The sequence below is a fragment of the Meleagris gallopavo genome, unplaced genomic scaffold (assembly GCF_905368555.1).
Source record: "Meleagris gallopavo unplaced genomic scaffold, MGAL_WU_HG_1.1 scaffold_4, whole genome shotgun sequence".
Lineage (NCBI taxonomy): Eukaryota > Metazoa > Chordata > Aves > Galliformes > Phasianidae > Meleagris > Meleagris gallopavo.
In genome coordinates, this window is record NW_028147018.1 from 61,190 (window position 1) to 194,508 (window position 133,319).

General features: G+C 52.8%; 15 protein-coding genes across 62 annotated transcripts; 10 read left to right on the top strand and 5 right to left on the bottom strand.

Annotated features, from left to right (window-relative positions):
- Nucleotides 1-13,889: 13,889 nt before the first annotated feature.
- Nucleotides 13,890-17,212, top strand: LOC109365172 (coiled-coil domain-containing protein 81-like). The gene is made up of 7 exons (XM_085215081.1): nt 13,890-14,004; nt 14,210-14,271; nt 14,719-14,872; nt 15,078-15,334; nt 15,532-15,617; nt 16,463-16,587; nt 17,100-17,212. Exons 1-7 carry the CDS (start codon nt 13,890-13,892, stop codon nt 17,210-17,212), a joined length of 912 nt encoding a protein of 303 aa, XP_085071207.1.
- Nucleotides 17,213-17,515: 303 nt separating this feature from the next.
- LOC146542007 (uncharacterized) lies at nt 17,516-19,378 on the top strand. The gene is made up of 2 exons (XM_085215127.1): nt 17,516-18,452; nt 18,988-19,378. The coding sequence occupies exons 1-2, from the start codon at nt 17,553-17,555 to the stop codon at nt 19,132-19,134; spliced, it is 1,047 nt and encodes a 348-aa protein (XP_085071253.1). The 5' UTR covers nt 17,516-17,552; the 3' UTR covers nt 19,135-19,378.
- Nucleotides 19,379-20,615: 1,237 nt separating this feature from the next.
- Nucleotides 20,616-33,012, top strand: LOC100547403 (caspase recruitment domain-containing protein 8). Of its 17 annotated transcripts, none has more exons than XM_085215090.1 (16): nt 20,616-20,701; nt 21,734-21,829; nt 23,866-26,214; nt 26,302-26,553; nt 26,827-26,877; nt 27,219-27,269; nt 27,890-27,940; nt 28,278-28,328; nt 28,923-29,077; nt 29,648-29,715; nt 29,848-30,068; nt 30,172-30,422; nt 30,664-30,795; nt 30,874-31,030; nt 31,187-31,231; nt 31,826-33,012. In XM_085215090.1, the coding sequence occupies exons 3-16, from the start codon at nt 25,920-25,922 to the stop codon at nt 32,083-32,085; spliced, it is 2,040 nt and encodes a 679-aa protein (XP_085071216.1). In that variant the 5' UTR covers nt 20,616-20,701; nt 21,734-21,829; nt 23,866-25,919; the 3' UTR covers nt 32,086-33,012. The 17 variants fall into 17 exon arrangements, with proteins under 17 accessions (XP_085071216.1, XP_085071218.1, XP_085071213.1 ...); XM_085215092.1 differs by having other exon boundaries at nt 25,758-26,214; XM_085215095.1 differs by lacking the exon at nt 20,616-20,701 and having other exon boundaries at nt 20,718-25,012; nt 25,740-25,818; nt 25,903-26,214.
- A 4,050-nt stretch (nt 33,013-37,062) lies between these two features.
- Nucleotides 37,063-38,029, bottom strand: LOC146542008 (uncharacterized). The gene has a single exon (XM_085215082.1). It carries the CDS (start codon nt 38,027-38,029, stop codon nt 37,091-37,093), a length of 939 nt encoding a protein of 312 aa, XP_085071208.1. The 3' UTR covers nt 37,063-37,090.
- Nucleotides 38,030-38,072: 43 nt separating this feature from the next.
- Nucleotides 38,073-41,915, bottom strand: LOC109364257 (coiled-coil domain-containing protein 81-like). Its single transcript, XM_085215083.1, has 8 exons — nt 41,880-41,915; nt 41,636-41,801; nt 41,369-41,430; nt 40,768-40,921; nt 40,306-40,562; nt 40,023-40,108; nt 38,431-38,539; nt 38,073-38,126 (listed from the first exon to the last, which is right to left on the bottom strand). The coding sequence occupies exons 1-8, from the start codon at nt 41,913-41,915 to the stop codon at nt 38,073-38,075; spliced, it is 924 nt and encodes a 307-aa protein (XP_085071209.1).
- Nucleotides 41,916-55,570: 13,655 nt separating this feature from the next.
- On the top strand, nt 55,571-66,736 carry LOC100547559 (uncharacterized). Of its 10 annotated transcripts, none has more exons than XM_085215105.1 (7): nt 55,571-55,705; nt 55,979-56,359; nt 57,026-57,134; nt 59,945-60,017; nt 60,168-60,333; nt 60,787-60,885; nt 60,998-66,736. In XM_085215105.1, exons 4-7 carry the CDS (start codon nt 59,994-59,996, stop codon nt 62,119-62,121), a joined length of 1,413 nt encoding a protein of 470 aa, XP_085071231.1. In that variant the 5' UTR covers nt 55,571-55,705; nt 55,979-56,359; nt 57,026-57,134; nt 59,945-59,993; the 3' UTR covers nt 62,122-66,736. The 10 variants fall into 10 exon arrangements, with proteins under 10 accessions (XP_085071231.1, XP_085071237.1, XP_085071230.1 ...); XM_085215111.1 differs by having other exon boundaries at nt 60,207-60,333; XM_085215104.1 differs by lacking the exon at nt 57,026-57,134.
- Nucleotides 66,737-69,963: 3,227 nt separating this feature from the next.
- POLR2I (RNA polymerase II subunit I) lies at nt 69,964-76,998 on the top strand. 6 transcript variants are annotated; one of them, XR_014880780.1, is made up of 8 exons: nt 69,966-70,119; nt 70,213-70,267; nt 70,376-70,449; nt 71,120-71,194; nt 71,487-71,538; nt 71,634-71,817; nt 74,323-74,487; nt 75,315-76,998. XR_014880780.1 is itself a non-coding variant. In XM_003204933.5 (6 exons), exons 1-6 carry the CDS (start codon nt 70,001-70,003, stop codon nt 71,694-71,696), a joined length of 438 nt encoding a protein of 145 aa, XP_003204981.3. In that variant the 5' UTR covers nt 69,966-70,000; the 3' UTR covers nt 71,697-71,828. The 6 variants fall into 6 exon arrangements, 2 of the variants coding, with proteins under 2 accessions (XP_085071252.1, XP_003204981.3); XR_014880781.1 differs by having other exon boundaries at nt 75,318-76,998; XR_014880783.1 differs by lacking the exons at nt 74,323-74,487; nt 75,315-76,998 and adding an exon at nt 71,973-72,302.
- Nucleotides 76,999-81,590: 4,592 nt separating this feature from the next.
- Nucleotides 81,591-87,916, top strand: LOC104917220 (uncharacterized). The gene is made up of 4 exons (XM_031557785.2): nt 81,591-82,015; nt 83,348-83,438; nt 84,337-84,435; nt 84,534-87,916. The coding sequence occupies exons 3-4, from the start codon at nt 84,414-84,416 to the stop codon at nt 85,958-85,960; spliced, it is 1,449 nt and encodes a 482-aa protein (XP_031413645.1). The 5' UTR covers nt 81,591-82,015; nt 83,348-83,438; nt 84,337-84,413; the 3' UTR covers nt 85,961-87,916.
- Nucleotides 87,917-90,324: 2,408 nt separating this feature from the next.
- On the top strand, nt 90,325-93,156 carry LOC100547088 (class II histocompatibility antigen, B-L beta chain-like). Of its 5 annotated transcripts, none has more exons than XM_085215120.1 (6): nt 90,326-91,248; nt 91,689-91,958; nt 92,061-92,339; nt 92,425-92,535; nt 92,626-92,649; nt 92,735-93,156. In XM_085215120.1, the coding sequence occupies exons 1-6, from the start codon at nt 91,062-91,064 to the stop codon at nt 92,746-92,748; spliced, it is 885 nt and encodes a 294-aa protein (XP_085071246.1). In that variant the 5' UTR covers nt 90,326-91,061; the 3' UTR covers nt 92,749-93,156. The 5 variants fall into 5 exon arrangements, 3 of the variants coding, with proteins under 3 accessions (XP_085071246.1, XP_085071245.1, XP_085071247.1); XM_085215119.1 differs by having other exon boundaries at nt 90,334-91,248; nt 92,620-92,649; XR_014880776.1 differs by having other exon boundaries at nt 90,325-91,248; nt 92,425-92,649.
- Nucleotides 93,157-93,299: 143 nt separating this feature from the next.
- On the top strand, nt 93,300-96,181 carry LOC146542009 (leukocyte receptor cluster member 9-like). The gene has a single exon (XM_085215125.1). The coding sequence runs from the start codon at nt 94,354-94,356 to the stop codon at nt 94,993-94,995; it is 642 nt and encodes a 213-aa protein (XP_085071251.1). The 5' UTR covers nt 93,300-94,353; the 3' UTR covers nt 94,996-96,181.
- A 260-nt stretch (nt 96,182-96,441) lies between these two features.
- LOC100546931 (class I histocompatibility antigen, F10 alpha chain-like) lies at nt 96,442-100,711 on the top strand. Of its 10 annotated transcripts, XR_014880771.1 has the most exons (11): nt 96,442-96,590; nt 96,709-96,969; nt 97,223-97,498; nt 97,594-97,866; nt 97,949-98,050; nt 98,158-98,190; nt 98,348-98,380; nt 98,559-98,968; nt 99,681-99,884; nt 99,977-100,138; nt 100,224-100,711. XR_014880771.1 is itself a non-coding variant. In XM_085215116.1 (9 exons), exons 1-8 carry the CDS (start codon nt 96,482-96,484, stop codon nt 98,576-98,578), a joined length of 1,107 nt encoding a protein of 368 aa, XP_085071242.1. In that variant the 5' UTR covers nt 96,442-96,481; the 3' UTR covers nt 98,579-98,626; nt 99,977-100,711. The 10 variants fall into 10 exon arrangements, 3 of the variants coding, with proteins under 3 accessions (XP_085071242.1, XP_085071243.1, XP_085071240.1); XR_014880768.1 differs by having other exon boundaries at nt 99,977-100,711; XR_014880769.1 differs by having other exon boundaries at nt 99,715-99,884; nt 99,977-100,711.
- A 217-nt stretch (nt 100,712-100,928) lies between these two features.
- On the bottom strand, nt 100,929-102,847 carry LOC109364810 (leukocyte receptor cluster member 9). The gene has a single exon (XM_019611415.2). The coding sequence runs from the start codon at nt 102,063-102,065 to the stop codon at nt 101,424-101,426; it is 642 nt and encodes a 213-aa protein (XP_019466960.2). The 5' UTR covers nt 102,066-102,847; the 3' UTR covers nt 100,929-101,423.
- Nucleotides 102,848-103,837: 990 nt separating this feature from the next.
- LOC104916736 (class II histocompatibility antigen, B-L beta chain) lies at nt 103,838-106,255 on the bottom strand. 5 transcript variants are annotated; one of them, XM_085215124.1, is made up of 6 exons: nt 105,540-106,254; nt 104,830-105,099; nt 104,449-104,727; nt 104,253-104,363; nt 104,139-104,162; nt 103,838-104,053 (listed from the first exon to the last, which is right to left on the bottom strand). In XM_085215124.1, the coding sequence occupies exons 1-6, from the start codon at nt 105,724-105,726 to the stop codon at nt 104,040-104,042; spliced, it is 885 nt and encodes a 294-aa protein (XP_085071250.1). In that variant the 5' UTR covers nt 105,727-106,254; the 3' UTR covers nt 103,838-104,039. The 5 variants fall into 5 exon arrangements, 3 of the variants coding, with proteins under 3 accessions (XP_085071250.1, XP_085071248.1, XP_085071249.1); XM_085215122.1 differs by having other exon boundaries at nt 104,139-104,168; nt 105,540-106,250; XR_014880778.1 differs by having other exon boundaries at nt 104,139-104,363; nt 105,540-106,255.
- Nucleotides 106,256-109,483: 3,228 nt separating this feature from the next.
- LOC104917078 (uncharacterized) lies at nt 109,484-113,657 on the bottom strand. The gene is made up of 6 exons (XM_085215085.1): nt 113,540-113,657; nt 112,438-112,922; nt 112,044-112,272; nt 111,151-111,222; nt 110,386-110,484; nt 109,484-110,281 (listed from the first exon to the last, which is right to left on the bottom strand). Exons 1-6 carry the CDS (start codon nt 113,655-113,657, stop codon nt 109,608-109,610), a joined length of 1,677 nt encoding a protein of 558 aa, XP_085071211.1. The 3' UTR covers nt 109,484-109,607.
- A 7,399-nt stretch (nt 113,658-121,056) lies between these two features.
- LOC104910813 (uncharacterized) lies at nt 121,057-132,615 on the top strand. Its single transcript, XM_085215102.1, has 4 exons — nt 121,057-123,494; nt 127,676-127,759; nt 128,713-128,811; nt 128,917-132,615. The coding sequence occupies exons 1-4, from the start codon at nt 123,389-123,391 to the stop codon at nt 130,194-130,196; spliced, it is 1,569 nt and encodes a 522-aa protein (XP_085071228.1). The 5' UTR covers nt 121,057-123,388; the 3' UTR covers nt 130,197-132,615.
- Nucleotides 132,616-133,319: the final 704 nt, after the last annotated feature.

Genomic DNA, 133,319 nt, shown 5'->3' on the forward strand with positions numbered 1-133,319 from the left:
CCAGTCAGGGTGAAGCAGCGCCCTTTGAGGATACGAGACTGTAGAAGGACAGCAGAAATCATAAATAACTTTTGGAGTTTGCATTACTAATTGAATGTGAATCCAAATACAGCACCCCAATCTTGACGATGAAAAATTGGATGGCAAGAGCTGTAGTTTGGTACAAGTCTTGAGGGCAAGTAATAGAATAGTTGAATGTGTGCACCCAGCGGTGGCAATCCATACACTTTATTAACCAAGTTAAGGAATGAGTAGGTGGAGTTTACCTTCTGGATTTGAAGGGTGCCTTTTTTTTTATTATTTTCGCCTGCTTTGACCAAAGGAAGCCTAAAATCATTTGCCTTTGAAGAGGAGAACCCCAATACGGGGAGAAAAGACTCAGTTAACCTGCACAGTGTTAGCCAGGGCTCTGAGAACAGCCCAATGATCTGTGAGAGCTGGTCAACTCGTGAGCCTGAGACTTGGGTGCCCCATCCCAGGGTAGAACCTTACATCAGTACGTAGATGCCACGGAAACAAAAGAGGACTGTGTGCAATGGACTGTGAGTTTGCTGAAGTACTTGGTTTAAATGATGATCGAGATTCTCACCAGAAAGCCCAAGTGATCAAAAGGAAGGAAGCAATTTGCTGAATGCCCAGAACGCCTTTCTCCCACACATACGTGGAGGTGCATGAGAAAGTAGCTTTTATTTCAGAGCTGACTGACCTGAGTATGTGTGGTGCCTGAAGACTTGATTCTTCTTTTTCTTTGCTCGGGGGTTGGGTAACCAGCTGGGCCTTCCAAAGACAAGCATTTGGACTCTTGTTTTTCAGACTACTTTAGCTCCTGTGATCCTGAAATGGTAGAAAGTACAAAGAACATGTGGCAGAAGTACAAGAAAATGAATGCAGAACCAGTTTCCTGTGTTTATGATCCAGTTTTGCTATCTCATTTAGCATTTTCCAATGTAACTGCATATCTAGAGCTCATGATAATCCTACGAAAGTAAAAATAAAATGCATTAGTTACTAAATTGGAAAGCATTCTAAGCAGAAATCTGTTTTCACAATTCCTCCCTGTTCTGCTGTAGTTATTAGCAACGCTCTGCAGATTCTGAAATGTTTTGCTGGAGAACAAACGCATATTCAGCAATGTTGAAACCAGGCTGTAAATTGGCTGGCAAAATCCATGAGCATTCCGTGGTTTCAAGGATTGCAGCAGGCACTTTGTCAGTGTACTGCTGTTACAACGAACGGATGGGCTGATCCCTGCAAGTGCTGACATGGTGATCAGTGAAATGTAGAAAGAGCATTTTCCAGCTGTTTGCAAATATGGAATCTATTGCCCTTGAAGAGTCATAAACAACTTCCTTTTGCAGTGTTTAGGTTTATAGTGTGTTTCCCAAATGCACTGTTGTTGAAAATCTCTAATGTACTGTGAAGTACCTCACCTTCATTATAACTTGTATTTCTGAGTCAAAAGAAATGCACATACAGAAAAACCCAATACAGAACTCAGAAAGAAGCAGAGGCAAATCTACTCTCAACGGTCACATTCTGGGCTCTCCTCCTGCCTTCAATGAACTCAACAACAGGCAGTTTAGAAACTCCCTTTATACTGTTTTATGACTTCCATTCACTGTGGAGCAAAGCAGCTACATATAAGCAAAAATGCAACTTTCATCACAGGCTTTCCAAAAAATTGTTTAAATTAGGTCGAGCTTCAGTTCAAACTAAAGTTGCACAGGAATCAAGGAACATTACGGATGACAAAGTAAGGCTCCTGGAGAAGACTGGGCGTGCAGGAGATCTTTAATTCCTTGGAGCTAGAGCACTGCTGGCCCCTACTTGTCTAGATCACAGATATTTTCCAACAAGCACCAACCAGGCACGGCAACCCACAACCACAATGTCATGACAACCATAACAAAGCAGTAAGTCCTTGGCCAGAACTTAAACAATACAAAAGGAAGATTTCCAAACCTTCACGGCCCTCCTTAGTTCGTGCATGTCATACATGGTGGTGGGAGTCAGCATCCCAACGATCACCCTCTCAAAATTCCCATTCAGCTTCAAGTCACTTCAAGTCATCAATCAAATCCTAGAAGGCCAAGAGAGGAGAAAGGGGTTGGCAGAAGGTACGGCCTTTGAGGACAGGAGGAACTGAGCAATTCACCACTTCTCTTCAGGCTCCAACCCTCCTTGCATCGACAACTGCTCTGAACTGAACAAGAACAAAACAACCTTGGTCAGGTAAAGTCTCTGCTGACCTTTCTCTTATGGACACTGGGTCGTTTTTTGCTTTTCACCCAAGTGACACAACCACGTTCACACATCTCTGCAGACCACCTACCCTGCCAGGAGTGCTCTTATAGGTGATCAGAACTGGTTGACGTTGGGAAACATTTAGTTTGGTCAAGACGTCGATGGTGGCGTCTTCATCCGTGCCTGCAAGAAACGAATGGAAGCTAGTCAGGCTGCCTGCACAAGAATCAGAAGCGCCCTCCGGTCTTGTGCCACCTCCAGTCCCCTTCACAGCTGGCTCTCAACAGCCCCAGGACTACAGCTATGCACACAAAGCTGCCAGGACCCACACCTCCAGAGCAGCTGCATTTTGGGACATGAAGGGCAGTTCTCTTTCCACTTTCCAATGATTTTTAGGGCAGTTGTGCAGCAGAGCAGTGCAGGCAGCTACACTTCCCTCTAACAAACCACCAGAGCAGCCATTCCCAGTGCCAGGGAAAAAATAAAAGTTGACCCGAGGAAGGAGATCAACTCACTGAAGCCCTACATGCTCTCCTTGAGTGCTGTGCTTCTTGCTCAGCACTTGAAACTTGAGACCCCCTTGACTGTTGTCTAAGGCCACAAGAAAAGGATTCAGCAAAGGCAGGCTCGCACCGATGCACACATAGAATTGAATTGGAAAAAACAGACAAACATAAAAGATGTGAACACAGAGATAATAAACCTCCACCCACACAAGAAATGCGGTATCAGGCTTCTGTCTCACGCAGCAGCCTATTCTAGTGGGACTTCCCAGGCACATCAGAAAGAAGCCACAGGGGCACAACTACATGGAGAACATATCTCCAAATTGCTGCCCATGGAGTCTCTGGTTTGCAGTGAAACAAAAGCTGGACCACCTGGCATCTGTGTTCAGTCCCACCAGGCCCTCTTCCTAGCAGTTCTCCATGTCAGTCACAAAGCAGTGTGCTCCCATCACAGCCCCAGTCCTGACTTGTAGCAGCAAGGACCATTATTCTGCACCGTTACCTTTGCTCTGCTCAGCACTGGTGAGGCTGCACCTGGAGAACAGCGTCCAGGTCCAGGCTCCCAGTACAAGAGACAGCTGGACATACTGGAAAGTGTCCAGTGGAGGGCTACCAGGATGGGGAAGGGACTGGAACACCTCTTCTATGACAAGAGGCTGAGAGAGAGGGGGCTGCTCAGCCTGAAGAAGGGCAGCTCAGGGGGATCCCACCCACGGCCATCAATCCTGCAGGGATGGGCAGAGAGGACGGAGCCAGGCTGCGTCCAGTGCAGCCCAGTGCCAGGACCAGAGGTTGCCACCAAACATCAGGAGCACTCCTGCACTGTAAGCGCTGCAGCACTGGCACAGGGACCCGGAGAGGTTGCGATGTCTCCTCTTGGAGATCTCCAAACCCATCTGGACGTGGACCCGGGCACCACTTCTGGTGGCCCTCTTGGAGCAGGGCTGGAGCGGATGGACCCAGAGGTCCCTTCCCACATCAACCATCCTGTGCTTCCACAATGCGCCACGACGTGCTGTGTTTGGCTCAGAATGGCCATTCACAAACAGGTTTCTCCTGCCTCCTGCTCCGTGCCATCTCTGTGGGATCACACTGCCTCCTACGATCCATCTCTGTTCCAACAAAGATCAACAGCAAAACAGTGCTCACCTTCACGGAGCCTGGGCTTCGGAAGACAGGCACAGGAACAACCACTGCATGGGTGGAACCTTGTGGGTTGAACCAGGAGGGAGCAGCATGCCCAGAGAGTTTATCTGGAAAAATACTTCCTCTGTGAACTGACATTCAGTCGGATTTTCCATTCACTCTCAAGCAGGAAAAGCAGATATGCATTGTCCTCTATAGGAAGAAACAGAAAGAAGTTACAAAGTTACCACTCATAAAGAGACAGACAGACAGTGCACTTCCTGCTCACAGAATCACAGAATTGTAGGGGTTGGAAGGGACCTCTAGAGATCATCGAGACCAACCCCCCTGCCAAAGCAGGTTCCCTACACCAGGTCGCACAGGTAGGCGTCCAGGCGAGACTTGAATATCTCCAGAGAAGGAGACTCCACAACCTCCCTGGGCAGCCTGTTCCAGTGCTCTGTCACCTCACCGTGAAGAAGTTCTTACGCACATTCGTGCGAAACTTCCTATGCTGCAGCTGATGTCCGTTTCCCCTCGTCCTGTCTCCACGTACCACTGAAAAGAGACTGGCCTCACCACTATGGCCGCCACACCTCAGATATTTATAAACCTGGATCAGGTCCCCTCTCAGTCTTCTTTTCTCAAGGCTAAACAGACCCAGTTCACTTAGCCTTTCTTCATAGGGGAGATGCTCCAGGCCCTTCACCATCTTTGTGGCCCTCTGATGGACTCTTTCCAAGAGATCCCTGTCTTTTTTGTACTGGGGAGCCCAGAACTGGACACAGTACTCCAGATGAGGCCTTACCAGGGCAGAGTAGAGGGGGAGGATCACCTCCCTCGACCTGCTGGACACGCTCTTCTTAATGCACCCCAGAATGCCATTGGCCTTTTTGGCCACAAGGGCACACTGCTGGCTCATGGCCAACCTGTCCTCCACCAGGACGCCCAGGTCCCTCTCTGCAGAGCTCCTCTCCAGCAGCTCATCCCCCAGCCTGTATTGGTGCATGCAATTATTCCTCCCTAGGTGTAAGACCCTACACTTGCTTTTGTTGAACCTCATCCGGTTTCTTACTGCCCAGCTCTCCAGCCTGTCCAGGTCTCGCTGAATGGCAGCACGGCCTTCAGGCGTGTCAGCCAATCCTCCCAACTTAGTATCATCAGCAAACTTGCTGAGGGTGGCCACTATCCCCTCATCAAGGTCATTGATGAAGATGTTGAACAAGACCGGACCCAGCACAGACCCCTGGGGGACACCACTGGTTACAGGTCTCCAGCCAGACTCTGCACCACCAACGACGACCCTCTGCGCTCTGCCAGTCAGCCAGTTCTCAACCCACCTCACTGTCCATTCATCTATCCCACACTTCCTCAGCTTTGTTATAAGGATGTCGTGGGAGACAGTATCAAACGCCTTTCTAAAATCAAGGTAGATTACATCTACCGCTCTTCCCCCATCCACCCAGCATGTGACAGCATCGTAGAAGGCCACCAAGTTGGTCGAGCACGACCTCCCCTTGGTGAACCCATGCTGACTACTCCTGATAACCTCCTTTTCTCCCAGTTGTCTGGAGATGGTATCCAGCACAAGCTGTTCCATCACCTTTCCAGGGACAGAGGTGAGGCTGACAGGCCTATAATTACCCGGATCTTCCTTCTTGCCCTTTTTGAAGACCGGAGTGACATTGGCTATCCTCCAGTCTTCAGGGACCTCCCCTGTTGTCCAAGACCTCTCAAAAATGATGGAGAGCGGTTCGGCAATGACCTCTGCCAGCTCTCTCAGCACACGTGGATGCACCCCATCAGGTCCCATGGACTTGTGGACCTTAGTACTGCCTAGGCGCTCACGCACGTCCTCTTTCCTGACTAAAGGGAAGTCTCCCATTCCCCAGACCCTCTCCCTAACCTCCAGGGTGTGGGATTCCTGCGGGAGAGCCTTTTCACTGAAGACGGAAGTAAAGAAGGCATTCAGTATCTCTGCCTTCTCAGCATCCCCCGTTACGAGGACCCCCCCCTCACTTAGTAAGGGGCCCACATTCTCTCTAGTTTTCCTTTTGCTATTAACATATTTGAAGAAGCCTTTTTTATTATCCTTTATCACTTTAGCCAGATTCAATTCCAGATGGGCTTTAGCCTTCCTCGTTGCATTCCTGCAGGCCCTGACTACATTCCTATATTCTTCCCAAGTGGTCTGACCCTTTTTCCACATTTCATGGACCTTCTTCTTTCCTTTGAGCTTGCGCATGAGCTCCTTGCTCATCCACACAGGTCTCCTGCCACCTTTTCCCGATTTCTTGCTCACAGGGACGCACCGATCCTGAGCTTGGAAGAAGAGCTGTTTAAATGCTGACCAGCTCTCAGAGGCCCCCTTACCTTCTAACACCCGAGCCCACAGGATAGCTCCAAGTAGGTCCCGGAAGAGATCGAAGTTGGCTCTCCTAAAGTCCAGGGTAGCAATCCTACTTATTGCTTTGCTTCTTCCACTCAGGATCTTGAACTCCACCATCTCATGATCACTACAACCCAAACTGCCCCCTACCTTTACTTCCTTAACAAGTCCATCCCTGTTGGTGAGAATAAGGTCCAGTAACACCCCTCCCCGCGTCGGTTCCTCCACCACCTGCATCAGAAAGTTGTCTTCAATGCACTGCAAGAACCGTCTGGACCGTGCGTGCCTGGCTATGTTGGTCATCCAGCAAGTATCCGGATAATTGAAATCCCCCATAAGCACCAGTGCCTGGGAACGTGACGCTACATCCAGTTGCTTATGGAAGGCCTCATCAGCCTCCTCATCCTGATCAGGGGGCCTGTAGTACACACCCACAACAGTGTCACCCTTACCAGCCTGCCCCTTGATTCTCACCCATAAGCTCTCCACTGCTACATCACTCTCCCCCATGTGAATTTCAATACATTCTAGCTGCTCTCTCACATAAAGAGCAACTCCACCACCCCACCTAGCCAGCCGATCTTTCCTAAAAAGCACATAGCCCTCCATGACAACATTCCAGTCATGCGAGCTGTCCCACCACGTCTCCGTGATCGCGATGAGATCATGACCTCGCGACCGCACACAGAACTCCAGCTCTTCCTGTTTATTCCCCATGCTACGCGCATTAGTATACAGGCACTTAAGAGAAGCAGCATCCCTCCACCTCTCTCCAAGCCTTTGAACTCCACTGTCTCCACCTATCAAGTTCTGTTTGGAGCCTCAAACTGCCCCCTCAGTCCCAGCGGTCGTCATTTTGTCTCCTTCTTTTGCCCCCCTTTGCTCCACCTACACTCCCTACGTTTATCTGACCGGAGCCAATGCCTGGCACAGTGTGGTACAGCAAACAAGCACACTCACCATCTTTTGAGTTTCTGGTCAATCTCTTATCATTCAGGTCCACCAGCATCTGGCAACTGCAATAAAAACCAGTGAGAGCATTAGTTTTCTAGCAAACAGTTGCTGGTGAAGTGATAGTGACTGTAAAGCACACCTCCACACGGCTACAAAGACGTGGAGGTGTTTCCTGGTCCCGCCTGAGGAGCCCACGGCCGCACACTGCCCTCACCATCCCCATCATCCCAGTCCCCAGTCCTGCCCTGTGCTGCTGCTCTGCAATGAACAGCAATCCTACACACGGCATCCCCGTAGGATCACAGGATCACTCAGGTTGGAAAAGACCTTCAAGACCATCGAGTCCAACCACAGCCTGACCATACCACCCTAACTCTAACAACGCTCACAGAATCACAGAATGGCCAGGGCTGGAAGGGACCTCAAGGATCACGAATCTCCAACCCCCTGCCACACGCAGGGCCACCAAACTCCACATTTCACAGCAGCCCAGGCTGCCCAGGGCCCCATCCAGCCTGGCCTTGAACAGCTCCAGGGATGGGGCAGCCCTTCTGGGCAGCTGTTCCAGCACCTCACCACTCTCTGTAAAGAACTTCCCCCTGACATCCAACCTCAATCTTCCCTCCCTCAACTTCAAACCATTCCCCTCGTCCTGCTGTTATCTCCCCTGTCAGAGAGTTGACTCCTGTGGAATCCCGCAGATGTGACAGTGGCTCTGGCTTCTGGGGTGCTTCTCAAAGGAAACAGCGCACGGCGTCAGGAGCGGAGGAGGAAGCAGCTGATGCCGCCACTGCTGCCGCCATCGCGCGTCCCTCCCCAGGACTCCCACAGCTTCCTCCTCCCGGCCCCGCTCGGCTCCTCGCAGGCTGCAGACACCGCTGAGGCGCTCGCACGGCACGGCCGGCATCTTCTTCTCGTGCTGCCGGAGCGCTCTCTGCAGGGCCGCGCCGAGTTCCTGCAGCACAACGACCGCAGGCATCGCCGCGGGCAGCCGGGCCGGGGCCGTCCGGGAGGCGCGCGGTGATGACGCAACGAGACGGCGCGACCGCGCACCGAAAGGACCCCGCGCGCAGCGCCCGCCCCGTTCCGCAGGCCGACCAATGGCGGCGCGGCGGAGGCGGGGCCGAGCGCGGGCTCTCCGCCAATGGCGGCCGCGGTCGCGGGGCCGCCGGCATGGCGCCGGCGGAGCCGCGGGGCTCCGTGCGGGGAAAGTGGTGCTGCGCCGCTCCGCGTCCCCGCCGTGCCACTGCTGCAATGCAGCCCACCATGGGCGGAGCGGTGCCGGTGTCATTGCAGCCCCTCCCTGTCCCCAGTGTCACCCACATGGTGCCTCAGGCCTCTGTCTGGTCTGTGGTACCAGGTGTCCAGGGGCAGGAAGCGCAGCTCCCACCTGGGGGGCTGCTTCCAGCCGTGGTTCAGCTGCCGCCTGGGGGGCAGCACTTACCACCGCTGATGCTCCTAGCTGGGGGGCTGCACCCAGGTACGGCTCTCCCCACGGCCCCTGCCCGCTGCTGGGGACATCCCCTTCTGGCAGGGACGCCGCAGCCTCAGCAGCCAATGGGGCTGTGGCTTGGGGCCGTGTTCCATGGGGAGTCCCCGCGGCCCACAGGCAGCTGCCCGCTGCAGACTCCCTGCCGCCCCGTCCTTCTGCCAGCATCTTCAGTGCAGCAGCAGATGCTCCCCGTGCCCCGTGCCCTGCCCGCCAGCTGGGAGCAGGCGGTGGGGCCCTTTGGAGATGCCGTGGTGCTCACGAAGGACCAGAGGCACCCGGCGCCCACCGACGTGTAGGCCATATTCTCCAAGCCCTTCCCCAGCCCTGTTGCCCTTCTTTGTGGCTGCTCAGCACCGCCACTCACAGAACCGGGCCAAACCAGCCCATAAACTGTGGACAAAACCCCATTCCTGGAGACATTCAGGGTCGGGCTGGACGGGGCTCTGAGTAACCTGATCTAGCTGTAGGTGTCCCTGTACATTGCCTGGGAGTTGGACCAGATGACCTTTAGAGATCCCTTCCTACTCAAAGAGCTCTGTGATTTTATGATAAGCCGTGTTCCCTCAGCCTCTCCTCACAGGTGTAGTGCTCCAGCTCCAGTCACCTTGAGTGTGCCTTCCCAAACCTGCTCTGGCTCGCTGACATCTTTCCTGTGTTGGGGAATTGAAATCTGGAGGCCACGTTTTGTGCAATGTCTTCCCTCCATCATATAAAAGGATGTTGTGTGAGCTCCCCAGATCATAAAAAAGATGTAGGCTGACCTTTTACACAGTCTGATAAAGATAGAAAAGGGGAGACTGGTTCTGAACTAGAAAAGAGTTTTACATTAGATGTTAGGAGGGAATTGCTAGCACTCCTAACATCACATGGTGAGGCACGGGAACAGGTAGCCCAGAGCACCTGTACACGTCCCATCCCTGGGAATGCCCAAGACAGGCTCAGAAGGGGCACTGAGCATCCTGGTGGACTGAGTGGGGTTGGAGCTGGATGGGAGTTAAAGCCCTTTCTAATCCAAGCCTTTCTATGATTCTTGGGGTTTTTTTGGACCCTTCCAACTCAGGATCCTGTACATCCTCTTGTGCTTAAGTATTTCCCAATCACTTTCTCTTCCACCAAAAGTACATCTGCCTTGCATCAAAATTACCCACCACCTCAGGCACCTAGGATTCCATGAAGCCCAGCCTGGCTAATAAAGAAGGAGTTCAGGAAGGAACTGAGTATCACACCCTTTTCCACAAGCTCCTTCACCAGGAACCCTGCCCCACATTTTCCCTAGCATTTTCCTTCCTATGTTTCTAGAAGCCTTCCTTGTTGCCTTTCATATGCTTGGGAAGATTTAATTGAAGCTGAGTTCTAGCTTTCCTAAACTCATCTGTGCATGTATGCTTGGACATGCTCTCCGTGTCGTTGCCATTGTAGCTCTTCCAGTTTCCACTGGCTGCATGCTTCCTTTCTGTGTTTTGGGTTGATCAGGTTGATTTTTTGCATTCATGCAGGACCTGTGATGTTTTGCCTGGCTTCCCCTTCCATGCATTTGAGTGCTGTGCCTGGCAGGCAGCAGAGTCCCTGCCCCGGCACACAGCCCCTGGGGCACAGCAGGGACCTGCTCTGCAGGACAGCCCTGGGCACCCGGCTGCAGCCTCGGCTGCACAGCCTGCAGCCAACAAGGGACACGCAGCCCTCAGGGCTGTGTTCTGTGCTGCAGCAGGGAAGCCCTCATCCAGAGCAGCTCCTTCTCTACCATAAACAAGTATGGATTTCGCTGGTCCAGAAAGCATTTCTAGGATACTTATTCACACTTCCCAGCCAGCCAGCGCCTTACCACATCAGTGTCTGTGAGAGCTGCTCCTCCAGACAACTCAGATTTGTCTCTTTCTTCCTCCAGCTCCTGCTGATATCCCTAGGGCTCCAGGGCTCACACCTCCTGCAAGGCAGCAGGACCAGCCCTGGGAAAAGTGTTCTGAAGGAGGCTGAGGCAAGCAGCAATCGCTCTTCTCTAAAGCGTGGACAGAGACTGATTCCAGCAGCATGGTTTGTTCTAGCAACGTGTGCCTGCCTGTGTGAGGTGCGGATGTTCTCCTCCGCACATCCAGAATGGAAGGACACACAGAAGAAAAGAGAGGTCTGTGTGTTTCTCCCGCTCAGAGCACTGATTCAGGAGACGCGATGCAGCCATCTCACCCCCAGCTGCAAGATCTCCGCCGAAGCAGAATGCAGTTCCCCCATGCAACCCACACCCACAGGAGCTGGGATTCCCCCTGGTTCATCTCAGGTGTGCACAGAGCAGTTCCCTGCAGGGGATCCCCCGCCCTGAGCCCCTGGTCTGCATTCGGGGGGTCAGCTGCTCCCACACAGACACCTGGCGATGAGCGAGGTGCCAGCGGTGCTCCAAGAGGCCTGCGAGTGTTTGCAGGCTCTGACGGGAAATCTCAGACAACACTCACATCCCTAGTGACAGTCTCAGGTGAGGCTGAAGTCTCAGCTGATACGGGAGAACCAGCATGGCTTCACCGAGGGCAAATCCTGCTTGACAACCTGGGGCCTCCTGTGGTGGTGTCACTGCATCGGTGCACAAGGGGAGAGCCGCTGATGACATCTGTCTACATGTAGCTGAACCGTGATGCCTCGGGCTCCTTTTGAGCACGTGCGTGGATGTCACTCATCTAGGTGGGCAACAAGCTGCCTTCCCATCTGCTCTGCACTTCTGACCGTCAGTTATCCCAGTTCAGGAAAGCGTGGCAATGGCCAGTGATTCAGATGGCCCAGACTACAAACACAGAAGTGATGCTGCTCTGTAAGACCATACTGTGTAAAGTGACAGACAGCTGGTGTCAGCTCTTTTCAGCCAAGCTGTTTGCCAACCCTTAGCTGAAAGCTGGAATGTGGTCTCCCTGGAGAGGATGCACATGCTCGATATCTCATTTTTTGTTGGAGATTACTTTTTTCTGTATTAATTTGTTAGGCCACCTGTTTGTTTCATGCCAGGCTTGTTGAAATTGGTTCATTTTTCCTACCGTAGGTTCTGTAACTGGAGGAAGGTGAGCCCTTGCGTGCTTGGAGTATTAATTACCAGCCATTCCAGGTGACTTCTTAAAAAAATTTGTGAGGGAGTTACAGAAAGTTAGTGTAAGTTTTGACCACCTCCTGAATAAATTGCAATACTGGATAGCACCGCCAAACTCCTCCTAAAAATTGTTTTTCTCTGTTGGAGATAACTGCATGCATGATCCCTACCATGGCCTCATTTGGGCACTTAGGAGCACTTTGCTTTTCTCCAGCAAGATTCTGAATTCTCGCTAGCACCCCCGCACCCTCCCAGGGCAGGTACCCAAGAGCTGTCGTCTTTTGGGGGTTAGGTCTGCGTGTAGTAGTGATGCTCTCAACTCATTTTCAAGTGTCACAGGAAATACCCCTGCAACCCACTGTTTACACTAAAGAGGAAGATCAATTGGTAAGTTTTGGAATCTGTGTGCCTTCTGCTGGGATTATTGAAGGCAGTCTCATTATATCTCATACAGAGGGATATACTATTTATTTTCTGGATCCTAGTCACGGACTGTGGCATTTCTGATTCCTTCTTCTGCAAGACAGGAATGGAAGCCCAAGCAGTTCAAGAACTTTGAGACTCAATTAGTTTAATGCTGATAATGAATGGATGGGTTCCAACAGTCCCCTTCCCCACAGAAGAACCGTGACAGCTCACAGCACTTCCCAAGAGCGCTGCAGGTGATTTCTCTTTGGCACTGTGGGGTGTCAGAGCTGGGAGCCTGTCGTTTTCTAAACTTCTTTTGGCTGAAAACGAGTCCCATGTCAAAGAAAGCGAAACCCGCCCCTTGATCTTCATCGAGCTCTGAGGCCAGCCGGCCCTAGGTGCCCTAAGAGCACAAGTGAGGGCTGTAGCCATTGAGATGCACATCAACCAAAGTACGGATGGCAAAGGTCGAGAAGTTCGGGCAGTGTGGGAAGAACCTGAGCAGGTGTAGGGCTCAGCATCTCATTCTCAGCCAGCCTGCATGAGGAGGCCACCTACAGCACCGCTGGTGGGACGCAACTGGCACACAAGGGGTGCATCTCTAGAGAGTGCCAGCCTCCAAAGACCGTAGAATCATAGAATCATGGAATCACAAGCTACGAAAGGACCTACAAGATCACCTAGTCCAGCCGTCCTCCCATCACCGCTGCCACAAGCACGAAGCCGTATCTTGCAGCTCCTCATCCAGACACCTCTTGAGCACTGCCAGGGACGGCGACTCCACCACCTCCCTGGGCAGCCATTCCAGTGCCTGGCCACTTTCTGAGAGAAAAAGCTTTTCCTCACTTCTAATCTCAACCTCCTCTGGTACAACCTGTGGCCATTTCCTCGGGTCCTGTTTGCTGCCTGGGAGAAGAGGCCAAAGCCCTCCGCACCGCAGCCTCCCTTCAGGAAGTTGTGCAGTGCAGTGAGGTCTGCCCTGAGCCTCCTCTTCTCCACACTGAACAATGCCAGCTCCCTCAGCCACTCCTCATAAGACTCGTGCTCCAGACCCCTCACCAGCTTTGTTGCCCTTGTCTGGACACGCTCCAGGGCCTCGATGTCTTCCTTGTAGTGAGGGGCCCAAAACTGAACACAGCACTCGAGGTGCGGCCTCACCAGAGCTGAGTACAGGGGACGATCACCTCCCAGCTCCTGCTGGCCGCACCATTTCTAATGCGGGCCAGGACGGCATCGGCCCTCTTGGCCACCTGGGCATACTGCTGGCTCGTGTTCAGCCGAGCACCAACCAACAGCCCCAGGTCCCTTTCCTCTTCACACTCATCCAGCCACTCAGCCCCAAGCCTGTAGCGCTGCATATTTTATGATGGGCTTACTGTGGCCAAAGCGCGGGACCCGGCTCTTGGCCTTGTTGAACCTCATCGCGTTCAGCTCAGCCCAGGAACCCAGTTTATCTGGACCCTTCTGGAGGGCCTCCCTGCCCTCAGAGCTGGGCTCCTGCAGCGCCAGGGCAGGCCGAAGGTTGCTGGTGCCAGCGTCACAATGGGCAACGGCCGGCGCTGGCCCCGTTGCTACGGTGTCACAATGGGGTGCTCTGTGACACGGCACCCAGGAGCACTTTGAAAGCGGCTGCACAGCGGTGGGTGCTGCATCCAGAAGGAGCTTCTGGCTGACGACTGGAAGCATCTGGAAGGGATTAGCTCCCACATGGCTGGCGCCAACAAGGAGCGATCTGCACGTGTGATACGGAAGAAGATAAGCTTCTGGGAGGATGGCCCCGCAACGGAGCGTGCCTCCAGAAGCCCAGATGTCACCGCCAAAGGTACGGGGATCCACAGCCACCACAGGGCACTGCTGCGACCGGGTCCTGGCAACGAGCGGGCCAGAGCCAGCACTCTGCCTGCCTCGGGACTGCCTCTGCTTGGGGCCGGGGACAGCGGTGACCTTTTCCATCTGCCGCTCTGAGGCAGTGGGAGTGCTGAGAAGTGAAGACGCAGAGTGTGACCTGTTTTTCCTTTGCCCCGCAGAGCGAGTAGCCGTCTGGGACGCGGTGGCCATCTGTGTGCAACAACAGCTCCTGCTGCACAAGGTGGGTCAGCACCCGCTTCCCGCTGCTCTGCTTGGAGGGCTGCGGAGTCCCCTTGGCCCCGGGCCACGCAAGGCACTGACTCTTCCCCCCCCGGAAAGCACGGAACTCCCCCCCAAAGTCCCCGTGAAGTACCGACGGGCCTCCCACAGGTGCAGCACCGCTTGTGGCGGCTGCTGGCGTATCTCGCGGCTGATCCCAGTTGCTGGAAGCCTCTGGATTCCACGAGGCTGCTTCTGCCAGGACTGCTGTGCTGCAGTTTGGAGGGCAGCGGGAGGGAGAGGGTTGGGCAGCTCCTTCCCAAACCTCTCCCAGTTGCCCCGGCCCGCACCTGGGAACAGCGGCAGGGGACGTGGCAGGACGTGAAGCACAGTCCCTGCACAAGGCAACCTCTGGTCCCTTCCTTCAGCCTTGACCCTTTGGCCCTTCCGTTCTCTCTCACGTGTGTAGGGGGTCCGAATTCCCACCTTCGGTTCCTTCGACATCGTCTCCAAACAGATCAAGACTAAGGACGAGACCCTGGTTGTGAAGTGGCCGGCGTTTCGCCTGGCCAGGAACCTTCTCGACGTCCACGGTCTGATGGGTGATGAGGAATTCCTGCCAGGTAGGAGGAGAATTAAACTCCTGCTGGCTGCACAGACAGAGCTAACAGGACGACTGCCTCCACTGCCCAAAGCAAACGGCCCCCTCCGTGGAGCCAGCCCAAACACAAGGCTGTCCTGGCTGGCACATACAATGAGTAGCACTCAGAAGCACGGGCACAAGGGCTGCTAAATGACCGACTCCGACTCTCTTGTGCGATTTTCCAGGCCGCAAGGAGGCGGAGACCCTCAAGTACACTGAGGTGGCCGCAGCTGCCTCTGTGAGCCGGCAGAGAGGGGAGATCTGCATATGTGGCACCACATCTCTCGTCTCCCGCTGCCTGAAGAAGGGGGAGAACGTTGCCTTTGTCCTGAAGGACATAGGAGTCCTCATCTTGGAAGGAGCGCGGGTTCAAATGAAATTCTACTATGACTTTCTCGAGAAGGTCTGTGGGAAAGCGAACCTAGAAACAGCAGTTTTCAAGGTGAGGTTTTGGCTTCTCCCTGGCCCGGGCAGTCCCACAGCCCTTACCTGCCTGCGTGTGGCCTGCCAGGACCTGGCCAGCTGCTCGCGCAGGCAAGAGCCACAGTGCTGTCAGCTTTCCCTGCCTCGGGCCCTCCACTCCCGAGTGCCTCGGCCATCACAAGGGCATTCCACAACCTCCCTGTTCCTCCCCTGCAGGTCCCCTGGCTGTTGGACATGGTGGTGTCCCGGGTGGCAGCGGCGGCCTCCCTGACGCTCTCTGGCCGGGTCGTCGTCTTTCCTGAGTGAGTATGCTTGTGGCTGGAGCCTCTGCTCAACGCAGCTGCTCAGCTCTCGTTCGGTATCGTTTACTCCTTGTGACCACGGTTGACCTGCCAAGAGGACTCAGGGCAGCCGCTGTCGTTTCCATCCTGTCACACGGGATGGGCAGACAAGCCTGGCGGAAAATAAAGCCTCTTGTGTTCCAGCTGCTCCTCAGACGTCAGAGGGGCTGGGGAAGGTGACCCTAGTCAAGCACACCTTTGTCTTGCAAAGATTTCTTGAAGGTGTGTTTTTTGGACAGACAGGTGGAAAACACTGGCTCAGAAAATGAGATCCTTTATCAGCTCCAATAGTATCATCAAGTCCCCATCCCTGCAGGACAATCACCGGATTTGGCCATGGGACCTTCCCCCAGCTCCACAATCAGCATAGTGTTTTCTCTTAAAGCCAGCATATCTGGCTCCCCGCGTGTTTGCTATCAGCTGAGGCCACAGGTCACGTTGCTTAGGGAGCAGATTATCCAGGGCGTTCCCTCCCGGAGATTTTTCCTTCTCTCCAGAGGTGGGCATTTTGAGAATTCCTACTTGGCACCTATTTTACGCGTCCTGGAACTGTAGAGATTTCTGGGAGGTAGATCTGATGGGAGAGATGAAGGAATTTAGGTGACGTGTTCTCCCCATCGTGGCCTGGATTTCTCGGCTGGGCGACCCTATTTCCCAGGACAGTCCCTGGAACCAGGGCACAGACAACTCTGGAGAATAGTGGGCCTTGATGCAATGTGAAAATCTGCCCATGAGAACGCAATCCCGGTGAGCAGCAAGGGCTGCTGGAGCACTGGGTCACACCTGCGTCTTCTCCTTTTGTACAGGTTTCAGTTGGAGTTTGTCCCCAAGCCACCTCCCAGGAAACCATCCAAGGCCTCAGGAGAAGTCCCTGGTGAGGGCAAGCAAGAGAAAGCAGGGGGTTTGCCACCTCTTGTCCAGAGCAAGAAAGGTAAAGCAGCAGCCAGCTCCTTTCCACGCCCCACACAACCAAACTGTGGTGGGAAAATGCCCACTCGGTGACCATCCAAAGGCTCTGACTTGTGAAGTGATTCACACCAGCTCGCCACAGCCTCTCCTAACCACACGTTAGCCTCATGACATCTAAGATGCGGGGCGCGATGTTCCCATGTGCCCCCAGCCCTGGGCATGGCAGGAGGATGGGGGATCCTCGGCCCTGTCCTCCCCCCAGCAAATGAGCCCCCAAAAGAGACTGTCACCTCACAGGCACCACCGGCTCCTCTTTCCCAAAACAAATGCCAGGAAGGCAGGCCCAAATCACAGCCTCCTCTGACAGGAGGAGCTGGGACAGAGGGACAGAGGTCTCTGGAGAGAGTGTCTGCGAGGAAAGCGGAGCGGCCCTCTTCAGGTGCTTTGGGACAGGCCCGAGCACCTCTGCGTGTCCCAGGGACAGCAATTTCCCAGTGAGTCTCCTCTGACCAGATCTGTCCTTCCCACTTCCAGGGAAAATTCCCGAATTGCCGCCCTTACCTGGCCGCTTGAGCATTACCAGCAGAGAGGGTACATGCTCTGGGAAGGGAACAAGGGTCGACCAGAAGAGCTCTGTGTCCAGGTGAGACTGGGTGCTCGGGGTTGGGATCCTCGTGGGGCGTTTCACCGACCCAGCAAGAGCCCATTCTCCAGCCTCTGACAGTCACTGTCTGGGGCTGCCCAGCAGCACCGGCTGCAGCAATGGAGAGGTGGGATGAGGCTGCCAGGATCCCCCCATTTCACAGTGCTGACCCCTCTCCGGCCCTCAGGAGAGCCCCAGCGTAACCTGTGAGCTCTGCGTGGGGAAAGCTGCGTTACAGCCAAGGCTGCAGGATGTGGCCCCAAATCACTCACTCAGATGGACCCCCTCTGCTCTGTTCTTTCAGTCAAGTTCCAGTGATCCCAGCGGTGTCTTCTGCCAGAAAGATGGCTGTGCCTAGCAAAACCCAGGGCGAAGGCACTACCAAAAGCACAGCACCACCGATGGGTCCAGCAACAAAAGCCCACAGGTGCAAAGAAGAACAAGGGGCGGTGAAGCCAGCGCTGACCAGTCAAGGTCAGCACAAACTTCCAGCCCAAGCCAAAGCACCAGGCACAGGTCGCACTCATGGAGTGGAACCTCAGAGGTGCATAGAAGAAAGAGGAGCAGTGAAGTCGGTGCTGACCAATCAAGGTCAGCACAAACTTCCAGCCCAAGCGAAAGCACCGGGCACAGGTCGCACTCACAGAGTGGAACCTCAGAGGTGCAAAGAAGAAAGAGGAGCGGTGAAGCCGGTGCTGACCAGCCAGCTTCAGGGGAAACACACAGACAAAGCTCCAGCACAAGGGTCAGGTCGAGCTCAGGCAGTGGAATCTCGATGGTTCACAAAACAAGGAGCAGTGAAGCCGGCACTGACCAGCCCGTTTCAAGGCAAACTCATCGCCACAGCAAAACCATCAGAAATGCGTCCAGCACAGGCGATGAGAGCTCAGAGGTGCAAAGAGGAAGAAAGAGGAGCGGTGAAACCAGCACTGACCAGCCAGTTCCTGGGCAAATACCCAGCCAGAGTCCCAGCACCAGAGGCAGGTCGAGCCCGGGCAGTGGCATCTCAGAGCATCAGAGAACGACGAGGAGCAGAGAAAATCTGTGATGGCACAGTGCTGGACACAGACAAAGAGAAGCTGAGCCGCCCTCACGGAGCCCAGGCTCCCATGATAATACCCAAAATAGTGATTCAGTCACCATCAAGCTCTGAGCACAGTCTGCCTGAGGAGCCCATCTACGACACCAACTTTTTGATGCCACCACCACGCTTCTGCAAGCGACGACGGGCGCGAAAGAGGTGCGTGATTCCTATCCGTATCATTCCGGGGTGCCATCTCCCTGTACAAGGGCAGAGGTGGAGGAACAGCAGGGACTCTCCCAAGACCCCCTGCCTCTGACGGATGGCATGGCGACACTCCCTGGAGCCTTGGGCTGGTGCGTCACCAGAGGCGAGTTCCTCCTTCTCCAGTGTCTCGCTCTCTTCTGTTGACACACCCAACGCCCCAGGGCCCACGATTTGGCAGCATCTGGAAGGCCCAGCTAAGCGTGAAGCTGCTCTGGGCCAGAGAGGAGACTTTCTTTCCAGCTCGTCGCTCCTCCACGTCCCTGGTGGGAAGAGAAGGGCTTTGGGGATGGGGGCGGCATCGCTCAGGAGCCAAACACTGCAGCTGGACACCTGCTAGGGAAGGGGTAGAGAGAGGGAGTGAAATGGCTGCCCTGCCCTCAGCGTCCTGACCTAAAGCCTCCGATGGGGTCTGTGTGTGTGTGGGCAAACTGCTCCCCGGACCTGTGCTATAGTGTGAGAAGAGTTTCTCTTCTTTTACAGAGTACAGTCAGTCTCGTGACTGTGAAAGCACAAGAAAGACTCTCAGAGCAGATGCTGTGGAGCAAGATAAACAGGATGTGAAAGCAAGGCTGAGAACCAAGGATTTCTCTAGAAGAAGAGAAGAGCAAAAGGAACGGCTCACAGCTCAGAGTGGATAAGCGCCTGCAATACTTTCTTGACACGTAAAGGTGGATGGGAAAGCTGTAAAGGCAGACAGGAAAGCTAAAAAAGGAAACTTCTAAATGGATATAAGTGATTTGACAATTTGCAATAAATAATTTGGACCACCCTTCACATCTGAGTCCGTGCCTGGTGTTCACATTTGACCACCATCGTCGTGGAGATGCAGTGTGACAACACACAGGCTCCAGGAATCCGGCTGATGTCACCTGCGCCGTCACATCCTCTGGCTGGCCTGAAGCCTCCACGCTTCTTTGGCCTCACACCCGACCCAGCCAAAGACTGCTGTGCTGCACTTGGTCCTGCCAGGCAGAAGCTCTTTGGCTGCAGGCAGCCTCAGGGGAAGGGAGAGAGCCCTGAGGAGAGGACAGCCTCTGTCAAACCGGGGAGGAGAGCTGAGCAGCTGCCTTACTCGGCCTGTGCTGCAGCCTGGCACAAATAAGGTGATTGCAAAGCAAAGGACTTTGTTCTCTGGTAATACAGGTCTGAGTATGGTTCCGTACAGACACACGATCCACTTTTCTTGGAGTTGTATGCGGAGTGTGTTTGCAACTCCGTACATCCCATTTGAAAGCTGGCGGGTTATGTCTGTATGTTGACTGAACGGAGTCAAAAATATACCTACAAATTCATCCTTTCTTGGGAATCTTGAAACCTGTTCTCAAATCCCTTTATGATAATGGAGAGCCAGGCTGCTTAGTTTCTGCCGCTTACAGGACTGTGCTTAGCACTGTATCAAAATGCAGAACTTGGCTTGCCACAACCGCAGCTTGCCATCATTTGTCTAGTCAAACGCTGTGATGGTTTGAGACAGCAGAGAGAGGTTGATTTTCACCTTGAAGACGCACGTGTAACTCATTTCAGTGAGCAGGCAGCTCCACAAAAAGTGCGAGATCCGCACATCACCACCAAACCAATTAAGCATCCCCTGCTGCTTGCAACATCTCCCTTCCCCTGGCCTTGCCACAAACAATCCGAGGCCAGCGGCATCCTGGCTTGGATCAGGCATGCAGTGCTGAGCAGGACCAGGGAAGTCGTCCTGCCCTGCACTCGGCACTGGTGAGGCCTCACCCGGACTTCGGTGCTCTGCTTTGGGCACCTCACTACAGAAAGGACGTGGAGGTGCTGCAGCGGGTCCAAAGCAGGGCAACAGGGCCGGGGAAGGGCTTGGAGGCCCCCCCCGGGCACCTCCGCTGCGGGACAGCGGCAGAGGGCACGGGCAGCCCGGCCGGGCCGCCGCCTCTGACGGGAGCGCCGCGCCTACGGCACACCGCGCGCCACCGCAGGGAGCCGAGCCGGGAGCTGCGTGACGTCTGCGGCCGTTATTGGCTGCCCGCACGTGCCCGCCCCCCGCGCCCGCAGAGCCGATTGGCCGCCGCGGCCGTCACTCAGCTGCGGGGCGGGCTTCCTCTCCGAGCCGTGCGCGTGCGCGTTTGGTCAGGCGGTGCCCGGCCCGCCATGCCGAGTGAGGGCGAGCCCGGGCGACGGCCGTGCGGCGGCGTGACGTCATCGCACGGCGACGCGCGGTGCTCGGATGCGTGTCACGTGAGCGGGGGGAGGGGGGGGCTGCGGTACGGGTCCGGGAGCGGCTGCGGGTCTCGGGATGGGGAACGGGGGTCCTTGCGGGGTCCCGCGGGGATACGGGGCGTCCCTCTGGAGCTGTGAAGGCCTGGGCGCGTTTGGGGGCCGCTCGTGGCTGGGGGCTGTGGGAAGCGGGGTGTCGCGGGGCTGAGGCTGGCGCGGGGCTGTTTTTTGGGGGGTTCCTGTCGCCCTCGGGACGAGGGGCTGGCAGTGGCGCGCGGCCGGGGTCCGCATGCTGCATGGAGGCCGTCTCCCGACATCGACCCCTCCCGCAGGTCTGTTTCTTTCTCAGAACCCTGTTCTGTACTGAAATCCTTTATGAGCCCAAGTCTAACGCCAAGCCCTGCTGTGATTAATGTGAAAAGGGCTCGGAAGGGAATTTTAGCGACCTTCGGCTTCATTAGGCAGGCTTTGCACAGCCCTAGTTGCACAGGGAGCCTACTCTTATCTCAAAGCCCTTTCTCTACCCCAGCCCCGTAGCGAAATCCCTCTCAAATGCTCCTCACCCAGGGCGCATTCAAATAAATTCTCACAACGGAAGGCTCTGAGCTGCCTTGGTGGGTGTGGGGAGAGCAGTGGATGTTGTCTGCCTTGACTTCTGCAAGGCTTTTGCCACTGTTTCCCACGACATCCTTGTTATGAACCTTAGAAAGTGTGGGACAGATGAGAGGATTGGCATCTAGCTGCACCTGGGGGTGTTCCTTAGGAGTCAGTGCTGGGTCCAGTCTTGTTCAGCATCATCATCAATGACCCCGGTATGGTTGAGGCAAATCTGATACAAATCTGGGAGGAATGGCTGACATACTGGCAGGCTGTCCTGCAATTCAGCAAGTCCTGAACAGAATGGAGAGTTGGGCAGGGAGGAACCTGGTGAAGTTTAACAAGAGCAAGTGTAGAGTCTCTCACCTGTGGAGAAATAAATGCACGTGTGACAGGTCATGTTTTTGCAGTAGAAACTTCCAGTACCAAGTTACTGAACTTACGATTTCCTTACAGAATGGCTGCGTAGGTTAAAACGGCTGATTAGGTTGTTTTTCACAATAAAGATGCTGAGCAGCAGGACAGAGTGGAGACTGTGATGCCCTGACCGTGGTAAGAAATTAATCCAGAGAGTTTGGGCAATACCCACTGTGATCATAGATGAACAACGCAAGCTTTTGTAAAGGAATACATGTGGGAAAGACTGTTAGATAAATGTAAATGTAAATAAATAATTAAATTTATGCTTGCTGGCACAGCATAATAGGTATCATAAATCAGGAATTGGAGTTGAGTAACCTTCAGGTATTTTCTGACCTGGGTTTCTTCTTAAACATGGCTTTCATGTGTAATAAAGAAAGGCAAAATACAGAGCAGGGGAAGGAAAGCCTGGCACAGGATAAAACAGGTTTAACAGTTTCAAGAAATATTGCCCTCCAATGTCCATAGAAATGGACAAAATGATCCTAAAAACAGTAGGTTGCTGATAGTCCTCATATGGAAAAATGGATTAATACATGCATCGTGTGGATGGTAAGCCTGGAGTACCCACCCAGTGGGGAAACAGAAAAGTGTCTCCTGTGATGGGAGAAAGGGATATATAGTGAGAAGTGTTTCACTTGTCCAGTGGCATTTTCTCCCATGTTAGGAGGGGGTGCATGCCTACTGTTGCAACAACAACAACAACAAAAAAACAACTTTGCTGCTTCACTGAAATCTTTGCCTGAACAAAAATTATTGAAGCTGGGTGTTTCTCACACGTGTTTCTGTACGGGTTGGGGCGTGAGCTGCTGCAGAGGAGCTCTGAAGAAGGACCTGGGTGTGGATGGCAGGTCGGCCATGAGCCAGCGGTGTGCTCTGGTGGTCAAGAAGGCCAATGGCATCCTGGGGTGCATTAAAAAGAGCGTGGCCAGCAGGACAGCAGGACAAGGGAGGTGATCCTCCCCTTCTTCTGTACCCTAATGAGGCCACATTTAGAATAGCATGACTAGCTCTGGGCTCCCCAGTTCAAAAAAGACAGGGATCTCCTAGAAGGAGCTCATCAGAGGGTGACAAAGATGATAAAGGGTCTGGAGCATCTCCCACGGAGCATTTCCCATGTGAGGAAAGGCTGGGTGACCTTGGCCTGTTCAGCCTGGGGAAAAGAAGACTGAGGGGGGTTCCGATGAATGTTTATGAATATTTAAAGGGAGGTGGGAGGCAAATGGTAGGGGCCAGGCTCTTCTTGGTGTGTAGTGGTAGGACAAGGAGCAACGGCCTGAAACTTGAACATAAGGAGTTCCATACAGACATGTGGAAGAACTTCTGTACAGTAAGGGTAATGAAGCAGCAGAACAGGTTGCTCAGAGAGGCTGTGGAGTCCCCGTCTCTGATGGTATTCAAGATCCATCCTAATGCCTGCCTGTGCAACCTATTGTGTAGAACCTGCTTTAGCAGGGAGTTGGACTCGATGATCTCTTGAGGTGCCTTCCAATCCCTACAATTCTGTGATTCTGTGAATCATACAATTGGAGAATCTAGAAGTGCTGAATGATCGTGGAAACATCATAGCATCTACGATCTTAGAAATACAGTCAAGATACAAAGCACTGTGATAGAATGGAGGAAAAGTTACCCTTAGTTGCACTTGAAGTACTCTGAAATCAAGGAATCGTAGAATCCTCGCAGAACTTGACTCAGGCAAGCAGACACTAAGGACCTCAGCCTTTTCCTCCCTGCATTTCCCCCACATCTCATAGAGGATGAGAATTCTCCTATGTCCTCCTTCAGTTGCTCATATATTTAGAGCAGCATTTTTAATTGTCCTTAATGGCAGAAAGCAGGTGAAGCTCCAGCTGTGCTTTGCCCTTCTAATTTCTCCACGTGTGGCCTTACAGCACCTTTGCAGTCCTAATTTTGTGCTGGGCAGAAGCAAAGCAGCATTAACAGGAGCTGGTGGGCACAAAATCACATTTTGCTTCCTCTCTCCCTCAGAGGGAAATTTTGCAGGGAGCAAGCTCACAACTGCTGGCATTGAACAGCGTCACTCAGCACTGCTTATGGAACGGGTTATCTCAAAAATCAAAGCACTGCACGTTACAAGTCCTCAGAGGTTTACTTCCTCAAAAGATGTATTTTAAATTCTATTTCTAATACTGAATTTAATACAGGGAGGAAACTGAAATTTCCTGAAAGGAATCCAGCACCGCCGTGCCCTTCTCAAAACCTCCTTTTGTGGGGAAGTCTCTGGACTCTCAGGAACGCAACAGCACACCAGTGTGGTTAAAAGCTGCTACTCTACTGTTAAGCACTATTCTATTGATGTGTGAATATACTCTACTCTGTGTGAACAGAGCGTTCTGCAAAACACTCTTCAACCGTTCTGCAGGCTCTTCTCCAATCAGAGCTGTCAGATGTTCTTTCTTCTTCTAAAGGCTCTCACGCTGCTTATCTTGCTCCACAGCTGCTGCTCTGAACAGTTTTTCTTCTATTCCCACATTCTTTGGCGTGATTTGTGGAAGAAAGACTGTTCACATGCACTACACAAACAAAAAGAGCATCCCAGGAGCCTGACCTCATAGACTTGCACGTTGCAGTGCCAATGCTCCACGGGAGAAACATAAAATTACCTCATTTGTTTCCTGCAATTGCTCTGTCTTCTTTTTCCACACCAAGAATACATATTCAAAAATTTCATTTGCAGCAAAAACACGGAAGCTAAAGTTAAAATACAACAGCAACAAACACAGGGCTTTACATGTAGAAATTTGGAAATGTGTGCTCTCTGTGAGGATGGAGTTCTCTCCTCCAGCATTCCAACAGCCTGTGTGCTTCGAAGCACAGCACTCGAGCGATTTTTCTGGAGTTGCTATTGTATTCTGATTCTCTGAGTATGGATTCTCTGATTTCTTGATTCCACGCCAGCGCACAAAGCTGTGCACAGAAACAACCCCTCACGTGTCACTCCAGTTCCTTCCCCTCCATTGTGTCATCCAGCTCTGGGAACACTCCTTTTGGATCAGGATCCTGCAGGCAGCAGAGTTCTTCCCGTAAGAATGCTCAAAGACCAGAAGTGAAAGCAAAATTGATAGATTGCGCAGAACACCCAGCAGCAGAACACCCAGCACCAGAACACCCTGAGTGGAGCTCAGACCGCAGCTGCTGCAAAGCCTGTGGTCCCTTGGGGCCCAGGGATGCTTTCACCTTCGTCTTCCTCCTCTGAGGATTGACTGAGTGACTCGTGATCCCGGGAAGTCTGAGTCTAGGTGATAAATTCTGCCTCGCATGCTGATGAACAGCCAATCTCCGAGGGTCTGGGTGAGTGAAAAGTCAGGGGAGCTAAGGATTCTAGGTGGTAAGAAAGCTGAGCTAAGTGCTAGAAGTTGTAGGTAATGGTAAGCAGTGCTGCTTGCTAGAATGTTTATGTATTGCTGACACTCAGCTTGTAACCAGAGCCCTGGGGTCTGTCCTCAGACCTGCCAAGGATGCCCAAGTGGGATAAGTGTGGCTCATGACAATCCCAATGCCCTGTGAGCCCATGAGGGTGTGCACAGCTGTGCGTGAGAGTGGCTGGAACAGAAACATCTGGAGGAGCTGGGAGGAATGCAGTGGGGAAGTAATTGTTTCCACACTGATGATTAAACAGCGACTGTGACAGAGCAACAAAACTCCACCGCTTTGTGCACGCATTGTTCCAGGATTAGGAGCTGCTGAACTTGAAGCAGCTATTGTAAATACTTTGGCTTGGCTTGATGTGATGCAGACTGCTCCTTTAAACAACTTGAGCTCTGAAATTAAGTTGTATGTATAATTAACCTTTCAAAATTATTGGGCTTTAGGTGATCCTTTAGCACTGCCAGGTGGAATACCATCTGTTGGATTATGCTAAATTATCAAGTTACACTAACTCTAAACAAAGCAAACACAACATAAATGTCAGTCAGACCCAGGTTCTCACTTTTCACCAAATGGTTCAGGAGCGACCCTTGGTGAGGAGTCTAACAGCTGTTTGCTCTTGCCTCTGGTCCTAAAATTTTCATGAAAGCTCCTACTGTAACCACAGGACGGTAACCAGTCATTCCAGAGGAATTCCCAGAAGAAAGTTCTCGTTCCCGTTGAATCAGGTGAGAGTTCCAAATATCCTGAAAGGCTCCTGCTGTAAAGAACTGCATTCCCGAAGCCTCTTCACTGCAAGCACCTCTCTGCAGCAGCACTGTGGTGAACAATGGCATCAGGAGGCAGTGAGGAGAATGCAGTGGCCGAACTCCTGTGGTACACCCTTGAGCAACTGGGGAAGGATGCTCTCACAGAGTTCAAGACTGAACTCAGCAAGATCCAGCCTAAGGAGGGGTACGAGTGCATTGAGCTGGAGAGTGTGGCGGATCTGTCGCCAGCAGCGCTCGCCAGCTTGCTGTACAGCCACTTTGGGCAGTCCCACTGTGTGGAGGTGACAGCAGACGTGTTGTGGGCCATGGGATGGATGGCCCTGGCCAACGATCTCCTGGACAAGCTGAACCAGGGTGAGCTGAGGGAGATGAGGTCCAGGAATGGGCCACAGCAGCACTGAGTCACCAAATCACCAAATTCCTCCTCCTCTTCTCTGCAAGGGGCAATGTTTGTTGAATGGAGCAGCGACCTCCTAATCCAGAAAGTCTATAACGTGGATGGGACCATGAAGGAACTCCTCCAGGAAGGTGTGCTGAGCCCTGAGCAGCATGACAGCATCATGGCAGAGAGCACCAACCTGAACAGAATGCAGAAGCTCTATGAACTGGTGCCAGCATGGGACATCACAGCCAAATATTGCCTGTATGATGTACTGATGAGAAATAATCCCTCCGTCTTCTTGCAATATATAGGTAAGAATGTACCCTGATAATCTCCCCAGTTGAGAAATATGTCCAAACAGAGGCCAAGCCTTCAGCAGAATGGGGGGAACATGGGCGCATCTGTATGCCTTTGTCCCTGGGTTGGACAGGAGACATTTCTATGGGAGCTGGTGTGGGAGATGTCCCCAGCAGATGTGGGAGAGAATGTTAAGAGCACCTGAGAAAGATGCATGCTTTGAGCTTCGTGACTGGTAAAGTGGATCTTTAATCCTACATTTATTCACCACTGTCTAATTTCTGCAGCAGATACCAGGGTTGAATCATGCTTTGAAGAAGGTAGGATGGAAGAACAAGGTGAGCTCTGAGCTGCTAAGCACTGTCACCCTTTGCTGAACTACATCACCCTCCCAGCATCCCCTCCTTCCCAGTCTATGCAGTAATCCCTTTTAAGATGGCCAAGGATCCTGGCTGTCCTCAGCTTTTGCTTCTCCTCCCTGAGCTATGCACTCGGTGCTGCAGGATGCCACTCTCTTTAACTCTCGCAATCCACGGCAAGTTCCTCCTCCTGTTACTCAAATGCACTTCTTTCAGTTAGGAGCTATGTTGCTCTTCCCCAGTGAGACTTTCAAAAGGCATCAATGCACTCAGGTCACCCTGCACGTCTGCACCTCACCACTGTCTCCTCTCTCCTGCAGATATCTCCTGGACCGGTCCTGTGTTATATCCAGGTGGGATGAAAATACCAGGTAAGCTCTGAACTACTTGGCAGCGTCACCCCTTTGCAGAGCTGCATCACCTTTCCAATGTCCCCTCCAGTCCCAATCTGTGCACTGAGATGGACGAGGATTCATACAGTCTTTGGCCTTTGGTTCCCCTCTCTGAACTATGCACTCAGCAATGCAGGATGACACTCTATGGTTCTATGGTTCCTGCAGGCCAAAGCAACTCCTTCCTCCTGTTGCTCAAATCCATATCACAGAATCACAGAATTTTGGGGGTTGGAAGGGACCTCCAGAGGTCATCGAGTCCAACCCCCTGCCAAAGCAGGTTCCCCACAACAGGTGGCACAAGTAGGTGTCCAGGCAGGTCTTGAATATCTTACGCCATATCTTGAATATATATGCCACCACCTCCCTAGGCAGCCTGTTCCAGCGCTCCGTCACCTCACCTAAAGAAGTTCTTGCACACATCTGTGCAGAACTTCCTATGCTGCAGTTTCTGGCCGTTCCCCCTTGTCCTGTCTCCATACACTGCATTTCTCGTTAGGAGCTGCTTTGCTCTGCCCCAAGGAGCCTTCCCTTAGGAAATCAAGACAATCATTTCACCCTGCACACGTCAACTCATACTGGTCTCCTTTCTCCTGCAGTGAACTGCATGTCCAGTTCTGTGGGCTGTCCAGGTGGGATGGAAGTACCAGGTGAGCTCCGATCTGCTCAGCACTGTCACTCCTTTGCTGACCTACATCCTCCTTCCAATGTCCCCTCCTATTCCAATCTGTGCAGTAAGATGGACAAGGATTCATACAGTCTTTGGCCTTATGGTTCCCCTCCCTGAGCTGTACTCTCAGAACTGCAAGATGACACTCTGTTGTTCTTGCAGGCCAAAGCAACTCCTTCCTCCTGTTGCCCAAATGCATTTCTCTAGGAGTTAGGAGTTGCTTTGCTCTGCCCCAAGGAGCCTTTCCCTAGGAAATCAAGACAATCACTTCACCCTGCACATGTCAACCTCACACTGGTCTCTCCTCTCTCCTGCAGAGATCTGCTTGTCCAGTTCTGTGAGCTATCCAGGTGGGATAGAAGAAGCAGGTGAGCTCTGATCTGCTCAGCACTGTCACTCCTTTGCTGAACGACATCACCCTCCCAGTATCCCTTCCCATTCCAATCTGTGCAGTAAGATGTACGAGGGCCCAGACATTGGCATTTGCTTCCCCCCTATCAGTTATGCATTCAGCACTGCAGGATGATACTATGATTCTGCAGTTTTCACAGGCCAAAGCAAGTCCCTCATCCTTTTCCCAAATGCATTTCTCTTGTTAGGAACTGCTTTGATCTTGAGCAGGGTCTGCTGTGACAGGACAAGGGGAAATAGTTTCAAAATAAAGAGGGAAGATTTAGATTCTGTAAAATGTGCACTGGCACAGGTTGCCCAGGGAGCAGGTGGATGTCCCATTCTTGGAGACAATGAAGGTCAGATTGAACTCAGCAACCTGATCTAGCTACAGATGTCCCTGTTCATGGCAGGGGATTTGGACTAGATAACCTTTAAGGGACTCTTCCAATTCAAATGATTCTGGGATTCTATGATAACGATGGAAATGCAAGCACAGAGTAGAGGGGAAGAGGCCGTTGCAGATTCTGGGGATGGAGAGATACAGGAGATAACTCTGTGTTACTTTACAGTGACATCTGGGAGCACAGACACAAATTCGAGAAAACTGATGGGAAATCAAAATCTGCTCACACCGTATACACCTCCAGAACATGAGCCCCCACACATGGAGAGTGACAGTGGCGCACGCTCAGGTGCCAAATGCATGGCATGTCCCTGGCAAGAGGTAAGGTGCTGGGCTCTCCTGCTCTTTTCAGAGAGGTTTTTTGGGCCACCCTTGCATGCTCCCGTCTCTGGTGTTTCTTACCAGGGATTCAGGGCCTGGAGCACTTCTGCCATGAGGAAAGCCTGAGGGCACTGGGTTGCCCAGAGAGGTTCTACAGTTCCTTCTCTGAGGTTCTTCAAAAGCCAGCTGGACATTGGCCTGGGAAACCTGCTCTGGGTGGCCCTGCTGGAGGGTTTGGACTGTGTCATATGATTCTAGAATCATTAAGGTTGGAAGAGACCTCTCAGGTCATCAGGTCCAGCCATTAACCTGCCTGAACGTGATAGAGAGAATCAAAGAATCATAGATTCATAGAATGACAGAATCACAGAATTCATGGAATCATGTAGGCTGGAAAAGAGCCATAAGATCAAGTCCAAACATCACCTAACACAACAAGTCCAGCACTATACACTTCCCTAAATGCTTCATCCACACTTCTCTTATATCCCTCCAGAGATGAGGACTTCATTAAGCAAAACCAGCCCCGATACTGAGCCTAAACATGTCTGTGCTTCTATGCTTCTTCAGGATGACGGGGCAGAAGTGGTGAAGCCAGAGATTACTGGAGGCAAAGAAGGCAAGAAGGAGACATACAGGTGAGCACGTGGTGGCTGGGAGTGCCCTGTGCTGAGAAATGGCCAACAAAAAAAAAAAAAGAAGGCAGGGTGATCCCGCAGCCAGGTGTCCAGCCTGACAGTCTCTTTCTCCTCTCCTTCCATGCTGCACAGAGCTCATTTCCCTCGGGCTGGTTTCTTCCGCTGTGCGGAGACAGAGCTCAAGTTCCTGGTGAGGACAGCCACCACTGTTGAGTACGAGTACTCCTTCTGGGAACGTCACCTGCCTGATGGGATCCCCGCTGGATGGATGGAGGCTGGACCGGTGTTCGACATCCGTGCTATGCTGGGTGCTGTCGAGGCCATTCATCTCCCTCATTTCCTGTGTCTCACAGGTAACGCAGTGAGGATGATGGCTTGGTGGCTAAAACAGCCCTGGGGGAACATCAGCACTCTCCCCGGGCAATTTGATCTGTGACACGTTTTGACCATTCACAGAGGGAAATGTGTCTGAGATGCGTATCGGCCATGTCGTCAATGGGAACCTGCTCCTGGAGAAGCCTGATGCAGTGAAGCCATTCCATGCAGAGTTGAGGGACCCCAGTTTCTCCCCCATGGGAGTCATCTTGCTTTCTGCCGCATTCCCCTTCATCCCCGTGCACTCCCTTGTGCTGCTCTACCGTGTCATCAGGGCTGCCGACATCACCCTTCACCTCTACCTCATCCCCAACAACCACGGCCTGGAAAAGGTGAGTGCAGCTCTGATTCCATATTTGATTTTGTGGCTCACATGTTTGCGCAGTCAAGAGATGGGTTCCTCCATGGAGAGATTGGGTTCATGTGAAGCAAGCCTTTGGCAAAAAGGCTCCCACGAGTCACGATGCTAATCCTGCTCACCACATCTCCTTGTAGCTCTTCCTACTCGCTTTATCTCCTTGCTTTTCTCTCACTTCTCCCATCATCATTTCTCCCCACGCAATCTTCTTGCAGGTGGTGGACAAGGATGAGAAGAGACGAGGCCATTCACTCTTGGTGAACAAACCTCCCCAGACCAAACGACCGCTGAACTTTAACACGTGGTACCGCGTATCTGGTCCTTCACAAGCAGAGATAAACCCTCAAGTAAGTTGGGCCACGTGCCTCACAACTGATCACTCTGAAGGATGGCAATGCACTGACATGCCAACCTGCTTCTGCCAGGAGCTGAAATTCGTCTACCTGACATCAGACAGCCGCCAGCTCCACACCGAGATCTACAACAAGGACCTCCAGGAGGGAATGCAGCTCTCGCTGATGAAGGTCGCCCAGGAGGGTGAAAAGGAGTGTGACCCACTGTGGGCTGCCTTCCTGAGGGCAGGTAGGAAGGACATGAAGCAGCCCTGGCTTCAGTGAGGACTTGAGGCCTCATACAAGTTTGGGAAGGGAGCAGGGGTTGCTGACGTCTGTCAGGGTGTGCGACCAAGCCTCCTTTTTTCAATCTGTACCCTCCACTCTCCTTTTTGCTCTTCTCTAGGGGACATTGAGCCTCCAGCTGCCTCTTCTCCTCCTTCGTACTCAGGTATGTTCTTCCTTTAGGGTGAGGGGGTTTGGCCTGGAGGTCCAGGTCTTGGTCAATCCAATGTGGAGAGAGAGTTTTCTTGCTCAGCATGGCTTCCGACACGTTCATGAGGAAATGTTTACATCCCAGTCCAACATCCAGGCCAATGGGACAGCATGAGGGCACAAGCCACATCCCCAAAATGCTTCCCATGGCTTTCCAATGAACCTGCTTCTTCCTGCCCCCCAACCTTGCAGATCCATCACTGACGGAGCACCAGCCATCCTCTTCTCTCCAGGCCCAACACAAAGGTGAGTTCTGGGCTGCCTTTGTTCTCCCTAACAAGAACCCCCCCAGAGAGCTGGAAGGGAAGGCCGTGAGGGCACAATGTCAAATTGGAAAGAATACTTCAGAAACTAGATAGAGATTAGGAGGACTGGGATGAGCTCTGCCAAGAGTTTGGGCTGTTCACTTGTGCAAAGTCTTGGCAGAGGTGGAAGGAGATGGCTTAATCTGCCACGCCAAGAGCGAATAAGAAGCAGTGATAAGGGTCCTTCAGTCTTACCAGAAGGATGTTTCCTACTTAGCAGCAGCACCCAACCACTCACCCTATAGCAGGGCTGCATTTTGTGGAGCAGCACCGAGAGCAGCTGATCCAACGTGTGACATCTGTCAGCACTGTCCTGGACCGGCTCTACGGGCACGTCCTGAGCAATGAGCAGTACCAGCGCATCCGAGCAATGCCCACCATGCAGGAGCAGATGCGGCTCCTCTACAGCTTCACGCCCAGCTGGGACGTCACCTGCAAGGATCTGTTCCTGGACGCTCTGAAGGATACCAACAGTCACCTCATCCAGGACCTCCAGGGACAGTGAAAACCATCTCAGGGAGGTTCTGAGCGAGCTCAGCTCATGGACGCCTTGGGGAAGATGAGCCCCTGGTTGGGCTCTAAATGACTCAGGGAGCCCTGAGCTTGGGCTGTCTTTAACCCAACCAACCTGCAGGAGTTCCCCCTTAACACCCCCTTAGTCCCTGTTGCCACAGCGCTGACCCCAGAACCATCCTGTTATCCCCATCAGGGACCAGGTTTGTGCTGGTGTGCCAGCACACAGAGCCACAACCTTCACATAAGTTTCCATCTTAATTCTGCAGAACAAGGAGCTGGGCAATCTTTTGCTAAGGCAGCACCACCCGAGATAGAAGCACAGTTATTCCTACATGGATGTTTACAAGCTGTTCTCTTTTTATAGTTTCTAATTGGGTAGTTGGTTTCATCTTTTCTGGGCTTGCTCTTTCTGGGACTGCAAGATTCTGTCTCATTACAATCTCATTTTCATACTGATGGTACATGCTTTATCAAGTAATTAGCCCTTAATGAGCCTAAAGACCAACTTCAGGGCAATTTCCCTTCCTTGCTGACACCAGAATATTATCACTTTTGACACACTTGGGGCTGAATTGTTCCTTTTTCACTCATTCTTCCCCTATTTGTGATCAATTTTTTCCACTTTTCTGTCCTCGGTGGCCAACTTTGAGACTGTGAACCCATTGTTTTTCACTTTTCTCCGGTGGACACTGGGAGCAATGCGTTAGCAGCAATTGCTTCCAGAGGTAAAGAAGCGTACAGGGACAGTTTTCCCTATCATCATATAACTCATTTCATTTAAAGCCACCTTTATGATTCAGCCATTCAGTTCTTGTAATTCCCAAACACGCCAGGGCAGGGAATTATCTCTCCAATAATAACCTCCAACAGCGTGAGAAGATCAACATTAAAGGTGCCTAATTCTGGCAGCATCAAATGCTTATTGACATAATTCCATTCTTGTGTCGGCCTCAAGGGAGTGGGAGGTGGTAATGTCTATGACACAAAAGCCCATCTGGGATATCGGCCACGTTGGGCCCAAGCTGTGAGGTTGGGGGCTGGGTCTGACAGGGTGGGGCCTAAGGAGGTGGGTTCTACACGGGATTATGTGGTCTCCATGGAGTATAGGGTCTTCATGAGGTATAGACTGTCAGCGGGGCCAGTCTCCAAGGGTTACGGGGTCCCCATGGGGGTCTCCACAAGATACAGGTTGCCAATAAGATGGGGCTTTCATTTGCTATAGGGTCTGTGTGAAAGTTAGGGCCTCCAAGGGGTGGATCTTGCAAGCGTTTATATAGTCTGCATGGGATACAGGGGGGTCAGCAAAACTGCAATCCTGGACTTCTGGAGGGCAGACATCAAGCTGTTTAGAACAGCCATGTCCAAACCATGGCCCAGCACAGCCTGCATTGCAATGCAGCAATGCTCCTTTCAACCAGGGACAGGGAGGGCACAGCGCACTGCCAGCTCACGTTACTGCAAACCAGTTCATGCATTTTATTACATTGGCTTACAGTCCTGTGAGAAGCAAAAAAGATGCAGCCATGTTTTCTTTTGTGATAAAGGAATGTCAGAATAGGTTTCAACATGAGTGCCTAAAAAAAATCCACTAGTTTATTTGTGACTCCATTTTCTATCGACATTAATATGTTCTCTGTAGATTTGCAAGCAAAATCTATAAAGTTGCAATCAAAAATCTGATCGTGTCTCTTTACCTGACTCAGATAAGCCCCCTCTGACCAGAGAGAAACACCCCTTGTTTTGCAGTCACACCATACTCACGTCACTGCTGATGGGCTGTATGTACATTTGTGAACAAAAGTTTTCAAGGATGAAGCACAGAAAGAGCAAAATTTCATCAAGAATCTCTGACAAACACCTTGACAACTCACTGAGAATTGCAATCACTGCCACTGAATCAGACTGACGTGTTACTTTCACAACAAGGCCACATATCCCACTGGTTTTATATTATTGTTACTTTCTTTTTTATACCTCATAGTAAAAAATCATTAAAAAAACACTTGCTACTTTGTATACATTACCTATACTATGCATTTAATGAGGACTGCTCCAAAGGTAATGCCTCCTGTTTGCCCACAAGAGCTGGACACTGGTGGGAAAGCAGCAAAGGCTGAACTTTCACACCAATTTTCCACTACATTTTGTTTTCACACGACAGGCAGCCGCCTCAGCTCGGCTTTGGCCCAGGGGCTCCTCGAGGCCGTCCAGCAGCTGCACGGCCCCACTCAAACTGCACTCCGGTGCCTCCGCCGCTGCCCCCTGTAGCCGCCCCGCGCTTCCCCCAGTCGCTGCCGCAGCAGTGAGAAGATCGCCGAGGACACCGCTGGCAGTGGCACTCGGGCCCCATCTTCCCCCTCGTCATCCTCTTCCTCCTCGCCCTCCGACGCCTCCCCGGGAACCTTCAGCCTCGCTCAAGGAGTTTTCGCCATATTTCCCCTGAGCTCTGGCTCTGAGCCGCTCCCCAAGGCCTCGTCCGGCACCAGCGTGGGGGAAAGGCGGGCAGCCATGGAGCGGGAGAGGGGAACATAAGGGAGAAGAGGGAACCGAGAGAAGACGGCCTCCATGCGGCATGCGGACCCCGGCCGCGCGCCACTGCCAGCCCCTCGTCCCGAGGGCGACAGGAACCCCCCAAAAAACAGCCCCGCGCCAGCCTCAGCCCCGCGACACCCCGCTTCCCACAGCCCCCAGCCACGAGCGGCCCCCAAACGCGCCCAGGCCTTCACAGCTCCAGAGGGACGCCCCGTATCCCCGCGGGACCCCGCAAGGACCCCCGTTCCCCATCCCGAGACCCGCAGCCGCTCCCGGACCCGTACCGCAGCCCCCCCCTCCCCCCGCTCACGTGACACGCATCCGAGCACCGCGCGTCGCCGTGCGATGACGTCACGCCGCCGCACGGCCGTCGCCCGGGCTCGCCCTCACTCGGCATGGCGGGCCGGGCACCGCCTGACCAAACGCGCACGCGCACGGCTCGGAGAGGAAGCCCGCCCCGCAGCTGAGTGACGGCCGCGGCGGCCAATCGGCTCTGCGGGCGCGGGGGGCGGGCACGTGCGGGCAGCCAATAACGGCCGCAGACGTCACGCAGCTCCCGGCTCGGCTCCCTGCGGTGGCGCGCGGTGTGCCGTAGGCGCGGCGCTCCCGTCAGAGGCGGCGGCCCGGCCGGGCTGCCCGTGCCCTCTGCCGCCGTCCCGCAGCGGAGGTGCCCGGGGGGGCCTCCAAGCCCTTCCCCGGCCCTGTTGCCCTGCTTTGGACCCGCTGCAGCACCTCCACGTCCTTTCTGTAGTGAGGTGCCCAAAGCTGAGCACCGAAGTCCGGGTGAGGCCTCACCAGTGCCGAGTGCAGGGCAGGACGACTTCCCTGGTCCTGCTCAGCACTGCATGCCTGATCCAAGCCAGGATGCCGCTGGCCTCGGATTGTTTGTGGCAAGGCCAGGGGAAGGGAGATGTTGCAAGCAGCAGGGGATGCTTAATTGGTTTGGTGGTGATGTGCGGATCTCGCACTTTTTGTGGAGCTGCCTGCTCACTGAAATGAGTTACACGTGCGTCTTCAAGGTGAAAATCAACCTCTCTCTGCTGTCTCAAACCATCACAGCATTTGACTAGACAAATGATGGCAAGCTGCGGTTGTGGCAAGCCAAGTTCTGCATTTTGATACAGTGCTAAGCACAGTCCTGTAAGCGGCAGAAACTAAGCAGCCTGGCTCTCCATTATCATAAAGGGATTTGAGAACAGGTTTCAAGATTCCCAAGAAAGGATGAATTTGTAGGTATATTTTTGACTCCGTTCAGTCAACATACAGACATAACCCGCCAGCTTTCAAATGGGATGTACGGAGTTGCAAACACACTCCGCATACAACTCCAAGAAAAGTGGATCGTGTGTCTGTACGGAACCATACTCAGACCTGTATTACCAGAGAACAAAGTCCTTTGCTTTGCAATCACCTTATTTGTGCCAGGCTGCAGCACAGGCCGAGTAAGGCAGCTGCTCAGCTCTCCTCCCCGGTTTGACAGAGGCTGTCCTCTCCTCAGGGCTCTCTCCCTTCCCCTGAGGCTGCCTGCAGCCAAAGAGCTTCTGCCTGGCAGGACCAAGTGCAGCACAGCAGTCTTTGGCTGGGTCGGGTGTGAGGCCAAAGAAGCGTGGAGGCTTCAGACCAGCCAGAGGATGTGACGGCGCAGGTGACATCAGCCGGATTCCTGGAGCCTGTGTGTTGTCACACTGCATCTCCACGACGATGGTGGTCAAATGTGAACACCAGGCACGGACTCAGATGTGAAGGGTGGTCCAAATTATTTATTGCAAATTGTCAAATCACTTATATCCATTTAGAAGTTTCCTTTTTTAGCTTTCCTGTCTGCCTTTACAGCTTTCCCATCCACCTTTACGTGTCAACAAAGTATTGCAGGCGCTTATCCACTCTGAGCTGTGAGCCGTTCCTTTTGCTCTTCTCTTCTTCTAGAGAAATCCTTGGTTCTCAGCCTTGCTTTCCCATCCTGTTTATCTTGCTCCACAGCATCTGCTCTGAGAGTCTTTCTTGTGCTTTCACAGTCACGAGACTGACTGTACTCTGTAAAAGAAGAGAAACTCTTCTCACACTATAGCACAGATCCGGAGAGCAGTTTGCCCACACACACACAGACCCCATCGGAGGCTTTAGGTCAGGAGGCTGAGGGTAGGGCAGCCATTTCACTCCTTCTCTCTACCCGTTCCCTAGCAGGTGTCCAGCTGCAGTGTTTGGCTCCTGAGCGATGCCGCCCCCATCCCCAAAGCCCTTCTCTTCCCACCAGGGACGTGGAGGAGCGACGAGCTGGAAAGAAAGTCTCCTCTCTGGCCCAGAGCAGCTTCACGCTTAGCTGGGCCTTCCAGATGCTGCCAAATCGTGGGCCCTGGGGCATTGGGTGTGTCAACAGAAGAGTGCGAGACACTGGAGAAGTAGGAACTCGCCTCTGGTGACGCACCAGCCCAAGGCTCCAGGGAGTGTCGCCATGCCATCCGTCAGAGGCAGGGGGTCTTGGGAGAGTCCCTGCTGTTCCTCCACCTCTGCCCTTGTACAGGGAGATGGCACCCCGGAATGATACGGATAGGAATCACGCACCTCTTTCGCGCCCGTCGTCGCTTGCAGAAGCGTGGTGGTGGCATCAAAAAGTTGGTGTCGTAGATGGGCTCCTCAGGCAGACTGTGCTCAGAGCTTGATGGTGACTGAATCACTATTTTGGGTATTATCATGGGAGCCTGGGCTCCGTGAGGGCGGCTCAGCTTCTCTTTGTCTGTGTCCAGCACTGTGCCATCACAGATTTTCTCTGCTCCTCGTCGTTCTCTGATGCTCTGAGATGCCACTGCCCGGGCTCGACCTGCCTCTGGTGCTGGGACTCTGGCTGGGTATTTGCCCAGGAACTGGCTGGTCAGTGCTGGTTTCACCGCTCCTCTTTCTTCCTCTTTGCACCTCTGAGCTCTCATCGCCTGTGCTGGACGCATTTCTGATGGTTTTGCTGTGGCGATGAGTTTGCCTTGAAACGGGCTGGTCAGTGCCGGCTTCACTGCTCCTTGTTTTGTGAACCATCGAGATTCCACTGCCTGAGCTCGACCTGACCCTTGTGCTGGAGCTTTGTCTGTGTGTTTCCCCTGAAGCTGGCTGGTCAGCACCGGCTTCACCGCTCCTCTTTCTTCTTTGCACCTCTGAGGTTCCACTCTGTGAGTGCGACCTGTGCCCGGTGCTTTCGCTTGGGCTGGAAGTTTGTGCTGACCTTGACTGGTCAGCACTGGCTTCACTGCTCCTCTTTCTTCTATGCACCTCTGAGGTTCCACTCCATGAGTGCGACCTGTGCCTGGTGCTTTGGCTTGGGCTGGAAGTTTGTGCTGACCTTGACTGGTCAGCGCTGGCTTCACCGCCCCTTGTTCTTCTTTGCACCTGTGGGCTTTTGTTGCTGGACCCATCGGTGGTGCTGTGCTTTTGGTAGTGCCTTCGCCCTGGGTTTTGCTAGGCACAGCCATCTTTCTGGCAGAAGACACCGCTGGGATCACTGGAACTTGACTGAAAGAACAGAGCAGAGGGGGTCCATCTGAGTGAGTGATTTGGGGCCACATCCTGCAGCCTTGGCTGTAACGCAGCTTTCCCCACGCAGAGCTCACAGGTTACGCTGGGGCTCTCCTGAGGGCCGGAGAGGGGTCAGCACTGTGAAATGGGGGGATCCTGGCAGCCTCATCCCACCTCTCCATTGCTGCAGCCGGTGCTGCTGGGCAGCCCCAGACAGTGACTGTCAGAGGCTGGAGAATGGGCTCTTGCTGGGTCGGTGAAACGTCCCACGAGGATCCCAACCCCGAGCACCCAGTCTCACCTGGACACAGAGCTCTTCTGGTCGACCCTTGTTCCCTTCCCAGAGCATGTACCCTCTCTGCTGGTAATGCTCAAGCGGCCAGGTAAGGGCGGCAATTCGGGAATTTTCCCTGGAAGTGGGAAGGACAGATCTGGTCAGAGGAGACTCACTGGGAAATTGCTGTCCCTGGGACACGCAGAGGTGCTCGGGCCTGTCCCAAAGCATCTGAAGAGGGCTGCTCCGCTTTCCTCGCAGACACTCTCTCCAGAGACCTCTGTCCCTCTGTCCCAGCTCCTCCTGTCAGAGGAGGCTGTGATTTGGGCCTGCCTTCCTGGCATTTGTTTTGGGAAAGAGGAGCCGGGTGGTGCCTGTGAGGTGACAGTCTCTTTTGGGGGCTCATTTGCTGGGGGGAGGACAGGGCCGAGGATCCCCCATCCTCCTGCCATGCCCAGGGCTGGGGGCACATGGGAACATCGCGCCCCGCATCTTAGATGTCATGAGGCTAACGTGTGGTTAGGAGAGGCTGTGGCGAGCTGGTGTGAATCACTTCACAAGTCAGAGCCTTTGGATGGTCACCGAGTGGGCATTTTCCCACCACAGTTTGGTTGTGTGGGGCGTGGAAAGGAGCTGGCTGCTGCTTTACCTTTCTTGCTCTGGACAAGAGGTGGCAAACCCCCTGCTTTCTCTTGCTTGCCCTCACCAGGGACTTCTCCTGAGGCCTTGGATGGTTTCCTGGGAGGTGGCTTGGGGACAAACTCCAACTGAAACCTGTACAAAAGGAGAAGACGCAGGTGTGACCCAGTGCTCCAGCAGCCCTTGCTGCTCACCGGGATTGCGTTCTCACGGGCAGATTTTCACATTGCATCAAGGCCCACTATTCTCCAGAGTTGTCTGTGCCCTGGTTCCAGGGACTGTCCTGGGGAATAGGGTCGCCCAGCCAAGAAATCCAGGTCACGATGGGGAGAACACGTCACCTAAATTCCTTCATCTCTCCTATCAGATCTACCTCCCAGAAATCTCTACAGTTCCAGGACGCGTAAAATAGGTGCCAAGTAGGAATTCTCAAAATGCCCACCTCTGGAGAGAAAGAAAAATCTCCGGGAGGGAACGCCCTGGATAATCTGCTCCCTAAGCAACGTGACCTGTGGCCTCAGCTGATAGCAAACACGCGGGGAGCCAGATATGCTGGCTTTAAGAGAAAACACTATGCTGATTGTGGAGCTGGGGGAAGGTCCCATGGCCAAATCCGGTGATTGTCCTGCAGGGATGGGGACTTGATGATACTATTGGAGCTGATAAAGGATCTCATTTTCTGAGCCAGTGGTTTTCCACCTGTCTGTCCAAAAACACACCTTCAAGAAATCTTTGCAAGACAAAGGTGTGTTTGACTAAGGTCACCTTCCCCAGCCCCTCCGACGTCTGAGGAGCAGCTGGAACACAAGAGGCTTTATTTTCTGCCAGGCTTGTCTGCCCATCCCGCTTGACAGGATGGAAACGACAGTGGCTGCCCTGAGTCCTCTTGGCAGGTCAGCCGTGGTCACAAGGAGTAAACGATACCGAACGAGAGCTGAGCAGCTGCGTTGAGCAGAGGCTCCAGCCACAAGCATACTCACTCAGGAAAGACGACGACCCGGCCAGAGAGCGTCAGGGAGGCCGCCGCTGCCACCCGGGACACCACCATGTCCAACAGCCAGGGGACCTGCAGGGGAGGAACAGGGAGGTTGTGGAACGCCCTTGTGATGGCCGAGGCACTCGGGAGTGGAGGGCCCGAGGCAGGGAAAGCTGACAGCACTGCGGCTCTTGCCTGCGCGAGCAGCTGGCCAGGTCCTGGCAGGCCACACGCAGGCAGGTAAGGGCTGTGGGACTGCCCGGGCCAGGGAGAAGCCAAAACCTCACCTTGAAAACTGCTGTTTCTAGGTTCGCTTTCCCACAGACCTTCTCGAGAAAGTCATAGTAGAATTTCATTTGAACCCGCGCTCCTTCCAAGATGAGGACTCCTATGTCCTTCAGGACAAAGGCAACGTTCTCCCCCTTCTTCAGGCAGCGGGAGACGAGAGATGTGGTGCCACATATGCAGATCTCCCCTCTCTGCCGGCTCACAGACGCAGCTGCGGCCACCTCAGTGTACTTGAGGGTCTCCGCCTCCTTGCGGCCTGGAAAATCGCACAAGAGAGTCGGAGTCGGTCATTTAGCAGTCCTTGTGCCCGTGCTTCTGAGTGCTACTCATTGTATGTGCCAGCCAGGACAGCCTTGTGTTTGGGCTGGCTCCACGGAGGGGGCCGTTTGCTTTGGGCAGTGGAGGCAGTCGTCCTGTTAGCTCTGTCTGTGCAGCCAGCAGGAGTTTAATTCTCCTCCTACCTGGCAGGAATTCCTCATCACCCATCAGACCGTGGACGTCGAGAAGGTTCCTGGCCAGGCGAAACGCCGGCCACTTCACAACCAGGGTCTCGTCCTTAGTCTTGATCTGTTTGGAGACGATGTCGAAGGAACCGAAGGTGGGAATTCGGACCCCCTACACACGTGGGAGAGAACGGAAGGGCCAAAGGGTCAAGGCTGAAGGAAGGGACCAGAGGTTGCCCTGTGCAGGGACTGTGCTTCAGGTCCTGCCACGTCCCCTGCCGCTGTTCCCAGGTGCGGGCCGGGGCAACTGGGAGAGGTTTGGGAAGGAGCTGCCCAACCCTCTCCCTCCCGCTGCCCTCCAAACTACAGCACAGCAGTCCTGGCAGAAGCAGCCTCGTGGAATCCAGAGGCTTCCAGCAACTGGGATCAGCCGCGAGATACGCCAGCAGCCGCCACAAGCGGTGCTGCACCTGTGGGAGGCCCGTCGGTACTTCACGGGGACTTTGGGGGGGAGTTCCGTGCTTTCCGGGGGGGGAAGAGTCAGTGCCTTGCGTGGCCCGGGGCCAAGGGGACTCCGCAGCCCTCCAAGCAGAGCAGCGGGAAGCAGGTGCTGACCCACCTTGTGCAGCAGGAGCTGTTGTTGCACACAGACGGCCACCGCGTCCCAGACGGCTACTCGCTCTGCGGGGCAAAGGAAAAGCAGGTCACGCTCTGCGTCTCCACTTCTCAGCACTCCCACTGCCTCAGAGCGGCAGATGGAAAAGGTCACCGCTGTCCCCAGCCCCAAGCAGAGGCGGTCCCGAGGCAGGCAGAGTGCTGGCTCTGGCCCGCTCGTTGCCAGGACTCGGTCTTAGCAGTGCCCTGTGGTGGCTGTGGATCCCCATACCTTTGGCGGTGACATCTGGGCTTCTGGAGGCACGCTCCGTTGCGGGGCCATCCTCCCAGAAGCTTATCTTCTTCCGTATCACACGTGCAGATCGCTCCTTGTTGGCGCCAGCCATGTGGGAGCTAATCCCTTCCAGATGCTTCCAGTCGTCAGCCAGAAGCTCCTTCTGGATGCAGTACCCACCGCTGTGCAGCCGCTTTCAAAGTGCTCCTGGGTGCCGTGTCACAGAGCACCCCATTGTGACACCGTAGCAACGGGGCCAGCGCCGGCCGTTGCCCATTGTGACGCTGGCACCAGCAACCTTCGGCCTGCCCTGGCGCTGCAGGAGCCCAGCTCTGAGGGCAGGGAGGCCCTCCAGAAGGGTCCAGATAAGCTGGGTCCCTGGGCTGAGCTGAACGCGATGAGGTTCAACAAGGCCAAGAGCCGGGTCCCGCGCTTTGGCCACAGTAAGCCCATCATAAAATATGCAGCGCTACAGGCTTGGGGCTGAGTGGCTGGATGAGTGTGAAGAGGAAAGGGACCTGGGGCTGTTGGTTGGTGCTCGGCTGAACACGAGCCAGCAGTGTGCCCAGGTGGCCAAGAGGGCCGATGCCGTCCTGGCCCGCAATAGAAATGGTGCGGCCAGCAGGAGCTGGGAGGTGATCGTCCCCTGTACTCAGCTCTGGTGAGGCCGCACCTCGAGTGCTGTGTTCAGTTTTGGGCCCCTCACTACAAGGAAGACATCGAGGCCCTGGAGCGTGTCCAGACAAGGGCAACAAAGCTGGTGAGGGGTCTGGAGCACGAGTCTTATGAGGAGTGGCTGAGGGAGCTGGCATTGTTCAGTGTGGAGAAGAGGAGGCTCAGGGCAGACCTCACTGCACTGCACAACTTCCTGAAGGGAGGCTGCGGTGCGGAGGGCTTTGGCCTCTTCTCCCAGGCAGCAAACAGGACCCGAGGAAATGGCCGCAGGTTGTACCAGAGGAGGTTGAGATTAGACGTGAGGAAAAGCTTTTTCTCTCAGAAAGTGGCCGGGCACTGGAATGGCTGCCCAGGGAGGTGGTGGAGTCGCCGTCCCTGGCAGTGCTCAAGAGGTGTCTGGATGAGGAGCTGCAAGATACGGCTTCGTGCTTGTGGCAGCGGTGGTGGGAGGACGGCTGGACTAGGTGATCTTGTAGGTCCTTTCGTAGCTTGTGATTCCATGATTCTATGATTCTACGGTCTTTGGAGGCTGGCACTCTCTAGAGATGCACCCCTTGTGTGCCAGTTGCGTCCCACCAGCGGTGCTGTAGGTGGCCTCCTCATGCAGGCTGGCTGAGAATGAGATGCTGAGCCCTACACCTGCTCAGGTTCTTCCCACACTGCCCGAACTTCTCGACCTTTGCCATCCATACTTTGGTTGATGTGCATCTCAATGGCTACAGCCCTCACTTGTGCTCTTAGGGCACCTAGGGCCGGCTGGCCTCAGAGCTCGATGAAGATCAAGGGGCGGGTTTCGCTTTCTTTGACATGGGACCCATCCATTCATTATCAACATTAAACAAATTGACATGGGACCCATCCATTCATTATCAACATTAAACAAATTGAGTCTCAAAGTTCTTGAACTGCTTGGGCTTCCATTCCTGTCTTGCAGAAGAAGGAATCAGAAATGCCACAGTCAGTGACTAGGATCCAGAAAATAAATAGTATATCCCTCTGTATGAGATATAATGAGACTGCCTTCAATAATCCCAGCAGAAGGCACACAGATTCCAAAACTTACCAATTGATCTTCCTCTGTAGTGTAAACAGTGGGTTGCAGGTGTATTTCCTGTGACACTTGAAAATGAGTTGAGAGCATCACTACTACACGCAGACCTAACCCCCAAAAGACGACAGCTCTTGGGTACCTGCCCTGGGAGGGTGCGGGGGTGCTAGCGAGCATTCAGAATCTTGCTGGAGAAAAGCAAAGTGCTCCTAAGTGCCCAAATGAGGCCATGGTAGGGATCATGCATGCAGTTATCTCCAACAGAGAAAAACAATTTTTAGGAGGAGTTTGGCGGTGCTATCCAGTATTGCAATTTATTCAGGAGGTGGTCAAAACTTACACTAACTTTCTGTAACTCCCTCACAAATTTTTTTAAGAAGTCACCTGGAATGGCTGGTAATTAATACTCCAAGCACGCAAGGGCTCACCTTCCTCCAGTTACAGAACCTACGGTAGGAAAAATGAACCAATTTCAACAAGCCTGGCATGAAACAAACAGGTGGCCTAACAAATTAATACAGAAAAAGTAATCTCCAACAAAAAATGAGATATCGAGCATGTGCATCCTCTCCAGGGAGACCACATTCCAGCTTTCAGCTAAGGGTCGGCAAACAGCTTGGCTGAAAAGAGCTGACACCAGCTGTCTGTCACTTTACACAGTATGGTCTTACAGAGCAGCATCACTTCTGTGTTTGTAGTCTGGGCCATCTGAATCACTGGCCATTGCCACGCTTTCCTGAACTGGGATAACTGACGGTCAGAAGTGCAGAGCAGATGGGAAGGCAGCTTGTTGCCCACCTAGATGAGTGACATCCACGCACGTGCTCAAAAGGAGCCCGAGGCATCACGGTTCAGCTACATGTAGACAGATGTCATCAGCGGCTCTCCCCTTGTGCACCGATGCAGTGACACCACCACAGGAGGCCCCAGGTTGTCAAGCAGGATTTGCCCTCGGTGAAGCCATGCTGGTTCTCCCGTATCAGCTGAGACTTCAGCCTCACCTGAGACTGTCACTAGGGATGTGAGTGTTGTCTGAGATTTCCCGTCAGAGCCTGCAAACACTCGCAGGCCTCTTGGAGCACCGCTGGCACCTCGCTCATCGCCAGGTGTCTGTGTGGGAGCAGCTGACCCCCCGAATGCAGACCAGGGGCTCAGGGCGGGGGATCCCCTGCAGGGAACTGCTCTGTGCACACCTGAGATGAACCAGGGGGAATCCCAGCTCCTGTGGGTGTGGGTTGCGTGGGGGAACTGCATTCTGCTTCGGTGGAGATCTTGCAGCTGGGGGTGAGATGGCTGCATCGCGTCTCCTGAATCAGTGCTCTGAGCGGGAGAAACACACAGACCTCTCTTTTCTTCTGTGTGTCCTTTCATTCTGGATGTGCGGAGGAGAACATCCGCACCTCACACAGGCAGGCACACGTTGCTAGAACAAACCATGCTGCTGGAATCAGTCTCTGTCCACGCTTTAGAGAAGAGCGATTGCTGCTTGCCTCAGCCTCCTTCAGAACACTTTTCCCAGGGCTGGTCCTGCTGCCTTGCAGGAGCTGTGAGCCCTGGAGCCCCAGGGACATCAGCAGGAGCTGGAGGGAGAAAGGGAAAGGGAGCCCGTGGGCTGTGCCTCTGCTGCTGAGCTGGGCCGGGCTCCTGCAGCAGCTCCCTGGCCTGTTAATTTCTCCCAACATAGAGCTCCAGCCCAATGCCACGTAAACTTGGTCATAGCTGCCACTGGACACACTTAGTTGGAGGGTGAGAATTCAGGTGCATCTCAGACACTGACATGGTGGGTTCTGTCATGCACATATGTCCATGGAGGAAACACATTCACTTCTCCCCTTAACCTTTGAGGCTGTGGGAAATGCTGTTTGTGAGTCTGGGAATGAACTGACGTTCCCTTCAGGACACCCCGTTATTGTGGCATTCAACTATTATTTGGGGGTGTCTGCTAGGCTGCAGGTGCCTCTGGATCTCCTATAGCATCTCTGTGTTAAGCAGCAGCCCCCTAGAGAGAACACCTCAGTGTTGAGACCATGGAAATGAACACCAAACTCTCTGTGCCCCTGGAGCTCCTCAGTTATGACGAGAAAGGAAAAGGATTTGGAGTTCTGCTCTTCGTACCTGGATTCCTCAGCTCTCAGCAGAATCCAAAGTCTTTTAATGGGAACAACTGAGTGTGACCAGCCAGCAGCTGGATCTGGTGGTGGCAGTTCTGTACTCTTTGATTCCTCCAACCTTGAACCCTCTTGTCTACAGTGCTAGAAACAAGGATCTCAAGTGTGCAGTTAGGAAAGTCACTTCACAAATGTTTCTGAATTGTGATCAGTTTACTCTCAGTTTTTTCCATCTTTAGTGTCATTTGCATTTATTGTTCTCTGAAATAAATATTTATTATTCACCCCAGTTCTACTGAAGAATGGATTTGCTTTGTTTCCAGTTGTAGAAATGTGCGTCTAAACATATATCATTGTTGATCTTCTTAATATCTGTTTAATAAAATGGGATTTCCACAATGCACTGCCTGAAATTTCCTGAAGATTGTAGAGAGGCATTGCAGAAAGGTCTTGACAAATTAAGAGCTGAGCTATCATCAATTACATGAAGTTTTAACAGAAGAAAGTGTGAGATTCTGCACTTGGGATGAGGCAACCCTGACTGTGTGTACAGACTGGGAGATGAGGGGCCAGCTCTGGGAAAGGAATCTGGGGGATCTGGTGGTCAGCAACTTGAACATGAGTCAGCAGTAAAAGGCCAACAGTACCCTGGGGTGCATAAGGTCCAGCACAGCCATCTGGGCGAGGGAAAGATTGTCCTGCTCTATTATGTGCTGGTATGGCCTCACTTTGATCACTGGGTGCTGTTTGGATGTCACTGTGTAAGACGGACATCAGACTATTAGAGAGCATCTATAGGAGAGTATGAAAATGGTCAAGTGTCCAGAGGAGAGGAATATGAAGAATGGCTGAAGTCCTGGAGGCATTCAAGGCCAGGCTGGATGTGGCTCTGGGCAGCCCGGTCTGCTGGCTGGTGACCCTGCCCATAGCAGGGGGTTGGAACTGGATGAGCACTGTGGTCCTTTTCAACCCAGGCCATTCTATGATGGTATGACTGTCAGTGGAACAGGGACTCTGTGCTCCAGGATGCTCTGATAAGTCCCTTATCCAAAGAGACATGGAGTTCCTTTAGTTTTCCTCCCTTATGGCGCTGAGACCCTTCTAGGGACTCTTAAAAGACTCTGTACTTGAGAACAAGAGAAATTCAGGTATGGGGACAGACCAGGTGACAGTCTTGGTCCTTCAGGCCCCCCACACCTTAATGAGACAAGAGCAGCCTCAGCAGCAGCACTTGGTGGAGGGGCTTGGGAAGGGCACGGGGGGAGGGGTTGGGATACTGTCCAGACCCCCACGTTTGAGAGGAAGCGATACCAGGCTCATTCACCAAAGCAGTGGGAAATTTTTTTGGAATTATTCCATACATACTAACTAATCGAATCATTAGACCAGGAGAAGGCCTCTAAGATAATCTACTCCAAACATCATCCTTGGTATCATAAACAAGGCAGTGAAAGTATCTTCCCAACCATGATATAGGGTTAATAAATAAATTCAGTGGTTCTGGTTACTGAGGTATGTCGTCTGTAAATGGCTGCAAGGAGAACGCTGCACTACTGATGATATTAGGACCTGAATGTCCTGTTGACTTCCTACCCACAGCATCATCCATTTGCATCCCAGATAGCACCAGTCAGGCTGAAGGAAGACTCTGGGAGACCATGACAAAGGTCTTTCTCATGTTCAGGTTAACAATAGGCCTTTATTTTCCTTCCCATATCAGTTCAGCAGTTCCTTTTTTGTTCTTCAAGTACATGGAAGTGGCTGTGGGACCTCCCATGCACCGAGTAGAGGCTGATCAACCTTAATTCTCCCTTAATTGTGCCCTTCTGGAAGATGAGTTTGATTTCTGTCAAACAGAGGGTGCTCTGAGGTGGTCTGTCCTCAGAAAACACTCTGGTCGCTCTGGCAAGTTTGCTGACACTGTCCAGAAAGGCTGGGGAGGCTGATGGAGCAGACAGAAGCCTGCAGTGAACCTGTCCGTGGAGGTTGAGGAAAATCTCACAGCAGTGGTGGGGTTGTTCATGGAGCCACAAGCTGAAGCGTTGGGGATCCGTGAAGTCTCCACGTCTGAGCTGGCCTCATGACTTCCTCTTGCATATGGAGGTGTTCAGAGACACGAGTCCTTCCTTGCACAGCCAATGGTGGCTCCAAGAGGCTGCTCTGTGATGACTGCCTGGGGGCAGCTGTCAGCAAACGTGGCCACAGATCTGCTCCTGCCCACCTTTCTGGGCTCATGAATGCACCCAGGTGGACAGAGCTGCCCAGAACTCCAGCTCTGGGGGACTTCAGAATCTCAAGAATCTCCAGGACTCCCAGGGGACTGAGGTAACTGGGCAGTATCTCAGGTCCAGGTGTGTCCAGCTGGATCATTTTTTTAAGCCAAGCTGTGAGAGAAAGTAGCAAGTCTGAGAAGTATCCAGAAATTAAAGAAAGAGGTTGATGCCTGCTACCATGAAGTGACACAGGCAGACCAACAGCCCTGTCTTAGGTCCCAGCATAGGGAAGAAGAGAAGCAGGCTTCCAGCCTGACAGATGGTGAACAGTGAGGGAGACTGGACTCTCAACCCATAAGTTCTACTTCATTCCTTTCTTCTTGTGGACTAAAAGGGAGAGAGAAAAATAATAGTAAACAGTAATATATATTCATATATATGTATATATGAACAAGACAAGTGATGCACAAGCAATTGCTCACCATCCACCCACCCACTGTCCAGCAGCAGCTGCTCACCTGGACGACTCCTCACCATTTTTCAAGTTCTTCTTCCATTAGGTCAAATGATATGGAATATCCCTTTGGCCAGTTAAGGGCAACTGTCCTGGTTCTGTCCCCTCTCAGCTCCTCATGTCCCTTCACCCCCTTCCACTCCCCCCACCAGGGGTGGGACAGTACAGGAAGGTGAGAAATGGAAGTGCCCTTGGCTCCATATAGCACTGCTCAACAACGGCAACATTCGTATGTTATCTACGTTCTTCTTTCCTATAGCCAAAAAGTAGCATTGTACCAGACACCAGTGGTGAAGAAAACACCACTCTGTCCCACCTGAAACCAGGACATGCCCCATAATGTATCCTCAGCTGTCCTCACTCTCTCTGACCCCCACCCCCAAGGGTTCACGCAATGCATTGCCCATCCCTCAGTGGATCTCTGCTCATCCAGGCAGCTCCTTCACAGAGGGGGATTCCCTTCTGAATGTTCACCTTCTGCCTCTCCTCCTCAAGAGCCTGTATCCATGTGTCACATCACTTGAGTCATAGGAGCTAGCTCACCATTCTTCAGCAGTAGTTCCATCAGTGTCACAGAGCTGTGATGGGTGAAGCTGCTCCTCTCCCTGCCCCAGGTAGCGGGCATGGATGTGGGTGCACATTTGAGCTGCAGCATCTCACACGTGGCACCAGGATCAAGTTGAGATTTGTCACAAATGTGGAACCGAGCCCAAAGTCCCTGCTTCAGAGCAGAAACTTGCTGGAGCGGATGGCAGGTGGCAATGGAAGGATGCCACAAGGGGTTCAAAGGGAGGACAAATTCTGGAGTACTCCAGGCCAGAAAGAAAAAGGGATGGGTTGTGTAGCCCTGATAGGAATCAACTTTGTTGTCTGTGGTTTCTCTGCAGTCCCTAAAGGCCAGCAGTGGAGCTGAGGCTGATTTCCAGGAAGGAAAAGATGCTGCTGAAATGTCCTTGACTATGGGCATCCAGTGATCCAGGAACGCTGAATATCACTGGCCTGTTGATGATTGTATCATCAAGGAGGTGAGTAAAGGACAGGAAGAGAGACTGGGTCTGGTCTTGTTGAACATCTTCATCAATGACTCGGATTTAGGGATATACTGAATTATCATCAAGTCTGCTGATAGTCCGGGAGGGACGGCTGTCACCAGAAAGCTGTGCCACCACTCAGCCAGAAATGGGCAGGCCTGAGAACTGGGCAGAGAGGAACTTTGTGGAATTCAATAGGGGATAAGCACAGAGTTCAGCACCTGGGGAGGAGTAACTGCATGCATCCCAGTAGTTTAGAAGCTGTGCCACTGGAAATGATCTCTGTGGCAAAGGACCTGGGCGTCGTGATGAATAACGTGTTGACTTTGGAAAGTCAGAGAACTCCTGGAGAGAGTCCAGCAGAGTGGATGGTTGGGATCCGGAGCATTTCCCACATGATGAAAGCCCGTGAGACCTGGGATCGCTCAGCTTGGGGAAGAGAAGACTGAGAGGGGTTCTTATCAATGCTTGTAAATAACTAAAGGGCTGATGTGAAGAACATTGGGCCAGGCTCTTTTTGGTGGTGACCACCAATGGAATAAGGGGCAAGAGGCACCAACTGAAAGACAGGAACATCTGAACATGAGAAAGAACTTACTTTGAGGGTGACATAGCACTTGATCAAGCTGTCAGGGAGTTGGAGATTCATGACACTTGAGGTCCCTTCCAACCCTGGCCATTCTGTGATTCCGTGATTCTGTAATTCCAGAGGTCCCTTCCAACCACTACTATTCCAACCACACTATAGGTTCAGCTATTCTGTAAAAAACCCTGATCGTTTGAGAGTGTTGGCAAATGAGAGGAAAGCTGTGCACTCATCAGTATCCCTTTCCAGTGAAAGTAAAAGTGATCACAGTCCCCAAAGTATTCCTTGGAGGTATTGAACTCAACTTACTCAGTTGACTTCAGTAAGACTGTCCATTTTTTCAGCCTAACTGCAGGCATTCACCCCCAGGCACAATGTCACTCTGAATGGCTCTCCTCTTACCCTTGCTCATAAGAGCTCACCCAGTCTGCCCATCCCATGCATGCAAGCAGCATTTATGAGTTCTGTCTTCCTCCTCCCCTTCTTGTGATGGCCCTGCTTCTTCCATTACTACCTTCTTAGGAGTTTCTTTCCTTACTAAAAGAGCTGATTTTTGCATCCATTTTTTTTGGTCTCGTTTATAGGAACGACCAGTACTGCCACTTCAGTACTGTCTTCTTTTCACTTGGGACAGAGCTGTTGTTCTCCGTGGTGTCTGGTATGATACTGTGTTTTGGTTTTAGCAGGAAAGCAATGCTGCCATAATACATCTACATTTCTAGTTATTTCTAAGCAGTGTTGTTCAGAGCCAAGGACACACAGGTTTTCCTACTGTCATACCAAGGAGGGAGGGCAAGGAGGTGGGAGGGAACAGAATGAGGACAACTGACTGAATCTGGCCAAAGGGATATTCCATTCCATTCCACAGAACAGCATGCAGAAGGAGTTTCGAAAGAGGTGGGAGTCCTCTCTCTTTTTTGCAATTGCTTGTGCATCACTTGTTGTATACATTTAGATAGATTTGGATTTGTGTCCACTTTCTTACACAGATCTGTGTCTTGTGCTCTATGTCCTTCACAGAGAGGGTGAAAGCACCCTAGGTGCTTCCTAGAGTGGTTGCCCTGTCGCTGGAGATGTTCAAGGCCAGGCTGGATGGGGCCCTGGTTAACCTGGCCAAGCACTTAATCAAGCATTTGGCAACCCTGCCTGCAGCGAGGGTTGTTGGCAACGTTGAGGTCCCTTCCCCCCAAGCCATGCTATGACTCTATGATACACAGACCATCACAACTATTATCCTTTATGTTAGTCAACAGTTTATCTCAACCCATCAGTTATACTTAGATATTTTTCTTGGGAATGGACAACCCTGGCTGTAAATACAGACTTGTCTGTATGTAGTTCCAGCTGGGACTGAGTGGTTTTGTTTGTCTGTCTGTCTGTTTGTTTGTTTGTTTGTTTGTTTAGCATCTGGTATGATGCTATGTTTTGGTTTTAGGAGGAAAACAATGTTGATAACGCCCAGATGTTTCCCGTTGTCGTGAAGCAGTGCTGTACACAACAAAGGCTGAGTCAGTTTTCGCAGCAATGTGCTAGGGGGAAACAGAATTAGGACAGCTGATTTTAACTGTCCAAAGGCTATTCCATTGCACATGACATCATGAGGAAGGAGAGCTTTTTTGAAGAGGGAAGGAATTCATCACACTCACTTCTGGGGGTTAGCTGGGCATCGATAGTTGGCTGGTGAGCAACTGCTTCCGTTTGACTTGATACAGGCATTCACATATATACATTTGCCACAGCTATTATCCATTTTCCTTATTTGAGTAAATAGTTTTATCTCCACCCACGAGTACTACCTGTTGCTTTTTTTTCCCAACTCTCTCTTATTGCACTGGGAACGGAGGAGTGAGCAAACGGCTGCGTGGTGCTCAGCCAGCTGCTGGGTGAAACAGAGCGGGGATTGAGACACTGGAGAGCAATCAGACTGAAAGGGATTGGGGGTTTTGATCGACAGCAGGCTGAACAAGAGTCAACAGGGCGCCCAGGCAGCCAGCAAGGCCAGCTATAGCATCAGGCATGGCAGGATCAGCCTGCTGGGGGAAGGGACTGTCCCCATCTACACTACAATGGTGTGGCTGTCCCTTGAGTGCTGTGTGCAGTTTTGGGCACCACATAACGTAAAAAGAATGTAAAAATATTGGAGAGAGTCCAAAGGAGGGCTGCGAAGGTGATGAAGGGTGTAGAGGGGAAGACATATGAGGAGCAACCCCTTTGATCCCTTTGGTTTTGTTCAACCCAGAGAAGAGACTGAGGGGCGTATGGCTTCGTCAGGAGGGGGAGCGGAGAGGCAGCTCTGATATCTCTCTGATGGCTGGGGTAGAACCCAAGGGAATGGCACGGAGCTGTGATGGGGAGGGTCATGTTGGATACCAGGAAAAGGTTCTCCCTTCTCTGGGAAGCTGGTTGTGGAACGGGCTGGAAGAATCTCCTCAAGGAAGCGATATTTCTGCAGTTCAAGAAGTGTCTGGACAAAGCTCACAGACACACGATCTGATTTATGGGTGGTCTTGTGTGGAGCCAGGAAATGATCCTTATGGGTCAGTTCCAGCTGGGGATATTCTATGTTTTTAGCTCTTTTTTTGTTTGTTTGTTTGTTTTTTCCCTTTTTGTTCTGTGTGCTTTTCACCATTCTCTGGTTGGCTGGGCCAGAAGGAGGGTAGCAGCTGTTTAAAGACATGTTGCAGCCCAGGTTGGGCACCAAGAGACACAGAAAAGGGTTGGAGCTGTGAGAATGATGAAGTGAGCAGAGGAGACAGGCATGCTGTGTTGATATTTTGGCTCTCTCTAATACAGTGTAGCTGGAACTTATCCCTCCTGTTCCTGCCAAGGAACAGGAAATAACCAAAATAACCTTGCTCCATACCTCTGTATGTATAGATTCCTGTTTTGTGATGAGAATCCCCGCCTCCTTTTTGACTCTTATCTAGAGTCTCCAAGCACTACAATATCTTCTTTCCCTGCTTTCCCTCTAATCCTAACCCATAAGCTCTCTGTCAGCTTCTCATCCATCCCCAGGTGGAGTTCCATGGACTCCAGCTGGTTGTTGATGTAGAGAGCAACACCTCCACCCCTTCTCCCTTACCTGTCCTTCCTAAAGAGTGTATACCTGTCTATTCCTACATTTCAGTTGTGAGAGCAATCCCACGATGTCTCAGTGATGCCAGTGACATCACAGCCTCGTAGGAACCTCTGTGATGCTTCTTGCCTGTTCCTCATGCTCTGTGCGTTGGTTCACAGGCATTTGAACTGGGCTCCCACTGAGGATAATTTACCGACTGGAGTTGCCTTGTCCTGCACTTTAGGTGCTGTCCCTGCCTGTCTGTGAAGGAAGCCTGGTAAGAGCAGTGCTGCTGATCTGAGTCCCGGATGGCTTTTACCCTCATGCAATGCACTACAGATGGGCTGGTGTCCTGGTTCCAGCTCACACAGCAGTGTTCGTAGCATCCCAGTGTTTGGTTGTTGCTGAATGATGGGAGCATGCCTGGTGCTGCCTTTCTGGCACGTGGCAGAGGGCAGCAGCCTGAGTTGGGCTGCGCCACGGTGCATGGCAATGTGAGGAAGGCCATGGAGCAGGGGAGGTGGCAAGAGAGAGGCTGCTGCTCGGGGCCTTGCTGGGCATCAGTCAGACAGCGGGCAGTGAGTAGTTGCACTGCGTATGTATGCTTATAATTGTGATTTTGTGATAATACGATGGAAACGCTGCCGAACGGCTTTATGTGGGCAGTTGAAGTGAGCCCTCTCTGTCCCTGTCTAGGAGCAGAGAGCTGAGATCTTAGGGACGGTGAGCTGGGCTGGTGGGCTGGAGATCTGCACCTTGAACCTGGATTTTTTCAAGGGAGCGCCTGCACACAGTCATCCATCCTCCAGGGGAGCCTGCACAGGGCAGGTGAGACCAGGACTGATGGACACGACTGCTGTCCTCACTCAGCACTGAAGGACAGAAGTGGTTAGAGACAGAAAGGGAAGGATGAAGAGAGTTCACTGGTGAGGAGCTCTTCAAAGTCCTTAATGTTGTAAGCCTCATGCTGGAGGGCCACGTGGCTGCATTTCTTGGAGGAAGCCGCTGAAGTTGGCACATCCCAGTGCATGTGGGATCCATCAGGAGGGTTCTCACAGTTTCTCTGTTGTAGAAAGGAAGGACTTGTTTCTTTAGTGTAGGTGAGAAGCACATTTCCAGGCGAGGGCATCCTTGCGACAATGTCAGAAGACATCCCTGAGGGCTGCTTGTCCTGGGGACAACTGCAGGCTGTGGAAGTTGGCTTTCTCTGCTCAGCTCTTCAGTGTGCTGCAGCCCTCTGTTCCTTCTAGTGCGTAACGTAAAAATATGCCTGTGCTTAAAAAGCCACTGGTGGTTTACATGTGAACTGCAGACATCATCTGCTGATGGACTGAGGATCTGTCGCAGTGGCAGCGAGGCTTTACCAGCTTGCTCTTGATGTGAAACATTCCCATTTGTCCTCTTCGAATGGTTCTTGCTGTGCAGCAAACGGTGCTAAAGCTGCTATTTGCTACACCTTCATAGTGGGAAAAAAAGCATAAGCGAGCTCTCGCCCCGATGCCATCCATGCTGTGATTGCTGGGCAAGGCATTGGGTTTATCAAACACGGAGTCTCCAGGCTGCATGTTATGGTGAACAGCTATGAAAAAGGAGATGGCAAACTGCCTCAGTAACAAGTTATTGCTCTGCTATCGCTCTGGCCTCATGGGGTTTGAACAGAGGGGCTCAGCAGCCTTTGTCCTCACAGCAAACACGGAATGCCAGTGTCAGAGCAGCACCTCAGCCAGGCAGAGGAGCGTCACCACGTCACCCAAATGCTGGGAAAAGCCAAAGATCATGTGCTGAAGGCGAGGCCTGATGTGCTTTCCCTTCCCACTTGCATGCGCCTAGATTTATTTTTACTTATTTATCCCCGTGGTGAGAGGTGCTGCTTCACTGTGCCCTTTCTCTGGGGGAAAAAAGAAAAAGAAAAAAGAAAAAAAAAAGAGCTATAAAGCAACCCATGCCACAGCAGGCAGCCAAATCCACGGCTGTCATATGCACAGCATCCAGGAAACACGCCCCGCATGGACATACATAAATCATACTCAGTTTCACACCATGGCTGTGGCTGCAAAGGAGCCACTTACCAGAACATCCTCTCTATGTTTTATTTTTTCCTTCTCTGCTCCCCTCCTCTCCCTTGGGTGCAGTGCTGTGTGCCATAACTGGACTGATTCCCTTAGTAGCAAATCCTGGATGTGTTTTTGGGATTTCTGCTTCTGAGTGGCACTGCTCCCTGGAGTGCTTCGGTCTCCAAGGGCACAGGCTGCAGGCTCGTCGTTGCTGCCCTTTGGACTTCTGGGGTGCCTTCCCCAGTTCCAGTGATTTCTCCCCATCCTGGTTATGCGGTCTCTGGGCTGGCTGCAAACAGGAACCACGGCAGCACTACGTGAGGAGGGCCGTAAGGAGCCCTTTTTCTTTCAAGCAGCAGATGTCCGTCGCTAAAACACGAGCAGGTTTTCTTGTCCTCGTAACGCTGCCAGAGCTGTTCCGGCCCCGAACGCAATCCTTGAGGTCTCTGCTCCCCGTGCCGCCTCAATCTCCTCTCGTCCTTCCTTTGCCGCTGAAACACAGTCGCTGCGAGCTCACCCGGCTCAGCAGCATCATCCACCGGGAAAGCACTTAGGGAAAAGGAGCGCTGGCTCCTGAACTCCCCCTCCACCGGACCCTCCCCTCCGGAGTGCCTCCCCCACCACCCCCCCGACCTTCCCACGCCCCCCCGCCGAGCTCTCACGGCCGCGGGGCCGGACCGGGCTCGGCTCCTCCCGCGGGGACGCGCGGGGCGGGGAGCGGCGGCGGCGCTGGGGGCGACCGGAGCGGCTGCGGCAGCGCACGGAGCGGACGGCGCTGCGGTGAGCGGGGATGTCCGAGAGGCGGGGGGTGCCGGGGGTGCGTGCGGGGTTCGCGCGGGGTTCGTGCGGGGCCCCCGGTCAGCGCGGAGCTGCGGGCCCGAAGCGCCTCGGGGGTGTCGGAAGCAAAGAGGAGAGCGTAGCGGGGGACAAAAGCTGTTGAGTGAGAGGGAGGGAAGGGAGAAGAGGAAAAATGAAGTGATGGCAGCGATGACGATGCACGTAGGTCGCTCTGAAAGTAATGCCTCGTCTTTCTTTCCATTGAAACTGTAATAGATACAGAGAGCGCAGTAACGTTGTCTGGCAGAGCAAATTCTCAGCTGCAAAATATTCCTTCTCAGCTCCGTTACCTGTGCATTTTCACCAGCGATTAACAAGAGCCTGCATGCTCCGCTCGTAAAAATCTGCACCAGCAGATTTCTTGCAGCTGCTGTGACGGCACTGTTGCCAGGAAACTGTTGCCCACACAGCTCGTCTTTCATCGGCCTGAACAGATGACGGTCAGAAGGTGCCAAATCCAGACTGTGTGGTGGGTGTGGTAGGACAGTCCAAGCAAGACTGGCATCGTGGCTTTTGCTGCTATGGGGCCTGGCGTTGCTGTGTTGAAAGAGAAAGGCGTTCGTCTTCTCCCATCCCTCTCTGTGGATTGTGAGGAAGGTGAGGAGGACCTTATCCCATCTCCCAAATAGGGCACTCCCTGCTTGCAGCAGCTGCTGGCCCAAGCGGAGTCGGACAGTGACTCAGAGGAATAACACAAGACAGTTTATTAGAGGAATAGTATAAAACGACTTACTGAGCTTTCTGGCAACAGGCGGTCAACTACTTGATGTAAAATTACACAAATTTCTAAAAACAGTTAACTGTTTCAAGGCAAGATTGGGCAACGTTCTAATAACAAAGAAAGATGTGGGTGGGGAATAGTTTGGCAGTGGTACTGCTTCCCTATCAAATTTAGGAAATGGCCACTAAAGAAATGGGTAAAAGAAGACAGGAAAAAGAGAAGGAAAAAGAAAGAAAAGAGAGGAAATGGAGAAAAGCAGGGAAAGAATGAGGGACAAAGTGATGGGCAGAGGAAAGAGAACACCAGGCTGCTTGAAAGAGTTCTAGCACCGAGGCATGTAGGTGGCCGTGCACCCTTTTATGCCTGCTGTGTTTGCAGCTACACTGTCCCAGAATCATAAACAAGCAAGTTTGCAATATGAAACTTTATGTAAAATAAATCTGTAACAAAAAACTGTCTTGCTGGAAAGAAAGCCTGGTTTTTGGACAAAGTAATCTCACAGGATGCTGTGCTTTGCAACCTTTGCTTTGTTGTCATGGCAGCGCTGTGTCTTGGAGGTGTGGGAGACGTGCCACACGTATCACAGGAAGTCCACGACTGTCCACCACATGGCTCGAGCACCTCAAGAGTATGGTGATCTGAATATAGCAGGTAGAGCAATGGAAGAGAAGGAATGAGAGGAGAAGGGGAAAAAAGAGGATAAGAAGGGAAAAGAGAGACTATGAGAGGAGGGAAAGAAGGCAAAAATAATAGAAAAGAAAGGAAAGAAGGTATTCTGGAAATCAGATCCTAGTCAGTAAAAACAGGAGAATACTTAAAATCATAACTTCAGTATTTGCAAGCCATTTTTCCTTTTGCCATCTCACAAGTCTGGTGGAAAGGAGGGTCTAATCTTCACCTTCAGAAGTAACGATTCAAACATAATGAGCAGAGAAGGAGTAGAGAGAGAAGAGGCGGAAGAAAGTAGCCAAGTGAACGTGCATCTAACAGCAACCATACAACCATGCCAACCATCAAGAATACAAACCCAATTAACAAGGTTATCCCAGTCTTTTTCCCCACCTGGCCAGTCCCAAAGACTGTAAAATAGGGTGAAAACTGGGATGTGGGCAAATACCTGTTGAACTGGTCTTCTGGTTGGAGTGGTTGGAATAGTTCAGAAGTCTGGTCTGCGATTTCCTTCATCTTCTCCTGAGCTTACTGTATAGAGGTGTTAGTGTGATGAATACTAATACAACATTCCCCTTCGATTAGGTGTGACATGTCACACACCACCTTTCCTGTAAGTGTCAACATACCAAGTGCTGATCAGCTCTGCAAAACCATTTTTGATACTTGCTGGTACCTATGAGTTTAATTTCCCAAATGCATATATCTAGTCCAATTTGACAGCGTGTTATGTTCTTTAGGAGAAATTTGATAGATGATAGATGAAGCAAGTATGTTTTCAAGCATCAAAGAGACTTCCTGTCCAGTGGGATAACGGTTAGGTCTCAACTCCATGTGCTGCCCACCCAGGTCATTCAGGGATAAGGATTTGGCTTGTCAGCGTGCCTGCTTCCAGGGGGCAGAAAACTTAAATATTCCATTCAGACAGAGTGAAGGTCTTGCTGTCTCACACTTCAACCCTGCTTGTCACTCCAGCGTTAAATATGAACCAAATTTTCCATTTTAACGTCTCCAAGCCAATCCAAATGGTGCGAGAGGTGTAGCAGTTTGGCAAGTCCAAATGCCATTACGGTTTACAAGATGAATTTCTGGTTCTGTGAAGAGGAGGACACCTTTCAGAGGGTGATGTGTGTGGTGTACTCCGCAGTAAGCAAACTTGAGGCCATCTAAGTTATCATTGTAAGTAGGGTTATGTAGAGGATCTTGATTTCTGAAGCTGTAGGAGGGACAACCCCAACACATACATGCATCTCATCGAAATTCATATGCTTTCCAACTACCATCTTTCAGGTGGAACTCCTGGACCAGTATTACTGTTAATGACTCTGGCACTGAAAAATGTCGGAGACGTCTTGTTTGAGGGGAATTTAGGTATTCTAGAGGCTTTGTGATGGGTTTATCTAGCAACCACATCCATTGGATATTAGATAAGTCTCCTGGACTGTTTCCCAAAGTGTTGGGAAGTTGAGCGCAGTATGAAAGAGTTACATAGTTGAGTTACTTCATAATAATTGAGATGCTTGAAAGGGTGAAAAAAGGGGTTGAAGGGAAAGCTGTGATGAGACAGGACAGCTTGATTGTCCAGGATGACTTGCAAAACTCAATTCTGTGTTGTGGGTGAAATGTAGCAGCGAATGGAAGATGCTGATGTCCCTCCCATCAAGCTAAGGTAGAGATAGATCATCACTGATTCTGTACTCAAAGAAATAGGTTTTGTTCAGTTTCAGGGTGAAACTCATTATGCCAGGCCGAAGATAGGTCTCAGAATAACTCTCTTTAGGAGAAAATCTGCATTTCACACAGTAAGGTTCATTATGCTGTCCCTCCTTCCACATATCAAGGTGGCCAGAAACGCAACATAGGGGGAATCTACACTCTGATCTCTTGCTGGATCCGGAGTTGTATTCAGTGAAGCAACAAGAAATCTCATCCCTTGTCTAAAGGACTGGTGGAGGGTTGTACACAATCCCTGATCCGTTGGTTCCAGACTCTTAGAAATCCCTGAATCAGCTCCACATGAGGCTTGGGGGATTAGTGTCAACACTCGCCCAGGCTCACAAGGTATTCACAGATGGTAGCAGAGGGCCAATCTGGCAAAATGGTGTCTGTTGGAGATATCCAAATAATTTATCCACTTGTTCTGAGGCTTCTGCTCTCCCCTGAACTGCAGGGTGGGACATTCTCCATCGTGCAGCCCCCTCCACAGGTTTTTGTTCAGGATCTCCCTGCAACTGAAGGTCCCTTTACACACAGCTCAGGCACTGGGCTCCAATTCCATTTCCTGCAAAAGCTGTCTGCATCCCCCCTTGCATTTGCACCCCAAGAGACAGAGGATGCCTGAGTGTGTTGCTTGGACAGCAGCAGAGAGCTAAGCACCATCACCTGGCTCACTCACACCTTCTCCCAAAAAGGAACGGGGAGAAAAGAGTATGATGAAAAAATTTTTAAAAAAGACAGCCATGGGAGGTGCTGGGGGGGAGAGGCTGCTTGAGGCTTGCTGGGCATTGGTCTGCCAGTGGATGGCAAGAAACTGCATTGTGTATATTTATGGATACACGCTTCTTTTATGTAATTGTAATTTTGCTTCTGCTTTCTGTCCCGTTTTGGCCAGTAGGTATTATTTCAACCCACAAGTTCTGTTCTGCTCCCCAGTTCTCTTCCTCATCCCACGCTGGGGGCAGCGATCAAAGTGTGGTGCTGAGCTGCTGCTGGTCTCACCTGCCACAGCTGGGGAGGGCTGGGTTGGATGAGGACTGCTGCATTCCCTCCTACTGCTCCTCTTGTCCCCACAGGCTGCCTGCCTTTCGCCTGCAACTGTCCTAGCCTGCAGGAGAGCAGCAAATGGCCACAGCACATCCATCCCAGGTAGGAGCTTGGGGAAGCAGCCAGCGAGGCAGAGGTGCAAGGGATGTGACTGCAGGGGGAGAATGAGATGCCCTTGCCCAGCGTTTGTGAGCAGGAGAGAGAAGCTGCTGGGGCTGGGGTTTTTCTCTCCTCTACAACTTGTTTCCCCAGGCCACAGGTGGTTGCAGCAAGGAGCCTCTGTGCTTGCAGGAGCCCGTGAGCTTTGCGGATGTGGCCGTGTATTTCAGCAGGGAGGAGTGGGCGCTGCTGGACCCTGCGCAGCGAGCGCTGTACTGGGACGTGATGCTGGAGACGTATGAGTGCATAGCCTCGCTGGGTGAGGGCTTTGCTGCCTTTCCTCCTTGCCCTTAGGCGCCTTAGGCTGTACAGAATGGGTCTCTGCAAGCAGGACGGAGATTAAACATGTTAAAATTACCTGCTGGCTAACGCTTCATCTCAGTGCATGAGTTTCAGAAGCCATTTGTACGCTCAGCACTCTGATAGAAGACTCAGATGCCCTGTTGTCACTCTGGGAGGGGAAGGATCCGCGCCCTGCACGCTTCCCTTGCATTGCTGTGTGTCATGTTTGCTAAGAAAAGCCCCAGCATAATTTTCAGAGATGGAAAATCCAACTGTACTCCAAAGCAAGGCAGTCTGTGTCGGCCCTGTGTCACTCAGGCCCTAGTTGTGGTTTCATAAGAAGGGAGGGGACACACAGTGGAGGTATTTCATGAGCAGCTTTGCCAGAATCAAGGAAGAGCTTTCATCTCCACTATTTCTATCATTCAAGCATCTAAACCTGTGGTGATCTCCCTGCTTGAAGGAGGGGAAGATCCCTGGATCCCAGATGTTCACGGCCTGAAGGACATGGCAGGAGACACCTGCCCAGGTGAGGTGGTGGAGGGAAGGAGGAGGTTGGGGTTGGCAAAAGCCCCCTGTGGGGTCAGCTGGCGCATGTTTTGGGCACAGTAAGCTAGATCTGAGTTTCCTCTGTCATCCAGCAGGTGATGGGATCGCAGATTTAAAGGAGAATCTGCAGGAGAGTGGTGTATCCGGAAGTCCGTGGGGTGATCCCTCTCTTGGAAAAGCCAGAAGGGAATTCCAAGGAGGCCCGGAGCAAGGGAAGCACTTGAAGAAGCCTCTGGGAAACCATCCAGAAAAGAGAGTGAGGGAAACCCTGGACTGCGACAAAGGTAAAAAGCAGCCAAAAGAGCTGAGCAGCAAGGAAGCCTTCCAGAAGAACGGGCAGAACCCAGGCAATGGGTGTGGGAAAGGCTTTGAGGATCTTTCCCACCTTGCTGTCCATCAGCGCATCCACACGGGAGACAAACCCTTCAAGTGTCCCAAGTGTGAGAAGAGCTTCAGGAGCAGTTCTCAGCTCGATTACCATCAGCGCATCCACTCGGAAGACAGACCCTACAAGTGCCCTGAGTGTGAGAAGGGCTTCAGAAGCAGTTCCAACCTCCTGATCCACGAGCGCATCCACACTGGAGAGAGGCCGTTCAAATGCTCTGAATGTTCAAAGGGCTTCAAAAGAAGATCCCACCTTGTGATCCATCAGCGCGTTCACACAGGAGAGAGACCCTACAAGTGCCCGGAGTGTGGGAAGGGCTACAAAACCAGTTCTCACCTCATGACCCATCAGCGCATCCACACGGGAGACAGACCCTACCAATGTCCCATTTGTGGAAAGGGCTACAAAAGCAGTTTTGAGTTTAAATGCCACCAGCGTATCCACACCGGAGAAAGACCTTACAAGTGTTCTGAGTGTGCAAAAGATTATAAAACCAGTTACCAACTCATGATCCACCAGCGTATCCACACCGGAGAAAGACCTTACAAGTGCCCTGAGTGTGCAAAGGGCTTCAAAAGCAAATCTCAACTCATGGTCCACCAACGCATTCACACAGGAGAAAAACGCTACAAGTGTCCCGAGTGTGCAAAAGCCTTCAGAAGCAGTTCCCAAGTCATGATTCACCAGCGTACCCACAGAGCACAGAGCCCTTACAAAGGCTGTGAGTGTGAGGAGAGCTTCAGGAGCAATTCTGACCTCACCTCCCACCTACACATCCCCACGGGAGGCAAACACTACAAGTGTCCTGAGCGTGCAAAAGACCGTGCTTGACGGTTTTCTTTTGTATCCCCGTTCTCAGCGGTGTCCCTCAGCCCACGTCCCTCCTTTTGACAGTGAACACATTCAGTGTGCAGCCCTGAGGAGAGGTCCAGGCAGGGATTACAGAGGCCAGCGATGCCTCAGTGTGCAGCAGTGATGCTCTGAGAGGATTTTGTATTAGAAGGGTCCTCTGGAGAACCGTCGTCTGCCCTGAACAGGGACAACCTGACACTGAGATCAGGTCGATCAGCAGTTTCTCCTGACCCAGCACTGACACCCGCTCGTGGTGATGATTTTCCCCTTAAAACAATTGGAAATTTCCCTTTGTGCCCTTTCAGTTTCTGGTCCTCACTTTTGTCTTTTTCTCCCCTCCCTGCACCCAGCCCATATGGCCACACCTCCTCTGTTCTTTGTTCTTGATCTGGCTGGAATGGAGTTAATAGGATGCCTGCCAGGCTCAGCGCTCAGCCTACCCAGGGGACTGTGGGGAGAAGTGCGTGGGTAAGGAGCCCCCCAGGCTGAGCTGGAGCCTTCTGCTGCCAAAGGCTGCTGCATGGGTTAGGGAATTCTCTACTACACAGGACCCCAGTGTACTTTTGGTGGGGCTTTGCACGATGAGAGTCATACGCAGGGGTTACCTGCTTCAAGTCTGACTTTCCTGAGTCTCTCCTTTCTGTTTTCTTTGCCTCAGAAGGAACGAAAAGAGAGGCTGTAACTTCCAAGAAAATACTGAGAGTCCTAAGCCTTGTGCTCCCCCAGCAAGTTCCTTTCTGCCCCTCTGCCAAAAGAAAGCACTATCATTGCATGTCCAGTGTCACCAGAGCCTGTGATGTGGCCCTTAGCACCTGCCCACATTGAAACAGCCCTGGGCAGTGCCAAGAGGGGTCTGCAAGGCAGAGCTGAGCCTACAGCAGCTGTGAGTCTACAGCAGGGAGGGCTTGTGGGGACAGAGATATGACAGGGACATCTGCAGGCAGCAGAGACATAATCAGGGAGAGGGAGCTACCCCTGGAAGTGCTGTGGGGCTGGGGATATGGGCACCTCCATGCCATAGCTGCAGTGCGTATCTTTCCCCCATAGCAGCCCCGTGGTCTGCCGTCCATCTTCAGCATAGATCTCCATCCTTAATAGCTTTGGAATCTTACAGTGTGCCTTCGAATTCATCAGCTCTGGGGGTCAGCATTCAGCTGCAGTTCAGACACTGATGTTGCAGATTCCGTCATGCAGATACATCAGTGGAGGAGAAGAATCCTATGACCTTACGGTTTGGGCTCTGTTCAGTGCTGTGTTTGGGGTGGGGAATCAGCTGATCCATCTCAGGACAGCACGTTTTTAGGGCATTTGAGACTCTCCCTGGTGTGCTGTACCGTGCTGTAAGCTGCCCTGCACAAGGACACAGCTCTGCTGTAAAACCTCTGCCGTGTAGCATCCTGGTGGAGAAGACATCTAAGTGCTAACGAGATGGAAATGCTGCTGGATAGCTGCACGTGGGCAGCTGCTGTGACACTTCTGTATGCCTGGCAAGAAAGGGGGTGCTGAGATCTTCTTCAGGTACATGAAAATTTAGAGTTCTGCACCTTGAACCTGGATTCCTGTGCTCTCATTAGCATCCAGAGTCATGCAGGGGGACATCTGAGTTCACATGTCCTCAGAGCTTGCACGCGCAGGGCAGATGAGACCAAGACTGATGGATACACCAGCTGTCCTCTCTGCTGTATGTCACTCCCTTTGTCTCTCAGCACCTGTATTTATTTTGTTTTTTATTTTGCTTGGTGGGCACTACAGATTTCACAGATTTCTGCTTTAAAAACATTTCTCAGTTGCGGTGGAGCAAGTAGAAATACATAAAATCATATCCACAAAGCAGTGCTCTTCGGTCAGGTGAGTTGGGAGTAACCATGCTGAGGAGCATGAGTTTTATTGTGAGTGAATTGAATCCGAGTTCGCACTGAAATTCTGTTTACCTGTTGACACGGTGCAGTAGGAGTCCTTCAGAGTCCCCACCAGATCCTTATTGCACCCTCAGTTTGCAGCAACGGGAGCTCAGGCAAAGGTCTTGCAAAGGTCTCCATGAAAAGGGGGTAGGTTTTTTTTCAGGGAAGCACACCCTCACAAAAAAAACCCTGATTTTCCTTCTACTCAGTGGTGCCTCTAGCAGTGAAGCCCCTCGTAGACAGCATGAAGGTGCTCTTCAGAAGGTGATTTTACAGATGTTTCTTAATAGAGATAAATTTATCCTCTCCCTCCACAAGCGATTTTGTGCTTATCCCCTGGCAGACCTCATCCTTATTTCATCATCTTTATTACAATCGTTATTGCCTACCTTTATTGCCATTAGCATATACTACGTTATTAGAGAGATGCTTGCATTCATTCTGCTTCTGCTGAGGAATGAAGCTACTCTGCTGACTCCTGAGGCTGTGACAAACTCTACGTCGGTGCTCTTATCATCTGCTTTATTAAATCGGATCTCCACGACTCACTGCTGCCTGAAGACTTGGCTCTCCGTTCAGGGCTGGTACCAAGAGCAGGGCTGAGCTGCTGCACCACAGAAAGTTTGTTGCTCCATGGATTTGGAAGAGAAAAAGCTCGTCACAGTACCCTGTGCTGCGAGACACTAAAGGTAGGATTTAGGAGTAATCTGTTGCCGTCCAATAATGGCAGAGATGGTGAACGGTCGCTGAGGTTCATCCTCGTGGCAGTCCCACCTGTGGCAGGACAGGACATCCTCCAGGGAAGGAATATGGAGTTGTCTGGAGCTTCCAGGAGTTCTCCACGGGCATTGTCTGCCAAGGATGGGCAGTGACTGGAAGCCCACAAAGTGAGAGATCGGTCCAGGTGGTTTTACAGTGACAGTGCCACATTAAGGTATCCACAGGGAAAGAAGGGCTCTCATTCCTTTGGGATTCAGTGGAATGGAGAGAGATTACTGTCATTCCCAGGGAAGGAGACCTTCAGCTGCAGTCAGAAATATGCCTGGAAACTTGCATTATCCCTAGAGAGATTCCCTAGCCTTTTAAAGCACTTGTAACGACCGTCGAACCCTCTGAAGGAGATTAGTATTTGTGGTTGCAACCCAGCTGGATATACTTCTCATGCCTTGTGGCACAGCTAGCGTGGAGTAACCTCATGATCACAGCTGCCTGCAGGAGCGTTGATTTCATTTAGCTGAGTATGAACTTGGGCTGTCCAGGAAGGCAAGGTTTCAGTGGGTCTATCTTGGATCTTCAGGTCCAAGGAACTTGCCTGTCTGATGTGAAGGGACTCCAGCATGGCCTGGCAGGAAGTCGTCATGGATGAACAAGGACCCCTGAATGGTCCTCAAACAGCAGAAGGAAGCGCAGAGAGTGCAGAAGGGGAAGAGACTGCCCTGGAAACAGATGGAGACTTAGGCTGTTGGTGCAGGAATGGAGCCACTAAAGCCAAAGCTGAGCTGGGGATGGAACTATCCAGAGATGGGGAGGGCAGCCAGAGGGACTTGTTGAAGTACTTTGTCAGCACAAGGAAGACAACAAAGGGGAAAAAAAAAAAAAAAAAAAGTCCCAATACAAAGACAGTAGAAATAGAGAAACTCCTGAGATGAGTTCCCCCAGTGAGAGTGCAGGTGGGAAAGGTGCTTTGTGAAGTGACTGGACATACATTTACCTATACGTATATGTATCTACATATATATATATGCTCATATGGAAAGGTAAAGAAGGTGTGATGATACAAGGGAAAATTCGGCTGTCCAGAAATAGAGCATTTCATGGAAGCTTTTCTCTCTGATTTTCCTTATTAAGATGTCAGTATCTCATAGCGTGATTCTTTGTGCCAAAAGGGCTAAGTTTTGGGACCAATTTTCTTTAATGTTTTTATCAGTGGTGTGGATGAGAGTAATGAGTGCACCCTCTTACTAAGTTTGCAGACAATACCAAGTCAGGTGGACCTATTGATCTGCCCGAAGGTAAGGAAGGCAGAGGGATCTGGATAGGTTGGATCAATTGGCCAAGTCCAGTCATATGACATTCAACAAGAGTAAGTGCAGCTGGTTGCTGCACTTGGACAAAAACAACCTCATGAAGTTGTAAGGGCTTGGGGAAGAGTGGCTGGAAAGGTGCCTGACAGGAAAGGACCTGGGGGTGTCAGGTGCCCAGGCAGTCAAAATGAACAACTTCCTGGCCTGCATCAGAAATTCACATACAGGAGTTGCCAGGGAAAGGTTGTTTGAGGTTTTTTATGGAGAAAAAGGAACTGAGAGGAGATCTCATTGTTCTGTACAACTACCTGAAAGAAGATTATATTGAGGAGGGTGTCCACCTCTTTTCTCAGGTAACAAGTGGTAGGAAACAGGTAATTGGAGCCTATAGAAGTGGCACTGGGTGGCTCTGGTAGGACAGTGGTGCTCTGCCTGAAAACACTGAGATTATGAGCACCTCTTCATCAATTGAAATAACAAAATACTATTAACAGAATGTCCGTGATTTGCCATATCAAGAGTTCTTCAGAGTGTGTATTAATAGCAGATTCATCTTCTCCTGTACTTGCATTGCCCTGTGTTTGTTTTGCTGTGTATTTAATCTTCCTGATCCTTCATGTATTTCTACATGACCTTACTAAACTGACAATGTCTAAGACTATTTACCCAGCAGTTGGTTTGGCTTTCTGTGTCAGGACCCCCATGGTGTACTTAGAGCTGAGTCCGTGAACCTCATTCCATGTCTTGGCATGTATATGTAAGTTCCTTTAAAAGTAATGCCTCGTAATTCCAGGGAAACTACAACAGATACAAAGAGCACAATAATAGAGCTTTTTAATGGAGCAAATTCTCTGCTACAAACCACCACCATTAGCAACGCATTCTTTTCCCAGCAATGAACAATGCCTGCATTCCACGCTCATAAAAATCTGCACCAGCAGAGGTGACCCACTACCTCCACTGATGAGAGGCACCACCCACAGCTTCGTTGCCTTCACATCCACTGTTTGTTCTCCATAAGCATCCAGCAAGCATCACTGAATGCCAGTGGGCACCATTTTTTCCACATGGAGTAGATTTTATTCCATGGTCCCTGCTGTTATCTAGCGTCCTTTATCAGTACTAATAGTTTATTCCAGGGGTCTTTTTACTTCATCGGGGTCTCTGACAGTCTTCATCACTTGTCCTTTTCTTCATCACTTGTCCTTTAGATGACTTTTCACATTGGCACGTGCTCAGTAGCTAGATAATTTATGGGTACAAAGACTGCAGCTCTTGTCTGTCCAGCCATCTGCAACACCTCTGAGCCTTGACTTAAAGACAAGCTTGACATCCCGCTTCTAAGCAGTGTGACAAGGATATCAAAAGGTTCATTATGTTGAAAGACTACTAGGTTTTGGTGCTGGACAGACGAGATCTGAGTGATAGGAAACTTAAGGAGGAGAAATTAAGCAATTGGCAATATGTTTAGATAGCAATGATTTATGTTTAGCAGGTATCCATGTTTAGTTAAATGTCAGGAAGATTTGTGAACCTGAAGTACTCAGCCAATGAGGAACCAGAGGAGGAAGAGATAAGCATCAGGTAGTAGGGCATAAAGGATATGATGCTGTTTTCTGCGTACGCTTCTGCTTGCTTTATCAGAGATACCATCTGATACATTATTTGGATATTTCCAACACTTCTGTGCAGGCTGAATCGCGTGTTCTCTTTTATCTCCCAGCATCCATCATGGCCCTGTACTCTCCATCACCTCCTCATAGGTTCTGTCAGGCTGCAATGACATCCCCTTCAGCTTTCCCTTCTCCAGGTGGACAAGTCCATCTCCCTCAGCCTCTCCTCAGGACAGGTGAAGAGCTCCAGCCCTGACTATCTTCAGTGATCCTTCTCAAACCCTCTCTGTCTTGATGACATCGTTCCCGTGTTGGGGGTATGAAATCTGAAGGCAGCATTCCAGATAATGCCTTCCCTCCATCTTCTGGCCACAGTCTTCACTCATGGGTTGAGACAAGGATATGGAGATCTTCATAATTACTGTCACAAGTAAGACAGGCACAATTTGGGGAAGATTAATGTAATTACTGCCAATTAATAACCATGCAGACCAGTGAGGCACATTGCTGGCCTCCCCACACTGGCAGCCTCCTTTCCAGATTATTGCCCATCAAGACCTTCTCCACAGGGCAGTACTCAGCCTGGCAGCCCCAGCCTATGCCACGGTCAGAGATAGAGCCCTGCTATAGAAAACATTTGCATTTGTCCTCATGGCCTTTCATGAAATGCCTGTCAGTGCATTCTGTCATCTTCCTTAAACCCTCTTCCCAAGCAGAGAGGCCTGGAGTCCTTTTCAGTAAAAACTCAGGCAGCAAAAACATTTAGTCCTTCAGCTCAATCTGAACCTGCTGTCATTAAACCAGATTCTCCACTCAGCATCAGCACAGCGTGTCTTTAAGTCAGCCCTGGTCTCCAATGTAGCAACCAAAACTCTTACTTTTTCTCTTGACTTTCTTGCAAAGACCAGCTGCAAAGTAAGATTTGCCTCTGCTAAAACCATGCATCCACCACAAAGACAACTGAAATAAATTTAATTTTTAGAGCCTGTCCTTGCTGACACCTCCTGGCAACCGCTTTGTGTCTGTCAGCACCCTGTGCCTACAAGAGCCTAGCTCCCCTGCTGCCCACATGGCACCACAGCCATGCTGTGAAAGCACCACACATGGCAGCACACATTCAGTGGCAGGACGTGTTCTCCCATTACAAGAATGATGACATCCTCAGTGTCTGCATCCCATTATCTTTATTGACAACCTGGAAAAGGGGATTGAGTGTTCCCTCAGAAAGTTTGCAGATGAAACCAAGTTGGGAAGGAGTATTGATCTGCCTGAAGGTAGAAAGGCCCTACAGAGGGATCTGGGCAGGCTAGATCAGTAGACTGAGTCTAACTTTAACAAGACCAAGTGTTGAGTCCTGCACTTTGGTCACAACAATCCATGCGTCATTACAGGCTTGGGGCAGAGGAAAGCTGCAGGGAGGAAAAGGATCTGGAAATGTTAACTGACAGCTGACTGAATATGAGCCAGTAATGTGCCAAGTGCCCAAGAAGGCCAGTAGCATCCTGGCTTCTATCAGAAATAGCGTAGTCAGCAGGACCAGGGGGATGTTGGTCCCCCTGTACTCAGCCACACCTTGAGCATTATGTGCAGTTTTGAGTCCCTCGCTACAAGAAAGACATCGAGGCCCTGGAGCGTATCCAGAGAAGTGCAACAGAGACGTAAAGGGTCTGGAACAGAAATTTTACAGGGAGCAGCTGAGGGAATTGGGTTGTTTAATCTGGGGTTGTTTAATCTGAGGCTCGGGGGGATGGTATCAGTCTGCTCAACTGCCTGAAAGGAGGTGGGAGTCGCCTATTTCCTCAGGTAACAGCGAAGAGTTGGAAGTCACGGCTTTAAGTTGTGCCAGGGGAGGTTCATGTTGGGGATTAGGAAAAAAAAATCTCAGAGTGGTGAGGCGTTGGAACAGGCTGCCTAGGGCAGTGGTGGGGTCACCATTCCAGGAGGGATGTGCAGATGTGACACTTAGCAGCATGGCTTAGGAAGCATGGCGGTGGTTGGACTAGATCTTGGTTATCTTTTCCAACCTTAATGATTCCACGATTATAACACCCAAAGAGCCCAGCTGTAAGCGCGGGGGGATGGGGAAGATGCCTTCCGGCAAACGCGCGGATGTTTTGACCCCGCGGAGCCGCCGTAGTCAGTTGCGGTGTGCATGCACGGAAACTTCCGGCCGCTCTCTGATGTCTTTTGTCCCCGCGGAGCCACCGTAGTCGGTTGCGGTGTGCATGCACGGAAACTTCCGGCCGCGCTCTCATGCCTTTTGTCCCCGCGGAGCCATCGTGGTCAGTGCGCATGCGCAGAAACTTCCGGCCGTTCTCTGATGCTTTTTGTCCCCGCAGAGCCACCGTGGTCGGTCGCGGTGCGCATGCGCAGAGTCGCCATGGAGTCGGAGGGGCCTTCTGAGCCGGGTTTCGTGGGGATCCGCTTCTGCCAGGAGTGGTGAGGGAGGCGGGACCGGGACCGGACCGGGACCGGAACCGGAACCGAGCCTTGTCCTTGTCCCGGTCCCGCGCTGATTTCGCGTCTCTTTAGCAACAACATGCTGTACCCCAAGGAGGACAAGGAGAGCCGCGTGCTGCTTTACGCGGTGAGGCCCCGCGCCTCGGGCACCCCCACGGGCCCGGCTCACCCCGAGCCGCGTCCCTCAGAGCTGCGCCCGGGCCGTGACCCTCCCCGCTTCCATCTCTGCCCCCAGTGCCGCAACTGCGACTACCAGCAGGAGGCCGACAGCAGCTGCATCTACGTCAACAAGATCACGCATGAAGTGGAGTGAGTGCGGACCCCCTTGGGACCCACCCCCGACACCCCTTCCTCAGGATTCCAACCCACAGAGCCGTCCGCTGCCATCCCTGCCACCCCCTCCTTCATCCCCCCGACGAGACAGCCCCTAAGGTCCTCCCCTCGGTCCTCCCACCTCGGCACATTGGCCGTCCCTGTTCTGGATATCAGTGGAGGCTGGTGAATGGGGGGGCTGCAATTTCAAAAAGACTGGTGGGCGCTGTTAGTAAGGGGATAATTAATGAGGAAAGTGCTTGGCAGGTGGTTCAATAGCGAGAGGTAATAAGGCAGGCTGACTGGAAGGCAATTAACGAAGTGGATCAATTCAGAGGTAGTAAGAATGATAAAGGAATGATTGGGTTAATAACAGTGGTCAAGGTGTAAATGGGGAGTAATTGATAAGGATAGGTAATATGGGAAGCTGATCGGAGGGCAACTAATGGAGACAGTTAATAGGGGGTACCTATTCATAGGTAGTTAATAAGAATCATAAAGGAACTATGATTGAGGAATAAATAGAGAGTAATTGCTAAGAAGGCGGCAGTAAGGTGGAACAACTCGAGAGCAATTAATAAGAACATAATAAGGAAGATGACAGGGTCGTTAACTAGCTTGAGGCTCATTGGGAGGGTTGATTAACAATCTGGGTGTCTCCTCACAGTGAGCTCACGCAGATCATCGCTGATGTCTCCCAGGACCCTACGCTGCCGCGCACTGAGGACCACCCCTGCCAGAAGTGAGGAGGACTTGGGGATCCCCTGCAGGGATGCAAGGGGCTCCCTCAGGGCCAAGAGATGTCCCCAGCCCTGCTGCTTTCCCTGTGGGCTCTAACCTTACCAGTGTCGGGGGCGTGGTATCCCTGCTATGTTCCTGTTGCAGGGCTCTGCTATATCCTGTACATCACCAGTACCCTCCTGACAGCTCCTCTACTTCCCTGTGGGGTTATTTAACATCCCCTCCTGTGGTTCCTGTGCCACACAGGGCCTCCCCGTCTCTACTGTGTCACTGCTTTCTTTTCTCTCCCCCAGGTGTGGGCACAAGGAGGCTGTTTTCTTCCAGTCGCACAGTGCAAGAGCTGAGGTGAGGCACCACCCCCAAGTCCCACAGCCTCCCAGCTGCTGCTGCCACCCCTTCGTATCCCTCTCCTGTGACCACCACCTCCCTCTGCTCTGCAGGATGCCATGAGGCTCTACTATGTCTGCACAGCCCCGCATTGTGGCCACCGCTGGACCGAGTGATGGCTGTGTCCCTGAGTCTGGCTGTCACCCCCAAACAGCTGTTGATTCCTGTACAACCCCTTTCACTTGCCAGATTTCTTCTCTGTACCCGCCAGGATGGCATTTGCATACAAAAAAAAAGGTTGACTTTTGGCAGTGGGTCATGTTGGTGGATCTGTGGGATAGCATTAGATGGGAGGCAGCTCTCTGGGGCACTGGGCAGTGGGGAGGCTTTGGGATGTGCAAGGCTGTCATGTGGCTGGGTCCCTGCAGAAATGTTGCACCCATCGCTTTCAGCTACGGAGTCTCAGATCCCCTGCAGTGTGGCATCCTTTCCAGGTGGCATCCCTTGTACTCCCAGAGTGTCCCGATGAGCCCGGAATTGCAGCCCTAGGATCTCCAGATGTCATCCCAGGGGCCCCAGAGGAGCCTCAAGTGCCTTCGACCAAGCTCTTGTCACCTCATTGAACCCCAGGTTCAGCTCCCAGAGATGTCCTGAGCTCCACATTTCCCACTGTGGGTTCCTGTGCTGCAGTCCTGGTGCTTTGAATAGCCCCATGGGGGCCAAAACTGCCTTCTGGGTACTCCAACCCTCTAGTGTACCACATTATACACTCTGCATCCCTAGATTGCCTATTTGGGTGTCAAATCCTCCTTGCCCTGTCTCAGATTACACCATCAAAGTATAAATTGCCCCAAGAGGTATCAAATCTCCTTTGCTGATACCCTGAATAGCCCAGTTGGGCCCCAGATTGGCCCCTGGGTACTGCAGATATCCCCAGAGAGCCTCACGTCGCAGCCTGGTGCAGCTGCAGCTGGTGAATGCTGCCAGCTGAAGCCCCAGGCCTGTGCCCTGGCATCCTGAAGCCTGTGGTTTGTTGGGTTTGGCCCAAATTATTGGCTTTTGCACAAAGACTTTAAAGATATAATCTTGAGAGTTGGCATAGATGGCTCCTTCCATCCCTGTTTCTGTTGCTGCTATTGAGCGTTGGCCTGTAGCAGGGCTGGGAGGGGACATGTCTCAAGGCAATTGCAACAGCTTTAGGGGGCTCAGGGTGGGAGGCATTAGTGCTGTGATCGTTGGGTTATGCCAGACCTGGAGAACTGGCACAGGCAGGTGTGATGCTTCTGAACCTCTGGTTTCTGAAGCAGTTCTGGGCATGCAGCACTGTCTCAAAGTGCTGCTTGTGGCACTCGTCCTACTTGGGGTCTGTGATAGAGCTGCTCTGCAGCAGGGTTTCTGCATGTTTGTCTTCCTGTCCCTGCCATCGTCTGCCATTGTGGACCAGGAAGGGAAAGCAAATCTTTTGGAGAGATGAGGGATTTGAGTGGGAAGTCTCAAAAAACCCCATTGTGGCACTCAGGTACACCCTCAGCTCATGCACTGGAGGAATTCTCCCAATTTCTAAAGCACCTGAGCGCTCACAAAAGGGAGTGCGTTTGGGGTTAGGCTGAGATTTAAGCCATGTCCTACAACTCTCCCCCCCTCTGATGAGGTTTCCCTCTAGGAACATTAATCCCGCACTTGGCAGCTTCCAGAGCTCACCAAAGGATCCAGCCATGAGAATTTGGCTGGAAGGAAAAGGGCATCACGGGGACGTAGGAGGGACAGAGCCCAGGAGAGCAGGGCTTGTGGTGGTGAAACAAAGCAAAGTCCAACCCAGCAAATGGTTTGTATTTCAACAGGGCGGCTCAAAGCTGATCCTAAAGCAAGTCCCTGTGTCCCCATCCAGCCATCAGTTTGGGCCAGCAGCAGTGACTCCTGATGCAGACCAAGAGAAATTTTTAACAATATCAGTGAATGCTTCTCATTTGGGAGACATCTGAGATGAACTCAGGGTGACAGAATATTCTTGGAGTCAATTCAGGGTAGACTGATATTTAAGGCAGTAAAAAGCTGTATGGAGACTGGTTTCACCCAACATGTGTAATGAATGTGTGGAGCAGTGAATTCTCTGCTGCACCCTTTCCATGTCCGGATTTCAACTCAGTGTGAATCACAAACCAATGTTTGGTTGTTGCTGAATGATGAGTGCATGCCACTGGACAGGGGGCAGGCTGCAGTATGGGCTGGGCTGGGCTGTGAATTGGAATTCAAGGGCTGTCCCAAAGGAAATTTGAGGGCTGGAGATGGAAATTAAAATTATCGATTTTAGATAAGAGTCAAGGAAGGCAGGAATTTTTGTAACTTGCTGGTTAGAAGGAGAGGGAGAAGCATAGTTCCAGCTATGCTGTATTAGAGAGCCAGCAGGTCAGTAGAACGTGCTGATTTCTTCTGCTCGCTTCATTTTCCCAGCTCCAACCCCTCCCTGTGTCCCTTGGTGCACAAGCTGGATTGCAACGTACCCTGATTCAGCTGCTCCCCTCCTTGCACCTTATCAGGCTCAGTCAACCTGCTGTGTTGGGCAGCAGATGGAGCCAGAACCAGGATCCTGCTTGGGGTAAAGGAAAAAACTGAGGAAAGGAAAAAACAGAAAGAAAAAAAAAAAAGAGAGAGAAAAGAGGTCGTTAGAATAATTTGAATCTGTGCAGTGTGATGAGAGTAAATCTGTCCCCTCAATTAAAAAGAAAATACAGAGAGGCAATGCTACTTGACTTAGAGGAATCGGGTACATCTGAGACTCATACCTGTGTTTGTGGCCCACAGTTCTGTGTAAATTCTGGTGAAAATGGGCTCATCCAGGGGTCAGGAACCCAAACTGCTCACCTGGAGCCTTACAGCTGAGGACTCTCCTCCTCCTCTGCAGTCCAGTTACTTTCTGAGTTGCTTCCTTTGAAGTCCTGACAGCTGTCTCCACTCTGTAATGGCAAGGTGAGGCAGATCCTGCTTTCCTTTTCCTTTTTTCCATGACTTTCCAAAGCCAGTGCTAAACTTTGTGTTTTCAAGTAGCGTTAAACCTCTTTCCAGTCCCTGTTTCAACTAAAGATTCAGATGGAAAAGAAAAATCCCTGCTGCTTCTCTGCCAAGCAATGCAGGGCTCTTACCTTGGGTGCAGAGCAGGGTGCTGCTGCTTTGTAGGGAGCCCCTCTGAGCACTGGTGTGAGGGAGCTGTGAGCTGATTCTTTCTGGGCATGCAGTTGCATCTAAGGTTGTTGAACAACCACTTGGTTTATCTCCGTTTTTCCATCATCAGCTTCATCACAGACTTTTGGCTGACCTCTAGCTGTTTTTCCCCAATTCGAATAACTTCCATTCCTTGTTAGGCCACGATGAGCGATTTCCAAATCAATATATATGATGTGCAAGGAAAAAGAGCTTGCACCTGGTGGATGCAAAGATAAAAGTAGTCCATTCTGACTCTGGTGCTCCTGTGAAGCAGTGTCCAGTGATAGAGCAAGGGGCAGTGGGCAAAGCTGGAACACTGGAAGCTCCATACAACCGTGAGGACCTCCCACTTCCCTTCATTCTTCTCACACAGCAGAACATCCCCAAGGATTTGAAAGCCCTGGGGTCAAAGTCTCTAAGATTTCTTATTAGGAAGGGAGTGGAGCATGCCTTGCAATGGCAGCAGAGGTGACTCGGGAAGGGACATGGCTGGTCTCCAGCACCAGAAACACCTGCTAAATCTAGTCCCAGTTCTAGATCATGTCCATGAACATCACACGTCCGTTTCCTCACACCTATTCTGGAATCTCCAGCAGGTAGGAGCCCATTGTGGACCAAGCAAACCAGTCAGTTTGGGGCAGAGATCCCGCCTTCAGCACAGAGACCCTCACCTCGAGTTTCACTGGGGAAGAGAGAGGGAGAGCAGAGATGAATGGCTGGAAGAGCGTGGCACATGCCCATCAGTGCTGTACCCTGCTGTAACCCGAAGGATTGCAAGCATTCACCTTCTGCACCATAAAAAGGGCATCCACACCCTTGTCGTGCCAGCAGGATGTGTTCACCAGGAACTCAGGCTGGCTGTTGAAGTGCTTGGCTTGAGACTAGCTCAGAGCTGTTCTGGCCACTTACATCTCCATTTTGCTGTCCAAATGTGTGTGTACTGCTGCTGGTTTCAGGTGTACGTCTTCAAAAACCTCACCCCCTCAGTGCTGCTGAGGAAGCACACTCAGCTTCACTATGGAATTGGAAAAATTCTGCACGTCAGAGTGCCCAGCTGCCCCTCGTCAGAACCCCAGCACTCTCCCAGTCCCTATTCCCTCCTGGTCCACTCCTGCCCACCGCAGCTGAGTTTCCACTGGCACAGAGATCCTGAGCTCCAGAGGCCTGAGAGCTGCGCATGGCGCTGGGAGACATCAGCAGGACCCAGTGCCGTATTCACATTGCAGTTCTGTACTCGTTAGCAAAGGTACATCATCTTGGACTTTCCTTTTTCTGGTTTATGTATACCTGTAGAAGCCTTTCTTGTTCTTCTTTCGCTCTTGCCGAGTCCAGTTCCAGTTGGGCTTTGCCCTTCCTGACCCCATACCTACACAGCCAGCAGCATACCTATGTTCTCCCCAGACTACCTGTCCCTGCTCCCACTGCCTAGCATTTCCTTCTTGTCGTCCAGTTGGACCAGCACATCCTGATTCAGCCGTGCTGGTCTCTTGTCTTTCTTTCCTGACTTCTTCCACCCGGGGAAGGAGAGCTCTTGTGCCTGAAGAAAAGCTGCCTTAAAGATCTGCTCCACTCTCTTGTCCCTGAAGATGCTTTTGAAGGGGGCTTGTTGACAAGCTCCGTGAAGAGCTCAAGGTTGGCTTTCCTGAAACTTAGCATCCTGATTTTACACTTTGTCCCATATCCTTCAGGATTGTGAATTCCGACATTGCAGGGTCACAACAGGCCAGGCAGCCTCCAATCCAGATGTCACCAACCAGTTCACATGTGTTGGTGAGCAACAGGTGAACCATTCTATGACTGTACGATTCCTTGCCTCCCTGCAGCCCTAAAGGACCTATAGGAAGACCTATAGGAAGGTCAGGAGGTGTCATATCATTCTCCTCCACAGAACATTACGCACCCCACTTCTCACTGACCATGGAGAAGCTCTGGACCATGTGTGAGGACCTCCCTGCCTGGGACTGGATCTGTGGCTCAGCCTTTTAGCTTCATCAAACAAACCGTGGGCTTTACCCAATAACCAAATCATCCACGCAGGGTCTTTGCCTACCTGTAATCACAGCCTCCAGTCATTTGCTCTAACAAGTCCACAGGGAGGCTTTGTTGGTAATTGCTCCGTTAGGACTCATTAACACTCCAAGATGCTTCAGCATTTCCTTTGGACTTTACTTTTATCATGTGGTTCCGTCAGTCAGTGTCTGCAATGCTTGGACTCAACGCCAAATACACCGTGGGACTAATTACAGTGATAAAGGCCTAATAAAGTGAGGAAAGCTCGCCTTGAGTCAACTACCCACTGCCTTGTCTCCCTTCGGTCAAAGTCCACTGGCAGTGCCCTGGGGTGCTGTGCAGCTTTCAGCCCCAGGCAGCAGCTCTGTCAGCAGAAAGCCCCTGCCCTGCTGGGGGGCTCCTTCCCCCCACACGTCTCCCCGCAGCACGCTGGGCAGGCTGAGTGCTGAGCCTGGCAGGCAGCAGAGCCCCTGTCCCAGCACACAGCCCCTGGGATGCGGGACTCTACTCTGCTGGACACCCCAGCTGCACCTTGGTTTCACAGCCCTGGAACACTTTTCTAAGTGCCTCCGGACTTGGAGTCCTCCTGAAAGATCTCATAAGCTTTGGGCTATGCCAAAAGGTTTAGGGGACCCTCCCAGGAACTGCAGCAGCGTTGCTCAGCAGCCGGACGCTTACCACGTTACGGTCTGTGAGCTCTCAGCGTGCTCACAATCCATACGGCCTTTAGCACCTCTCCCTTCTCCCCTCTCCCCATGCCAGATGCAGGTCGTATTGTGTGGTGCAGAGGAGCTGTTCCTGGGCAGATCTGCCTCCCTGCGGTGCTGCCCAGCTGTATGAGCTCCTTGCATCCCAGGAACCCACTCCATCTCAGCAGCAGAGGCTCAGCCCAAAGGCCTCCCTTTCTCTGACCCCCACGAGGCTCCCTGGAGATGCCCCCGGTGCTCCAGGGGAACTGCTGTGAGACAGGCTGAAGCAATCCCTGGTGTTTCCTCCCTTGGCTGAACAAACTTTTTTTTCCTAGAAGTATTATTTCTCCTACAGGAAAAATTGTTGGGCGTAAGAGTCACCTTTTCATGCCCAGTGTTTAGACAGGACACCCAGACAGGGACAAAGGGGATCATCTCTACCTTTGTGCTTAAGTAAGAGATGCAGTGTAGTCAGTCAAGGCTCTGCCCATTCACAGCTGGTACAAGCATGGCACCAGGGCTTCTACTTGTGTCCTTGTGCTCTGCAACTCTGCTGCTGCTTCTTATTCCATCCTTTACTCATCCTCATCTCATCCAGCCAATCCTCAGGGATTTCGGTCACTCTTACATTCATAGGAAAGGGACACTGCTGGGTGCAAAGCATGCCTCTCATGTGCCAAAGTTCTCAAATGCTGCTGGTTCTTCCCTCCACCTCACCTCCTTAATTACACAGTTGTCAACACAGCAATAGTCTTCAAGGTTCCTGGGTCATGGAATGTTCACGGCCAAGGATCTTTCCAGCAGCCTCTTCCCTCTTCTGGAGATCAGCCTCACCTCCACTGGTTCTCAGTGATTGAAAATAGACCACTAATTGTAAAGTTGATTCCTATCAGGTTTACACAACATAATCCATTTTCGTTCTGGCCTGGACAATGCTAGGATTTGCTCTCCGTGTGAATCTCTCCTTTCCTCCTTACATTGCTATCTGCCATACAGTCCAGCACTCTGAAATCAAGCCGTTTCTTACATAGGGTTTTAGGGCTCGGTTTGAGATTTCCGTGACAAAATTGAGCTTGGCCCTGATGACACACCTGAGATGCTGCAGATCAAAGGAATGCCTGTGACCTCTGTCTGGGACAGGGAGAGGAGGAGCAGAATCCATTTGGGCCATCGTAGCTCTGTGACACTGATGCAATTACTGCTGAAGCATGGTGGGATAGCCCATGGGACTAGGTATGACTAGGGTGCTAAGATGCATGGATACAGGCTCTCCAGGAGAGTCAGGTGGTGAATATTCAGAAGAAACCCTCTGTGTGAAGGAGCTGCCTGGACGTATGGAGGTCCTCTGCGGGCTGGGCAACAGGCTGGGTGAGCCCCTGTGGATGGGGATCAGAGGAGGGTCCAGTCAGAGACATCAGGTGGGGAGTTAAAGAATCTGCAATCAAGGTGAAGTTCTGGAGCTGTCTGGAGATTCGAGGAGTGTCACTGGCAGTTTTCCCACAAAGTTAATGATCAACCCAACGTAGTTTCACTCATAAAGACAAACTAAGATAACCAGAAGAAAATGAGGACTGGAATCATCCCTGCCCTGCACCATCATGGCGGGCAGCTCTTCCCACCAAGTGGTCTGGCTCAGCCTTGGGCGTCCACCTATTTCTCAGCAACAACCAAACATCAGTGTGTGACTGGGCTGAAAGCAGAGCCTGGGGAGGGCACAGTGCAGTGTCAGCTTGCAGAGAATCACAGAAGCAGTTGGAAGGGACCTTCAGAGATCAAGTCCGACATCCCTGCCAAAGTAGGCTCCCTACACCGGGTTGCACAGGTACGAAACCAGGTAGGTCTTGACTGTCTCCACAGAAGGAGACTCCACAGCCTCTCTGGGCAGCCTGTTCCAGTGCTTTTCAGCCTTACTGTGAAGTAGCTCTTACACACAGTTGTGCAGAACTTCCTACGCTTCGGTTTGTGGCCATTTCCCCTTGTCCCATCGCCACACACCGCTGAAAAGAGTCTGGCCTCATCCCTTTGCCTTTTGCGCCTTAGATATTTATAGACATTGATCAGATAACTCAAGGTATGGCAAATAAATTTATTGCCTAAACGCAGTTCTGCGAACAGTGAAAAAATATGTAGCCTTACTTTCCATCTTGATAGAGGAATTTGGGAATAGGCTTCAAGACTGCCGGAAAATTAATCCATTTCTTGGTATATCTGTGACTCCATTTCCAGTGGACATTACCTATAAATTTTCAAATGAGATGTCTAGTGTTGCAATCAGATATCCAACTCAAAAATATGATTGCATCTCTTTACTAGAATTTTATAAGACCTCTCTCACCAGAGAAAGACATTCCTCACTTCACAATCACCTTTGGCAGTACGTGCCTTTGTGAGCAACTATTTCAAGGACGAAGCTCAGGAAAAGTAAAATTTCAACACAAATCTCTGACGAACACCTTGAGAACTGCCTGTTCTGGGCTAGATGTTCAAGGGCAAGGTCCCCTCCACACATCATGCAACTGATGCAGTGTGGAGTAAGTGAGTTGCACTAATCACACAGAGGGTTCAAAATTGGAATCCTGGTCATTCAGGAATCTTGGAAGAGATTACAGGCGAAGGCAAAGATTTTGGAATGTCACCAGAAGAGGAGGTTCCATGTGCTGAAGAGGTCCCATTATGTAATAAACTGCCAGAGAATGAGAAGAAATATGCAGGGTATAGTTGAGCTCAGGACCAAGGGGTGGACTTGACTATGGATGCTGTTGCATAGGTTATCCATGAATGTGAAACGTGCTGTAATTAAGCAAGCCAAGCCATTACCCTCACTGCACACCCTCTCGTGTGAACATCCACCCTGAGAGTGGAAGTTGCCCTCCTCCATGCACCCCATAGCACCACTACAAGGAAAACAAACCGTTTTGGCATCTGAAATGCTCCTGTTCCATCAGACTGGGCACTGCACTCACAGCTCTGAAAGGACTCAGGATTCCCTTGGAAGGTTTTGCTCCAAAGACGGGGGAAAACAGGTAAATTCAAAAGGAAGTGAAAAAAAAACCTGACTTTTAAAATGTTGGTGCATCTTAAAGCATGTGGGAAATCGGCAATGAAAACGTTTTGGGGGAGAAAAAATACAGAGGCAAAGCCCTCCACTCACTCCTCCATGACTTTGAGGATTTGCTGACTCCAGAGGAAGCTGCTCAATAACGAAATTTTGGGGTCCTGGGAAGGGGGAAACACATGACAGGCACTGTGGGACATGGTTTTGCTGGCTGCACTATAAAAATAATTAATCCACCCCTGCTGTTATCTCCCCTTTCCAAGAGCTGACTCCCCTCCTGTCTGTAGGCTCCCTTTAGGTACTGCAGGCTGCACTGAGGTCACCCCACAGCCTTCTTTTCTCCAGGCTGAACAAGACAAACTCCCTCAGCCTGTCTTTGTAGGGAGGTGCTGCAGCCCCCTGCTCATCTTAGTGGCTCTCCTCTGGACCCTCTCCAACAGCTCTCTGTCTTTCTTGTACTGGGTGCCCCAGCCCCGGGCGCAGTGCTGCAGATGGGGCCTCGCAAAGCAGAGCAGAGAGGGACGATCACCTCCCTGCCCCTGCTGCCACCCCTCTGCTGATGGAGCCCAGGATCCCATTTGCTTTCCCAGCTGCAATCACACCCTGCTGGCTCACAGCTTTTCATCCATCAAGCCCCCCAGGTCCTTCTCCGCAGGGCTGCTCTCAAGCACCGCTCCTTCAGTCTGTATCAATGCCTGGGATCTTCAGCTTATACCCATTGCCTGTGTTGCACACGGAAACATTTCTGGGCAGTGCATTTATATTCAGTACTTCCCCTTATGCTTCAGGAGAGAGCCGGCTCTTCCCAGCAGAGCAGGTGAGGCTGAGCAGGGCAGAGCACTGAACCCTTTCCTCACACAGCAGCTCTGGGAGAGCAAAGACAGAAGGCGGAAGGGAAGGGGTCCCACCAAACCCGACCCCTTCCATTCCCCACACAGCTCAGCTTCGGTTCTCCGAAGTTCAAGCAAGACAGGGCTCTGCTAGAAGGAGTCCAGCAGCAGAGGGCCAGAAAAATCTCTGAAAACCCTTGGCTGTTAATCAGCGGGGGGTGCAGGAATTACATCCCGAACCCAACCCGTAACCGCGACCGTAACCCTGCCTCTACCGCTACCCGAAACCCCCGCCCAGCTCCGCCCCGCCTCTGGGCCCCGTTGCTCGGCGCCCGGGCGGCTCCTCAGGGCCCGGGCGGCTCCTCAGGGCCCCGCCGGCCGCCGCTTCCCGCCCCGCCCCGAGGAGCCGCGCGCTGCGGCACTGAGGCCGCGTAGGCAGCGATCGGAGCGCGGCGGGAAAGCGGCCCGGAGGCGGGAGGCCCGGGGCCTGGGGCTGCGGCCGTGCAGAAGGGATCTTCTGCCGGGGTGCCGGTCTGGGAGCGGCAGAGCGGCCGTCTGTTCGGTGCCGGCGCCGCGCTGTGCTGAGGAGCGGTGCCGGAGGTGATCCCGAATCCTTTCGGCGGATCCTCGTCCGTCGCTGTGTCGATCTTCCGAGGTCTGGGAAGGGGGCTCGCTTCTGTAGGGCAGCTTCCCTTAATCGGAAGCTCACGGTAGGTCGGTGCAGCTTCGTGCCTTGAGGGAGCGAAGCCGTTGGTGATACTGGAGCGCGCGCGGCATAAACAGCTGTGGAATCACAGTTATTCTTTTCCAAACCCACTTCAGAAACGGGGCATGGTGGCACACCCGCGGTTTTTGGCATGAAACGTGTGCAGGCGCTCCGCACAATGCAGGCATTGCAGCCTCCCTGTTTCCGCGGGGGCTGGGGATAACGACTGAGCCGAAGGGACGGCGACAAATCGTCCCTTAAAGTCCTAAAAGCCCTGCGGAGCGAGTGACTGACGTGCGTTTCTTACCGGAGAGATAGGAATCGGAATTGGCAATTCGGAGCGTAGCGTTTTGTGCTGTTTCCAGTGGTGATTTTTAACTCTTTGCTGTCTGAGTTGCACGCTCAGCTTTCCGGAACCTTTCTAAATAAAGTTTAGGTTAAACTTTATGCTTCTTTATTTCTTGAAGAGACTGCCAGCAGTCGTTAAAAGTCCAACGGGAATTAGTATATCCGTATGGGGGGCCGTTATTCTCTTACTGATACTGCTTTTCCTTGGCAGGCGCTATTTGTTCTTCCTTCAGGCCTTACCATCCCTCTGGGAGTTGAAGGAACTGGGAGTGTTTTCCTTTCCTTGCGGGCACTGTCTGTGGAGGGGCTGAAACACCCTTCTTTCCTTCTCTCTTACCTCGTTTCTGGTGTGCTGCAGTTGCACTGAATGCAGTATTAGTGGGCTGATTATGAATTGTGACTCTAGGACTGCCGAGGACTAATGCGTGTTTTTCAGTGACGCATTACTCCGCTTTTGGAAAGTTGTTTGCAACTCTTCATAGTTATTTTCTTTTCCTTTAATTTCTGCTCCCTGTTCCTGTTTGTTTCTGCTCTCCCTTGCCTCGTGTGTAACGTCCAATCTTGCCATTGTGCACAGAACACCTTCCCACCTTTTTATCCTTCCATAGCCCCTAATGATCTTTTGTTTCTCAGTTGTAACAATTGTCTCGAGCCCATTCATATAAGAGTTTGGGGCTGTGGTTCAGTCCGTGACTCTTGTAATCAGCTGGTATCCCTAGTTGCCATCGTTCAGACTTCACCAGTTTCTAATGGATGGATCCTACTACAATATATACTTTTAGGGGAGAAGCAGCGATGTATTGGTTGATATAATGTGGAGAGGGCTGTAGTGGTATAACAGTGGTGTGACAAGATTGGAGATGGGTGCAGTGGTGCCGGTCTGAGTCCTGGGTGTCTTTTACTCCCAAATGGGCTGGGGAAGGCTGGTCTTGGACAGGAACTGCTGCACTCCCTCACACGTCCCCTGCCATTTCTCTTGTCCCAGCAGGCTCCTGTGAAACTTCTGCCTTTCACCTGTGATCATCCCTGACACGTTATCTGCAGGAGAGCAACAAATGGCCACAGTGCATCCATCTCAGGTAGAGGCATTGGGAAGCACGCAGGAGAGGCCATAGGGTGTGGGATGTGAATACATGGGGAGAGGGAGGTGCTTTCAGCCAGTATTTATGTGCTGGGGACAAAGGAGCCGCTGGGACTGGAGTTTCTCTCCTCTGCCAGCTGCTTCCCTGGGCTGTGACTGTTCCCAGCAAGGAGCCTCTTTGCTCACAGGAGCCCGTGAGTTTTGCAGATGTCCCATGTGCATGTGGATGAGATGTGGACATGATGCTGGAGACGTACGAGTCTGTGGGCTTTGCTGCCTTTCCTTCTCGTTAGGGCTCCTTAGGCTGTGCAGAATGAGCCTCTGCAATCAGGGCCTAGTAACAATGCAGTTGCTAATGGATTAATACAACAAATGGATTAATACAACAAATGAAACGTAAATAAGTTTCACATGAATTTCAGAAGGGATTAGTGTGCTCAGCACTGTGAGAAAGGACCCAGAGTCACTGCTGGCAAGCAGGTATCAGCCAGGAGGAGTTGGATCAGCTGCTGCAAACTGTCTTTGTCTGGCTGCATTGCAGGGTGCCACTAGCTCCAGCAACCTGACAACTCTCTGGTTATTTTTTTCCCTTTTTACTCTTTGAACTCCCATAAACCTTTATGAAGCCTTGGGCAGTGAACAGTTTGGGTAGAAATAAAAAAGCCTAATGTGAACGTTAAAGAAATTATTCCTACACAATTTTTGAAGATGCAAAATGCACGCTGGGATCCAAAGGAAGGCAGTCTGTACCAGGGCCGGTGTCATTCAGGCCCTTACAGTGGTTTCAGAAGTGTGCAGGGACAGACACATAGTGCAGTTGTTGGACAAGCAGCTGTGTCAGAATGATGGAAATGCTCTCTCGTTCACTGTTTGTATCACTGAAACGTTATTTCCAGCCTCCAAACCGGTGGTGATCTCCCTGCTTGAGGAAGGGGAAGACCCCTGGATCCCAGATGTGCATGGCCTGGGGGACATGGCAGGAGACCTCAGCCCAGGTGAGCCTGTGGGGGGCGGGAGGAGGCTGTGTCTGGCAGAAGCTGTCTCTGACTAGGCAGTATTTTGGCTTAATGTATTATTTCTGGATTTCATCCAGCAGGGGATAGGATGACAGCTATAGAGGAGGTTCTGCAGAAGTGCGATGTGGCCAAATGGCAGTGGGGCAGTGCTTCGGTGGGAAAAGCCAGAAGGGATGTGCAAGGGGCTCTGGAGCAGGGAGAGCACCTGAAGAAGCAACAGGGAAACCCTCAGAGAGAGATCGTGAGGGACCTCCTGGACTGCAGCGCAGGTCAAAAGCAGTCTGAAGATGCAAGGAGCAAGGAAGCGTGCCAGGAGAAAAGGCAGAACCCAAGTGCTGAGTGTGAGAACAGCCTTAAAAGGAACTCTGGCCTTGTTAACCGCCAGAGCATCCACGTAGGAGGCATTCGGTTTAAATGCCTCGAGTGTGAAAAGAGGAACATGAAAAGCTGCAGCTTGCTTATCCACCAGCAGGACCACGCAGAAGAGAGACCCTTCAAGTGTCCTGAGTGTGGGAAGAGCTTCAGAAGCAGTTCGAACCTCAGCCGCCACCAGCGCATCCACACAGGAGAGAGACCCTTCCAGTGCCCTGAGTGTGGGAAGAGCTTCAGAAGCAGTTCTGACCTCATTGTCCACCATCGCATCCATACAGGGGAGAGACCTTTTAAGTGTCCAGAGTGTCCAAAGAGCTTCAAAAGCAGCGCTCACCTCACCTCCCACCAGCGCATCCACACAGGAGAGAGACCCTTTAAGTGCCAGGAATGTGAGAAGACCTTCAAATGCAGTTCCCACCTCATCCACCACCAGCACATCCACACAGGAGAGAGACCCTTCAAGTGCCCTGAGTGTGGGAAGAGCTTCAGTAGCAGTTCGAATCTCACTGACCACCAGCGCATCCACACCGGGGAGAGACGTTTTAAGTGCCCTGAGTGTGGGAAGAGCTTCAGCAGCAGTTCCAACGTCGTTATCCACCAGCGCATCCACACCGGAGAGAGACCCTTCAAGTGCCACGAGTGTGGGAAGAGCTTCAAAAGCAGTTCCACCCTCATCAACCACCAGCGCATCCACACAGAGGAGAGACCCTTCCAGTGCCCCGAGTGTGGGAAGAGCTTCAAAAGCAGTTCTGATCTCATTGTCCACCTGCGCGTCCACACGGGATATAAGCCCTACAGGTGCTCAGAGTGTGGGAAGAGCTTCAAAAGAAGTTCTGAACTGAAGTGCCACCAGCGTATCCACACGGGGGAGAGACCTTTTGAGTGCTCCGAGTGCGGGAAGAGCTTCAGCAGCAGTTCCAGCCTCAGTTACCACCAGCACATCCACACAGGAGAGAGACCTTACCAGTGCTCTGAGTGTGAGAAGAGCTTCAAAACCTCTTCGTACCTGATTGTCCACCAACGAATCCACACAGGAGAGAGACCCTACCAGTGCTGTGAGTGTGGGAAGAGCTTTAGCAGCAGTTCTAAACTCAACTCCCACAAGCGCGTCCACAGAGGAGACAGTCCATGAAAGTGCCCTGAGTTTGTGCGGAGCTTAAATTTCAGTTCCTGCCTCCCTACCTACTTGCACATCCTCACAAGAGACAGAGCCTGCGAGTCCCAACCTTCTTCACCTGACAGGTAATGTGGTGCAGCCAGCAGGGAGGGCTCGCTGTAATGAAGGCGTGTTCCAGTGCGTGTGAACTGGGAGATCCACCCTGAGCCCAGCAGGGAACGGTGCATGTGGCTGAGAGCGGGGAAATACAAACCCCATCCATGTTTGGGTACCCGACCTCAGTTGCAGGACAGATCCAACCCCTCCCGTTCCCTTCCTTATTCTGGTTATTATCGCTTATGAAAATCGACTTCTGCTTTTTCTGTCTTCTCCTGTTCACCACTCCATTACCTGCTGGAGAACTACCGTTTGGTGACATTTTACTGCTGCTACCAAGTCAAGCCGCAATGGCTGCAACACAGATTTGAAGTTCCCTCAATGACCTCCAGCTTCAGAAGTCCCTGAATTAGCAAGCCCCTTTCCCTGAATGGGGCGCAGAAGAGAGCACTGTAAAGAGGCAGCATCCCAGCTGGGGTCACGTAAGAGACACCTCTGCAAGCACAGCAGGCAGTGCTACGTGTGTCCTGCTCGAGGGTCGTCATCGCCACTCCAGTGCTCAGAGCAGGTGCTCACATTTTCACTTGGGTGTATTTGGATCAGTCAGCTCCTGGTTTCTCCCCGACCAGCAGGAGAGTTTTCCCATGCTTTGGATGGACTGTAGCTCCCTTCTTGACCTTAGATCCATTCTTGGTGTTTCGGGCACATGTAAATACTCTTCCCCTTTCCTCCTTGGCATGGGAATTACACATATTGCTCTCTGTCAGCTGGGCATAGGGTGGATATGCAAAGGAGCTTGCAGTTGGCACTGACATGATTGAGAGCCTCTGGGTACTGGTTAAGGGACGAGACAGTTAAGTGGGAATCTACCATAAGACAGTGATTCCAATTAATGATTCTGTATGGAATTAAGTGATATCCCCAGAACAGCATCTCTTGCCCGTGGCACTGGAGTCCATCAGTGCTGGTCACTATTTATCTCTCAAGAGTACTGGTGCAGGTAGAAGCAGACTGCTGGTAGTCAGGAAGAGGGACTGAAGTCCAGCTTATCTGAGCAGAGTTCTTCTTTTTGAGTTCAGGTGGAAAGGAAAGTGAATGGACACTGGCAGTCAAATCAGTGGGGGAACTACAGAAATGCTGCCTACTCTCCTGAGGGGAATGCTTATGCTGTCCAAGTTCAGAGCTGAAGCTGGCCACTCGTGTGGGGGACGATGGAAAGGCTTCTTCATGTAACCAGCAAAAAGAGGATCGTGGATGACATCTCTTTGTTACTTGATGAGGTTGATCACCTCATAAGTCGGGACACAGAACAGAAGCAGAGTCACAGAATGCATTTTTTTTCACCTCTGCACTGAACGCTGTAGGTGGGTCCTGGGACTCCTGGAGCCCTACGTTGAGGGCCACGACTGCACTGATGATAAACTTCCAGTGGACTGTGAATGTGGGTGGGATTTGCTGCTCCAGTTGCATGCATGTAAATCTATGGCCCATGGAGTTTATCCATGGATCCTGGGAATTGCAAGATGTCCCAGTTGTCTGGAAGTTGGGAAACATCTCAGTTTCCAGGAAGGACAAGAAGGAAGACCTTGCCAATTCCAGTCCTGCCAGTCTCCCTTTGGTGCCTGGCAAAATTAGGGAAGAGGTCGTTGTGAGAGTTACTAAAAAACGCTTCAAAGACAGGAGTTTTGAAGGGGGTTGGAGTTCACTTTGCTCAATCCTGCTACTTGGGGGGCTAGCTGGGCATTGTTCTGGGAGTGGTGAGCAATTGCTTGTGCATCACTTGTTATATACGTTGCTATAGAGAGAGAGATATTTGTCATAATGATTATCCTTTTCCTTTCCTCTGTGTTTAGTAAATAACTGTTTTGTTTGTTATTCTCTCCCCCATCGCACTGGGAAGGGGGGGGTGAGCAAACGTCTGTGTGGCTGTGTGAGCCACCTCAGGTTCACAGAACAGGAGGGTCCCTTGGGAGTCAGACCTGAAGGGTAAAGGGGTCCAGGAAGGCTGATGAAAGGAGATAAATCCAGCTGGCGACCGGTCAGCACTGGTGTTCCTCGTGGGTGAGTACTGGGCCCTGCCCTGCTTAATATCTCTATTGACAATCTGGATGAGGGCATCGAGTGCATCATCAGTAAGTTTGCAGATGACACCAAGCTAGGGGCAAGTGTCAATCTGCCTAAGGGTAGGAAGGCCCTGCAGAGGGACCTGGACAGACTGTCCGATGGGCTGGAGCCATAGGGCTGAAGTTCACAAAGACCAAGTGCCAGGTCCTGCACTCTGGACACAACAACCCCAGGCATCATTACAGGCTTGGGGCAGAGTGGCTGAAAAGCTGAGCAGAGGAAACAAAGCTGGGGGTTTGTCAACAATTGACCCAGCGAAAAGGGAAAAATGGAAAAGGGTAGGGAGATGGGACTAGAAACAGCAGCAACGATCTGAGGAGAAACAAACTAATTTACTGGAAAAGATATCAGAATGCAAGATAACACACTGTGATACAATAAATTAGAATTGAAGCTAATAAGTAAAAAGGCAGAGTGCCCAAAAACCGAAGGCCTTACTCTCATGCTGAGGCATCTAGCCAGGCCAAGCAGAAGAGGAAAAAGGGAACGCCCCATGATATGCAAACAGTTTTATCTTTGCCTCTGAACAGAGAATAGAAACAGAATAACACAAAGTCCTCAGGGGTATGTAGAATGTAGTTCTTCTCTTCTGAGAAGCAGGTACCCAGGTCTATGCACCATCCATGGAACTGGAGCACTAACTCTTTGTGTAGTACGTCGTGTTGTGATGTGGAATAGCGATAACCAGAAATCAGGAAACCATGACAGGGTTTTGGTCTGTAGTCAGCTGAACACGAGCCAGCAATGTGCACAGGAGGCCAAAAGGCCAATGGCATCCTGGCTTGTATCAGCAGTAGTGCAGCCAGCAGGAGCAGGAGGTGATCGTCACACATAACCAGAAGGACACCGAGGGCCCAGAATGTGTCCAGAGAAGGGCAACGGAGCTGTGAAAGCTGGAGCATAAATCTTATGAAGAGCAGCTGAAAGAACTGGAAGAGTTCAGTCCAGACAAGGATCGGGGGAGACCTCATCGCTCTCTGCAGCTCCCTGAAAGGAGTTTTTGGTGAGGCAGAATTCGGCCTCTTCTCCTGGGTAACAAGCGATAGGAAGAGAGGGAATGGAGTCAAGTTGTGGCGGGGGAGGTTCAGGTTGGGTATTAGGAAGAATTTCTTCTCAGAAGAGTTATTATTGGAACAGGTTGCCCAGGGAATTGGTGGAGTCACCGTCTCTGGAGTTGTTTAAGGAAAGGACCGATGTAGTATTTAGGGACGTGTTTTGGTGGGTGATCCTGGTGGTAGGTGGCTGATTGCAGCAGATACCTTAGAGGTCTTTTCCAACCTTAATGATTCAATGGTTCTCTGAAGTCCAGTCCCTGCCTTGCTGGCCTGTCCTTCCAAAAAGTGTCATAAGCATCCACGTTGGCCTTCCAGTCATGAGGGCTGTCCCACTGTGTCCCTGTGGTAGCCATAAGGTCATGTTTCTGCAGCCTCACACAGTTCTCAGATTATTCCCGTTTATTCCCCGTGCTGCATGTGACACTTCAGAGAAGAAAAGGCAGCTGAAGTGCAGGTATCTCTAAAGGAGGTCCCTGCTTCTTCCAAGCTGCAGTGAGGCCTGAAGCAGAGCTCTGTTTTTGTGGGTCACCAGGGACCGGGCTGCCTCCTCCTGAGTGTTGTCTGCTGTTGGAATAGCATTGTTAAACCACCCATCTACCTCTGTCCAGTACCACAAAGCTTTTTATCTGCTTTGTGCAGCTCAGCTACCTGTCCTAACAGATGATCCTCCTAGTGCAGGTACCTGCCTTATCACCAGGAGGAGGTTCGAGGCAGTGGGTGAAACGGACTGCCTGAACCAAAGTCTCCTTTCTTACCAGTTCTGTCTGGGTGAATGCAGAGATCTCTGGGCATTTCCTGTGATGAGGGTCAGCATCCCGTGTGCCATCATAGCCCCACATCCCCATCCTGGTCCACACATCCCCTTCTGTGGGTCCTGTCCTTGGGGTGCTTGGTCAGAGGAAAGGTGCTTGCAGACAGCCCAGCCCCACTGCTGACCCGTGTGACAGCAGCGTTTGTGGCCCTGTGCAACAGTGCTGGGAGGTCTGGGAGGTCCAGGAGGGCAACCGGGGGTGACCGTGGGGTGATCAAAAGGGACCACGGGGAGAACATGAAGTGACCACGGTCAGACATGAGATGCAGTATCGGGGTACGTGGGGTAAGAATGGGGGGGCAAAGGGGTGATTGTGGGGGTATCTTGGGATAACCACAGTGAGACCAGCGGGACCATTGGGTGACCATGGAGTTACCATGAAGGAAGTACGAAGGAACTACGGGGTGACCACGGAGAGACCACGGGCAGAATACTGTGTGGCCGTGAATTGTCCATGCAGTGACACTTGGATGGGCGTAGAGCGACCACAGACCGGAAAGGATGGGAAGAGCCTGGGAAGTGGTACAGGAAGCAACTGGCCACCTCTGAGAGAAGTGAGACCCTGTGAGTGCCCTGGGCACGGCTGTGGGCACTGTGAAAATGAGCGTGGGCGCTGCCCTCAGGATGAGAGGTGCTTGTGGCAAGCAGGGCCTCCTGTGAGGAGCGGTGATATCCCGCGTGCCCTCAGTGCCTGCATCCCAATCCTGCCCCACGCATCCCCTGAATGGGCACCCGCCCTTGGGTGCTGGAGCAGACGTGGGGTGACAAACAGGTGAGCACGGAGAGAGCACGGGAAGATCACGAATGGACCGTGGGGATCCTGGATCAAAAGGGTGGAGCGTGGAGTGAGCAAGAGGGTGCTGGAGCAAACAGTGGGTGACAGTGAGAAGGCTATGGGCAGGCAGTGGCATTTGTGCCAGGTGACCATGTGGAGACGACAGGAGTAATACGAGGAGAAGATGGGGTGAGAACGGGATGATAAAGAGGTGACCTTGGTGTGAGTACGGTGAAAGCACGTGGAAACCACTGGATGGCCACGGCAATGTCATGGAGGGAGCGTGGGGCCATCCGTGGGGCTCAGGCGGTGGGTGGAGCCCCGTCCCGTGAGCGACACGGCTGTTCCGAGGCAGAGCAGCGGCAGCGAGCGTCCCTCGGAGCAGACGGACAGACGGATGGCACACAGGGTAGCGCCGTCGCGCCAGGGCTCCAGGATGGAGGTACCCGCAACGGAGATCTGCCTGGAGACGGGTGATGCCGCCCAGCCCAGGCGCTCACTGCTCCGGAGCAGCGGCGCGGGCTGCCGGCACCCTTCATCCTCCTCCGACGGCAGCCATGGGGAGCGGCCGCGTCCTGGTGGCCGGGGCCGTGCTGGTGGCGCTGGAGGCGCTGGGAGCACGGCTGGCCGCTGGCACGCGGCCCTCGGGTGAGCACGGAGTCACGGCGCGGGGATGGTGCGGGCTGGTCCCCGCCGGGCTCTCCCGGCACCCAGCCCAGCCCCGCGCGCAGCGCCCGGAGCTCCGGGGCTCGGGACGCCGGCGCCAGCGGCACCGCAGCCGTGGTGGGCGCGGGGAGGGGCCGGGACGGAGCGAGGGTGGGGAGGGGCTTTCGGGCGTGGCGACGGGCAGCTGCGCTCCGTGACGGTGCCCTCTCCCCGCAGCGTTTTTCCAGTGGAGCGCTACGGTTGAGTGCCACTTCCTCAACGGCACCGAGCGGATGAGGTTTCTGGTGAGGCACGTCTACAACCGGCAGCAGTACGTGCACTTTGACAGCGACGTCGGTCTCTTTGTGGCCGACACGGTGCTGGGAGAGCCTTCTGCTCAGCTCTTCAACAGCCAGCCGGACGTGCTGGAGAAGAACAGGGCTGCGGCGGAAATGCTCTGCGGCTACAACTACGAGATCGTGGCCCCTTTGACGCTGCAGGAGAGAGGTGAGTTCACGCGGCCCCGCAGCTCGTGGCGGGCGCAGCGCTGAGGAGCGCACGCGGTGCTCTCGCAGCCCGTCCCCGACGCTCCCCTCCGTCCCCCGGCAGCGCCCGAGGTGAGGATCTGCGCGCTGCAGTCAGGCTCCCTGCCCCGAACCGACCGGCTGGCTTGCTTCGTGACGGGCTTCTACCCACCCGAGATCGAAGTGAAGTGGTTCCAGAACGGACAGGAGGAGACGGAGCGCGTCGTGTCCACGGACGTGATCCAGAACGGGGACTGGACCTACCAGGTGCTGGTGGTGCTGGAGACCGGCCCGCGGCGCGGGGACAGCTACGTGTGCCGGGTGGAGCACGTCAGCCTGCGGCAGCCCATCAGCCGGCTCTGGGGTGAGGCCCCCGGCCCCGTCCAGCTGTGGGGGGAGCGGGAGCGCGGCCTTCAGAACCCGAGCACTTCTCCTTGCTGTCCGTGCAGAGCCCCCGGTGGACGCGGGCAGGAGCAAGCTGCTGGTGGGCATCGGGGGCTTTGTGCTGGGGCTCGTCTGGCTGGCGCTGGGGCTCTTCCTCTTCCTGCGCAGTAAGAAAGGTGAGCAGTGGGGCGGTGGGGCTGTGCTGTGGGGTCGGAGATGGCGGCGGTGAGCTGTGACCATGCTGACCTTGTCTCGCTCAGTTTCAGGGCACCCCGATCCACCCCCTCCAGGTAATTTCTCGTTCCCCCAGTGACGTGACTGCGCTGAGGAGCCCCAGGCCCACTGCGGTCCTCATTTCTCCCCCTTTCCCTACAGGGATCCCAAACTAGCAGCTGCCCCACGCCGCTGCTCCACCAGCGTGTCCTGCACTCCCCAGCCAGGAGCTGAGTTTCCCTTTGTGTTGTCACCGTGCTCCCTGCTGCCGCTGCAGAGCCTGCTCTGTCCCCTTCTCCATAGGAACTCGCTGAGATGTTGACTCCGTGGTCCTTCCACTTCCTTACTGTGGTCGCCCAATGATACCCCGTGTTCCCACCGTGGTCACCCAGTGCTCTTCTCTTTGTCACGCCCTCACAACACCATCTTTGCCCCACATGACCCACACGATTACCCATGGTCACCTCACGTTGGCCAGACTTGCCCCTTCTGATCCCTTCATTCTCAAGCTATTTTTCCCCCTCGGGCTCCTTCCTAGTAACCCCGCGTCACCCCATGTTGCCATCATGTTCTCAGCGTGCCAACCCGTGTCCTCACCGTGATTACCCTGCGGTCATCCCAGAGATACAGGAGCGCTCCTGAGGCCGGGCCGGGCCACTAAGAGGGGAAGAACCATTGCCATGATGACGTGGAGCCAGTACAGGTGTCCTGATGCAAGCGTACGTGACGCCATGTGGGAGGCCTTACATCTGTGGGGAGTTGGGCAGAATGCAGATGATGCTTGATGCTTGGGGATCGGCTGGGCGCTGGCTGGAGGGTGGTGACATTTGTTGCCCCACGGCCACCCCACGGTCACCTCTTCATAACCTCATTCCCACCCTTACGCTCCTCCCTACCGTGATCCTATCGTGTTTCCCTCTGTGTTCCCTTCACTGTCATTCTGTGGTCACCCAACAGTCACCCCACGGCCTCACCATGGTCCCTTCAAGATCACCGCATGTTCCCTCTGTTGTGCATTGGTGAGGAAAGTGCTCAGGATCACAGATTTTTAAACAGGCAGGAAGGAGGAAGGAAGGAAGGAAGGGAGGGAGGAAGCAAGGAAGGAAGGAGGGAAGGAAGAAAGCAAGGAAGGAAGGAAGGGAGGAAGGGAGGGAGGGAGGGAGGGAAGGAGGTAAGGACACAGAATTAAAATTACAAAGAGATGGAGGCAGTTGTCCTGGTGCAGTGAGGAAAATTGGAGGTGAAAAGGGCACTAAATGGTGCCATGGACCACCGGCGGTGGATGAGATGTAAATGACTGCACTGATATTCATGCAGCCAAACCAGCCGGACGCCCATAGGCACCCATTCAGCTCTTTGGCCACGCCCCGCGCCATGATCTGGCCACGCCCCATGGACCGCCCCAATTTGAAACCACGCCCCCACGCTTGGCCACGCCCCCAACATTCCTGACCGCGCCCCACCGCGGCCCCCGCCCTTCACTGTTGTTGGCGAAGCCACGCCCCTTTCCATTTAGCCACGCCCCCACGCGGTGTTGATCTCAATCCAGCCACGCCCATTCCGTTACACACGCCCTTCGTTCCGTTAGCCACGCCCCCTTTCTGCCAGGGCTCCGCCCCTTCCAGTCCCGGACCCGCCCCCTTCTGTCCCGGCCCCGCCCCGTCCCGCGCCGCTCTTTGCCCGCACGGCGCCCGGTGCCGCTCCCGCACCCACGGAAACCGACCCGGTTCCGCCCCCGGACTCTCGGCCCGCTGCCACACCCGGACCCGCACCGCGGACCCATGGACGCGGACCCGCGGCCCGGATCCCCGCAGCCCGTCCCGGAGCCGCGCTCCGGACTCGCGGAACCAGACCCGGACCCGCGGCCCGGACCCGCGGCCGCGGCCCCCGACCCCAATCGCGGTCCCGACGACCCGGACCCGGATCGGCGTCCCGGTCCCGCGGAACCGGTTCCGGCCCCGGCGCCCGCCCCGTGCCGTTGGTTCCTGGAGGGCCGCTGCCGTTTCGGGCCGCGCTGCCGCCACCCGCACCCGGGCCGGAGTCCGACCGCCGGCCCGGAACCGGCAGCGAGCCGGGAGGAACCGGGGGCGGCGGGGAAGAAGCCGCCGCTGCGCCGCGCCGCCGCCGTCCTCAGCCGCCTCCGCTGGGACCCGCGAGCGGACCCCGCGGCCGCCACCGTGGAGTACCGCGACCGCTTCGTGGGCGTCGTGGAGCGGCCGCTGCTGGAGTTCTTCACGGGGCCGCTGTGCGACGCGGGGCCCGCGGACCTGGCGGTGCCCGAACACCGCATCGTGCGCATCCGCTACCGCGGGCGGTGCGTGTGGGACCGGGAGAAGCGCATCGATCGCGTGTTCGGGTCGGGGGGGGGGATGGGGACCGGGCGGGAGGTGCTGGAGGAGCCGGGGGAGGGTTGGGCGGACTGAGGGAGGGGGACCAACCCCCGAAGTGCCGTCGGGGGTCCTTCTGTACCCCGGAGGCGACGCTGAGGTCCCCTCTGCGCTGGGGACGTGGGGATGCGGACACCTGGAGCCCTCGGCTGCTCTGACGTGGGCACAGGGGTTCCTTCCGCTCCCAAAAAATGGCACCAAAATCCCTTTTGCATTGGGGATGACAACATGTGGACATGGACATTGGATCCCCTTGGGCACAGGATCATGGACATGGGGCACACAGACATGGGGGCCCTTCTGTACCCTGAAAGTGACACTGACGTGCCTTTAGCACTGGGATAATGCAATGGGGATGTGAACAGCTCACCCCGTTCTGTAGTCCCATGGTGACAGTGAGGTCCTCTCAACAGTGGGGATGTCGGGGACCCTTCTGTGCAAAAAAGATAGGAAGATGGACACTTGGACCCCAGAGGTTACAATGATGTCCTTTTGGCATCAGGGACATGGATGTGGGGGGCCCTTCTGGTACCCCAAAGGTGACACTGAGGTCCCCTCAGCACTGAGGGCAGGAACACCTGGACAAGGAGACCGGGGTCCTTTTGTCATAGGGATGAGGACGCATGGGGCGTCCCTTCTGTACCCCAAAGAAAGTGGTACTGAGGTCTCCTTGGCTCCTGGGAACAATGATATGGGGACATGGCACCTGGACACGTTCTGTTGTCCATAGGTGACACCGAGGTTGCCTTGGCACTGGGGACATGGACACTGGGTCCCTCCTGGCCATGGGGGACATGGACACCGAAGCCCCCTGAGCACTGTCACAACACTATGGGGTATGGACATAGGGTCCCGTTATCCACGGGTGTCCATTCTGTACCCAAATAAAGGCACCAAAATCCCTTCGATGTTGGGGATAGGACATGGGAACATGGACACTGGGTCCTCTTGGCCATGGGGTGCTCTTCACTGTTTTCTTACCATTTCTGCTCAGAGGGAAAAGATAGAAGGCCTTGGTAGGTCACCTGATGGCCCTTTTGATTGTCTGGCTCACCTCTGTGGCCTGCCTGCCTCAGTGTGAGAGTAAGGCTTTTGGCTTTTGGACACTCTCTTTGCATTTGATTTTTTAGCTCAAATTCTAATTATCTTGTATTATGTTGTATTATAGTACGTTGTCTTGCATTCCCGTATCTTTTCTAGTAAATTATTTTGTTTCCTTTCAGATCATTGCTTCTGTTCCGTTTCTGAGCCCATCTCTTTATCCTTTTCCCTGTTCCCCTTTTCAGGGTGAGGATTCACAGATCCCCCCACCCTGCCAATCACGGAACCGGGCCGAACCAGCCCACAAACCACAGAGCCACAGACGGCTCCTTCCCTTCCCCGTACCGCCGTCCCCTCCCGTCCTTTGCGCTTTCGCTTTCGCTTTCGCTCTTGACAAGCCTCGGCAGCGAGTTCTGCCCGGCGCCCGGTGACGTTTCGCGCGCTCCCGGTCCCCATTGGCCAGGCTGTGGCGGAGGCACCAATGGCGACGCGGGGCGGGGCCGGCGGTGTCCCGCAGAGCGGCGCCATGGCTCCGGGCGAGGCGGTGCTGCTGGGGCTGCTGCTGGGGGTCCTGGGCGCGGCGGCGGGCGGTGAGTGTCGCGGGGACGGGCTGCCCTCGGCACCGGGACCCGCGGCTCCTCGCTCCGGGGCTGCGGCCGCGGGATCGCGGTTGGCGGCTCGCGGTTCACGGCTCCGTCCGTCCCGCAGAGTCGCACTCCCTGCGCTACTTCCTGACCGGGATGACGGATCCCGGCCCCGGGATGCCGCAGTTCACGGCCGTCGGGTACGTGGACGGCAAAGCCTTCGGGAACTACGACAGCGAGCGCCGGACGGTGCGGCCCATCGTGGACTGGCTGCCGCGGGAGGACCGGGAGCACTGGGATGCGGAGACCAAGAAGGCCCGGAGCGGCGAGCTGGATTTCTACGTGGGTCTGGGCTGGCTCCGGGAGCACTACAACAAAAGCGGAGGTGAGCGTGCTGGAAGCTGCGGCGGGACAGGGGGCCGGAATGGGGGTCGGTGGGGCGGGGGGCTCTACGGGGAGTCTGTCAGCCCCGCTGAGGCCTGGCTGTGCCCCCCCAGCCGTGCTGGGCCATCCATGTTGGTGTCGCTCTCCCTGGGACGCCCCGTTCCTGAGCCCGTTCGCCCCATCCCGGCCCCGCGGTGCTCGTGGTGCCCCGCAGCCCGAGCAGCCCCTCACCGCCCACCCCGGCTGTGCCTCAGGGTCTCACACGCTGCAGAAGATGTTCGGCTGCGACATCCTGGAGGACGGCAGCGTCCGAGGGTACGATCAGTATGCATTTGATGGGAGGGACTACATCGCCTTCGAGATGGACACGATGACGTTCACTGCAGCCAACGCGGTCGCACAAAGCACCAAGAGGAAATGGGAGAGCGAAGGGACGTACGCTGAGAGATGGAAGCACGAGTTGGGGACCGTCTGCGTTGAGAACTTGAGGAGGTACCTGGAGCACGGGAAGGCCGTGCTGAAAAGGAGAGGTGAGGCGGGGAGGGGGATGCGAGGCTGGTATGGGTGTGGGGCGGGGGCTCGGTGTGGGGAGCTCAGCCTGACCCACAATGTCACCCATCTGCAGAGCGGCCTGAGGTGCGAGTGCGGGGGAAGGAGGCTGACGGGATCCTGACTTTGTCCTGCCGCGCTCACAGCTTCTACCCGCGGCCCATCACCATCAGCTGGATGAAGGACGGCGTGGTCCAGGACCAGGAGACCCACTGGGGGGGCATCGTGCCCAACAGCGACGGCACCTACCACGCCTCGGCCACCATCGATGTGCCGCCGGGGGACTGGGACAAATACCAGTGCCGTGTGGAGCACGCCAGCCTGCTCCAGTCCAGCTTCTTCTCATGGGGTGAGCCTGGCAGCGTGGGGTGCGTGGGTCTGGGGGCTCGGGGTCCGCCCCTTCCTTTCCTGACAACGCCGCTCTCCCCCAGAGCTGCAGCCCAACCTGATCCTCATTGTGGCTGGGGCGATCATCACCGTCGTGGCTGTCGTGGCTGTCGTCGCTGGATTGGTGGTGTGGAGGAGCAAGTCAGGTACAGGCAGAGGGCTGTGGGCAGAAGGTGGGGGGGGGAGGCGGACCCCCTTGGGAGTGCCTGCGCTCTGACACGAGCCCAATGCTGACACTTCTTTCTGTCTGCAGGGAAGGATGAGAAATGTTACAGAGCAGAACTAGGTGAGTGATGAGGGCAGCAGTGTCCCCTGCCGATGCTCGGGGTTGGGGCGCTCTGGGGCCCCTCGTTGCTTTGGGGTCACAGAGGTGGTGGTGGCATGATGCTCCACGCCCCATAGCGAGCACAGAGCCAGGGCTCACGGCTCTCTCTCCCTTGCAGGCCACGATGGGGAATCCAGCAGTATGGCCACAGGTACAGTGTGGGACCGGGGCTCAGGAGGGGTCCTTGGTGTTGGAGGGGTCTCGATTCCGTGCACTCCTCTGTTGGACCCACAGCTGGGGCAATTCTGGGCCCTGGAGAGCCCCCAGAGCTGAGAGTCAGGACAGGGACGTGGCCGCACGTGACACGGTTTCTTTTCTCACCCCTGCAGGGAGTGAATTTTCTGCCTGAGTGCTGTGCTGCTCCAGCTAGCCCTGTGTGCGTTTGGAGTTTGTGGGGGTTTGTATCTCTGCTCAACGTCCTGAATCTCCTGGGGCTGACGCAGTGTATGCTCCTCTGCTCCGTTCTGTGGGGCTTTTTCCTGGGGGTGACCCCCTGAAATGTCCACCTGGTGGGCGGGGATGGACTTCTGGGCAGAGCGCTGTGCGTTGTTTTGGGGAAGATACCATTGCAGACGCATCGGGAGGAGAGCACCGGGTTCTGGGCTCAGGGCACGGGCAGAGCCTCTGGAAGAGGCCAAGAAGAAAAGAGTTCGTGTCCCAAACGCTCCGTAGAAGTGCAAAAGAGATCAGCACAGCAATGAGACGAGGAGCGTGTGGAGGAGGTGGTGGTGTTGTGAAGGTGAGGCAGCCATTTCCTTCGCTCCTGGAGTTCTGCAGGTCCCACTGAGTAACAAGAGGAGATCGTAGAGCAGGAGAATGTCTCACAAGGCATGGCGGCGCTCCAAGAGACCCAACCGGTGCTCATTCGGTGGGGTGGACAGCAAGAGACCCTCCGCCCCACCAACCCATTGCCAGAGCATTCAGAAGGGCCCCCCGAGTTGTTTTCTGCCGAATCTCTTTGCACTCTTTGTGTGACGTCCTTCTAGTCAAACAAACCCCAGCAGTTTGGATGGCTGGTTGGCAGCTCAGCCTGCGTGGTGTCTGATCTGGGGTGGGGGGATGGTGTCCCTGGATGGGGCCCCATGGTGGGCATCCTCCGCTCTGCCCTCACCCGTCAGGCTGCTGCGTGCACTGTCAGAGAGGTTTTCCAAGTCAGACATCACCTCTCCTCGCTGATTCCGTGCTGATGATTTTCTCCCCCTTCGTGTGCCTGGGAATGGCGTCTGGGATGAGCTGCTCCAGCACCTTCCCAGGCACCGCGGTGAAGCCCTTTGCTCCCTGGGCCCTCCTTGCCCTTCCTGGAGCTCGGGGTGACGGTTGCAGCTTCTAGAACCTTCTCCCAGTAACACTGCTCAGGGATGGTGAGGGCCTTGCTGTGAGGGTGCCAGCTCCCAGCATCCGTGGCTGCACCTCATCAGAGCCCTCTGAACAACCCGATCCTCTCCCACCAGCGGAGCTCCTCCTTTGCTCCACCCTTTCCTCCAGCTCTCCGGGCTCCGGGATTCTATGATCCTATGATTCCTGAAGGGCTGCTTGCCACCGAGCTGATGAAGGCGTGTGGTACCTCGGTCTCTTTCACGTCCCATGTCCACGTGTCCCTCAGCCCTTCTTTTGCTCCCTGTGTACAAACAGAAGTCGTTGCTACCCGCACCCAGGTTCAGTTCCAACTGAGCTCTGCTTTTGCTGACATCGTCTCTGCACATCGGACACGGTCTCCATGTGTTCCCCATCTTCCCTGTCCCTGCAGGCCCTTGGTGCGCTTCCTTTCTGGAGTGGGATTTGGCCGTGAGCTCCTTGTCCACCCACGTGGCAATTTTGGACCAATTGTGTTGGGCTTTTGAGCCCTGAGCAGATCCTCGAGCAGCAGCAACCCGCTTCCTTCCTCCCAGCCATTAACACACACGTCCAGGTAGATCCGCGAGGAGGCCGCGGTCCTCTCTCCCCAAACCCGGGTTTGGGAGCTCCAAGGGATCCTGAGCTCCACCTTCCCACAGCCAACGATTCCGGATCTGTACGGCTGCGGGCAGAGCGCACAGCCAGCTCCGAACCGCCGAGTTCAGAGCTCAGCCTCTGCAGGGACCGCCGTGGGTCGGTGCTGTGGGAGAGGTTCTCCATCCACGCACCTCATCCACGTGTACGCAACACCCCTTCCTTCCTCGCTGTCTTCCTTCCCCGCTCGCATGAGGCTCATCGGTGAGAAGCAGCCTCCTGCTTTGTCAGCGCTCGCATCTGTCAGATAACAAAAGCAAGCTTGGATTTTCGCTTCATTTTTCCTGCTGAGATCTCCGTCTGCAGAAGGAGCTGGCATTTGCCGAGGGGATGCCTGTAAGCTTTGCTCCGATGTGCTCCTCTCCTCGAGTTACCCCTGAGCCGTTGGGATGGGAGCAGCCAGGTTCTGGGTGCTGCACCTTCTGCACTTCTGCTCACCGTGCACGTGGCGAGGGCCAAGAAGTCTCGCCCCAGTAAATCCACAGGAACTGATTCTATTGAGGAAAGTAATCTTTGCGCCATCGCATCTCGTCTATTAGAACCTCTTCTCTGCTTTTCTTCTATTCCTTCCACGCTTCCCGGTCTTAATTTAACCTCACGTCTCCCGTTTTACACCAACTTTGCCGTATTCAGCACTTCTGCCATTGCTTTACCTTTCCCTCCTGGAAGGAGGCCTCACTCCCCACGCTGTCCCCACCCACACAGACGCATTTTCACCAATTCTGCCTTTTATTTGAACAGAACAAAGAGGAAAAAAAAGTCCCACATGACGCCGGGGTCCCTATTCCCTGTCGCTTCGGTGAGGGATCCTCCTCGGTGTCAGCCTTTGTGGCATAAGAGGGAAATCCGTGTCCCCCACGTCCGTGACCCCGTGGTCAGGAGAACCTAATGTCCACGTCCCCCCATCATCATTCCCAACGCCGAGGGGATTTTGATGTCAACTTTGGGGTACAAAAGAGACCCCCGTGGCTATTACCCCCATGGCCAACAGGACCCAATGTCCACGTCCCCGTGTCATCGTCCCCCCCGCCGAGGGGATTTTGGTGCCATTTTTTGGGAGCGGAAGGGACCCCTGTGCCCACGTCAGAGCAGCCAAGGGCTCCAGGTGTCCGCATCCCCACGTCCCCAGCGCAGAGGGGACCTCAGCGTCGCCTCCGGGGTACAGAAGGACCCCCGACGGCACTTCGGGGGTTGGTCCCCCTCCCTCAGTCCGCCCAACCCTCCCCCGGCTCCTCCAGCACCTCCCGCCCGGTCCCCATCCCCCCCCCCGACCCGAACACGCGATCGATGCGCTTCTCCCGGTCCCACACGCACCGCCCGCGGTAGCGGATGCGCACGATGCGGTGTTCGGGCACCGCCAGGTCCGCGGGCCCCGCGTCGCACAGCGGCCCCGTGAAGAACTCCAGCAGCGGCCGCTCCACGACGCCCACGAAGCGGTCGCGGTACTCCACGGTGGCGGCCGCGGGGTCCGCTCGCGGGTCCCAGCGGAGGCGGCTGAGGACGGCGGCGGCGCGGCGCAGCGGCGGCTTCTTCCCCGCCGCCCCCGGTTCCTCCCGGCTCGCTGCCGGTTCCGGGCCGGCGGTCGGACTCCGGCCCGGGTGCGGGTGGCGGCAGCGCGGCCCGAAACGGCAGCGGCCCTCCAGGAACCAACGGCACGGGGCGGGCGCCGGGGCCGGAACCGGTTCCGCGGGACCGGGACGCCGATCCGGGTCCGGGTCGTCGGGACCGCGATTGGGGTCGGGGGCCGCGGCCGCGGGTCCGGGCCGCGGGTCCGGGTCTGGTTCCGCGAGTCCGGAGCGCGGCTCCGGGACGGGCTGCGGGGATCCGGGCCGCGGGTCCGCGTCCATGGGTCCGCGGTGCGGGTCCGGGTGTGGCAGCGGGCCGAGAGTCCGGGGGCGGAACCGGGTCGGTTTCCGTGGGTGCGGGAGCGGCACCGGGCGCCGTGCGGGCAAAGAGCGGCGCGGGACGGGGCGGGGCCGGGTGAGAAGGGGGCGGGTCCGGGACTGGAAGGGGCGGAGCCCTGGCAGAAAGGGGGCGTGGCTAATGGAACGAAGGGCGTGTGTAACGGAATGGGCGTGGCTGGATTGAGATCAACGCCGCGTGGGGGCGTGGCTAAATGGAAAGGGGCGTGGCTTCGCCAACAACAGTGACGGGCGGGGGCCGCGGTGGGGCGCGGTCAGGAATGTTGGGGGCGTGGCCAAGCGTGGGGGCGTGGTTTAAATTTGTGGCGGTCCATGGGGCGTGGCCAGGTCATGGCGCGGGGCGTGGCCAAAGAGCTGAATGGGTGCCTATGGGCGTCCGGCTGTTTTGGCTGCATGAATATCAGTGCAGTCATTTACATCTCATCCATCCCCGGTGGTCCATGGCACCATTTAGTGCCCTTTTCACCTCCAACTTTCCTCACTGCACCAGGTCAACTGCCTCCATCTCTTTGTAATTTTAATTCTGCGTCCTTCCTTCCTTTTTTCTTCCTTCCTTCCTTCCTTGCTTTCTTCCTTCCTTTCTTCCTTCCTTCGTTCCTTCGTTCCTTCGTTCCTTCGTTCCTTCCTTCCTTCCTTCCTTCCTTCCTTCCTTCCTTCCTTTTTTCTTCCTTCCTTCCTTCCTTCCTTCCTTCCTTCCTTCCTTCCTTCCTTCCTTCCCTCCTTCCTTCCTTCCTTCCTTCCTTCCCTACTTCCTTCCCTCCTTCCTTCCTTCCTTCCCTTCTACCTTCCTTCCTTCCTTCCTTCCTTCCTTCCTTCCTTCCTTCCTTCCTTCCTTCCTTCCTTCCTTCCTTCCTTCCCTCCTTCCTTCCTTCCTTCCTTCCTTCCTTCCTTCCTTCCTTCCTTCCTTCCTTCCTTCCCTCCTTCCTTCCTTCCTTCCTTCCTTCCTTCCTCCCTCCCTCCCTCCCTTCCTTCCTCCCTCCCTCCCTTCCTTCCTTCCTTCTTTCCTTTCTCCTTCCTGCCTGTTTAAAAATCTGTGATCCTGAACACTTTCCTCACCAATGCACAACAGAGGGAACATGCGGTGATCGTGAAGGGACCACGGTGAGGCCGTGGGGTGACTGTTGGGTGACCACAGGATGACAGTGAAGGGAACACAGAGGGAAACACGATAGGATCACGGTAGGGAGGAGCGTAAGGGTGGGAATGAGGTTATGAAGAGGTGACCGTGGGGTGGCCGTGGGGCAACAAATGTCACCACCCTCCAGCCAGCGCCCAGCCGATCCCCAAGCATCAAGCATCATCTGCATTCTGCCCAACTCCCCACAGATGTAAGGCCTCCCACATGGCGTCACGTACGCTTGCATCAGGACACCTGTACTGGCTCCACGTCATCATGGCAATGGTTCTTCCCCTCTTAGTGGCCCGGCCCGGCCTCAGGAGCGCTCCTGTATCTCTGGGATGACCGCAGGGTAATCACGGTGAGGACACGGGTTGGCACGCTGAGAACATGATGGCAACATGGGGGGACGCGGGGTTACTAGGAAGGAGCCCGAGGGGGAAAAATAGCTTGAGAATGAAGGGATCAGAAGGGGCAAGTCTGGCCAACGTGAGGTGACCATGGGTAATCGTGTGGGTCATGTGGGGCAAAGATGGTGTTGTGAGGGCGTGACAAAGAGAAGAGCACTGGGTGACCACGGTGGGAACACGGGGTATCATTGGGCGACCACAGTAAGGAAGTGGAAGGACCACGGAGTCAACATCTCAGCGAGTTCCTATGGAGAAGGGGACAGAGCAGGCTCTGCAGCGGCAGCAGGGAGCACGGTGACAACACAAAGGGAAACTCAGCTCCTGGCTGGGGAGTGCAGGACACGCTGGTGGAGCAGCGGCGTGGGGCAGCTGCTAGTTTGGGATCCCTGTAGGGAAAGGGGGAGAAATGAGGACCGCAGTGGGCCTGGGGCTCCTCAGCGCAGTCACGTCACTGGGGGAACGAGAAATTACCTGGAGGGGGTGGATCGGGGTGCCCTGAAACTGAGCGAGACAAGGTCAGCATGGTCACAGCTCACCGCCGCCATCTCCGACCCCACAGCACAGCCCCACCGCCCCACTGCTCACCTTTCTTACTGCGCAGGAAGAGGAAGAGCCCCAGCGCCAGCCAGACGAGCCCCAGCACAAAGCCCCCGACTCCCACCAGCAGCTTGCTCCTGCCCGCGTCCACCGGGGGCTCTGCAGGGACAGCAAGGAGAAGCGCTCGGGTTCTGAAGGCCGCGCTCCCGCTCCCCCCACAGCTGGACGGGGCCGGGGGCCTCACCCCAGAGCCGGCTGATGGGCTGCCGCAGGCTGACGTGCTCCACCCGGCACACGTAGCTGTCCCCGCGCCGCGGGCCGGTCTCCAGCACCACCAGCACCTGGTAGGTCCAGTCCCCGTTCTGGATCACGTCCGTGGACACGACGCGCTCCGTCTCCTCCTGTCCGTTCTGGAACCACTTCACTTCGATCTCGGGTGGGTAGAAGCCCGTCACGAAGCAAGCCAGCCGGTCGGTTCGGGGCAGGGAGCCCGACTGCAGCGCGCAGATCCTCACCTCGGGCGCTGCCGGGGGACGGAGGGGAGCGTCGGGGACGGGCTGCGAGAGCACCGCGTGCGCTCCTCAGCGCTGCGCCCGCCACGAGCTGCGGGGCCGCGTGAACTCACCTCTCTCCTGCAGCGTCAAAGGGGCCACGATCTCGTAGTTGTAGCCGCAGAGCATTTCCGCCGCAGCCCTGTTCTTCTCCAGCACGTCCGGCTGGCTGTTGAAGAGCTGAGCAGAAGGCTCTCCCAGCACCGTGTCGGCCACAAAGAGACCGACGTCGCTGTCAAAGTGCACGTACTGCTGCCGGTTGTAGACGTGCCTCACCAGAAACCTCATCCGCTCGGTGCCGTTGAGGAAGTGGCACTCAACCGTAGCGCTCCACTGGAAAAACGCTGCGGGGAGAGGGCACCGTCACGGAGCGCAGCTGCCCGTCGCCACGCCCGAAAGCCCCTCCCCACCCTCGCTCCGTCCCGGCCCCTCCCCGCGCCCACCACGGCTGCGGTGCCGCTGGCGCCGGCGTCCCGAGCCCCGGAGCTCCGGGCGCTGCGCGCGGGGCTGGGCTGGGTGCCGGGAGAGCCCGGCGGGGACCAGCCCGCACCATCCCCGCGCCGTGACTCCGTGCTCACCCGAGGGCCGCGTGCCAGCGGCCAGCCGTGCTCCCAGCGCCTCCAGCGCCACCAGCACGGCCCCGGCCACCAGGACGCGGCCGCTCCCCATGGCTGCCGTCGGAGGAGGATGAAGGGTGCCGGCAGCCCGCGCCGCTGCTCCGGAGCAGTGAGCGCCTGGGCTGGGCGGCATCACCCGTCTCCAGGCAGATCTCCGTTGCGGGTACCTCCATCCTGGAGCCCTGGCGCGACGGCGCTACCCTGTGTGCCATCCGTCTGTCCGTCTGCTCCGAGGGACGCTCGCTGCCGCTGCTCTGCCTCGGAACAGCCGTGTCGCTCACGGGACGGGGCTCCACCCACCGCCTGAGCCCCACGGATGGCCCCACGCTCCCTCCATGACATTGCCGTGGCCATCCAGTGGTTTCCACGTGCTTTCACCGTACTCACACCAAGGTCACCTCTTTATCATCCCGTTCTCACCCCATCTTCTCCTCGTATTACTCCTGTCGTCTCCACATGGTCACCTGGCACAAATGCCACTGCCTGCCCATAGCCTTCTCACTGTCACCCACTGTTTGCTCCAGCACCCTCTTGCTCACTCCACGCTCCACCCTTTTGATCCAGGATCCCCACGGTCCATTCGTGATCTTCCCGTGCTCTCTCCGTGCTCACCTGTTTGTCACCCCACGTCTGCTCCAGCACCCAAGGGCGGGTGCCCATTCAGGGGATGCGTGGGGCAGGATTGGGATGCAGGCACTGAGGGCACGCGGGATATCACCGCTCCTCACAGGAGGCCCTGCTTGCCACAAGCACCTCTCATCCTGAGGGCAGCGCCCACGCTCATTTTCACAGTGCCCACAGCCGTGCCCAGGGCACTCACAGGGTCTCACTTCTCTCAGAGGTGGCCAGTTGCTTCCTGTACCACTTCCCAGGCTCTTCCCATCCTTTCCGGTCTGTGGTCGCTCTACGCCCATCCAAGTGTCACTGCATGGTCAATTCACGGCCACACAGTATTCTGCCCGTGGTCTCTCCGTGGTCACCCCGTAGTTCCTTCGTACTTCCTTCATGGTAACTCCATGGTCACCCAATGGTCCCGCTGGTCTCACTGTGGTTATCCCAAGATACCCCCACAATCACCCCTTTGCCCCCCCATTCTTACCCCACGTACCCCGATACTGCATCTCATGTCTGACCGTGGTCACTTCATGTTCTCCCCGTGGTCCCTTTTGATCACCCCACGGTCACCCCCGGTTGCCCTCCTGGACCTCCCAGACCTCCCAGCACTGTTGCACAGGGCCACAAACGCTGCTGTCACACGGGTCAGCAGTGGGGCTGGGCTGTCTGCAAGCACCTTTCCTCTGACCAAGCACCCCAAGGACAGGACCCACAGAAGGGGATGTGTGGACCAGGATGGGGATGTGGGGCTATGATGGCACACGGGATGCTGACCCTCGTCACAGCGGGCTCCTGTGGCTACGGGCAAACATTTCTGCTGGGTGGATACAACTGCTGGTTGAAGTGGCTGAGTGACAAAGCCCTCCCTGCACACCCTCCTAAGTGTGTGTTAGGAATGGAGATGGGGCTGTGTGTCAAACATGCCTTCCCCCAAAAGCATGCAGGGACCTGGAGTCAGACCTTCTTGCACCTTCCCCAGTCCTTCAACACTTTGTCTTTTTTTTGGAGAAAGTAGGGCCAGAGCAGAACGAAAACAAAAGCTCCAGGACAACTCAGCTACTTTATTCTCCCCCTTCCCTGTCCCTGGGTCACACCCCACAGAAAGGCCATTTGCCACACAAGGGATGCAGTGATCAGGTGTATGAGGAGCAGAGCAAACCAAGCTTCACTTCCAAGACTGGTCTCTTCCACATAACTTGTCAGAGGTCTAACACGAGGATGAAGGGATTGGCTGGTTGCTCTGTGAAAGCTTGCAAGTAGGATGACCTCTTCTGAATGCAGGTCATTTTTTGTAAATCTCCAAGAGACATTTGACTGCTCTCCTGACCCTTGTACATGATTAATCAGCGGACTCCAAAATGACTGAGAGGAACAGATGCACACAGAACATCCCTACACAGCTGCACTTCCTTAAGAAATGGCTTCAAAATGCTGCTTGCAGGAAGAGCAGAAAACTGGGCATGGGGAGAGATTTTCTTCTATTAACATGGAAAGAAACCATCAGAAGCTCCCAGGTATAAGTCCCTTATCCAGAGAGAGTGCCAGTGATGCCACCTCTTTTCCAAACTCTTTCTGTATGGTGGGAACCGTTTGGGTTTCCATCATCCTTGGGATCTCCAGCATCCTCAGGGTCTCTCCATTGGGGGTTTTCCCATGAGCAAAGAGGTGCCAGCCCTGAAAGAAACTCCTCCTGCAGGTGAGACACTTACAGGGTCTACCTCTCACACAGATTAGCCAATTTTTAACAGTGTTGCAGCCCTGGATGAAGCTCTGCTTGCAGTGCTGGCATTTCTCAGGTCTCTGCCCTGAATGGATCCCCTGGTCCCACTTGGAGGCTGTGGCAAGGAGCCTCAGGAGAGACCCAAGGCTGACCTCTTGGATTCTAGAGTAGAGCATACAGGGGGTCTGGAGAGTGCTACACTCCAACTGAAAAGGAGATCTTGGCCACATATGAGGGGGCTTGGACTGCTTCCAAAGTAGTTAGTATTGAAATGCAGCTCCTTCCGGCACCTCGACTGCCAGTGCTGAACTGGATGTTTAAAGGAAAGTTCTCTCCATCCATCATGCTACTGATGCCACTTGGAATAAGGGGATCGCATTGATTCCACACGAGCTCAAATGGGGAACCTCAGTCGCCCACGAATCTTAGAAGTGATCATGGGCTGGCCTGAAGGCAAAAAGTCTGGAAGATCACCAGCAGAAGAGGTATTGTGTGCTAAAGAGACCCCATCATACAAGGAACTACCAGAAAATGAAAGCAGCCCTGTTCTCTGATGGATTGTTAGGAAGCACTGCAGATGGAAAGCTGCTGTGTGGAGCCCTACACGACAAGTTGCGGAGGCCACCAAAGGAAAAGGAGAATCGAGCCAATTTGCAGAGGAAGAGGCTGTTCAACTGGCCTTAGATGTTGCTGAATGGGAGAGGTGGCCAATGCTTCACAGTCACTCAGGGATGGTGGCAAATCCCTTATGGGGGTGATTACAGCAGTGGGAACAAAACAATTGGCAAAGGGGTAGATCTTGATCTCACAGTGGTAAGCATTACGTGCTCACCATGGTGGAGGCAACCACTGGGTGACTTGAAACACATGCATACCCCATGCTACTGCCTGGAACACCATATTAGGTCTGGAAAAACAAGTCCTGTGGCAACGTGGCACTCCAGAAAGGATTGAATCAGATAATAGGTCTCATTTCAAAAATTCTCTTGTAAATAGTTAGGCCAAAGATCATGGCATTGGGCGGAATTATCATATCTCCTATCATGCATCAGCTTCTGGTAAAATCAAATGATATGTCTTGTTAAAAACTACGTTGAAAGCAATGGGTGGCAGAAGCACTGGGAGAAGCATTTGGCAGAAGCCACGTGGTTTGGTCAACACTGGAGGATCAGCTCCATTTGATGGGTGATGCAGAAAGAGGGGATGTTCAATGTGTACCACAAGGGAATTTGACATTGGCTGAGTGTTCTCAGTCATTCCATGTGTACATATACACGTGTGTGTGTGTTTAATACAATTATTACCACGTTAACAACATGTTAAGACATGTTAATTAAACATGATCTGTATGTATTGATATACTGAGCATGATGGAGTGATGTGGAATAAGGGGTGGAATGTTAGTTTTATGATGTTTTGTTATCAGTACTCCACATCATAGCCTCCAGGCTGGATGTGGCTCTGGGCAGCCTGGTCTAATGGTTGGTGACCCTGCCCATGGCAGAGGCTTGAAAATAGATACCTTTGAGATCCTTTTCAACCCAGGCCATTCTATGATTCTGAGATTCTAGGTGGTGCATTGGGAGTTACAGAGTTACTGCTCCAAGCACCTGGTTCTGAGAAGAACTACACGCCCCAGGGGACTTTTTGTTTCCATTTACAGATCAGAGGTAAGGATAAAAACTGTTTGCACATCATAAGATATCTCTTTTTTCGCTTTCTGCTCGTCCTGGCAGCATGTGTGCTCACCTTCAGCATTAGAGCAAGACCTTCAGCTTTTGAACTCTCTCTCTCTCTCATTTTTATTTGATTTATTAACTTCAATTCCAATTAGATTACAGTATATTGTGTTATCTTGCATTCTGATATATTTTCTAGTAAATTAGCTTTCCTCCTCAGATCATTGCCACTGTTTCGATGTTAGGCATTTCTGTCTATTCTTTTCCCTTTTCCTCTTTCCCTTTTTTCCTTTTCCCATTTTCCCTTTTCTGGGGCGTGGGTCCATGGCTCCTCCTGCTTCATCAGTCACAGAACCGAGCCGAACCACGTCACAAACTGCTGACGTGTGCTTAAAGGGTCTCTGTCCTGCGTGGATGTGCTGGTGGCAGGTGAGGTGGAAACTGGTTCTGAAGCTCTCTGGACACTCAGGACATTTGAAGGGTCTCTCTCCTGTGTGGATGCGCTGAGGGAAGGTGAGGTGGGATTTCCATTTGAAGCTTTTTGTACAGTCTGAACACTTGTACAAGCTCTTCATTAAGAGTACACAACAGTGGTTAACAAGGCTGGAATTCCTTTTCAGGCTTTTTCCACACTCAGCACTTGGGTTCTGTCCTTTTTCCTGGCACACTTCCTTACTCCTTGCATCTTCAGGTTGTTTTTGACCTGTGCTGCAGTCCAGGAGATTCCTCACAATCTCTCCTGCAGGGTTTCCCTGTTGCTTCTTGAGGTGCTCTACTCGTTCCAGATCCCCTTGGATATCCTTTCTGATTTCTTCCACCAAGACACTACCACACTGCCTTTCAGTCACATCACAATTCTGTAGACCCTCCTGAACAGTTGTGACTCCATGTCCTGCTGGATGGCAGAGAAAAGCCAGAAATAACACATCAGGCCTAAGCTATTTCTCAGACAAAATGGTTCTTGTCAGCCCAACCTCCTCCTGTCCCCCACCATCTCACCTGGGCTGAGGTCTCCTGACATGTCCTCCAGGCCACGAACATCTGGGATCCAGGGGTCTTTCCCTCCTTCAAGCAGGGAGACCACCACAGGTTTGGGGGCTGGACATGGAGGTTAAATACAGAAGCAGAGGACATGAAAGCATTTATATAATTCTGTCACAGCTGCTTCTCCCAACAACTCTACTCTGTGTCCCTCCCAATTTCTGTAACCACACTAAGGGCCTGAATGACATTGGACCAACACACACTGGCTTGTTTTGAAGCCCAACGTGACCTCTACGTATCTGAAAATTATGCAGGAACAATTTCTCTCATGTTTACCTTAGGATTTCTTTTTTTAAATTGTACCCAAACTGCTTAGTGCTTAAAGCTCCATAAAGGTTTACAGTAACTCAATGGAAAAGGAAAAAAAAGGTAAATAACCAGAGAATTGCCAGGATGCTGGAGCATGGTGGCACCATGCAACGCAGCAACATGCAACACAGCCACATAAAGACAATTTGCTGATCCAAGCCCTCCTGGCTGATGCCTGCTTGCCCACTCCTCCCTACTGAAATACACGGCCACATCTGCAAAGCTCACGGGCTCCTACAAGCAAAGAGGCTCCTTGCTGGGAACAGCCACAGCCCAGGGAAGCAGCTGGCAGAGGAGAGAAACTCCAGTCCCAGCGGCTTCTCTGTCACCAGCACATAAATACTGGCTGAAAGCACCTCCTTCTCCCCCTGCATTCACATCCCTCACTTGCTTGCTTCCCCACACTCCTACCTGAGATGGACGCGCTGTGGCCATTTGTTGCTCTCCTGCAGACTGGGATAGTCACAGGTGAAAGGCAGAAGTTTCACAGGAGCCTGCTGGGACAAGAGAAATGGCAGGGGAGGTGTGAGGGAGTGCAGCAGTCCCTGTCCAAGACCAGCCTTCCTCAGCCCATTTGGGAGTAAAAGACACCCAGGACTCAGACCAGCACCACTGCACCCATCTCCAATCTTGCCAAGTCACTATTAAATCACTACCGAGTATCTTCATTATATCAATGAATATATTCCTGTTCCTCCCTTAAGAGTACATATTGTATCATATTGCAGCTCCTCATCCAGACGCCTCTTGAGCACTGCCAGGGATGGCGATTCCACCTGGGCAGCCATTCCAGTGCCCGGCCACTCTCTGAGAGAAAAAGTTTTTCATAATGTTTAATCTAAACATGCTCTGGTACAACCTGTGGCCATTTCCTTGGGTCCTGTTTGCTGCCTGGGAGAAGAGGCCAAACCCTTCCTCATCACAGCCTCCCTTCAGGAAGTTGTAGAGTGCAGTGAGGTCTGCCCTGAGCCTCCTCTTCTCCACACTGAACACTCCCAGCTCCCTCAGCTGCTCCTCATAAGACTTTAAGTCTTTCTTGTTGTGAGGGGTCCAAAACTGAACACAGCACTCGAGGTGCGGCCTCACCAGAGCTGAGTACAGGGGACGATCACCTCCCAGCTCCTGCTGGCCGCACCATTTCTAATGCGGGCCAGGACGGCATCGGCCCTCTTGGCCACCTGGGCATACTGCTGGCTCGTGTTCAGCCGAGCACCAACCAACAGCCCCAGGTCCCTTTCCTCTTCACACTCATCCAGCCACTCAGCCCCAAGCCTGTAGCGCTGCATATTTTATGATGGGCTTACTGTGGCCAAAGCGCAGGACCCGGCTCTTGGCCTTGTTGAACCTCATCGCGTTCAGCTCAGCCCAGAGACCCAGCTTATCTGGACCCTTCTGGAGGGCCTCCCTACCCCCAGGCAGATCCACACTACCTACCAACTTGGTGCCATCTGCAGACTTGCTGAGGGTGCACTCAATTCCCTCAATCAGGTCATCGACAAAGACACGAAACAAGTTGGACCCCAGCACCGACCCCTGGGAAGGCAGAGCTGAGGAACACAGAGAACAAAGAGGCTGCGCCACAGCCGGGCACCGCGAGGGCGGCACGAAGAAGCCGAGGCGACCGACATATGAAAAGCGACGGTCCCCGCAGGAACCGCGAGAGGCGGGAGAGAACCTCAGCCGTCAGCCGGGCGTCACCTCGTCCACGAAGTCAGCGGGCAGCGACTGCGAGAAACGCGGCCCGGTGCGGCACGGGCTGCAGTCGCACGACCGCTTCACAACGCCCCGCTCCGCGCCGACTGCACGGCGCAGCTCTGTGACGTCACCAACTTTCCGGCGCGCGATGATGACATCACATCCGGACGCCCCGCTTCGCGTCGACTGCACGGCGCCGCTCCGTGACGTCACCAACTTCCGGCGCGCGATGATGACATCACATCCGGTCTGGAGCGGAAAGCGGTGTGCGGATGGGGAAGAGCGATGGTGAGTCAGCGGGGTCGCGTCCGTGGCTGCGGCGCAGAGCCGCGGGGCGATGGGTGCCGGGCCGGTGGGACGCGGGGACGGCGCGGGGCTGCAGCAGCGCTGCGTGGGGGCGGCTGAGAGCCGGGGATGCGGCCCGGCCCGGGCTGCGCTGCGCCACGTCCCGTCCTGTCCCGTCCCAAGGGGGGGAGAGGTGCCAAGCGCTGCGGGAAGCGGGGGGAGCGGCTGCAACACAGCACGTTTTGCTTACTGCAAACTGCGCGCCTTTACCATTCGTACCTTGGCAGCATTCGTACCAATATCACCGAATCGCCAAGGTTGGAAAAGACCTACGAGATCATCCAGTCCAAACATCCACCCATCACCAGTAGCTCTCACTAAACCACGTTCCTCAACACAGAATCCAAACGTTCCCTGAACACCTCCAGGGTCGGTGACTCCACCACCTCCCTGTGCAGCCCATTGCAGTGCCTGACTGCTCTTTTAGAGAAGTAGTATTTCTTAACATCCAGCCTAAATCTCCCCTGGTGCAGCTGAAAGCCATTACCTCTGGTCCTATCACTGTTAGACAAGAGAAGAGGCCAACCCCCAGCTCACTGCAACCTCCCTTCAGGTAGTTATAGAGAGCAATGAGGTCTCCCCTGAGCCTCCTCTTCTCCAGACTGAACACTCCCAGCTCCTTCAGCCACTCCTCATAAGACTTGTGCTCCAGACCCCTCACCAGCTTTGTTGCCCTTTTTTGAACCCACTCCAGGGCCTCAGTGTCTTTCTTGCAGTGAGGGGCCCAAAACTGAACACAGTAGTCGAGGTGCAGCCTCACCAGAGCTGAGTACAGGGAGACGATCACTTTCCTGCTGGCAACACTTTCTGATGCAAGCTAGGATGTCATTGGCCTTCTTGGCTACTTGGGCACACTGCTGCCTCGTGTTCAGGCTCATGTTCATATTAAACGTTTGCAAATTCCAGATGTGAGAAATAAATGATTTTTCGCAGACTGGCTTTGTTGTGAAAAAGTTTTAATTCACGATTACAATGGTGAGCATCCTGCTAACAGGAGCACATGGCCTAAAATACATCACAGCCTTATATCCCCAATCCCTGAACACATCTGTACCTGATGAACATAAATTCTTGCTATCTAAACATGTATACTGCTAATTGTTTGGCTTATTCTCCTTCAATTCTCTATCACTCAGGTCTTGTCTGTCCAGCACCAACAATTAGCAGTCTTCCAGCATAATGAGCCCATTGATATCCTTGTCACACTGATTGGGAGTGCAGTGTCTAACTTATCTTCAGCTCAAGGCTTGGAGCTGTTCCAGATGGCTGCACAGACCAGAGCTGCAGTCTTTGTACCAATAAATTACTCCATGTACCTCATCTCTGTGGCAATAAATTATTATCTGCTGAGCATGCAGACTATCGGAGACCCCCAATGAAGTAAAAAGGCTCTCCTGCAAAGAACTATCAGTAAAATATTTATCTTGTTAGTTCTAATGCAGAAACAACTTCCCATTCCTACAATTCCCCCCTTTTCTTCTTTATACATTGTCCATTTCTACAATTTGCATCAAAAACCACACTTAGCAAATGAATATTTCTTGCCGCAGATAGCGTCCTAATCAGATTGTTCTCAAGCGGGGAAGCACGACAGTACTCAATATGAGTGATCAAGCTTCACTTTATTGTTGCACACACAGAGTTTATATATGATTCTAATACACGTGTTCACCTACTATTGGAGCACAAGGTGGGCGTCTAGGTGGGCTGCCTAGCTTCAACCAATGCTCAGCCAGCATTCACACCTGCCGCTGAGCTCATCCACTTATCAGCCCCCCACACATCCACAGAGCACAGCTGCAGATGTGGGCCTGCTGTTTACAGCCTGCTGTTTACAGCTGCCCAAGGATGTTGTGCCTCCTATCTTAACTCCTAATGCTTTCTCATGAGAATGCACCCTGTGCTGCCACACACAGTCCCAATCATTACGAGTTCATGGTAGTTTCAAACTTGGTTTCAGACTTTCTCATTGTTTCACATCTTTTTCTTTCCTTTTTTTTTTTTCTTTTTTTTTTTCTTTTTTCTTTTTCTTCAAGTAAGCATTATACAATACCAATAACTATACTATACTAATAATTATAATACCTATTCCCAGCAACAGCCCCTGGTATAAGGACAACTAAAGCTACCCGTGCATTTAGAGTGGATGTCACGCATGTCCTGTGGAGTAAGCAGAAAAGTCAGAATCATTGAGAAACAGCATCCCTTTAAGACAAGTTTGGAAGGGATCAGTGGCAGAAACAAGTGCTAAGCAGAAGTTGGTCCGGCCTGCTGATTTAGCGCAGGTGACCCACATGTGTTGCCGGTTGATTTGGTGTGGTTCAGGTAGTGCTCCTGCGCCAAGGGTGAACACTGCGAGCAGGAATCCAAATAGGGTCATCATCTGAATGATGCAAGGTTATAGCAGGTACTGATGATGCTCTTCGGCGGGTCAGAGGGTGGGAGCGGCGCGGCGAGCGTCAGGGGCAGAGCGGAGGGTGGGAGCGGGATGAGCGCCGGGGGCAGAACCGAGGGCAGTGGCGATGGGGGGGGTCGGAATTTCTCTTCCCCACGGTCAGGGGCGGGGTCGGAGCCGCTGATCGAATCCGGACCAGGGCTGCTTGCTGCACGGAGGGGCAGCGGCGGGGGTGGGAGGGAGGGAGATGGCGAATAGTCGGAAGAAAGTCTTCCTTGTCGAATTTGTTTAAGCCCTTCCATTATCTGGGGCCAAACAGATAAAAGTTTAGCAGTCGTTCTATCTTTAGTAATAGAAGCCTCCCGGAGTTGTGAGGCAATTTTGTCCCAGAGTTCACCATAAAAAGAGAATGCAGTTTTCAGAAATTCAGGGACATTTTTGCTTAACCATTTGAGAAAAATAACTAATGCTGAGGTAGATACAGGCTGATTCTGAAACGTTAAAACTAACTGTAAGGCTTCAAGATGTTCTTGCTGCTCCTTTGTTAGTGAACTCCCCGGAGTTCCCGACTGCTCACCCCCCATCCGGCAGAGCGGTGCGGGCGCGCGAAACGATCTCTCCGCAGTTCAGTCGGGCGGCGCTGCCGGATGAGTCGGTGGAGCAACAGGCGCTATCGGTAGGACAGGACCCGCATACAGATTTCCAGATTACGTGACCGCTCTGTTAATATTTTAACCTCACAATCCAGTTTTTCCAGCCCCTCATCCTCACTTTCTTCCTCTATATTGTCCCTGGGGGGGGCAGACGGGATCACCGGAGCCCCTGCTTGCGAGAGGCCGTTAGTGCGGAGCGGAACTGGTCCTCCCGAGGAGGGTATTGGAATGTGATCCCCCCCGACCTTTAAGCGCCCAGCGTCTTCGGGCAGACTTTCTAACTGGCGCAAAGCTGAGGCAGCTACCTGCTGTCTAACCTACATCTCCTGATACAAGTTATAACATCTCTCCAGGGCTTCATTAGTTTTTTAGCCCCTTTTCGTCATCAATTACCTTATACCAAAGGACATCCCCTAACTTGTGCCATTCCTCCTCTCCTAGAACATCCTGAGAATGAGCAAAGAACTCTTCCCCTTTACCATAGGCTAGCAACCCAGGCAATTGCTTTAGAGTCGCAGACTCTTCCCCGCGCTTCTCTAAGAAGCATCTTAAAAAATCTAGGGCTACCTCACTTTCCATGGTGCACTGCAATCAGCGTCTCACTGCACGCAGCGCCCACTGTCAACGGAGCTCCGTTCCGTGCCCTCCGGATCCGTGCAGACCCCTTTTGGTCGGTCTAGGCGATGCCGCCTCCCCGGCTCGGCTGCTGAGATGCCGGTGCGCTTGTCCGTCCGCTCCCAAATCAATCTTCCATCAGGTCCTTCGCTGTTCGGGCGCCAATTGCCGCAGATAGTGTCCTAATCAGATTGTTCTCAAGCGGGGAAGCACGACAGTACTCAATATGAGTGATCAAGCTTCACTTTATTGTTGCACACACAGAGTTTATATGTGATTCTAATACACATGTGTTCACCTACTATTGGAGCACAAGGTGGGCGGCTAGGTGGGCTGCCTAGCTTCAACCAATGCTCAGCCAGCATTCACATCTGCCACTGAGCTCATCCGCTTATCAGCCCCCCACATATCCACAGAGCACAGCTGCGGATGTGGGCCTGCTGTTTAAGGCCTGCTGTTTACAGGCTGCCCAAGGATGTTGTGTCTCCTATCTTAACTCCTAATACTTTCTCATGAGAATGCACCCTGTGCTGCTGCACTAGTTATGCTCGTACACAGCCTCATGTCCGCCCTGCTCTCGCAGCCATTCCCCAACAATTTCTAATGATTACAAGAGCCCATATTACTGCCTTTGGATTTGCAGGATTTGGATCCAGCTGCCTCAGTTCCCATCACGTCTGAGGGATCTTCTTGACTCTCGTAGGACGTATCCACAGCGGTTGTTCTTTAATTTTGATTTTTAAATTTTTAATTTTGACTGTTGCGTGGGATGTTCGCAGCACCTGGAACAGACCTTCCTACCTTGGTTCCAGGGCTGAACCTGAAAGAGATCTAATATATATATACACAATCTCCTGGTAAAATTATGTATTGAGCCATCAAGGCTTCGGGATCTAGTTCCTAGAACCAGTTTATTTCCCTAAGCTAAGTTTATTTCTGTAGACTTATGACACATTCAGTTACTATTTCACTCCCTCCCTGGGTAGAGATACCCGTTTACACAATCTAAGGCCTTTTGTACAGTATTTTGAAAGGACTTAATCCCTCTTTGGCTCTAGATTTCGTTCTGATCCTCAGGAGAGCCAAAGGTAATGACCAAGTGGCCAATATAGTCCAGGCTCCCGGCCCAGTTTTACAGCCTGTGATTTAATCAGGCGGTTCATCTTTTCCATTTGACCGCTTGTCTGTGATCCGTGCAATGCGTGCAATTGCCAATCTGCTCCCAATAGCTTGCTGATCTGTTGGACACTCTGCAATAAAGTGATTTCCCTGGTCAGAGGATATTATTGCAGGAACTGCAAACCTTGCAATAATTTTCTGCAACAACACCTTGGTTGCTTCTTTGGCTTCGTTGGTCCTGAAAGGGAATGCTTCTGGCCACCCTGAAAAGGTATTGGTTAGAGCTAGCATGTAACAAAACCCTCCTTTTTCCTGGCAGTTCCAATAAATAAAATAAAATATAAAAAGAAAAGAAAAATAAAATAAAATCTGTCCATATACTTAAGGCTCTTGTCAAGGCAGTTATTTCAGCCTTCTGAGAGAAAGTCCCCACAGTTAAAGGTTGTTCTTCGATTACCTTGTCAGCAGCCATTACTGTAAATCCTGCCTTACAGTTTCCTTGACTCACAAAACTGTTTCCATCAATGAATCCGGGAATCCTCAGCATCATCCAATGGTTTCTCCTGTAGGTCTGGCATAGACAGTCTCCAGGCAGTCATATCATGGCAGCTCAGAGGTAGCTCCATGTTGGTGTTCTGGGCATTCAGCAAATTGTTTCCTTCCTCTTGATCAGTTGGGCTTTCTGTTGAGAAACTTGATCATCATTTAAACTCAGAAATTCAGCAAACTCTCAGTCCGTTGCACACAGTCCTCACTTGTTGCTGTGGCATCCATTTACTGCAGTAAAGTTCCACCCTAGGATGGAGGCACCCAAGTCTCAGGCTCACAAGCTGACCAGTTCTCAAAAATCACTGGTCTGTTCTCACAACCCTGGCTAACACTGTCCAAGTTAACTGAGTCTTTCCTTCCCCTTATTGGGGTTTTCCTATTCAAAGACAAATAACTATGTGCTTCCTTTCACCAAACCAGGCAAAAAGGCACCCTTCCAATCCAGAAGGTAAACTCCACCTACTCATTTCTTAACTTGGTTAATTAAAGTGTATGGATTTGCTACCACTGGCTGCACACATTCAACTATTCTATTACTTGCCCTCAAATCTTGTACCAAACCACAGCTTTTGCTGTCTGATTTTTCACTGGAAAGATTGGGGTGCTGTATTTGGATTCACATTCAATTAGTAATCCAAACTCCAGAAGGTTATCTGTTATTTCTTTTGTCTTTCTACAGTGTCATATCCTCAAAGGGCACTGCTTTACCCTGACTGGACTGGCTCCTGCTTTTAACTTATCTTCCATCGGGGCTGCATTTTTGGCTCTGCTGGGCATCCATGATGCCCGCACTCCTGGCTATGCCTGATTCAAGATTTCTGTAACTTTCAGGGGTACAGCATTTTCCTGGCTTGTGTTGAAGCCAGACTTAAAATTTTCACTCTATTGGTCTTGCTTTACTCTTAGCCCACCAGAAAATAAACCTGTTTAATCTGCTTCCCTCTCTGCAATTTAACCAATTTAACCCCAGCAGTGGGTCTGCTACGGTAAGACTTTCCAGGTTCTGTCATTCAGCTTTTGCCATCCCCTCAGGTCTCTTACTTCTGCTCCCTTTAATCTGTGTGTCACTGGGAGAAAATACATTCTTGCCCTGATTAGCAGAAGACCTTGAGAGGCGTAAACCGAAAGGCTGTTTGGGCCAGACAGAGCCTCTCGACATACTCACCAGACTTCTGACTTGTACACAGGCGTGAGCAGATGCTATAAAGGTCAAGCTGACTGGGGGCCAGCCCCTCCAAACCTAAGACTGTTGAGAGAGGTGAGTGGCAAGGAACCATGGGGTCATGTACAGCAAAGGAGCAGAAGGCAGATTGCCAAATGATGCAAGACCCCATCTATTACGAATGGAACGAGCTTTTGTGTTGTCCCAGCCAGAAACAAGCAGTGCAGAAGGAGGTGAGCAACAACAGTGAGCTGCATTCCGCGGAGAAACGGATCCACAGCAAGCTGGGGGCAGGGCACAGTAGGTGGCACATTGCTGAGTGGCTGTTGTTGGAGTAGTGCACCAAGATGGGGGCTCCTTCCTCATCAGGGAGAGCGAGACATTTAGTGGGGGGACATTTATTCTGTCCTTTTGGTGCAGTGAGAAGGTGCAGCAGGATTGGCTAGAGCAGATCACAAGCTGTAATATCTCAAACTCACTGTTTTTCCTTAACCCTTTTGCCGATGTTTTCCCCTGCATTTCCACTGTTCATATCCTCCATTACACTTCCATGTACCATTAACTACTGCACTTCCATATGCCATTAATAGTTATACTTCCATATAGCATTAAAACAGTTTGTCCCGCTCCCTTCAAAACTCACAAATCAAACAGTACAGTTCTTCAGTTTCCAGAAACACTCAGCACTTGGTCTCATGATCAGGATACTCAAATATAAAACCGGTCCCATTACTTCATTTATGTTCCTGGTTTCTAATTCAGTATTCCCCCTGGCTCACCAGCAACCCCTCCCCTGTGAACCAAAATACAACTCAGAGGGTCTTTTGGTATCTCTTTAGACACTTCTTGTCCACTAACAGCTTCTTAGGTTACATTTTAGGCCAGGGTGGCTCTGGGCAACCTGGTCTAGTGGTTGGCAACCCTGCACACAGCAGGGTGGTGGAAACTAGATGATCATTGTGGTTCTTTTCAACCCAGGCCATTCTATGATTCTGTGATAAACATTTAACAATCACAAAGACGGTGACAACAGCCTGTACAGTTGATCCTCAGCATCCTTCTTCTTTCCTCCTCCCTCCAGGGCCCAGCCTTCGCTCTATGCTCCTTTCCCACTCTTGCATAGCTGCCCCCCTAATCATGCCTCTTTCTTCTCCAGTGAACACATTACCCATGATAGACATCATTTCCATCCATGAGTACAAACTAGGCCCTGGAAATGGATCTGATTGCTCTACTACCCTTACAGGATCTTCAGTTAAGGTTATTTAAGTTAAATTGAAATTAACTTATTTAAGTAAATTTATTTCCTTCTTGAAATTTGTGTTTGGCCTGCAACTTAAGTTTTCTGCGACCTGGAAATAAATCCTTGAAGGTCCTGTTCTGTGTTAATCTCTAACTGGTTAGAAAGAGGTCTTCAACTTCTGTATATTCTGATAGATTGATTTTGATAGGCTGTTGGCATCATAACCGAGCGTTACGAAGACATTAAAAGAGCTATTCCCTGGGAACATCAAATCCTGGTTAATTCGCATTCAATCTACTACTAAAATAAAAGAAGCACCCAACAACCTAGATAACGCCCAAGAACTCTAATCCTTGAGACTACATTGATAACACAGGAAGCCAAAGAGGGAGGAGCGCCGGGGGCGGAGCCAAAGCGGGAGGAGCGCCGGGGGCGGAGCCGAGGGCAGCAGCGAGGAGGTGGTCGCGTTTTCTCTTCGCGGTCAGGTTTGGGGTCGGAGCCGCGGTTCGAATCCGGAGCAGGGCTGCTTTCTGCGAGGAGGGGAGGGGGGTGGGAAGGAGGGCGATGGGGAGTAGTCGGAAGAAATTCTTCCTTGTGGGGTTTGTGAGCAGGGAGACGTCCTGAGCGTGCGGCAGGTTCCGTGTTTCACGGTGCTCGAGAGAAATTGGATTCGAGTCCCTGTTAAAGGGTGTGCCTAAGAGATTCAAGACCCCCTCGGGCTCCACGTCTTACCGCAGGTAACATGGTGAGGGAGTCCTTGAGAGCTTCAAGACCCCCAGCAGAAACCGAAGCTCTTCGTTTACTGGTAATTGCGCTGCGTTATGATTGCCAGCATTGTGATTTTGCGTGCGAACGTGGGAATGTATTGCCGCAGCGGCACCAAGCTTTTTGTTTTTTGCTCTATGGCCGTGGATATGCAGGTTGTGTTAAGCTTTGCTTTTTACTTTCGTAGTTGCAGCTGTGTGTGTGTGTTGCGGTGCATGAAGGGAACTCGCACATTCCAGGCATTCCGGACACGGAGAAGCTGGTTGTGGAAATTGCGTAGAAAAGCTGTTGAAAATAGTAATAATTGGTGGATTGGAGAAGTGATCGGTGTTACTTGTGGACACCTGGGGTGTGTAGAAAAACAAGCGAAGTTCCCATCTTGCTGGGGGATATTGGTTATGGATCTCCCTGAAGGAATTTGGTGCTTCGAGAGAACGCTCTCCATTATCCGGCAAAATGACGAGGGACCAATTATCCAGCATAAAGCGCGTTTAGATTCGAGTGTATTTTGATTGTCGTGACCAGTTGCAGTTTGCACCGGCCGAGATTGATGAGCGCTGGAAAAAGAAACTGCCGTGCCACCTCCCCCCACGAGGCTCGAATTGCGCTCAAAGAGCCTGGGGCAAAGGCACTGCAAACTGCTGTTGTAAAACGGCGTGTGCCCTGGGGGATGGGGATGAACACATTGGGAGAGAGAATGTCCTTATCTGCGGAGACGTAGGAAACCCAGATCCCATTATTAGCAGCGGAACTTCCGGTGCTGGAGGTGAAATAGAAGTTTGGGAGACACTATTGGTTTTTTTTTTTTTTTTTTTTTTTTCCTCTATTTACCAGGGGCACCGAAGGCCTTAATTGATCGAGATTGGTTGAATAAATTGGAGGGGAAAATAAAATTTAAAATGGGTCTTTTATAGGCAGGAGAGGTTGCCTGGAAGATCAAAGGGAGCTGAGGCAGTTTGTAATGATGAAAGTGGGGGGGAAGGGAAAAAAAAAAAAAGTCTTGGAAAAGACATAGACCAAGGAAGGCACAGGAGGAAACACAGGAAACTGAGAAAGCAAAGGAGAGCAAGGAGGAGGGAGGAAGGAAGGAAGGAGAGCAAGGACACAGTGACAGCTTTCTGTACCTTGTTTCCCCCTTTGCCCCCTCTCCTGTTTCCCCCCTGGCTGAATACTCCAGGTTCCCAATCTTACCGCAGGTTTACATTCGTTAATTCGTGTGTTGTCTGGTGTCAGCCAGCAGCCATCCTGTTGTTCCCAAGATGTCTCAGTGCTCTTCTTGTATTGATATGGTGATTTTCTTCCAAGTCTTTGTTAAAGAAAGAGCACCGGGGTGCTGGGGGGGATGCCAGGCCTTACCGATGTCTCTTCAGATGCTTCCTTGGGCATGCCGTGATTTGTAGTCTGGTTTGATTAACGTCGTGCAGAATATTCTTGCAACATGTATGACAAAATATACATATATACACCTATATACTGAGCGTGCATTCCGGGGGAAGACTTGTCTAGAGGATAACAGATGCCAACTATCAGAGACCACCCCCAAGTATAGTAGAAAGACTCCCCGAAAGAACTATGGCAGCAGAGACCATGACATAAAGAAATTCTTATCTAAGTCTAATGCAGAAGCAACATTTGATTCCCACACAGAGGTGTAACAGAAATGCTGGAACTGAGAAGGGAGAATATAAGGGCAGAGATCTCAGCACTGAAACCTGATCAACGTAGACGACGTTAGAGATTGGTGACAGGATTGCCCACAGAAGAAAAATAACAGCAGAGATCCTGATCAGAGCTGGATCACTCAAAGGCCACAGATACAATTGCAATAAATATAGAATGAAGGGGATCAAGAGGTGAGACATCAGCCAAACCCTATATGGGCTGCTAGCGGAAAGATGGAAAAAAATGAATCAAAGCTTGCAAATACAAATTAGTGAAATCTATGAAGAAACATACTTGAAACCACCTGAGGCCCTACCTCTCACCTTAATACATGTTGTGGTAAAGCTGTGTGCCCAAGAAACAGTCCTCATGGAATGATGTGTGGAAGACCGTTTCAGGCAGTATCAATGGAAAACAATGAGGTGCACTAAAACTAAGAGAATGTTATGTCTTTGGGGAAAGTTCTATCTTTTATCCATAGGTTCATGGCTCAGAAGGCACCGACACCTCTGGAAGTCACATTACATCCATTCCAGCTTGCAGAGGGAAAAGGTGAAGAGCCCTAGCCAGCTCTGGTTTTGTAAGGGCGCATTTAGAGGGATGGGAGGGAATGGGATATTGGGAGCATGACCCAGTAGAGTAAAGGAGGTGATGATGTTAAGCAGCTCAGAGCCCACCTTCTGCTTCTTGAGGGTGATGAGATGGGATGCCACTCTGTGCTTGAGCACCTGCAGGGGAGAGGACACAGAGGCGACATGGAGAAAACGTAGGGTGACTTGAGGGCCTTGAGGTCTCAGCAAAGGCTGCTCAGGGCAGAGCAAAGCAGAAGAAACTTAAAAACAAACAAACAAACAAAAAAAGAAAACAAACATAACACCAAGAGAAATCATGCCATAGAAGCAGGAACTTGTGGCCTCATCTCGCAGCACTGAGTGCAAAGCTCAAGAACGGGAAACAAAGGCCCAGGACTGTCCGGATTCTTGTCCATCTTAAACAGGATTACTGCACAGAATGGGATGGGAGAGAACTTTGGGAGGGTGATACAGTTCAGCAAAGCATTGGTGGTGTGGAGCAGTTCAGAGCTCATCTGGCTTTACCCTCCAACCTTTACCTTCCATGTGAGCATAGCTTCACCTACTTGCAGTAAAGAGGAGATAGTGGTGGGGTGGAGAAATGTAGGTTTGAAGAACCACCTCTGCAGAGATGCAAGTGGTAGCACGAGTCCTAGAATCACAGTCACAGCATCTGTAACGTAGGATAAAATCTCTAAGTTCAATCCCTGGGCAACCTGTGGTAGTTGTAGATGTCCCTGTTCTTTGCAGGGGAGGTGGACTAGGTGACGTTTAAAGGTCCTTTCCAACTCAAAGGATTTTATGATTCTAGGATTCTAAGATCATCCAGTCCATCCGTTGACCCATTACCACCATACCCACTAAACTTAGTGCCACATCTACACATTTCTTGAACACCTCTGGGAATGGTGACTCCACCGTTCCCCAGGACAGCCTATGCTATCCCACTTGTGACTACAGTTGTTGAACACTATGTGCCATAGAAATGCCTCCTGGCCATCCCAAGGAGGAGGATGTGTAGGTGCACTTATAGTCCTCCCTTTCCCCTGAAGGCTTGGCCTCTGTTTGGACTTCATCCCAGCTAGGAAGATTACACAGTACCCTCCTACCTGCATATTGCATGCAGAGGAAAGAGTTGTTTTTCATCAGCTCCTTATGTAGGCAGGATTTGGCAGCGATGTCCCATTTTTCCACCAGTTTGCAGAGCTGCTGCATTCTCTCTTTTTTTTTTTTTTTTTTTTTTTTTGCTCTGCAAAATGACGCTGTTGTGCTGCTCAGGACTCAGAAAACCTTCCTGGAGAAGCTCCTTTTTGTTGCACAGATCTTCTAGCTAGTAGAATCCTTAGTTCACAGAATCACAGAATCACAGAATCACAGAATTGTAGGGGCTGGAAGGGACCTCTAGAGATCATCGAGACCAACCCCCCTGCCAAAGCAGGTTCCCTACACCAGGTCGCACAGGTAGGCGTCCAGGCGAGACTTGAATATCTCCAGAGAAGGAGACTCCACAACCTCCCTGGGCAGCCTGTTCCAGTGCTCCGTCACCTCACCGTGAAGAAGTTCTTACGCACAGTCGTGCGAAACTTCCTATGCTGCAGCTTATGTCCGTTTCCCCTCGTCCTGTCTCCACGTACCACTGAAAAGAGACTGGCCTCACCACTATGGCTGCCACTCCTCAGATATTTATAAACCTGGATCAGGTCCCCTCTCAGTCTTCTTTTCTCAAGGCTAAACAGACCCAGTTCACTCAGCCTTTCTTCATAGGGGAGATGCTCCAGGCCCTTCACCATCTTTGTGGCCCTCCGCTGGACTCTTTCCAAGAGATCCCTGTCTTTTTTGTACCGGGGAGCCCAGAACTGGACACAGTACTCCAGATGAGGCCTTACCAGGGCACAGTAGAGGGGGAGGATCACCTCCCTCGACCTGCTGGACACGCTCTTCTTAATGCACCCCAGAATGCCATTGGCCTTTTTGGCCACGAGGGCACACTGCTGGCTCATGGCCAACCTGTCGTCCACCAGGACGCCCAGGTCCCTCTCTGCAGAGCTCCTCTCCAGCAGCTCATCCCCCAGCCTGTATTGGTGCATGCAATTATTCCTCCCTAGGTGTAAGACCCTACACTTGCTTTTGTTGAACCTCATCCGGTTTCTTACTGCCCAGCTCTCCAGCCTGTCCAGGTCTCGCTGAATGGCAGCACAGCCTTCAGGCGTGTCAGCCAATCCTCCCAACTTCATATCATCAGCAAACTTGCTGAGGGTGGCCACTATCCCCTCATCAAGGTCATTGATGAAGATGTTGAACAAGACCGGACCCAGCACAGACCCCTGGGGGACACCACTGGTTACAGGTCTCCAGCCAGACTCTGCACCACCAACGACGACCCTCTGCGCTCTGCCAGTCAGCCAGTTCTCAACCCACCTCACTGTCCACTCGTCTATCCCACACTTCCTCAGCTTTGTTATAAGGATGTCGTGGGAGACAGTATCAAACGCCTTTCTAAAATCAAGGTAGATTACATCTACCGCTCTTCCCCCATCCACCCAGCATGTGACAGCATCATAGAAGGCCACCAAGTTGGTCGAGCACGACCTCCCCTTGGTGAACCCATGCTGACTACTCCTGATAACCTCCTTTTCTCCCAGTTGTCTGGAGATGGTATCCAGCACAAGCTGTTCCATCACCTTTCCAGGGACGGAGGTGAGGCTGACAGGCCTATAATTACCCGGATCTTCCTTCTTGCCCTTTTTGAAGACCGGAGTGACATTGGCTATCCTCCAGTCTTCAGGGACCTCCCCTGTTGTCCAAGACCTCTCAAAAATGATGGAGAGCGGTTCGGCAATGACCTCTGCCAGCTCTCTCAGCACACGTGGATGCACCCCATCAGGTCCCATGGACTTGTGGATCTTAGTACTGCCTAGTTCCCCCGACTTTTCACTCACCAGGGCTCTTGGCAGATCTGCTGCCTATCAGCATGCAATGTAGAAATTATAACCTAGACTCAAACTTCACCTACAAAACCATGAGACGTGCATTCTGTCATTGGAGGAAGACGACAGAGGTGAAGAAGATGAAGGCAAAGGCATCCCTGGGCACTGAAGAACCACAGGCTAGTATAGTTAAGGCTAAAATCAGAGGATAATAGTAGAGTGGCGGGTGGCAAAGTCTTTAGTTACAGCAAATGAAAACAAGCCCAAATGCACGAGCTAAGGATACAGAAATAAAGGAAAAGAGCTGCTTACCTCTGGAAGGCTGCAGATAGGCAGGAATCTCAGTCCTTGCCATCTGCCTGAGTGTTAGAGGGAGTGGGAGGGTGTTTTCCTTTCATTGCTGGTGCTAACTATGGAGGGGCTGAAATACGCTTCTTCACTCTTATCTTTTTTTACAGACTGACGCAGTGGAAGCTTCATCCGCTTTTGTTCTCTTATGGCCCCTAATCTCTTTATTTCTCAATTGTAATAGCTGTCAGGAGACCACTCATATAAGGAATTAGGAGTTGTTTAATCAATGGATATACAGATGGTATATAGTCAATAGATATACAGATGGTATGTATATATATCCAGGAGCTTAGCTAATATAATTTATATTGGAGGAAATGAGAGAAAGTCACTCACCCTGTCCTGGGCTCACAAGATGAACTCCTGATAGAGCAGATCTCCGGAGAGAGATCCTTCCCCACTGGCAGTAAGCTCTTAAATGGGTCTAGGAGAGGTGGAGCCAGGCTCCACCCCTTCCTGCAGCACAGGTGAGTTGCCTTCCCCTGTGCTCCTGTGGCTGACTCATTGCTCGCCTCAGGTGATCAATCAAAGGTTCAGGCCGTGATTCAGCAGCCCCATACACGAGTTCAGTCCATAAGTTGCTAACCAGTTAGTGTCCCTAGTTGCCATAGTGCAGACTTTGCCAATTTGTAATTGTAGGCTCCAACTACAAAATAAACTTCTAAGGGAGAAGCAGGAATATGTTGATTAACATAAGGTAGATATGCTGTGGTGGTTTCAAAGCGACTTGACGAGATTGGACGTGGGTGCGTTGTTGCTTGTCTGAGTCCTGGGTGGCTTTTATTCCCAAGCAATGCCCTGTAGATGGGCTGGGGGGGGGGCTGGGCTTCGACAGGAACTGCTGCACTGCCTCAAACCTTCCCTGCTGTTTTTCCTATCCCAGTAGGCTTTTCTAATATCTGCCTTTCGCCTGTGATCGTCCCAGCCTGCAGGAGAGCAGAAAATGGCTGCAGTGCATCCATCTCAGGTAGGAATGTGGGGAAACGAGCAGGAGAGGCTAAGGAACAAGCAGTGTGAATGCAGGGGGAGAGTGGGATGCCCTCCATCAGCATTTGTGTGCTGGGGACAAAGAATCAGCTGGGACTGGAGTTTCTCTCCTCTGCCAGCTGCTTCCCTGGGCCTTGGCTGTTCTCAGCAAGGAGCCTCTTTGCTTGCAGGAGCCCGTGAGCTTTGCGGATGTGGCCGTGTATTTCAGCAGGGAGGAGTGGGCGCTGCTGGACCCTGCGCAGCGAGTGCTGTACCGGGACGTGATGCTGGAGACGTATGAGTGCATAGCCTCGCTGGGTGAGGGCTTTGCTGCCTTTCCTCCTCGTTAGGGCTCCTTTGGCTGTGCAGAAGGACACTCTGCAAGCTGGACTTAGAATAATCGCAACGCAGTTACTTATGGAGTAACACAGCAGAACCACAAACAGAATGTAGGTAAATTTCTCATAAGTTTCAGAAAGGATTAGTGTGCTCAGCACTGTGAGAAAAGACCCAGAAGTCACTGCTGGCAAGCAGGCATCAGCCACAAGGAGTTGGATCAGCTCCTGCAGACTGCCCTTGCGTTGCTGCAGAGCATGGTGCTACCAGCTCCAGCAACCTGACAACCCCCTGGTTATTCATTTACCTTTTTACTCTTTTCCACTGTATTCCTGTAAACCTTTTTGATGCCTTAGGTATTTAGCAGTTTTGTATTAAATTGGACAAAAAGCCCAAGGGGAACGTTAGGGAAATTATCCCTGCATAATTTTCGAGATGTAAAAATTCAAGCTGGGATCAGAAGAAAGCCAGTGTGTGTAGGCCCAGTGTCATTCAGGCTCTTAACGTGGTTTCAGAAGTGGGATGGACACATAGTAGAGTTGTTGGACACGTTCCTGCATCAGAATCACGGAAATGCTCTCGTGTCCACTGTTTCTGTTATTCAATCTGCATGTCCAGCCCCCAAACCTGCAGTGATCTCCATGCTGGAAGGAGAGGAAGACCCCTGGATCCCAGAGGTGCATGGCTTGAAGGACATGGCAGGAGACCTCGGCCCAGGTGAGCCAGTGAGAGAGAGGAGGAGGTTGGGGCTGGCAAAAGCCATTTCTGACTGGGCAGTATTTTGGCACAATATGTTATTTCTGTATTTCCTCTGTCATCCAGCAGACGACGGGATCACAAACCTAAAGGAGGATCTGCAGAGAAGTGGTGTGGCTGAAAGGCAGTGGGACAGTGCCTCGTTGGGAAAAATCAGAAGGGATGTTCAAGGGGGCCTGGAGCAAGGAGAGCACTTCAAGAAGCAACAGGGAAACCCTCCAGGAGAGATCGTGAGGAATCCCCTGGACCACAGCACAGGTCAAAAGCAGCAGATGCAAGATGCAAGGAGCAAGGAAGCGTGCCAGGAGGAAAGGCAGCACCCAAATGCTAAATGTGGGACCAGCTTTAAAAGGAATTCTGGCCTTGTTAACCACCACTGTGTACGCTCAGTGAAGAGATTGTGCAAGAGCTCTGGCTGTGTAAAGAGCTTCAAAACGAGATCCAAATTCACTAATCATCAGTTCCTCCACACAGGAGAGAAACCCTTTAAGCGTTCTGAGCGTCCAAAGAGCTTCAAAAGCAACTCTGAATCGAAGTGCCAGCAGTGCATCCACACAGAATACAGACCTTACAAGTGCCCTGGATGTGGGAACAGCTACAAACAAAGTTCCCACCAACACGTCCATTCAGGTGACAGAGCCTACAAGTGTTCCATGTGTGGCAAGGGTTTCAAAAGCAGTTCAGAACAGAAGATTCACCGGCACATCCACACAGGAGAGAGACCCTACAAGTGCTCGGAATGTGGGAAGAGTTTTACAAACTGTTCCAACCTTATCCGCCACAAGCGCATCCACACAAGAGAGAGACCCTTTAAGTGTCCTGAGTGTCCTAAGGGCTTCAGAAACAGTTCCTACTTCACTGTCCACAAACACGTCCACACGGAGGAGAGACCATATAAGTGCATTGACTGTGGGAAGGGATTTGAAAGCAGCTCTAGCCTCACCCACCACCAGCGCATCCACACAGGAGAGAGACCCTTTAAGTGCCCTGAGTGTGGGAAGGCCTTCAGAAGCAGTTTCAACCTCATTGTCCACCGGCGCATCCACAACGGAGAGAGACCCTTTAAGTGTCCTGAGTGTCCAAAGAGCTTCAGGAGCAGTTCGTACCTCATTGGCCACCAGCGCATCCACACAGGAGAGAGGCCATACAAATGCATTGACTGTGGGCAGGGCTTCAGAAGCAGTTCCAACCTCACCCGCCACCAGCGCATCCACACAGGAGAGAGACCATACAAATGCATTGACTGTGGGAAGAGCTTTAAAAGCAGTTCCAACCTCATCCGCCACCACCGTGTCCACACAGGAGAGAGACCCTTTAAGTGTCCTAAGTGTCCAAAGAGCTCCTAAAGCAATTCCGAATTGAAGTGCCACCAGTGCATCCATACAGGATACAAAACTTACAAGTTCATTTTTCACCAGTGCATCCAAACAGGAGTAATGGCCCGAGTTTGGGAAGGGCTTTCTAAGCAGTTCTGATCCCAACTCCCACAGGCGCATCCACAGAGGAGACAGAGTCTAGAAACGCCCCGAGTTTGGGAGTATCTCCAACAGCAGTCCCTGCCTCATTACATGCCGACGCATCCTCACAGGAGGCCAAGTTTGCAGTGCCACGAATGTGGAGGAGCTTCAGACAGAGCTCCAGCCTGATCAGCCACCTGTAGGTTTGTGTGGTTACGAACCTTACACGTCCCTTGAGCAGAGGAAGAGCTTCATAGCTAACTCATCCTAAAAACACCTTGAAGCACACGCTCCTTGCTCTGACGGGTGGAACTGGTTTGATGAGGTGCAGCCAGCAGGGGGCGCTCACTGTAAAGATGATGCGCTCATAGAATCGTAGAATGGCCCGGATTGAAAAGGACCGTAACGATCATCTAATTTCAGCCCCCCTGCTATGTGCGGGGTTGCCAACCGCCAGACCAGGCTGCCCAGAGCCACGTCCAGCCTCGAACGCTTTCAGGGATGAGGCATCCACAACCTCCTTGAGCAGCCAGTTCCAGCGTGTCATCACTCTGCATGAAAAGCTTCCTCCTAATATCTAACCTAAACCTCCCCTGTCTCAGTTTAAAGCTGTTTCCCCTTGTCCTGTCACCATCCACCCTTGTAAACAGTCGTTCTCCCTCCTGTTCATACGCTCCCTTCAAGTGCTGAAAGGCCCCAGCGAGGTCTCCCTGGAGCCTTGTCTTCTCCGAGCTAAACAAGCCCAGCTCCCTCAACCTTTCCTCATAGGAGAGCTGCTCCAGCCCTCTGATCATTTTCGTGGCCCTCCTCTGGACCCGCTCCAAGAGCTCCACGTCCTTCCTGTGCTGGGTGCCCCAGGCCTGGACGCAGGACTTCAGATGGGGCCTCACGAGAGCTGAATAGAGGGGAAGAATTACCTCCATCTCCCTGCTGGCCGCCCCTCTTTTAATGCAGCCCAGAACACAGTTGGTCTTCCAGGCTGCAAGCGCACACTGCTGCCTCACGTCCAGCTTCTTGCCCACCAGGACCCCCAAGTTCTCCTCCGCAGGGCTGCTCTCAAGGTCCCAGTGCTTGTGAGCTGGGAGGTACGCTGTGAGCCTGTCGGGGAACGGTGCGCGTGGCTGAGAGCAGAGACATCCAAACCCCATCCACGTTTCGGTATCCACCTCGGTTGCGAGACAGAGCCAACCCCCTCACGTTCCCATCCCCACTCTGTTTATAATGATGAAAATTACCTTCTGCTTTCCTGACTGCTCCTGTTCAGCACTCTGTGACCCCTCTGCAGAATCACTGCTCGGTGGCATTTTACTGCTGTCACTAACAGAGACAGAACAGCAGCAACACAGGGATTTGAAGTTCCCTCGATGAAATCCTGCTTCAAAACCCCCTGAATCACTAAGCCTCTTCCCCTGAGTTTTGACCCCTGTGGAATAGGAGAAAGCACTGACTGGAAAGAAACCGTGTCCCAGCTGGAGATACCTGGGAGCTAGAGCACGGACCCAGCAGGCAGTGGTGCATGTATTACGCATCACGATTCCCATTCAAGTGCTCAGAGGAAATGCTCACATTTTCACTTGGGCTCATTTGAGCCAGCTGCTGTTTTGTCTCCAGAAAAGCATATCTTAAGTTTTTGCATGCTTTGGATGGTCTGTAGTTCCCTTCTTGGCCTTAGATCCGTTCTTGGAGTTTGGGGCCAAAGTAAATCCCGCTCCCGCTTTGTCTCTGGCATGGGAATTATGTGCGCATCACTCTTTTCCTGCTGGGGTAGGGTGTTGAGAGGACGTGCAAAGGAGACTCCAGAGTGGGATGTGGGGCACAGCCATGGGAAACTCTCAGGATGGGGGCGGGTGGATCAGAAACACCTTTCTGCTTGCGATGCCTACCAGAAGAGATTGTGCCGTGGCTGAAACCTTGTGAGGCACCAGAAGTGTGGAGAAGCCCTCCCTGTACCCGCACCAACGAGTCCACGTTGCCAGAAGCCTTACAGATGTGGTGAGTGTGGTAAGCGCTTTGTGCAGAAAACCAAGCTCCAGTCTTGCAGGAGATGGCACTCGTGGAAGAAGTGCTACGGATGTCCTGAGTGCGGGAAGAGCTTCAACCACAGCTCCAACCCACAGAATCCACTCAGGGCAGAGACCTCAGAAATGCCTGCCCTGGGGGCAGAGCATCACGCAGAGCTCCAACTTCATGAAATATTGCCTAATCCATAGGAGAGGTAGAACCTGCAACACTTATCACCGCACAGGAAGAGTAAGAAAAAGAGGTGGCATCACTGGCACTTTCTCCGGATTAAAAAAAAAAAAAATCACTTTGCGAGAGGCATCTGTGTGGGTAGAGGGGAGGGTCAGCGGTCAAGGCCGGGGGGCACAGAAGCGGGGGGGTGAGTAGAGCGGATGGGGGAGAGAAAGAAGGGCTCCCTTTTTCCCGAGGGGGGGCACGCCGGGCCTCGCCTACTGACGCGTGCGCGCAAGCAAGCGAACGAATGAATGAAACGAACATCAATGAACCGCTCGGAGCCGGGTAGACCTTTCCGCCGCGCCCGAGCCGCCGCGGCAGCGACCTCTCCACGCCGCTGCGGGCCGGCTGAGCCGCTCCGCGCCGGTTAGGCCGCGCGGAGTCCGGCCGCCGCCGCGAGGGCACCGGGGGTGTCGGCGCTCGCCGGGGCCGGGTCGTCCGGCCCCGTCGTAGCGGAGACGCCGCCCCCGCCGGCTCTGAGCGTCCGAGTCGGTCGGTGCCGGGCGGACCCGGGCCCGTTCCGGCCTTACTCCGGCTCCGCGGCTCGGCGGCCGGCGCGGTTCCGTGCGGGCTCCGCACGGCGGCCGCCGCGGCTCGGGGACCGGCGGAGGCCCCTTCTCGTTCGTCTCGCGAGCGCGTTTGTTTGTCCGTGCGTTCCTTTATTTATTTTACTGGCGTGTGTTTGTGTGCGCGTTCGCTCGTTTGAGACTTTTCGTGCCGTTTCCTTTCCGCTCGATGGCCCGGTAACTCTTCGCGTCGGGCGTTTCGAGTCGGGGA

Excerpts from the sequence above, each read along its gene's own strand:
- LOC146542009 (XM_085215125.1), top strand. The coding sequence starts at position 94,354 with ATGGACGCGGACCCGCGGCCCGGATCCCCGCAGCCCGTCCCGGAGCCG.
- POLR2I (XM_003204933.5), top strand. The coding sequence starts at position 70,001 with ATGCTTTTTGTCCCCGCAGAGCCACCGTGGTCGGTCGCGGTGCGCATG. Across the intron at positions 70,268-70,375 it reads GCCGCGTGCTGCTTTACGCG|TGCCGCAACTGCGACTACCA; the intron begins GTGAGGCCCCGC and ends CTCTGCCCCCAG. Across the intron at positions 70,450-71,119 it reads AAGATCACGCATGAAGTGGA|TGAGCTCACGCAGATCATCG; the intron begins GTGAGTGCGGAC and ends GTCTCCTCACAG.
- LOC104910813 (XM_085215102.1), top strand. The coding sequence starts at position 123,389 with ATGTCTTTGGGGAAAGTTCTATCTTTTATCCATAGGTTCATGGCTCAG. Across the intron at positions 123,495-127,675 it reads CCAGCTTGCAGAGGGAAAAG|TAGGCTTTTCTAATATCTGC; the intron begins GTGAAGAGCCCT and ends TTCCTATCCCAG. Across the intron at positions 127,760-128,712 it reads CTGCAGTGCATCCATCTCAG|CCCCCAAACCTGCAGTGATC; the intron begins GTAGGAATGTGG and ends CTGCATGTCCAG.
- LOC100547088 (XM_085215119.1), top strand. The coding sequence starts at position 91,062 with ATGGCCACGGCAATGTCATGGAGGGAGCGTGGGGCCATCCGTGGGGCT. Across the intron at positions 91,959-92,060 it reads TTTGACGCTGCAGGAGAGAG|CGCCCGAGGTGAGGATCTGC; the intron begins GTGAGTTCACGC and ends GTCCCCCGGCAG. Across the intron at positions 92,536-92,619 it reads CTTCCTGCGCAGTAAGAAAG|TTTCAGGGCACCCCGATCCA; the intron begins GTGAGCAGTGGG and ends TGTCTCGCTCAG.
- LOC146542007 (XM_085215127.1), top strand. The coding sequence starts at position 17,553 with ATGGCTGTGCCTAGCAAAACCCAGGGCGAAGGCACTACCAAAAGCACA. Across the intron at positions 18,453-18,987 it reads GACGGGCGCGAAAGAGGTGC|TCTCGTGACTGTGAAAGCAC; the intron begins GTGATTCCTATC and ends GAGTACAGTCAG.
- LOC100547403 (XM_085215087.1), top strand. The coding sequence starts at position 25,920 with ATGGCATCAGGAGGCAGTGAGGAGAATGCAGTGGCCGAACTCCTGTGG. Across the intron at positions 26,215-26,301 it reads CCTGGACAAGCTGAACCAGG|GGGCAATGTTTGTTGAATGG; the intron begins GTGAGCTGAGGG and ends CTTCTCTGCAAG. Across the intron at positions 29,078-29,647 it reads TGGCATGTCCCTGGCAAGAG|GATGACGGGGCAGAAGTGGT; the intron begins GTAAGGTGCTGG and ends ATGCTTCTTCAG.
- LOC109365172 (XM_085215081.1), top strand. The coding sequence starts at position 13,890 with ATGGCTGGCGCCAACAAGGAGCGATCTGCACGTGTGATACGGAAGAAG. Across the intron at positions 15,618-16,462 it reads CGGGTCGTCGTCTTTCCTGA|GTTTCAGTTGGAGTTTGTCC; the intron begins GTGAGTATGCTT and ends CCTTTTGTACAG. Across the intron at positions 16,588-17,099 it reads TCTTGTCCAGAGCAAGAAAG|GGAAAATTCCCGAATTGCCG; the intron begins GTAAAGCAGCAG and ends TCCCACTTCCAG.
- LOC100547559 (XM_085215105.1), top strand. The coding sequence starts at position 59,994 with ATGGCCACAGCACATCCATCCCAG. Across the intron at positions 60,334-60,786 it reads TGAGTGCATAGCCTCGCTGG|CATCTAAACCTGTGGTGATC; the intron begins GTGAGGGCTTTG and ends CTATCATTCAAG. Across the intron at positions 60,886-60,997 it reads GGCAGGAGACACCTGCCCAG|CAGGTGATGGGATCGCAGAT; the intron begins GTGAGGTGGTGG and ends TCTGTCATCCAG.
- LOC109364257 (XM_085215083.1), bottom strand. The coding sequence starts at position 41,915 with ATGGGCAACGGCCGGCGCTGGCCCCGTTGCTACGGT. Across the intron at positions 41,431-41,635 it reads CCCAGATGTCACCGCCAAAG|AGCGAGTAGCCGTCTGGGAC; the intron begins GTATGGGGATCC and ends TTTGCCCCGCAG. Across the intron at positions 40,109-40,305 it reads TAGAAACAGCAGTTTTCAAG|GTCCCCTGGCTGTTGGACAT; the intron begins GTGAGGTTTTGG and ends CCTCCCCTGCAG.
- LOC109364810 (XM_019611415.2), bottom strand. The coding sequence starts at position 102,065 with ATGGACGCGGACCCGCGGCCCGGATCCCCGCAGCCCGTCCCGGAGCCG.
- LOC104917078 (XM_085215085.1), bottom strand. The coding sequence starts at position 113,657 with ATGAGCCTGAACACGAGGCAGCAGTGTGCCCAAGTAGCCAAGAAGGCC. Across the intron at positions 111,223-112,043 it reads GGTCCTGCGCTTTGGCCACA|ACTTCTGCCTTTCACCTGTG; the intron begins GTAAGCCCATCA and ends GGCTCCTGTGAA. Across the intron at positions 110,485-111,150 it reads CCACAGCGCGTCCATCTCAG|CCCCCAAACCTGTGGTGGTC; the intron begins GTAGGAGTGTGG and ends CTCCATGTCCAG.
- LOC104916736 (XM_085215122.1), bottom strand. The coding sequence starts at position 105,726 with ATGGCCACGGCAATGTCATGGAGGGAGCGTGGGGCCATCCGTGGGGCT. Across the intron at positions 104,728-104,829 it reads TTTGACGCTGCAGGAGAGAG|CGCCCGAGGTGAGGATCTGC; the intron begins GTGAGTTCACGC and ends GTCCCCCGGCAG. Across the intron at positions 104,364-104,448 it reads GCCCATCAGCCGGCTCTGGG|AGCCCCCGGTGGACGCGGGC; the intron begins GTGAGGCCCCCG and ends CTGTCCCTGCAG.
- LOC146542008 (XM_085215082.1), bottom strand. The coding sequence starts at position 38,029 with ATGGGTCCAGCAACAAAAGCCCACAGGTGCAAAGAAGAACAAGGGGCG.
- LOC104917220 (XM_031557785.2), top strand. The coding sequence starts at position 84,414 with ATGGCAGGAGACCTCAGCCCAG. Across the intron at positions 84,436-84,533 it reads GGCAGGAGACCTCAGCCCAG|CAGGGGATAGGATGACAGCT; the intron begins GTGAGCCTGTGG and ends GATTTCATCCAG.
- LOC100546931 (XM_085215116.1), top strand. The coding sequence starts at position 96,482 with ATGGCGACGCGGGGCGGGGCCGGCGGTGTCCCGCAGAGCGGCGCCATG. Across the intron at positions 98,191-98,347 it reads ATGTTACAGAGCAGAACTAG|GCCACGATGGGGAATCCAGC; the intron begins GTGAGTGATGAG and ends TCTCCCTTGCAG. Across the intron at positions 98,381-98,558 it reads ATCCAGCAGTATGGCCACAG|GGAGTGAATTTTCTGCCTGA; the intron begins GTACAGTGTGGG and ends TCACCCCTGCAG.